Source organism: Myzus persicae, unplaced genomic scaffold (genome assembly GCF_001856785.1).
Source record: "Myzus persicae strain clone G006 unplaced genomic scaffold, MPER_G0061.0, whole genome shotgun sequence".
NCBI lineage: Eukaryota > Metazoa > Arthropoda > Insecta > Hemiptera > Aphididae > Myzus > Myzus persicae.
The window spans coordinates 18,313-144,210 of record NW_019104117.1 but is presented as its reverse complement, the minus strand read 5'-3'; the positions used below and the strand labels follow the sequence as shown (position 1 = coordinate 144,210).

Sequence of the window (125,898 nt, the reverse complement as noted above, 5' to 3'; positions counted from 1 at the left end):
CGATGGACAATCCCCACCGATCGTAATATGATACTTATTATTATTAATGGTTAAACACTACGTTTCTTATATTATATAAATGCTGAATATGCAACAAATTTCAAATATTTTTTTTACTGTAATATAAACTTCAAATTTAAACGTTTGCTACTCGATACTTATTAATTTATTTTACAATTTGTATTCTTAATTTTTCTGACACCCATTATCACACCTTCATCTCTAAAAATAATTATTATTTTTAAATCACACTTTCTTCACTTATTTCAGTAGATTTTAAAGTTTATTGGGGCATTTTTAAGTTTTTTTAGGTTATCAACGTCCCTTTTTCTATTGTTGTTACAACTAGGGCTGTAAATGAGTTACATTTGCGTTTTTTTTTTTTACTACACTGTATAAAAATATGGACTCAGCCAAAAATCATTTGACTTGTTTACAGTTAAAATACGAAGTCTTTTTTGCATATTTTTGAAATTTTCAGTGCATATTTTCCCTGTTTTTGGTGTATAAATGCATGCATATTTAAAACTTTTTTAGTACATTAAATTCACAGCCCTTGTTATTACTTATTATTTATTACTTTTATTTTCAATCATACTTTATTATTTTAATCACAGTAACTGTTAACTGTTTACAATCTACAACTTCTTAAACTTGATGACACTTAAGAGGATGTCAGATTTTTAGTTCGCAGTTTATTTCTCTCTGTGTTCCACGCACAACCAAGCAAATGTATTTTTAGCAGAACTAACCATTACTAAAGTAATAATATAATGTTGGTTCTGTTAATCGTACATTTAGTTTTTTAAGCGTGGGTCATAGAGAGAAAACAAATAGTGCTCTAACATCCTACCGATCTTTTTATTCTATCCTATAAGTCAAGGTTTTCAACCTATCAACTTGGTAGTTTCAGCCAAATAGTCGAGTGGCCTTTGCAATTCAAGATCCTTTCCTACGTATTCGGTATTGTTAACCTAACTATTCTACTTTCACACCATCTATTCTCCGTTCACACATTATTCCTTCTCCCTTCTCACACATTCATACAGGTCCAGCCACACTATCTCTCACTCTCTCTCTTTGTATCACTTCTCTCACTACCTCTTATCATAATGACTGTACCACCTCACCTTATTCTCTCTTGTTTTCACCAACTGCAGCACTTACAATCCTTATTTTTACCCTGCCATATATTTCCTATTCCCCTAGTCTTAAATCTTAATTGTAGCTATACAGGACATCTTACTTGATAATTGGTGAAAATATTTAAATATTATTTAAAAAATATAATACCTAACCAATTTCTTAATTTTTATTAAGATTCTATTGATAGCCGGAATAGTGTTATACCAGTAGTTACATTACAAATAATTAAAAAGTTCCGAGGTATACATTCATTGATCAATTAACAATATAAAAAAAAACCTACTGAAAAATAATAAAATATATAACCCCCTTGTCGGCCTCACAAATCTATTATAAAACGCAGTCTTCGAAACAGTGCAACGTTAACACATTTCACATTGCTTAATATATAATATTTTTTCCCAGTTGGAAAATGTTGTTTTTTTTTTTTTATTCTTGGAACTTGGGAAAAAAAATTACTAGTTCTAAATGTCCATGGCTTTAAATATTTATTGAAATCAAAAAGTAAATTTTAGTATAAAATATAATATACAAAGAAACTTACTTTAAACATCGACTTTTCCAGTGAAATCTATCTGTGATATATCTAGAGCGAATAGACGTGCAGTACACGCCGCCGAAGAAAAAGCTAACTTAATTTGCCATCATCTTGCTCTGAACTGAAACTTGAAAGTAATAAAGTATCGTAATATTTTTTGAGATCCACCTAAATGGAATAATATATGCGAGTAATTACATATTATATAGGTAGTAATATAGGTACTATTCGTTGGCTCATTTTATTTTTTTTGTTCATTGAAATTATTAGAATCATTAATCATCTCCGACGTTTAAAATGTATATAAAATATTAAAATTAATAATGTATTGTTTTAAATACTTCACTCAAACCTAAGATGCTACTCTACGTATAGTATAGGCGAAATGGGTACGTATCAAACTTTGAGTGGTGCAACGAATACGGCGTTTAAATTGTTCGGGCTAGCGTATTTTATACATTGCCTTTTTGGGAGTAAAAGTATGAGGTTCTGCGTCACCCAATTAACAAATTTTCAGTGGAAATAAATATTTAATTTAAGTCCAAACAGTAAACTTAAGCAAAATAATACGAAAACAAACTTACATCGACTCTTTCGGTGAAACCTAGGTGTGCTTTAATTATCTAGAGTGCAGTACACAGCCACTGAACTAACCGCTAGCTATCTTCATCCGCTTAATCTTGCTCCTAACTGAAACTTGAAACTATCGAAATATTTTCTGAAAATAACCTGTACCTATAACGAAATATTATGTGAGTGCAAGTTATATTATATACAACTTAACAACTTGTCCAACTATTGATGTAAATTTTTTTTTTTGTTCATTGAATTATTACAATTAATTAATTAATTCGTCTTCAATGAACGGTGACAATTGGCAATTTCCATAGATGTCGGATATTATAATATTATAAATCTCTCGGTATGTATTCGAATGTTTCTTTTTATAGTTTCCATGTATTTAGTAAATAATAATGAACGATATTGTGTATTCGAAAAATAATTTGTTGTATTGAATTAGGTACCTACAGGCAGGGCTTGAAATTAAAATGAAAAATTTTGATTAGTATTTCAATTTCACATATCAATGTTTGTTTTTTCTGGTTTGAATTTAAAATTATATATTGAATAATGATATTATGATTTTATGATTTTATATTGTTGCACAATATTGATTTAGTTGTCTTATGATTTTTGATTAGATTTTGAACACCATTTTTCTTTTTTTGATTTCAAATTCTGATTTACAACTAGTATTGTAGATAAAATCACAGTTCGCAAAGATCGCTACAACTGGATACGGCGCTTACATAATTACATGATCCGTGATCACAAGACAATATCCGTTATGTGAGCCACCCGCCTACAAGGCACTTACAGCGCTAACAGCGATAAACAAGGCTCGATGCTTTAACATACTAATTACGATTACTATGTAAAAGATGACGATTTTACACAGGATATGCATAGTCTGGAAAAATTAAATAGACGGCTACCAATCGCGGCAGCACAACGTATCTGGTAATAGGACAATTGGTGCACCGTTCCCTCATTTTCAGGCTTGCAGCTATCTGGGTGTGGGTATTTGTGGAGGTGTACGACCCGTTTTGAATTGTGCTCAACCACTTTCTCCCGGCGAACGGAGTATAATTGCAGCGATGAGCTAAAATATAAATATGAATAATATTGAACATTGCACCAATGTACTTATTTTCCCTATATACAGTTGGTATGCCGGGCAACATATTATGTTTGTACGAAATATGTAAGACAATTAATAATATATATATTATATATATATATATTACCTACTAATGATATTCAAATGTGCTTTGTATTACAATAAAGTTGGCTTAAAATTTTCCTCGAAAACCATGTAGCCATAAAATAAAGTGATGCCTAAGTGATAACGTGCAGCATGTTTAACATTTGAGGGATGGAAATCCAAAACGTACTATTGCCAAAATACTGATTTTTCAAGAGAATTAATTTGATGTTTCTCAACATTTTTCGTAAAAGCAATAGCAAACCATTTATAAATAGACAAATCATTTTGAAGATAATATATATATTTTTTTAATTATTTAAATTGAATTTTAGTACGTTTTGAACTAACTATTTTACTTTCTTATGCCTACAACATGGGTACCTAACTGTACATTTTGGTATAACGTAATAAAAGTATGGTTTTAGAATAATTTACTAAAATTCGTTTTGGTATGATTGATGATTGGTGCATATTCTTTCAACTTAGGCAATAGGTAGTATATTTTGATGCAACCCTGGAAACAGTAAGTTTTGATTACCTATCTAAATATAAATTTTATATCCTGAAAAGGTTTGTCTAGGATTATTATCCTCCAGTCATTTTTAATAGCTGATTGAGTGTTTGAACAGAAAATTGTACGTTTTGATTCATTCTGACGTCGCCAATCGATTTTTCGATATTTTTTCCATAGAAGAATCGATATGTAACTCGATTTTTTCAATTTTGGCAATAGATAGTACGTTTTGGATTTCCAGTTTGAAGTTTCCACCCGTTAATACCTATTGTTTACGTATCGTGTTTCATACTTCTTTAACTCGTGAACTTTTTTCACAAAACAAAATTCTACATACCTACTACAATTCTATTTAAGATTAATTATGTTTACCTTCTGGCTTCTACGCGAGTTCAGTAGTTTGCACGTACCCAGTGTTGTTTTTTATTTTAATAAATTAATGTTGTCTAAAGTCTAGACATTTCATATTTTCTTTACAACATTATAGTCCCTCATTCGAAGCATATTACTTCTACTGAATCTACTGTCACAGTCACACAACTTAATTAAATAAAAAATGGTGGTAATACCAATTTAATACTTATTACAAAATGTTTAAAAAAACATATATAGGTACATTTCTTATTAAGAGAAATTATTTAATTTAGGTGGATTCACCAAGTCGCGTCATGTATTAAAATATACATAGGTAGTTAAAAAAATGTTGGTCAAGCCTCAAGCGTTAGCTACAAGTTGAATATATTCAACTCTACACGACACGACGAGCTGTGAATCCCCCTTTATTATTTTACCCATTCTGTGGTTCAACCGTGGTTCAACCGTGGTTATATGTTAGTTTTTATTTAACCTGTGGTTTCACGGTTAGCTTGTTCTTATCAATGGTTGAGAAATTGCCCCTCTCTTGGCAATGTTATCAAAATAATACTCAAACAAGAATCATTCAATCATTGTTTATTTATTTACAGCTTTAAACTGTTCGTTGTTACTTATTACTTAACTTTATACTTAATAGTACCAAACACTTAACACTGTCTACGCACATTTATACAAAATGGGAAAGGGTTTCAATAACTACATGTGTAAAAAGTTTTTTCATCCAGCATCAAGAGACAATTTAAAACGAGTAAGTTTTTCTTCAGAACACAACATATAACGTACCCCACAAAATTGCAACAAAATTTAATAATTTATTCGTTTCTGATCTAATTATTTGTATAAAGTATGTCTTAACTTTATTATGTATTATCATTACACTTTAAATGTCTATTATTACTGAATTACTCACTTTTATTAGAAATTTAAAAATGCTCATTACTCGCTCAACGAATTAAATATTGTAAAGAACTAACAAAGATACACAGATAATGTAGGCCTTTATGAATAGTTAGTTCACTCTAATTATTAAAGTAAATTACTTAAAATTGGAACTATTGAGATCAAATTTGCTATGTTGACAGTTTTTAAGAAGGAGACAGAACTTGAGGCTGTGACGTGCTCCTAAATGTTACAATTTGTATCTTTAATTACTCTAACGATTTACAGGTATGGATGGCAGAACAAAAATCTGATAAAGATAAAAAACGTCAAGAAGAACTACGTTTACAGTATGAAAAAGAACAAGATCTTTATAACAACAAGTAAAATACTTAATTACAAATATTTTATACCTACTTTGTTTGATGCTTAATTAATTTATTATGTTTATATTTCTAGAGCATTGTTGTCGAAAGAAAGCAAGGATAAGTTGAGTGTAAATTTTATGTATGAACCACCACCAGGTGCTAAAAAAGAAAGGGAACGTGAAGATAATGAGCCGGAATATAAATTTGAGTGGCAACGAAAATTTAATGCCCCCAGAGAAGAGTAAGTATTATGAAATGTGAAAATTGTTATTAGTATTGTGCATATTGTAGATGTTAGGGCTATCTGTGACGTTATGAGTTGTTTTTATTTTGTATGTAACCCTTTATGTATCATATTATATAAATACAGTTGAAAATGTACCTATTGAATATAAGTATTTTATTAGTTAATCCATTTTACTATGGACATATTATCTATATTATTTCTAATGTACATTATTAGCTTCTTAATATAATTTACATACGAGTAGGTAGATCTGGCATTACCTGAGTTTCATTTTAAAATGTTTAACCTATTCCATGTCTTAGGTAAACAGTTCGCACCTAAATCAGTAGTTTTCAGCTTGTGGGTCAAGATCCAAGTTTGCATGGTATATGTGTGAGAATTGATTTGCTGTATAGTTTTAAGTATTAAAAACATATTTCATTCAATTGCATGAAGCAAATAAAATGAACATAATAATAATAAGGTATTATATTAATTAAAAATTGACTTGGTAATTACTAACAAATAGCAATAAACTGTTGCTAAATGAAATAAACCCTCGCAACTGACTAATGGTAGCCTTAATAAGTAAGTTTTAATAAATATTTAGTTAATATGTTAACCTCTTACATTTAATTAAAACGCATTTTAGTTCCAATGTCTTAATAAGTCCTTATCTTGAGGTTAATTAAGTTTTTTTAATCTAAGTGAGTCGGCAAAAATATAATCTTAAGTAGTTTTTGGCTTTATTGTCAATATATTTTTGTGAACACTGACCTTAATCACAATATAAAATTTTTATGTAGCTCAATTTGATAATGTTACAGATTTTGGAAACTTTGAATGTTAAATTTAGTTATTTTACTGTAGGAAAGCATCACAAAGTTTTAATATTACATAACGTACACATTATACTATTTGAACAACTCTATACTGCTAAAATAAACAAATAATCATTATTATTTCGACCCATGTTAACTGTTTTTAAAATGCAAGAATCAATTTTTCATCATTACTGATACAACTTAAGTTCAACATCTCCAAAAAACTAGTCAAACTTTTTAACAATCTACAACTCTTGGAAAACACTTCCCTAATTCTTAAGCAAGAACAACTTTGATACTTTGAATCAATTTAACTTACAATCTAAAATATTACCATAAATATGATTTTTTGTGTGATAAAATAAAAACTACACAGTCATAATTTTTATTTTATGAATTCATACTAATTTTAAGTGGTTTTCCTACATAGTTACTGCAGAGGGGATGAAGAAATTCGTGATCAGCCCTTTGGTATTCAAGTGAGGAATGTGAGATGCATCAAATGCCATAAATGGGGTCATATTAATACAGGCAAGTACATTTTGAAGTATAGGTATTAGTATTCATTTTATTCTATAGTGATTTTTGAATCATAGCTGACTCAATGTGTTAAAACCAAAAATTCAAGTACAATAAAATAAATATTTTATAGACAAAGAATGTTCGCTGTTTAACCAAGCCAGTATATCAGAAGCTGTAACCAGTAATGCAGCAACAAATGGTTCTAGTGCCAATAAAAAAACACAAGAATTAATAAAACAAATGCGAGAAGATGGTTTAGAATTGAAGAAAAGTGCTGCTTCTACCCAACAACAAATATCATTTAATGTAAGCTCAAAATTGTTATGATTTAACATTTTGTTTATCTGTCGTGTTATAATTTAATTTTAAAAAAATAAAAATAACTTATGAGTGGAGTTCAAATTTAAAGGCAATATAATCAATAAAAAGTATTTAAAATGTCAAAAAGGCAAACAAATTCTATTTATACAAAAAAGCAATTACTAAAAAAAAATTACTAACATATTGAATAGTCAATAAATTGTATATTTAATTAGTTTGTATTAAAAACAATTCACTGCCATATACTAAGATAAACTATCTTCAATAAAAAATACATCCACCATCTTCAATATTAAATGACATTTTTATATAAAAATTATTTCTCTATTATTATTTAAAAAAGGGCTTTTGTCTTCAAATCCAAATCCTACTAATGCATTTTTTAAATGTTGATTTAAATTTTTATTTATGTGATTTTTGCTCTAATTTTTTGTTCAGATAAATTTCTGTTGTTTTATCAATATCTTTGTTATTCTCTTATATTTATATTATGAATATGAACTAATATAACATGGTTTTTTTTTTAATACAATTTAAATCCTGAATGTAAGAAAATAATAAATACACTTTATTTTAAAATTTTAACTAAAATATTTATAATTCTATCATTTCAAATAATGGAATGCTAATTTTCTACTTTTGATAAGTTATAATTTTCACACATTTGCTAAACATTATTAATGACTTACTATTATTTTCAGAACAACGAGGATAGCGATACGGAGCTATTTATGTATGTTAGAACATTGAGTAGAAAGAAGAAAATGAAATTACTCAAGTAAATTAATTCAACTTTATTCAAAATATAAAATACTCACATATATTTTTAACAAAATTTGTTTTTATTTTTATTTTAGACGTTTGGATAGAATGGACAAAATTATGATGAAAGAACAAAGGTTGATTTCAAAAAAAGAAAAACTTTCTAAGAAACAAAAAAAAAATAAAAAAGAAAGTAGTGATAGTTCAGATTAGTTAAGTTAACATTTTATGATTTTTTATTTTTACCTATTTACTGTGCATAAATTATAAACATAGTATGCATTATAATACTACATTAAAGTACATAATTATTCTAAAATTGTATAGTTCCTTTGTGTTCAAAATATTCTGAATATGCAACTAGTTTTTCAATTCCATCCTAACCTAACCAAGAGTGTCTTACCTCAATGTCATCTAGTATTCTAGTTGCATTCATTTTTCATATTCTCCAAAATTTTGTAAGACGACAGGATATTGTTATATTGTCAATAAATTCAGGATTCTTCAAAATACTGGTATTAATACTCACCATTTGCTGTTCAGTACACCAAAAACATATTCTACAATGGGTCTATGTCTGGGTAGCGGGCAGAAAATAATTGAAAATTCTGAGTCTCATTAAGTTCTCGTTGGTAGTATGGCCTCAACAGATTTAAATGAAGGGTAAGTGCCTCATCAATTACAAAAACGTAAGGTTATGGCAAACGTTGATAGTTAAGTAAACATGTAGGATCAGGAATATTAAGGTTTGAATACAACTTTTTCTTTTGAGATATTATATCTTATATTTGTTTAAAAGATATGTTGTTATTTTTAGGACAACTAGTACTATAAGTAAAAGAAGAAAAATGTATGCAACGACTTTTTCTCTAATTATAGTTTTATTGATTATGCTACAGAATGTAAGCTAGCTGTATGCCTTTATAAATCTGCATAAGTTATTAATCAGTAAAAATGTTAATATTACTCCAAAGTTATATTCCCAATTATATGTTATACAATACTTAAAAATCTCGAGTCAAACAATATTAATGCCCAGACTTAATCTCCAAATCAACATTAGATTATTTCTTATAATTCTCTTGCAACGCATTACTATCTGCCTTCTGTATTCACACAAATATTGTATCTTTTTTCATAAAAGTTGCCTAATAATTCAGTTAGGATTTTCAACTAAAATAGTTATAAACAGTCATTAATTTTTTGTAATACATGTCCTAATGGCAGTAATTCTCCTTATACAAATAACTAGAAATGTAACTGTAATTGTAGAAATGTACTTTTAAGTATACCATCTACACAATATCGAGATGTTTGTTTTATTTTTGTTTAAAATTTTAACAATACCATATGTTTAATTTTGAATTTAAAAAAACTTAATACCTTTAAAAAAAATATATTTGACGTCAAACAACTATTTTGAGTATGTTCAAAAAGTCTTCGCCTTTGTACTTCCCTTTCAAATTAATATTAATACTTGATATTTTAATATTAATTTTAAAAAGGAAGTACAAAGGTTAAGACGTTTTGATTCCACATGACATGCCATTCGACTTTAAACGGTTGCAAATTCCAGTGTAGCTAGATTGCATTGCAATGTCAATAAATAAATCTCAAGGGCAGTCGTTAATTGTTTATGGCATAAATCTTGAAAATCCATGTTTTTCATATGGCCAGTTATATGTCGCCTGTTCCCGTCTTGGAATTCCAATTAAATTATTTATATAGGCGCAAAAGAAAAAAACTAAGAATGTTGTATATTATCATAAAGCATTAGAATAATAAACACTTTTTTTGTAATAATTTTCTTATTAATTATACCAATTTGAATTCAATATTCATAATTAAGACAGAACTACGTCTGTCAGGTCAGCTAGAAAAAATAGTTAGCTAAAAACATAAAGCTACCCAAAATCAATGATATTAAAAATGTTTTCCCAGTCCCACCGAGGCATATTATTATAAAATTAAAAACAACATCCACCATCTGCTATACACAAAACCTCAACTAGACGACCATGAAATAGTTCATTTTGTTTGGATAGCAATACACCATATTATGCATTATTATGAACAAACCTTTATGTTGAAGACACTCAGACTACTAATTATGTGAATATTACAATCATTTTTCATTTATTCAATCTTTTTTACTATAACCACTTATGTCACAACTGCTATATTATACGACTCAACCCTTAATGCAATTTTGAATTTTCTTTGGAATAATAAAAATAATTCAGAAACATTTATTATAATATAATTTATTTGTTGTGGATATGAAAAATACAAAAATATCAAGGTTAAGAATGCATTAGTAAAAAACTTTTACTTAACTTATACTCAGTTGTACTTAAAATTTTCAAAATAAAAAACTCATAGAAAATATGTATAAAACTATAAAAAAATGTTCAGTCTTAACATTAACTAACCTTAATAGTAAATTATAATTAAAAAATGATGTTCAGCTTTAAACATCATTAGAAGCAGTTGTAGTAGTCAATACAATTTTAGGATCTGAATTATCTCCATAGACGCCCGGATTAAAGAAAAACCGTTTGTTGAAACCTCTAAAAGACCATTCCACTGTTTGAAATCCATGATGGACGCTGTTAAGTTTTTCAACTTCATAGTCCACCTAATTAAAAAAAGTTAGTTTTATCTTGATTCAAAAATAATAAAAAATTATTGTTTACCATTAACATCATTTCATTCAAATCAGTGTTGTAAGCATTTTTACGAACTACTTCACATAATTTTTGAACAAACCATGAACCATCTATCGGATCACGTTTAGCAGTATGTCCTATAAATAAAAAAAAATTTTGTGATGATAAAAGATTTAATTAAATAAGAGAAATCCTATACTATTAAAATCAATTATTTAAATTGTTTGTATGATTTTGATTTAAAACTTACCAGGAATAGTGGCATATGCTATGAACACATCTTTATAACGTCGTTCAAAAATTGTGGTGAATGGTGACGAAATCGAGGAACTGTCATTGTGTAAACGATTAATTTCACCATCATGGTGTTTCCAACCAAAATCACTATTCTTTCCACTTAAAAAAACACAAGTATTTATTGCATGTATCAAAAATATTAAAAAAATTATTTCTATCTTACCGACACGCTTGGATAAAAAATAACTTCGGTATATGTTCAATATAATTGACTACAAATTGTTCAATTATCCAGTCTGTGTTTATTGGTACGCCATCCGCAGCCAATATATCTGATGATCTAGTTGACTCTTTTCCGGCTTCACCGTGACTCATTATAAAAACAACAATTGAGTTAGCCTTTTCACTTACACATACATTAATGAATTCATTAATAACATTCTTAAATTGCTATAAACAAAAAACAATTTAAAAGTCAATATTTTTTTAAGAATTTCTTTGAACACTTTAAATTAATTTAATAAATACATATTTGGTTACTTACTCTTTCAGTTAAATCTACTTTTGGGTGAACAATATATCCAAGGCCTTTAAATAATTTCTTTAAGTTTTCCATATCAACATTTGATCCCTTTCTTTCGTCTCTATATTTTATATTATTAATATTTATAATCAATGCATGTCCTTTAGGATTTGATTCCATTGGATAAGCCCCAGAAAAAAACTGTAAAAATGTATGTTCAATGTAACATTTTAATATTTAATATAAAATTAAAATAAACGAATCTAGGAAAAAAAGCCCCATACTACCTAACTACATTATTCTTTTTTTATTTTTATTTTCATGATTAAATATAATCATTAAATTTATCCATGTAACACTTCTTTACCATATCTATAACCATAAATATAATATTTTTAATACTAGTTTAATAATTTGTACAAACTTTTATAGTTTTATGTCAAAATAATATTTAATAAGCCAATACACCTAACATTAATCAATTGATGTTAACAATTGTTTTAATTTATTATTAATCTCTGGTCAGGTGACACTACTGAGGGTCTTCCTATTCGAATATTTCATAATGTCATATAAACTTTGTCATCATACTTACTGATTATTGTAAAATAGATTGTAAATATATGTTAAAAAAAAAAAAAAAAAATGTATTATTAAATTATTTGATTATACCATTATGCATCTAAATCACACCTACCTTGTCATAATATGCAGGCCACAATCACGTTTGAAATTTAACATGTATATTTTCTATTTCAATACAATTATAACGGCTATGCCATCATTATCAGAAATAAGATAAATTAAATTTCCTACCTAGATATAAAAGACTAATAAAACTTAATTTTTTTTATAAAATACATATTTTGACTACGAATAATATGTGGCCTGCTGCATAAAAAGGTTGGAGAACCCTGATCTAAATTATTATACTAGGTAATACATTTATTTGATTAAAAGGTAGTTATTTAAAATTAATTATACCTAGTATATGACATTAAACAATAATAAATTATATCACTATTAAAAATCATGTAGTGAAGAGAAAATCATACTTAACATGAAGGTATAGGTGCCCACTTTTTATTAAAAATAATCACAATAACTATATGAAAGAAAAAACTACATTTTTAATATAAAATATTGTCAATACTCAGATAGAGCCAATAATAAAATATAATACCTTCATCATTTTTAAGATAAAGTCATATGTCAATTACTTTTATTACTATATACTGTAATATCTTATATTTAAAATGTATGTTTATACCTAAATAGTTTAAAATATTGGATTTATTATTTTATTAAATACTATTATGATATATAAGTATATAAAAATTATATATTATAGATATGGTCATAGATCCCTACATCAAAAAGTATAGATAAATCGTGATATATTATTTAAAAATTTAAAATGATAAAATGTACACTATAATAGAAAAGTGTTAGGTATTTAGTTGGTATGGGCTTTTTTTCTAATACCAAATTAACATACAGCAGTGTTCAATTTTGCTTCATATCTTTTCATAAGTTTGCGTTCAGGATGAACCGTGACGTATGAATCATCATGATCTAAGATGACTTTGTTAAATTCTTTGTCCAATGAACTTAATTCATCTTCCTCTTCCTCACTGAAAAATGAGAATAAATCGTAAATAATATTTCATATTCTTTAAGTATAAAACAAAAAAATCTATAATTAATAAACACAAAAGTTGTGGTTGATTTTATTATTGTGAGTATAAAACTATTTTACTAAGCGGCTCATTTTTTAAAAACTTTTTTCTGCAACAAAGTATTTGTATAATGAAAATAAGGCAGGAACAAAGTTTTAGGAAGACTAAATTTTAATTTAATAGCTATTTGAAGTCTGTTATCTTTATGGACCTACTTAGGTAGTTTTATATAACAAAGTAATGGATGTTTTCAATTTGAACTGCACTGAAGTCTCCATAAAATTCTAATTTCTCCATCATTTTCACTCATTAGCATACAAAAATTAAAATTTAATTAAAAGTTCTACAGTAAAGTAGCTTTCCTGCCTACTTTGTACTATATAATTTCTTGGAAAACTTCAAACAAAAATATAATTTACAAGGAATATAATTTCCTAAAAAAAAAAATAAAACTTTATGAACTCATTTACAAAAATAAAATAAATACTAATTTATTATAATTTAATAAAAATGTTATATCATTTTTGAAATATGAGTGTTTTACATTACACACTGTCGGTTTTCTAGTACATGCACTTTGCATACCATACAATAATAAAACTAAAAGAAAATTAAGATCATTGTAAAACTCTAAAATCAAAAGACTTCAATCAAATATAAAATAGAAATGTACTAACAACTTTTTAATCAATAAGCAAATTCATTTTTAATATAAGTAAGTAGCAGGTAAGTACCATGTTTTGGATGTTAAAACGTCGTGAGCTTTTATGTTGCCTGTTTCTTTCAATACTTTACATATATTTGTAAATGCTTCAGGCCCCCGTTTTTGAATTACTTCGTACAATTTTTTTGTTTTGGATGAATCTCCCTCATTACCCTACAACAATACAAGTCCAAGTTAAAATATTTGTAAATCATAAATAATTTAATATGTGAGAGAAGAATATCAACAATTAAATGAAAAAGTCTTACCAAAATATAATCTTTCATCCATTCATTGATTACAACCCTATCAAAGAGGATATCTACAATAGCTTTTACATCGAAAGTAACAGATACTAATTCTGACATACGCTTGTTAATCAATTTTCGATGATGTTGTTCCATTATGACTGAGCAAATGTAGTTGAGCAAATTCAATAATAGTATATACTCAAAATTAAGTAATGTACTAAAGTCTTATTGTTGTTGATAGGTAATTTATGCTACCTATAGTGTAATAGTAAATAAGCAGTAATTAATAAACTAGTAATATCATAAACATAGACATTATAGTGTCTCATAAAAATAATAGTTACTTGTTACTGCCGTCTACCTGTTGCCTGTTGACTTGCACAACCATAAACATTAGATTAAGTACTAGCCACTAGGTACGATTATGATTGTTCTATGGTATGATGTACGAACACGACTGTATTAGTATAGTTCAGGAATCATGACGCATGAGTAATGACTCAATGACTCATGAACATTGTCCTGTCCCGACCTGTCCTGGTCAACAGTTGTACTCGACAGACGAGGGAGAGACGACACTATTATTGATAAGCGCATTGTATGATAACAATCAAGATTGAAACCTGGTAGCGTCGAATTCGTTGCCAATAAAAACCAAACTTTATGGTATCCGCAAACCGCAAAAGCGCTGAAGTCTGTAGACCATTGACATCTAAATATAATTTATTTTTATGTCTATGCCCTAGACCGTCACGGCGACGATACTTGTGTCAATTTCTGTGGAATTTTCTTTTCACTTTCCAGGAATCTAAGTAATTTAGTATTTTACTCACAGTTGTAGATATACAACCACGTCCATGTTAAAAGATTTATCCAATCCATTTAAGTTCAAATTTGGACGAAATTAGATACCTATTTAAGCAATAAAGAATAACAATTTTGGTTATTTTGTTGTAATTTATGTACCTATATAATTCGTTGGTTATTGAAACTTTTAAAGTATGTAAGTATAATGTTTATAATTATATTTATAGGTACACACCATGAAGTGTTCAAATTCAATGTTTTCCGAAAAATGTAATCCAACTTTTATGTTAGGTACCTACTATCTATACTAAATTATACCATGCTGTAACCTGTAACTCACTGTATACCGGCACTAATTATAAATATAAATTAGGTACTATATGATCGGGCTGTGTTTAGTTGTAAATGGCCTCCATCGCCCATTATTGTAACGAGTGAAACAATAAAAACTCCCATTGAACCGTCTCCAGAGTGGCCTACGCCCTACATATGCTATACGGTTAGCTGATAATGGCAAAGAATATTGTAAGTACATTACTATAAACACAGACAGTGATATAGTATTCGTTACATAATATGTTTAGTAATTAAAATCTAATTTCAGTAAATTTCAATAAAGCATAGCATCAAAAAATTAAAATAAATTCTGAAGCTGAAACAAGAAAAAAGAATAGTCATAAAAGATCAAGGATCGTATCACATCTTTCTTCTGATTCGGAAAGTAAGTTGTGACATTTTAAAACTTCCCAATTTCAAATATAAAAATTAATTATTACCTATTATTGGAAATGAATTTGTGTAATGAAATGAAACATTTCAACTAAGGCAGTGAAACATCTGCTTGATTACCTACATAGTTTTATAATTAACATTAATATTTTAATTTATTGAATCAATTGTTTTTGCAGGTTATCAAATATGTAGTACAGCAGATAACTCTGGATTAAAAACGGTAGATATATTTTATGTTTATTTTTTTAAAAAAAGTACACTGAATATTTTTCATATTTTAAGTTTTCTTAACTCATAAAAATTAATTTAAATTCAGTTTTTCCTCTTTTGTGTCTTATAATTATTTATGTTGGCTTTTAGACTCCAGGTAATATAAATAAAAATGATACATCAGGGGTCCACATTGAAAGTTTTAGCATGATAAATTATAGTAATCTTACTATTTCTAATAAATTAATAATTCTGTTTTACCGCTCAAACATTTAATCGATTCATGAAATAAATATATTTGTTTAAACTTAGATATTATGTATAATTTACTTACTTTGTATTGTTTATTTTTAGATTTCTGCGTCCGACAAATTTTCAGTTGGCCAAAATTTGATTATCCCTTTTATGTTTTCATCAAATAAAAACCCAGAAAATGTACAGCTTGAAAAGGATGGCCAGAGAATGGTAATTGTTATTTTAAACAACTAATTAATTTATAACAATTCACAACTATTCCAATAAGTACATTCTTATTTTCAATAATTTTAAACACATTTTTAAATGTTTTCCACTTAAAAATAATTAATGATGAATCATTGTTAACAATTATATAGGTGCTCAAAATAGAATAATTTAAATTAAGCATTATGCCTATGTACATTATGAATGTAATTAATTTGGTTTTTAGGCTTCTATGGATGAGAATGCAAATAATGAAATTGTGAATTCAATTAAAGCCACTACAAATTGTTTCAATGCTACTCATGTTGATAATTTGGTATGTATACAACCTAAATACTTTAAAGAAATTTTATTGATTGATTGTCTTTACTTCATAAATAAATTATACCGTACATAAAAAAAACAAATTAACTAGATATATAAACTTAAAATTAAATTAATTGTCTGAACATTCAATTTTAAATATAATACTGTGGTGTCGGGTGCTGCATGAAGATTATTTTAGCCTTTAGGTATTGAGTTCTATGATCTATGGTAGGTACATTTATACTGTTCCAAATTAATTTAATATTTAATCAAAACATCATTGAGGTTCAATGAAATAGCTATTTTTTTTTATTTTTTTTATTAATAATGCAATCAAATTATTATGTAGGTACTAATACTATAATATCATAACATACCATCTACTTCTACATATACTTGTGTGTACGACATGTGTAATTCTGTATCAGATAATAATGAAGAGCAAAATGTTACATTTCTGTCAAGTAATATTTTTTATTAAGTTACAAATTTATCTAGTTACAGATTTATTATGAATACTTATTCATATGGTTTTTATTTTAATTATTATTAAAAGCATTAAATGGTGCAAACACACAAAAAACAGTAATGGTAATATTACTAAGCATTGAGAATCAAAATAATTTGATTGTGAAGGAATAATCTATCATGAAACTAATACAAAATCGCTTACTAAATAAAATCAATGGTTTAGAATTAAATATTTAAAGAAATAATAATAACAGCAATGGATCATCAATGCATTTGGATTCTGATTTCTTATCAAAATTTCCTCTAAATGATTTTACTATGTATCTAGATGTATAAAATATAACTTTAAATGATTCTTCTTTTAAAATTAAATTGGTAAGAATATTTCATTAAATTCTACAATACTTTAAGTCTATAAAACAAATAATTAATAGGCGTTTAAATTGGGTATAGGAATATTTTATAAGAAATGTTGATAGTTCTAATTATAAAAATCATGTACAGCTAATGATAGGAAAGTTTTACAATGACAAATATGCTACAAAATGTACTAGAACCGGTAGCGGAAAAGACGAAACAACAACGGTTGGACAATCTGAATTTCTTAATGTTTTAAAGTATACATTTTTTAAACACTTTCAATGTATTTGTTTGCAAAATAATTGTTTGACTAATCTATTTTCAAACTAAATAATTAGGTCACTATTTATTTATTTTATTTTAACAAGGGTTGTGAAGGAGTCTAGCAGTGGTAGTTTTGTAGAATTTACTGATTAAAATTTTGAAAATATTGTAGATGAGTGGTTAAGATACACAAGCATAAGATTAGCTAGGTCAAAAAAGATGACTAATTGTTTTTTATTTTCCAAACTAAGATTTTTGGATGTTCAGTATTACATTTTATTTTTTATTTTAACGCCAACAGTTTATACATTTTTCTTCAAACATTATTATACTTTATTATTAAAATATTTCTGAACCAGTTATAATAACAAATATACATTTATTTATTTGGATATGATATTTTACTTTATTTAATAATTTTAGAAAATAAGCAGAAAGAAGAAAGATTTGGGACTAGTAACAGCTGGACACTTCAGAAATATTATAAATTTGGAAAAAAAAGAAACATAATACCTCTTTCAACCAATTACAGCTAAATTAAAATAACTGTGATTCATCTCCATTAATTAATGTAACTACAATTGCTTCTATTTCTTCAACCTAATAATCATTTAGTTGAATATCCTTTGAGGCTTGGAAAGATACATTTACAGCTCAAAATAATACTGCATTTAATGTTTCAAACATTATATCTGATAACCATATTGGACAAAATATACAGTCCCATATTATTGACTTAAAAGATATAATTTAATCTTGGATATTACATCAAAAGGTATCCCATAATTGTGCCAACTCTATATTAAAAATTATGAAATCTGAAGGCTTACAATTTCCTAGTGATGTAGGTACGCACCTTGATAAAAATACCTGTTTCATAAAATTGTTAATATGGATAACGGTTTATACATTCATTTTGGACTAGAACAAATGTTAACTCCAATTTTAAAAAAGTATTTCGATAAAATAGACTTAAATAATATTTTAAAATTAGGAATCAACATAGATGGCCTGCCAATTTCGAAATGTTCTAGAAAATAAATATTTATATAATATCTAAGAAATCTTGTAATAGCGAAGTATTGCCAGGTCAGCTAGTATACATATAATAGGTATATTATTATCGAGTACTGAAAATAAAAACTCTATGTTTATTTAACACAGAGTGGATTGGTATATTAAAGCACGACATAAAATATATTATTATTTTTTATTTAAATAAATAGGCAGGTATGCACAAAGATTATGGATAGGTTTCTGTGAGAATAATGTTGATCGAACGGCAAACTACCGACATTTCTAGTAGAATTAGTTATACACCACGAGAAGTTACGTTGAAACCATTTGCGGTCAGACGGCGGTTTGGGGAAAAAAAGCGGAAAACGCGTCTCTTATGGCGTGGAACGCAAACGCGTAACAAGCCTCCGAACAGCCTGAACGATCTCGAACGACTGTCGCGGGCCGAGTCGATACTCCGCCATTGCCACTGTCACCACTGTCATCGCAACTGCCACCGCCTCCACCGACTTTGCTGTCCACTGTCACTGCAAACACGTAACACGACGGCGTCGCGCTCACGGTGGTCACGACGTGGCGTCCAGTCACGTCCATCGCTTCGCCGGACACCAGTCTCACGGCCCCGTCATCATCTCCACTACCCGTCCACGATTCATGGACGGCCACGGCGCCCTCGAGCACGGCCAACGTGGTGGTGGTCGCTTCCCGGTCGTCTGTGACGTTCCTTACAGTCATACCTATGTAGACGGACAACACATACAAGACAATTATATATTTTGGAACCTGAAATCGCAACCATATTAGTGAGATACTCTGCAGACACGACTAGGATCGAAATTCTTTTAGTGAGTGAAGTCGTTGGAAAGAGGAGGAGTTGAGCACAACTTGAATGATACATCGAAAAATCAGTGTCCACGCTCCCCTACAACAACGGTTTTAGAAGAATACAATATACGTAAGCTCATAATAATAATGACAGTGACGTATACGAAGAGGTATGTAACGTCTCTTTCTTTGACTCAACAATACCATATTCTCCTAACACTTGGGTGTCGGAGTCCGGGTAAGGATGCTATATGTCTTTATTTTATAAAGAGCTAGCTTAGCGGCGGTTGACATGTTTTGGCTACAGGTGGTTGATTAAATAGAGAAAACAGTTGTGGGACACTTGTGCGTCACCGATTAAAACCTCGGTTGCCTCCAGGGTAGCTTCTTATGTTTAACAGAGTATAAATAAGCACGACTTACGGTCAAGTGTGTTCGGTTGATAGAGATGGAGATGTTACAGTTGGTGGAGGCGCTGGGCAAGTGTGGAAGAAGAGTGAGAGCTGGTCAAGTGTGTCATTGGGTTGAAGTAAGTTATATTGTTTTCTAGTTACGATTGATTACATGAAAAATTAACGGTTTTAAAATGTTCAATTAATCAAACTTCAGAGTTTTTATGGCTCAGTTTAAAATGCATACATTTATGCCTGGCATTTTTTTGGTACCTTATCAACACATACTTTCTAGAGAAAGTAATTTGAAAAAAATTATGAACACGAAATATAAGGACCAAATGTCATATTATGTTCGTTGTTCTTACCGGGAAAATCAGCAAAAAATAGTAAGTCGTCATCGGTGCTGCGTTTTGCGTTCACTATCCAAGGCCGCCACCAGTCCAAGTGCCGGATCAATGGCAATAGCCAGGGAACGGGTGACCAGGGTGACCAAGGGGCGTGCAATATATCCACGTCTGGGTCAACCAGTCGCTGGTGGAACCGGCCGTTGAGTGACCCCCAGATGTCCATTTTGATGGACATGTTGTCATGCCTGTCAGGCATGTTAGCCGCCACGCACCCCGCGAACTGCTTCAACATATCACCGTGCAACATCCACTTGTTGTTGTCAGTCCAGCCCTATCACGATGACTCTTTTTACTAATTATATATTATTTTGTTTTTCAGTTAAAATTATTATTTGTTTTAGAACTTTGAAAGTGCAGTATATTCCTTTAGCTTTTGGCTGTTGATTTGTAATGTATTTATTTGCTAAACTTTATCGAACAATACGCGGAAAAAGATTTCAAAGGTATACCTAATGTCGCGTTTGCTTAAATTCAATATATTTATAGTAAATTCATTATTTTATATTTATATACGAGTCTCACTCGTTAGAGGTAAAATAATTTAATATTATATGAAAGCTAATGTTAAGTAGAATTGTTTGGCTTACCTATAATATGTACATGGAATTATTTGTATATTGTTTATAAGGCCTAGAGTCATTGCAATAAATTAAACGTTTGCGGTCTGATGTTCCTCTATAGTATGCCTACTATAAATTTTATAAAAACAAGTATATTATTTCTTTGTAAATATTTAATTTATAAATTAAATTTTTTCATTAAAAATAAAAAAATAACTTTATCTACATAAATAATATAATATGTAGTTTGTAATGTATTAATATGTATTTATATTTATGTAGCTGGGGGCCACTAAAGTGAGAGTTGGAGATTTGTCCCAATTTTAGTACTTGTAATTTGTGCCACCATTAGTGTCTATGTAGTGTCAAGTCCGTATGTAATCTGTGCCAAAATAAAAACAAATAACATGTAGGTAATTTGCTTCACATCTAGGTATTAATTTTAGGAAGCTACGGAACACTTTCAATTTAAAATGCTGGGTTCTATTCGATAAATTTTCCAAGCTCACATCAGTTATAGCATAAATAACATATTAACAACATTAGCAACCTGACAATAAATGATAATATTCCTGATTTTTTGTGTATTTTATTATTAACTAAAAATATGTTGCTCATTTTACACAAATTACCTAAGTGATTTTCTTAAAACGTACTTATTAAAATGTATTTGATTGATAAATGATTAAAAATATATACATAGAATGTTCCATTTATATGTGTCGACACTTCTTGTTTCTAAAAGTTTTAACTTTTTTGAAATTATTTTTTATATATTATACTGACATTTTAAAACAACATTAAAAAAAAAAAAATTTTTTGAATTTTTTTGAATGACTCCATAGCTTATAATGTTTTTTATTTATTTTCATGTTGAATTATTCGGAGTATTTCAATCGTAAATATCAATATATAATTTCGATCAAATTTTGGACAAATAGTTCATTAATTTACGAGTATATGCATTCAAAATTTCAACGAGCGGATAAGTGGACAATATTTTGCGAGGTACTTACCTTTTTAGCACTCTACTCCGCCCATCTAAACTTTAAATGCTTATGACTAATAAACTACTATTTCCAAAATTGTATCTATATTGACTGAAATACTCTGAACAATATTCAGCTTCGGAATATGAAATAAAAATCTATGGCGTCATTTGGAATAGTAAAAAAATTAAAAAATTAAAATCCTATAAATAATAGTAAACAATATATTTTTTCCCAAAATTACTGTTTTCAAATCATATAATAAAAAAAATATATTAAATAATGAGTGATGACTGAAGACACTTCAATGGATCTTTCTGTGTGTAAATAGTTAAAAAAAAATTTTTATTTAACTGGCGCAAATTACAATGTTTATTAGTACAAGATTGCACAGACAATAAACAAACTATACCCTTTTATCTAGTTTGGCTTCAATTGCCAAAATTAATTTTTAGATGTGAAATAAATTGTTATAATATGTATACTCCATAATGCACAGAAGCATTATTACGTATTTGTACATACTGGTGGACCACTTAACATTCTACCCATTAGAGTGAAATTGCTGGATGTTCATAATATTGTAATGTATAAATAATCTACCTAGGTGTCGATTCATTTAGCTCTACAGATTTGTATACAATAATTGAAAAATGTATTGGCCAATAGGTATATTATTACATTAGGATCCAAGTAGAATTGTTCACGGCGCACGTGGTCCAAGACCTTTATTTGTACCTTGGCCACGTCCACGTTGTACACCATCATGTCCCAAGAATATCCGTACAATCCGTTTCGCCATCCGTTGTAACCCTGTAATAAATGTAATGTTATAGGCCAGGAATGGTGAACCTATGGCGAACTCACTGGTCAGATTTTATCGACAATCGAAAAAATCCATTGAATTTTATGAAAAACCATTCTGTATTATTTCTTAAAATAAAGTTATTTATTATAAGTAGGGCCCGGAAGTTCATGTATTTGCATGTTTTTACTGAATGGACTAAAAAATTGCTGGATCAGCTACAAATTTGAATTATACTTGTACAAATCCCAATACAACATTTTATTTTGCATATAATTGCATATTTTGGGTTTTTTTTTATGTATTTGAATATTTTACAATTTTTTTGTTATTAACTGCATATTTGAGTCAAATATTATGTAATTGACAAAATAAATTACTTCTAAAAGACCTATTATAACCCCACGACCGTGGCGGCCCGATAACGGCTAATGGACCATATGTTTATTTTTAGAAAAGTTTTAATATTTTTCATCACGATTACGATACTTTCGTTAAATTTGAACAAGTTATTAAAAAGAATCCGGGCTTTATGACACTATCCAAAATTTCAAAAATTATGCTGGGAGAAGAAATGACAATGGATAATTTACCTGAAGATTTTTCTTGTGATAGTTTGCTATATTTTAAATTACGCACCAATTTCTTCGGTTAATGTGGAGCTTTTTGGTGTACAAAAATATGTTGGCAGATAACAGGTGGTTGTTCAGATTTGAGAATTTATCAAAATCGTTGATTGTGAATTGTAATGTTTAAAAATGTATATTAATTAAAAAAATAATGTTTTTAATTACTAGGTAGTCAAAGAAATTGAAATAAAAATCGTGAATAGTACTCATAAATTCATAACTAATAATTTTTTTTCCTCATATTAATAAGTTAAAAAAAAAATAAGGGCATATTGAAGCGCATATATCAGGATTTTTAAACGCATAAGTGCATACATATTTCGTTAGTTTTTAGCGCATAAACTTCCGGGCCCTAATTATAAGGGTTTGGATCTATCACTAAGTTCGGTTTGCATTCAGACATCATATTTTGCACTTAAAAAAAACTCATTCCAATAAGGTTACTGAATATTTTTATCATCATTTATAGGTACCTATGTTATATGCCTAGTAGTGCATAACTACGTGGAAGTTATTATTTTCCACAATGCTTTATTTCGAATCAAAACAGAGGAAAAATGCTTTATCGGACAAAGCTGCAAATACTGAATGTGTTTCATTCAAACATTTCAGACTTACAAAACACTTAACTGGTATTAATTTACTTAAGTTTGGCACGTGACCAGGAAAAGGCTTGCCACCATATTGTTATAGTCATGTACTATAAGATTATATTTCGTTATACAATTGTTTATATTCTGCAATTATACACTCGTTATTCAAGTTAATGCATAAATGCACAATATGCATTTCAGATTCTCACATCGGCCACATCGCTATTAACTAATTATTAAAATAGCAAAATATAATAAACCAGTCTTCGACTTGATTGATTAATTTCAATTTTGATAGACTTATTTTACAACTTACATTTTTTTTTTAAATTAACTTAAATATTATCAAGAATAACATTTAGAATTATAAAAATCAACGGACACAGTGAGTGTATAGCAAGCAATTAAAGTCAAAATGAAAACGGATAGTTCGTAGTCAGAGTCTAAAGGTTATAGGATGCATGGTTTATCCTTCGGGCTTCGGTTACACATGGCATGCTTATAGCTGATATGCCATAACAGGTATGCTTATACCTGTGTCACTATATGTGAGTACGGCAAAAATAATTGCAAAGCTGTGTACAGACAGACTCCTGCGACGATGGCGTTTTGTTTGGTCCTTGTCGGTGGTTTGTAGACTGAGGAATTTTGTCCGGATTTATCGTTCCAGACAGATTCAACAGCGGTCCTCAAAGTTTTAGACATCGTCGCCGGATCGCAAAATACCGGTATCATCGCGGCGCAAACGTATGGAAACATACCTGTTCATGTAAAATATTATTCGAACGCTATATTATTTGATTTTGATAAAAATAAACGGCGGAGTACAGCTTTGTAATATAAATAAAAATAATCAATACAATTTTAATTTGTGATAAGTAAAGTAAGTTATGTTTAATGGAGTCAAATTATTATTATTTTTCATGAATAAGAAAAAGATCTCTTAGGTAATTAGTATTGCATTTTAATTGCCAATAAGAGTATTTAATACAGTATAATATGAAAAACACATCTGAAGACTGAAACTATATAGACGTATAATTAATAATTATACAAATTGTTAGTATGAAGTGTTTCATTGTCGTCTTCGCATACTGATATTCACGTCATAAAATATCGTGTGTGTAAGATACAAAACACAAGTGACTGCCTATTTCTGTATACTCACCTATGGTAAACATGGTTGCGTTCATGCCATGAAAAGCGAGCAGTACAACAATGGTAAACAGTCGAGTGGATCGGAAACACAATCCGAATCCTGACAACAAGTCGATGAGAAATCCTCCGACGTGCACTATCCAATGATCTATGAATTCAGCTGAGAAAAAGTACCTGCAGCAGTTTGGGGAGGCAAAATCAAAATGTATTAGGTAATAACTCACCATTGATCACGGTTTAATGTTCGCCACTTATGTCGAGTCGAACGACGGAGTAGAAAAATGTATTATAATATTTAGTGGCGTAACTCCAAAATTTAGGTTTAGGAAGGAAATTTTCAAAGCTCCTCCCCTTTATCTAGTTAAGTATCAGAGAATTCACAGGAGCGATGGTCAATTTGTTGAAAATGTTTCATACACTTTTTTTTAATAATTTCAGATGTTTTTTTTATCACACATCATTTCATGAAGACTAACTAGTGGACAATATAATATACCTAATATAGTTGTACGTATAGTATTTTGCAGTTCACAATTTAAAAATAGCTGTCTACCTTTGTTATTTATAAAATACACTTAAATGCTTTCAAATTTTTATTTAATATTTTAAATTTCCAGTAAGTTTATTCCATAAACATGAAAGTTGAGTGAGTAATATATTATTATTATTGACAACTCATTTCTGATACATGTGCACGAAATTAATATTAAATTCAAGCGTGTAATAGTTACAATAAATTTAGTTGACAGTATATTATTAAAGATGAAACATACCTCCGGTTCTCTAGCGTTCGTGCCCAGCTATTAGATACCACACCCACTGATCATTCTTGAATTACGCCACTAATGATATTTTGTATTATTTATTGAAGAAATTAACATATTATATGCACCTGAATGGGGTGAAAGCGTGATGGTGACCCAACGACATCATCGAGTAACCCCACAGCCAATCGGGTTCGAATTTCTTTAGGCCAGCCACAAAGTACATGATGAAAAACTGTATCCTGAGTAGTAGATAGTTCCAACGGGGCACCGACGATGGCGCATCTAACTGCGTTTTTCGCCGAAGCCATCTGTCCACGGACCTTGGGGTAATACTCGTGTGGTGTAAACATAATATATTATGTATGTATTATTACAGTGTTGGGGAAGTTATATTTTTTGGAAATTAAATTACCTTTAAAAATTGTGTATTTGTGTTGACATTATTCTTAAGTTACTTTAGTTTATTTGGTCATTACATTACTTTTGTGTTGAAAAAGTAACTCTATTACAATTAAAATTAATTAATTATTTTTATTTCAAAAAAATATCACCGGATGTTATGTTTGCTTGATGTTATCGGTACATCAACTAAGTAGGTAATGAGTAATGACTAAAGATAATCAACAATATGGAGTTGTATAAAATGTTTATTTAAGAACCAAAGGTGGCATTATTGTAATTTATTATTTAATACAATATAATATTGTTTTATAATGACAGGAAAATCGTATGTAGGAATTTGTATGAAATATAAATATAATGTAATATGATATATTTACACATATATTATCAATTGGTCCTTACTTCTTAAAATGTATAAAATAAAATAAAGTAACTGAGTAACTTAGTAATTAGTTTTACTTGAAATATGTAGTCTTAATTACCATGTACAAATAACCTACTAACCTACTAACAATAAACCATCGAATTACTTAAAAATTAATTCAGTTCCAGTAACTTGTAGCTTGAGTTGATCGTCTCCCTAACACTTTAATTATATGACAGTTATAGCGAAGGAGAAAAAATATATTACTATAGGTACTCTGCTTACCAGTTGCGATGAGCATCTGTCATGGAGAAAATCACGATCAGCAGTCCGAACAGATATGAATGGTTGTTCCACGAGCTTTTATCGGCTAAAAATATGTACCAGTAAGGGATCGCATACACGGCACAACTGATTCGGTAGTGGAAGCCGGTGAACACGCCGAGCACTCCTACACGAGTAACGGAATGAAGTTTTCAAGACGTACTTATTTTCAAGTCAAGTATTTAAGTATGTGGAAAAGTGTTAGAGTGTAAATATTACACACACACATACACACTGATGTATTATGTATATATGTATATTGTATACATTTGTAGATATTTAATAAACATTCTTGTGATTGTGACTCACCGGAAAACATTGCCACGTACGCCAGGCACATCCATCGGCCGGGCAGTGGTTTGACAAAGTCGAAAAGTGGAAAATAGCACTTCATAGGTTCCATCCATCGTTTTTCGGCCTGGCAAAAACCTCGTTCGTCCATTGTGTCGATCATCATCAGCAGACCTACCCATTACAGTGTTGTAAGACTCCCATAAAATTGTCTACATTCACAGGTATTAAATCTCAATGATCGTTATCGTAGACCATACAGTATAACACTATACTAATGTAAAACCTTGTCTCGTCATCTCGAAAATATATTTTGTGCAGGACATAAGTAAACACCGTACGGTACTTTATAATATATGGCTTTGTTGACTTATTACTTATAATATTGTATTTCATTTATCACGGATTGTGCGTAACTACTATACAAATTGCAAGGTGATTCACCAAGCGTAAGTGCATTATTTTTCATATAACTAGTATTTTTGAAAATTCCAAAAATCCGATTTTGAATAGCTGTATTATTTGAAAAAAAGGTAATGAGCATGTTTGGTGAATTATCTTTATACAATTAAAATAATAAAAAAAACATTCTTGCCATTTTTCTTTGTGCCTTATAGGTTGACTGAACATTCTATGTAATTAAGATGTAATGAGCCAGTGATCGCTGTGTCTAATACTGATCAGTGATCAAACACGAAGATTTGGGTTTCCGAAATCTGTGAAAAGTGCGGGTTGTAGACAAACAAAATATTAACACCCAATAACACGCACTTATGCATAAAAAAAATATACTGTGATGGAATATTGGACATTCACGAAGCAGGTGATAACTGCTTTACTGTATTATATACCACTACTCGGTGATATATCGTATAATATTATTTGTTTGTGTCCATCATTTACGTACCTATACTTTATAGTTAATAACATACTATTTATTATTGGATATTTACTTTTATTAAAAGGGAATCAGACCCAGACTTAACAGTTATGTCGGATAAACAAAAATTATATAATGTGAAAAAAGTTTTGCAGAATCGTAGTTATACTCATTTGACTGTAAATTGTTACAATCCCATCCGATCCGTAAACATGAGCCAACAAACAGGCAATATATAGGTTACATATTAAAATTAAAAGACTTCGTAAAATGTAAGGAATTACATCTGCACTTTTACATTGTCATCTTATTGAATTATTGCGGAGGTCAATTACTTTAATGATACTTCATTGAAGTTTTTTAACAGATACTAAAAATGTTTATTGTACTCAAATATTTGTAGTATATTAATGAATTATTTTTAATTTTCAATCGTTTGACAAAACTTCAAAGTGAATACTTAATAAATATCATAAAAATAATAGTGATTAAGTATTAAATATACCAATATGGCTATAATGTGATACAATAAAATAAAAATAATATCTATATTTCCATAATATTCACATTTGTACGCAGATCACTTTTTACACGAACGCCTATAATATCGTACATCATATTGGTATATAAAAAGTAAAAACCGCTGTAATCATCGATGCATCGAACTCACCGAAAGCTATGCGCAACGCGGCCAGACACTCTCCGTCTTCGGGCTCGAACATGTACGACACCAGCCGTTGCCAGACGGTCGTGGCCTCGCGCCGAACGTTTTTCCGCGAACATTTCTCGGCGACCTTTTCCGCGTCCGCGTCCATCGCTCGGAAGTGTGTGAATGGACGGGCCGGGCACCGCGTCTGCACAGCGATCGATCGAAATAATTATTAATACGTTTTCCGTCTCAGCAAATAATTTACTTGTCGATCGGAGACGTTTGACGGTTATTCGCCGTGACGTCTGTACCGAACATAATAATTATTCGCATTATATAGTGTGTGTTTTAATTGAAGACCATCTCGTCCGCATCGACTTACGTACGAGCGACTCGATATCGTATTAATCGTATTTATGTAGTTACATGGCGATAGTAATAATAGTATAGTAATAATAATAATAATAATAATGCGATTATGAGATGACGGTGACGATAATATTATAATATTATGTCACACGTCACACGTCACACGTCACACGTCACACGTCACTTTCGGTTTAACCCGATGTGAAACGGAAATTAGTATGTTTCCAATAAACACGAAATTGTTCAACAATTTTGTAATTAATAGGTAAATTTAATGTGTTTAACACTAAACAATTATAGCTATCAGCTAGTAACTTTATTAACCGATAGTGGCGATAAAGTTACATGGACTTTATTTTTTCTCGATTTTACTTAGTGTTCAGTAAGTTGTCTGCCAACCTGTCGTTTGTACTTGTTCGTGATTTAATTACGTATACGTCTTGAGTTGTTTATTCTTCGAGACCAGTGTTTTTTTTTATAATGTCAAAAAAACGATCTTTGAAGTTCTTAAATGTTGGTGACAAATTAAAAATTATAAAAGGAGTCGAAAAAATGGCGAAAAGAAAAAATATATTGCGGCAGATTTAAATATTCAAGCTAACACTTTGTCATAAATTTTGAAAAATAAAGATAAAATTATTAATAATAATAAAGATGTTTACCACGGAGAAAGAAATTAAAAATTTTATATTCATGAAGTTTGAATATACGTTCAACAGACAGGAGTTTCTAACAACATTTTTTCTGCACTTAATATTTTAGGTACTTTTATTGAAAATACTTCTAATACTAAACAAATATGATAGATGTTCTACTTTCATAGAAAATAATATATATATTATTCAAATGACGAATGCTAATAATATGCATACACAATATAAATACATTCTTTATTATAAATATGAGTAAATGTTTAAAAAATCACTATTCATACGTTACATAATATACATCAGACATTATACATGCAATTATATATGGAACGCTTAAAACTATATGGACACATATGGAATTTTCTTAAACTTTAAGCGACAAGCACTGTTATTATGCCATACGTTTACATCTCTCTTAGTATATTCAGATACGTCTACCATTGCAATTTCGTTGTTTAAAATTAAAAGCCACCGAATGACGCAGTATTATATATGTAATATTATTTGACGTTTTAGAAATACCTTTTCTATGAACACGAATCTGGCTTGACAATGACTTTTAACGATGTTGAGTGGGAAAATGTAATTTTCCGTCACTTCTACTAGCAACGAAAATGATTTAACTTTCAGGGTAGGTGTGATCCAGGGTGGGTTTTACCACCTTACCCATTTAACCTTATTAAGGGATGGGAGAGAAATTCAGATTCAAAAATTGGGTGGAGTGTATTTTGTATTGAAAGTTACCAACGTTTTTTCACAGAATACATTTTTTCAGATTTAAAAGTATTTAAAAATATATAATAAAAATATTTCAAGAAATAACTCATAAATAAATATTATTTTATAGGCACCTACTAATTGTTTGTAATAACAATAATAACGGCACATTATGTACTTGATCACATAGTAAATGAATAAGCACATAAATGAAAAATGAAAATGTTTAATTCGCTTTTACTGTTTTATAGTCATAAATAAATCATATAATAGACTTCATAATCGTGTATAGTACGTAATGAACATATTATATTGTGACATTGGTTTTGATTATTTAATTATTGCTATTTTAAGTTTATATTAACACTTATCAGACGGAATGATTTTTTTCATATTCCAATGGATAGCTGCATCGATTATGTTGGTGCTTTGTAGAAAATCTACAGCGACTATATTGAAGTTTCCTCCCCACTCTGGCGTTGCAAACCACTTGAACAGTAATTTATTAACCATCGAACTCATGTGTCGTAAACCATCACCTCTATTGAAAATAACGTCCAACGGAGTAGGAGTTAACTCAGCCATCAGAGCCGTTACACCAGTTTTGTTTTGTGTTCTGCTCAAATGAAACCAATATTAATAACATTTCGTTTAAGTGCAAAATTCTCAATGGTGGCAGTGTTAAAAAAACTATATGTTTTGATAATTATTTTTATTTTGCGGCACGCACTCTATTGAAATTATTTTACTATACGTTGTTCAAATTCAAATAATCCTAGAGCGTAGTATAGATAATACAATATATTCTATATATGTACATACCTATTTTATATAGTTCTGTCTTTGTGTGATTTATTATAATTTATAATATTGTTAGAATATTTAAATCCGACTATTTACTATGGATTGTTTAGTAGTAATTAAAATTGTTTTGTAAATTTGAAAGTATCTTGTAATTTAAATATCGATTTGTTATCAGTAAAGTATTGCAATGTTTATAAACTTAAAAATTCTTAAAAAATGCATATAAATATGCCCAAAATACATTAAACCAGACCTCTAAAAAATTATCAAATATTAAATTATAGAATGCTCTATAACAGTATTCATTCCATTTGAAATACAGAATACATTATTATTATTCATTATTATAGTATAGGTTTCATATTCGCGTGTTTGCGCAAAATCGAGTATGTATACAGCATGATTATGCTACGATTGTGAATGAGCACGTGCTCACTAAAATCTAACATTTTAGAAAATTTCCCTACAGTGTATAAAATGTACAAAAGTGTACTCATAACACTTTTACAGTACGTTTTGCGGATGCCCATAAAAAAATTAATCTAATTACATTGTATACCCCTGAGGATAAATGGCCACTAGGTTCGTGACGGTCGAGAACCAGTTGTTATGTCGAGAACTTTTTTTATTTGGAAACTACAGGCATTTAAAATAAATATATTTATAGTTACCATGAGTGCCTAAAATACAAAAATAAAATATATTCATCAGACTTGCATATAATACCATGAGAATTTATAATTTGATCTGCAATGGGCACGACAAAAAGAAGAAAAACGCTCAAAAGTTATATACGACCTAACCTTAGTTGTCCGTGGTATTTGTAGCACATAATGTCATTGTCATATAATCTGATAATTTATAATATTTTATTGTAAAAAATATGTTTCGCTATTGAATTAACCTTACTCATTTATATGTAAACGTACGTAGTCTTCAAATGTCGTTAATTTCTGAGCATTTGGCCAGTATCGGGGAACCGGTGTCCATAGGTTTTCATAATAATTATCGTAGTTTGCTGTCATCGGTAAATAGTTGTAAGTCACAATTACTCTGCGTCCTTGGGTCTGTAAATCTTTCAACGATTTATTCCATCCGATTTCAGCCATATGTTCACCCAGGTAGAACGTCACGAATTCATATAATTCAAGGTGCACCGATGGATTTTTCGAAAAACCCGTTTGGAATTTGTGAAATTCGACGATAACGATTTCGTTTGTTGCTTCTACAAATGTTTGTATGTCTCTGAGGATGTGGGACAAAGGTCTGACCGGATAAACTTCGTGATGTAGCCACCATAAATGTTCAGACTGATTATCAAAACCGACTCTCAGATCCAAGTATCGGGCTCCGTGACACAGTTGACTCAAAACGTCAAGGTCCTAATGAATTTTAAAATCATTGACAGCAGTAGTTAATAATACTTGAGAGAGACAAACCAATGTTCTTACTTACTTGGGTATAGACATACTTTTCAAAATAAATTGGTAGTTTTTGAGCAGTATCGTATGCCCCAGAGTCATGTGTACCTGGCAAAAATAATGAATCCAACCCTAAAGATTTGATCTTGTCTGGCAATTCGTCCATCCAATTAGGTTGTGACTTAAGACAGTTTGTCGCTAATGCTACAAATGAAAAACATAAAACCAGTAATTGAAGTGAATGTCACAAACAGCCCGAAAAGCTTATAATATTGTACATAGTCATAATGTTAGTGCAGTGAATACCTTTTTTTGAAATCATTTTGGCAGTCATTTTTCTTATAACCCAACTTGGAACATATTTAAACAGTCAAAAAAGGGAGAAATTTTGAGTGTGAGGTAAATAATAATTTTTAAAATTGACGTAATATCAGCTTATAATATTCATCATATACCGACCGTGAATAAAATCAATCCTATTAATTTAATATATATGTATTTTGTTTATAGGTTCTGATTTGTGGTTAAAGTAAAATATAAACAGGTAGTGTATAATAATATAAAAATATAAAATATACTAGAATTTAGATTCATACGTTCATTAGTGATCAATTCGTCATTAAACTCTGTAATCCTTATTCGTAAATAATATTATAGGCGGTCTGTATAGTGCAATGCTGATGTAAAATCAGTATAGTTAATATTAATTATTTTGATACTATTCGATATTAAATAATATATATCAAACCTACTAGCTATGTATAACCCGACTTCATCCGGGAAAAAAATGAACAAATATAAAATATGGCACTATATAAATGTCTCCCTAAATACAATTTCTGGTTACGGCACTAGGATAACAATTTTTTAAACCAAATTGTTAGATCAGCAGTCCCCGCTAAACGGCTCTTTAACAAATTTTGTACAGCCTGCACAAAAACTGAATTGTGCATTCTATAAAATCCATCATTCTACACTTTTAAAGAGTAAACATAATATTTATATAAAATTCAATTTTTTTAACTTTAATATATTTTAATTGTTATCATTCAAAATGTAACTATATTAATTAGGAATTTTTACACCAGATTCAAAACAAAATACACTCAACTCCCTTTTTTTAGGTTAATATTATGCGCAAATTCAAATTGATTCACTGCATACAGCTCGTGGGTAATTTTCAAAACTAATATTTGGCCTTTTCCAAAAACTTAGTTGGGTCCGCTGAATTAGATTTAAAAGAACGCCTTTTGCGCATGCTCACGTGTGTCGCCACTGACGTATGCCACCCAATACAGGAAACACTGGCTTTTGAACTGACCATCGTGGCAAAAGAGCTGTATGGTTTTCGTGCTCACCGTTAGGTCGGTTTCCAGATAACCAAAAGTGGCGTTCACTGGATAATTACGGAGCGCCATGTTGGCGGTGACATGAGGATGGCCTTGCTCTGGGTACGCGCTGAACACTCCAACCCAGTCGTTTGGATTTGTGGACAGCACTTGCCATGATACTGCCACTCGTTTGCCACCGTTTTCTTCTAAGTCTGGAGTAACCGTTAAACTCACGTAGTTATTTTCGAATTCGAAATTTGGTGATTCTGAAAAATCCATCAACTACCGTAGGTTATAACCTACATTCGGAAGTGATAACACACTAAAAAAGTTACTGTTTAGCCATTTACTATTATGCACTTAAAAAATAATATAGATATGTGCTATATACCACTAAACCACTAAAGCGTCTGAAAATGAGCAAAATAAAATGTTAAAAAAAATATTTTAATCGATCTTATATATTTTATTCTTTATCGTAATATTTATGTACAGTGGTATAATGGTATACTGTAATATTATACGGTAGATATATGGTAGATATGGAGTGATCACTGTACTAATATTAGGTACTGGGGACTGTTCCTTTTCTGTCAACATATAAATATAAAACCATTTATGTATTTTTGTATAAAAGTTGCTCAACATAATAGTTAGGACTGCACGAATTTAAAAAATACCAAATCTTCACGATTTAAATCTTTATGATAATACAACTATGTATTTGAATACATTTCTCCAATAGAAAAAATAATAATACACTTTAATATACGAGCGTTTTTGATACATACTCTTGTTAAAACTCATAGACTTTACTATATTTTTAATACATTTATTTCGTGTGGCTTAATGTAAGAGAATATGAAATACAGGACAAACGACTGCACGGCAGCCATGTACCTAAATTGCCTACCCAAAACGCCGTGTGACCATAGATTTATTATTGAAACTTTAAACGTTTATAATGAACACAGGATGAATAAACAGAGAAAGGTCGCGTCACAAGAGTGAAATGGCGTTTTTGGGGGACGAGATTAGGTACATGTTTGCTAAATATAATATCATATAACTAATTGTCTTTTTTTAACGAAAATGTATTGTTATGTTGTAAAATGGTCTTCAATATATTATGTCAAATGATAAAGATAAAATATTTTGCGAACAGTAACCGGTTTTTGTACACTCTTTACACTTGTAAGTATATTTTATCAAAGTTGATTTAGTAGTGGCTACTTAAAGTTTACACGTAGAGCCGTTAAAAAAACTTAAGTAGTATACACGTTTTTAAATTTGTTTTGTACTACTTGTGTATCTCAACGTTGATCTATTGACGCTATTTAATCTAGTGTTCCCACTAACCAATTTATAGTTTTAGTTAAGCCACTGAAAGCTTTAATTAATTGTGCGTGAATAGATTTTCAAGCAAGTGAATCGAGAGTTTTGTTGCGGAAGTCCACACATAAATCGAAGTTTATAACACAATATGTGAATGCAGGCGCATAGTCTGGATTTTCCATTGTGAAGCGGGGGGTGGGGGTGTTTTAAATTAAAATCCCAATATGACTCAGGGCTTTGGTTCACGCATGCCACTTTGAAGTCATGAATCTACATGATGATAATATTATGATAATATTATCAAATATGAAATAGAACCATATGCAGCATATTTTTTATATCATATCTGAAGCACTTGGTAAGTATATCAAGTAACTATACCTTTCTTTTTCGGTTTTGCATTTATGTGTGTGGCTGACCAAAATAGCCTCTCAGTTACGGCACTGACACTGTACGGGTAGATGTATACCATAAAATACGTACTTCATATTTTAAACATAAAGGATGTTATGACGAATAACGAAGTCACATATTATGCTAATATTCTAAAAGTTTGCTCGCCGCGCCGGCCTTTGAGATCGCAAGACAGATATTGTATTATTATGTAACATACATTTCTGTTGCCACTTATTAGCGCAATACGTTATTATAACCTGTACTAAAATAATGACGACGATGGCGGTAATATTATTATATATTTTGTAACTCACGCACGTCATCGCCGCATGGACACCGCTGTGAGGCTGAGCACGAACACACGCGATAGTCGCGCTCGGGGCAGCTTTCGAAAATATATAGTAAATGAACCACTAACTGCGTAGGCACGTTGTTAAGTGTTACCGCGATGATCGTGGCAAGGTGAGCAGCCCTACAACGAGCAGTGCTTTGACCGTGTCGTATCGATGATTTACCGTTGTAATAATGATATTCCGATCGAAATTAAATTATATTACAGTAGCTGATATCGGTCATAACGACCATAAAGGGGTCGTTTAAAATGAGTCGTTAAAGACGAATAGCGATAAACATTTCAAAAACGGTTTAATTAAATTACATACAATTTTCTAAATTATAAACGTGTAGGTATATAGCATATATTGCTATATATACAATATGGGTTTATATTTTTAAAAGGCACAAACAAACTGTGGAAAAAAATATAATACGTTGTTATTGTTTCTGTTATTAATTATTACCTACCGATGTTATATTTGAATTCTTACAAACTGTTCTGTAATTGCACGTCATTATTACACTATCGCATATAGTAATAACCATTTAAATTGGTAGCCTAATAATGTAAGTAAAATTCTAAGGGACGTTAGTCTCCAAACTGTTATTACCAATTCGTCATTATAAACGATGAAGTTATAGAATAAAGGCGATATCTACTGTGTATTATAATCGTATCGGACGAATTTGAAAAAAAGCACTATCCAGTATGCGCATGAAAATTCACTGCAATTGGAAATATATAATAATAATATGCCATTGTTAATATACTCGTATCAATTAATAGTTTACTTTTAAAATATTATTCTTAATTCGCCTTAGAGGCAGCTTTCGAAATATAGTGCACGAACCACTTACCACTACCACATAGGCGCGTCAGTGTTACCGATGACCGCGGCTAGATGAGGTGCACTAGAGCGCGCGTGCACAATGCTTTGACCGCGTGTTGTACCAATATTATAACGAAAATCAAAAACACTTTGGCCGGATTTGTTGTTTTCCATAGCGTTTTAAGTATGAAAACGTTCTATAATCGTGGGTATATAGTAATATAATAATATGATGTAGTTTCTATATCAATTAATAGGCTTTCTTAAGTCATTATTTTTGACTCGCCTTAGGTAACGGGTCTATAATTTTACATTCAAATCGAAGGTCATAATAATAACTATATTATACAGTCTTGTGGAATAATATCACGGACAAGCGTCTTAATAATTTATTACTAGTTTATTTTGAAATTATATTTGTTTTAATCTATTTTATGGATTCTTAAAGCATAATCACAGAATCATATCAATAACGACTGCTTTAAATAAATATTATAAAATAATAACAATTCGATGTTATTTAAATATACTTATGATGTCATAGTCGAGTGTCTATAACTTGAATCACAAGAAGAATAAAAAAAAAATTTTCAAGTTAGCTGATGGTTTAAAAACTTTATGGTACAAGCAAAAAATTCAACTTATCGAGATTTTACTGTATTTAAAAATAATATTAGCTTCTATCGGTATTTATCTGTTATCTAGACGTTAAGATTAAAGCTCATAATTCACAATATTGAAATATTATATACTCAGACTAAAATTTAAGATTAAAAAAAAAATGACTTAATTCATTTTTAAATAGATTTAACTTTTTCAACTGGCATTATTTTGAAAATGTAGTACTTCGTTACCTCAATTAAAATTGTCGCTTACTATTATGCACGTTATAACTTATATTTTAGCTTTTTAAGAACGCACAACAATGTTCTTAAGTATAATTACCTAAATATTGTTATATAATTTACTAATCACTATTAATAATTATTACTGCAGGTTTGTGTAAGTATTTACTTTTACATACTTTGTACATTGGGCGTCTGGCTGATTGTTACCAAATAAATAAATATTTTAGTGCATTAGAGCTTAATATAAATAATTATAAATAATAACAATAATAAAGTATGCTGGTAAATTCAGGTACGTGGATTAAGTACTTTTTACTATACAGTCTTGAATATTCATAGTACCTACTTCTACTTTAACCACCTGCTACCTCATTCGGTTGTAAAAGTGCATATGAGACCATATTCGACCGAAGGCGTGTTCGGATGAACCAAAAAGTTTAATATTTACTTTACTTTATACATATAGGTATAGAAGAGTATAAAAATATAAACTGTACAATGTACATAAATTTGATAGTTTAAAAATTAAAATACACATCTATGTATTATAATTGCTGTTGTTAATTATTTGATCGGTGGTCGTCGAGTTTAATTGTGATTACATTACGGAAACTTCCTTAATATTAGGGTATAATATACAGAACATGGCAACTTAGTAATAATGTTAATATACATTATTATATTTTTAATACTTTTCTATATGTACTGCTCATGGCAAATATTAACTTTTTTCAATTTGGCCCAAAAGGGAACTGTACAGTTTTAGTGGAAAACGGTAACGTCCAACGCATATACGTTTTCCGAGCATGTCATCCACCCTTAGGTATGAGAAAGCAATTTATGATTGTAAATTGTAATACATTTTGCACATAATTTCAGTAAACAGTTGTATATGGCCATCAGTTTTTACTATTTTAAATAAAATAACTTATAATATATAATATTTTACGTACGTCATAATTATAACTACAGATTAAACAGGTAGAAGGTACACTAAACAGGAGGTCATGTAGTTTGATTAAAGATTTCAAACAAAAATAAACAAATGAATGCCATTAGTATCACCATGCAATGTATTATACATATTATATGATATGAATACTTAAAATAATTGGTTTTTCAAACCTGAGTCTAGAAGTTCAATATTTATGGCAAATTATCTAAAGTAGTTATTACTTATTATGATTATTGTTTTGTTTTCGTGATGAGTAGGCCTCGTGTACTCATTTTTAAGAATGTTTGGATTTAACTTAGCCGTTTTTAAAATTGTGCATGCCTAGTCTGTAAAATATAATGTACTCTCAGATGTCAATAAATAATATTGATCGATTTTGGTTGATTAATATTTTGAAGTTTTTTTTTAAAATATTTATACCTTTGGCACTTATATATTGTAATCGAAATTTCTAGTAGGTATTTATATTATCAGTTTTAAGTACCTAATGAATTCAATTTTCTTTTTCAAGCTCATTGTTATAACTCTCGCTCATTGTAATGAAATGTTTTGAACACAACATCTCTACTCACCGTAACGTAAGTAGGTAGGTACTGTTGTACGACATGTTGTTTACCTCAAAACGTATACACACGCCTCATCGGTCAATTTATTAATAGGCCGAAAACCATAATCACTCGGACGAATTCGAACCGATGTTTTTTTCGACCACCGGGTCGACGGCAATCGATTGTCGGATATAATGCCAGCCGCGGGGATGAGGTCGAGATGCCAGAGAGCGTCGTGGAGGAGGGTCGAGAACACAAAATGTTAAATAGACGACGTACACACACATATATGTATGTATTTATTATTTTTTATCTTCTCATTCTTCTCCGTCTGCTCCTCGTCCACGTTTAATCCACCGCCGCCGACCGACATGATCCGGCGAATTATAACCTCTTATTTATTAGTGTATATATATATATATATATATGTATATGTATAATAGTTTTATTTAATATAATAAGCTCATTTTATTCCACGCCATGTCTCGCCGTCGCTGCAGACGACTAGAAAAAATATTTCGTTCGCCTGTGCGTGGTGAACCCGCGACGGATAATAATAATAATAATAATGATAATAATAAAAATATTCACACAAGCCGCCTCATTGTCGTCCGACCGTATTCTTCTGGGCGTGCCGAGAACATCGTATAACTAATATTATATTATAATATTTATATATATACTTAGACGACACATTTGAAATCAGTGTTGTTGTCAACGAAAGCGCTGCATGTAAATCCATGTAGGTACGCGTATAACACATATTTTATAGTAATATAATATAATGGCGAAATAAACACTTATTCTGTGATCGTTCACGTAGATATAAAATGGACTATGAGGTTTTTAAGTCTTATACTTTCCATCGATTATATATTCATTACAATTGTTTAGTTCAGCAATCGTGCTGATCCCTTTTCTTCTTAAATTCTATGCAGTTATTCAAAATCTGCTTTTGGAATTATTAATATACCTATAGAGACCATATTTTCAAATGATTTAGATTTTTGTACTACTTATTTTGTGAAGATACAAACTTCTGGTTTAAATAAGACACTCTATTTTTTACTGTGAATTAATTAGTGAATCATTTTTCTGAACATTTTGACGTATAAAAATCAAAACTCGAACTAGTATTTTTTGAGTTTTTTTTTAACGTTGAGTACCTACTAAGAATAACGAGTGTGGAAGATCTAGAGACTATGTAAAGGTAGAACAATAATTAATACCATATCCGATATTATATATACTTAATATTTTTGTAAGTTAATTTTAAGGACTATAATATTATCCTTAATATAAACACTTTGGTAACTTAGAAACTAGTCATTTGAATTTTGAATTAGATACCTCAAAATATTCAAAACAATATTCCACAGTAAAAAAGGAGGGTTCTTGTTTGAAAAACAGAAGTTTGTATCACCACATCTAGGACACTCTTTATATGGTAAAAAAATTGCAAGAGTTTGAAAATATGGTCTTGAGTATCTATATATTTTAAAATTCCAAAATCGGAATTTGAAAAAAATCATTATTAAAATAAAAAATGGGGCTGAGAATGCTTGGTAAATTACCCTGTACATTTTATTATGTATAACTCACATCACTTATAGGATTATTATATAATTTAGTCTAATCAAGTTTTAACCGTTAAGTGTATAAGTACCTAATAAGAAATCCATATTTTCACTTACCTCGTCCGTCGATCGCCGTTTCCTGCAGTACCAGCCAAACTAAAATCCACCAAAATCCACGGTCGTTCATCGTGTCCTGTCACTATACGTATATTATAATACTCGTACGATATAATATTACCTATGTGGTATACTATAATGGATAGGGATTTGTAAAATATTAAGACATATTGGCTCTTATGATATTATGTGGCTGAAGCGTACAAAAAATTGTAACTGACTTTGGTGCACATGAATAATGTATACTTGACGTATAACGCACACATTGTTGTAATATATGCAATTAATGTGAGGAGGAATAATAACATGACACGGGTATGGAAGGGAAAAGAAAACGGTGTTTTTGACATACGGTGTTCCAATACAATATTTTAGTTATCTTTCAAAGCAATTTTACCATAATATTTTTTTTTGTGTTTTATACATAAATTATTGGATAAAAATTAACAACTACAATTATTTTATCTTATTATTGCTACAAGGAACCAAAATTATGTATATATTATTTATAATATATATATAATTTTTTTAACCCATTGAAACGCATAATATTTTTGGTAATATCGTTATAAGCATATCTAATTTTATCGAATAAATAGTAGTTATAACATTAAGTAAATGGACGGTCATTATTTTTGGTTAAACAAAAAATAAATAATAAATAAATAAATAAAACATAAAAAAAATATACACACGATTAAGTGTTACTTATATAAAATAAAAGTAATACATATGGAACATAACAAACATCACAACCTTTAGCCTTAATGAAAATCAATCACATAAATATAATAATAATATATACAAATATAATATATACGTCGCACCCAGTTTGTAAAATCTCTTTTTTTTAATGAAGTGGGCTTATTTTTCGTACCCATATACATACCGTTAATTATACATTTTTTACACGACACGGATGATCAATAATACTGTGAAGACGTATCTTTTATTTTTGTACAGTAGTAGCTTGTGGATACATTTTCACGAGATTGATAGTTTTTTTTTCAAAACCGTGAAACATATTTTCAAGACAAAGCCTATCTATAACTATTCTACAGTATATACTATATACCCACTATACAAGTTAGAACTGTATATAATTAATTAATAACACACGATTATTCGTAGGTAGTAAATTAAGTTATTCATAGATATTGTATTTATTCAAACCGTTGTAATACATAATAATAATATGATGATAATATTGCGTGACTATATGATATCGCACAATATTCTTAAATCACAAGTTTAGTGTAGAAAATTAATATCCGTTTCTCGAAGTGTACAAAAATAGTCATCCATGACACGTAAAAAATGTTTTATTCACGATATGGATACTTTTCACTAAATGGGTGCGACATGTATACATAATATGTAAACAAAACAAATAAAATTACTTAGAATTTAAAAGTTAACAAGTCTAAATAGCCCTTATATTATTATAAAGTTAAAAATGTATTTACTCTATCGTATAATTTCATAAATTAGCTATATCACTATGAGAACTAATATGCAGCTATATTATATATATTGTATATTAGAGTTATATTATAGCGATGAAAAACATGGGTAGCAATAAAGTTGGGTTGCACATTAATGTATTATTATATACTATATTTATGTATAGTAATAATATACACACGGGTATCTAACGTAAAGCTTCGTTTCGTATAAAACATTTTATTATGTATGAATGTATAAAAAAAATTGTCGAGAAAAAAAAGTTTAGAGAATTATATATTGTATTCATCTATCCGTGTTTGTTGTAGAATGTGCTCGGGTTAGTGCCGCTGTCCAATGTTCAGTTACATCTGTCAGTCAAATGAAGAACAAAAACAAAAAAAAATAAAATAAATAAACGTCGGAATCTGAGTGCAAAAAAAACTTGTACATTACGTACACATAAAAGACAATAAATCTTTTGTTTTTTTCCTTCTTTTTTTTAGTAAGACGAAATTTTGCAGTTTGAAATAGAATTTCATTTATAATGAAGTTTCGGTGTTTGGGTTTCTCGGAATCCCAGACGACAACAATATTTTTTTTTCAGAAATTTTTTTCGTACCCACAATATTATGCGTTTTTCGTATTTTAATCATCAAAAATATCAATATACAATATGCAATATCTAATAATAATATATGTATACTGAACTCTCCTATAAGTTATAAGTTATAACTAATCAAAATATTATTGAAATCTCAACCGGAGAATGTTTTCTTATCCTCTATCGTATTTTTCTCATTTACAAGGACAATTTATAGTATTGTATGGGCACTGCAGTCGTAATGAAGCTAGATTATTCGAAACACGGTGTCTGATGAAGGTTTTCATGTTGAAATCATGTTTTCAAAGGACTTAAAAAAATATTGTATCACAGCGCACATTGCGAAATAGGTTATACGTATATAATCGATAAAAACATAGGGCATATTTATGGGCCCAGTTATAACTATAATTAACTTTTTAACCAAAAATATGCATTTATCAATATTAACGGGGCTATATTTTTAAATTCAGTTATCATATAATACGTATATTCACAAAACTTTAAATCGCAAAAAGTTTTTTTTTTAATATTTTCATTGCCCTATTATGTGCCCATTTTGTTTAACAAAATAAATTTTGTTTATCTTTTATCGTTCTTTTTAGTAGTTGTTTTAAATAAACCGCGAAAGATCGCAAAAATAAAATGCCGAAGAAATATTTTAATATTTTACAAGGAAGTATAGGTACTCACGGACAGTTACGGTGTAACAAGACCTTTGCTGAGAATATTAATAGTTGCTATAATATAATAAAGAAAACCACCCAGCATAAATCATAAGTACCGACCTATAATTTAAAAAATATATATTGCCTGTATTGAAATTATCTATTTATTTTTTTTAAATACTTTTGCAATATTATTGGTTTCTGTTACAGAGTCTTAGGAAAATGAATCCGTTTGTTGCAGGGAATCGTCTGGTCGTTTTTGTCTTATGTAAATTAAAGAATTTTTGTTTGCTCATGGATTATAATTAACTGATCCTAAACATATTTTTAATACTGCAGGTAAATGTTTGTTGGATAATTTCGGTTGTAAAATGTCATGGCCAAGACCACGTAACCGCGATTTACTTACCGATATAACAGCATAATTATTGTGTCGACGCGTCACTAGCCGAAATTATTTGTGTCATTTCCAATGGTGTTTTGTTTCTTATTTTGTTTTGAATCTGCAAACAAAAATCCACACCCCCACCGTGTACTGTATACGATCAAACTGCAAAAAACATTAAACAATAATGATCGGTATAATGTCTATTTATAACAAATAAACAATACATCGATAGTATAATGTACCAAGTACATAATGCGCTGTTAATCATATATTATTATGAGGTTCCTCTTTAGCTTAAGTGGTCATTTGTGGACAATTTCGACTTTCAAATAACAATTATAAAACACTGTTAAATACTTGAATGCAATCGTAAGTATTTGATTTATAACGAATAAGTATAACCACCCGGAGGCAGGAAAATATATTTAATAAAATACTCAACATTTGAATTATTTTGTTCTCAAAAGTAATAGATGATAAAAAATTAATTTAGTCTATTAGGTACAAAGAAAAATACTTTTACTTTAAAGTAAATTATACTGATTCTGAGCCAAACTAGGATACTAATGAAAGCTTACAATATAATATTATATTTTAATGTAACTATAATCATATTAGGTTAGAGGTGTCCTCCATTAATGTAGAAGTATTTCAAACGTTTCATAATATCATACTATACTCCCATCTATATTAATGTTTGAAAATTTCAATCTTGACTATTGACATTTTTAAATCACCATTTAACATTTGATAGAATGACAGAATGTAAAAATAAATTCTTGACGATGGTATTATGTACGGCGACACTTAATTAAAATGTCAAATACCCATAATTAACTTATTGTCTTGAAAAAGTACAATCCCGTAATTTAGAAATTAACCATATAATTGTTTTACATGAAAATTTACATTGCTTTTCTCTATAAATGTGTAAAGCAAATTTTTATAATATTTATTTAACACATAACAATCGAAAATATTCACTCGTAATTACGAGAATTCAAATTTTGAAAAACTTAAGTGGCCAGGGCTTTACTCAGAATCATTTTCCAAATAAGTTGATTTATCATTGCTTTCAAATTCAAAATAATAATTATAGTGCGTTTTATAATATATTTTACTACACTCCCGTTAGGTGGGATGAGGCTATTATATTAGCGTATAATACACACTACACAGTCACAGTATGTCCATATTCTACATCGTTTAAAATTATAATGACAACAAATTGTTACGTATCAATAACTGAAGAGTGAAGGTGTATTATAACGCGGTTATCGATATTGTCAACAAATTTCAAAGCTAAGTTTTTGTTAGTTCGTGTTATTATAAAATCCCGTGTTAATAGAAGCGACTAATAATGTGAATCCTAATTTGCGTTAGTAAAAATATATAATTATGTTATTTAAAGCAAAGTAAGAATAATTGTTAATAATCGGTATTTGTTTTTAACTTCTGTTTTTTTTTGTTTTTTTTTTTTTTTTTTTAATAAAATCTTTACCTTTCGTTTGGGAGCGATTCAAATGACTCGTCCAGTTCATGTGTACAATGTACGTAACAATTGTTGGGATAAATAGTTTTTTACACATCATTCACCCGCCACTTCCGAAAGAGGGGTAAAAAGCGAAAATAAAACATAATGCAGCGGTTGATCGTTGGCTAAAAAAATTATATAAATTTGTTCCGTTCCTTGGTAACTGTATCGCAGTATAACTTGGCAAAGAATATAGGAAGCTTATACCACACAAATGTACCAAAAAAAAGAATTCGTAAAAAATAATAATAATATTAATCATAATAATAATAATAATAAATAATAATAATCAAGCGAAATAAAAAGACTGTTCACCGTTTTTTTTATCAGAATACTGTACAAGTCATTTTATTTACACAATAATGTATTATCAAAAATAAATAATTAATAAAGTATAAATAAATAAATTAAAAAATAATAATTATAATCCGCAAAATGATTCGTGAATTTGTTTCAATTTTACACGTAAGTAAAATTTATATAGGAGTTGTGACTAGATGTAAGTGATCCAAAATAATAATTATAATAATAATAATAATAATAATAATAATAAAAATAAATAATTTTTGATAAAAAAAAAAAAAAAATGATATATAATATACAAATGGTATATTATGTACATAAAAAAAATTACTTTGATTATAACACTTTTGGCCCAGAAAAAAAATTTACTAAATTTAAAAAAAAATCTTTGGTAAAAATTTTGAATAAATTTCGATAATTTAAAAAATAATAATATATATATATATTTATATATATAATATGTATATATTAAATTAAATTTGCATATATAATATAAACCTAACAATAATAGGATCCGGACAAGCCTAGTTTACAGAAATAAGTCAAAGACGGGGCATACATACTGCTTTTGTTAACAATGTCTTTGTTCTCACACCGTTGACCCTTGAAGCCTTCGGCGCACCTGAAATTTGAAAAGCGATGATTTTATTTCAGTTTAAGACTTGCTTTTTTAAAGTCCAACGAAATCGTTAAAATTACTTATAGCATTACAATATTATCGTAAATCTATTTCAATGATACTACCTTACAATATTATTATGCTATACAACATATTTTATGTAGATATATTTTACAACGTAAATACAATATTATGTTTAATTTATTCTACTCACTGGCAAACAAGCTCTCCGATGGTTTCGTAGAACGTACAAGTGCCCCCGTTCAGACAATATACGAGATCTGCTGGACAGGGACCGCCGACCAACGGCCACAGGGCTGTCGCTGCAAAAACGAACGAAGTACATGGTAAATAACGCAATCATAAAATAAAAAACGGGAAAAACAATTGCATTGCATTGCTATGTGCAGCGAGGCAATTTTAAAATGTAAACATCTGCTGCTGCGTCGTACATAATAATATGCTTTTGAAAATAACGTTTTGGCAAAACGCACTTTTACCGTGACACACTTTTCAATGTTATAAAAATTGTCAACGAGTTAAAACGGATTTTTATTGCATCAAAACCGTCCCGATTATAGAATTAGATTTATGAAATTAAATTTGATGTTAACGTTTCCTAACCTAACCTAACCTTATATAACATTATTATTCAATGGAAAAAAACAATAGAATTTTGATTTAATTATTTGATTAACATTTTTCCGAGTAGTAGGAGCGAGTTCCAAAAGATCTGAGGAGTATATGCGATATAATTGTATACTTGATTAGTGCTATTATAGTACTCATATTTACAACTATCGATCAAAAATTAAATTTGGCTATTCAAAAAGTAATTTTCGACTTTTACTTTTCGTAAGATAAACCATTGAAGATGTACCCATTGAAAAAATTAAGAAATTCAAGTAATTGTAGTTCTAATAAACGATAGCTCAGCGAAGGACTGATTATAGACTCGGTATCTGATATTTAAAATAGTGGTTACATTTACATGAAAGTTTTGAAACACACGTTTTATCCGCAAAAGAGTTAACAGAAAAATATATTTGCACCACGAGTAAATAAACGCGTCGTTATAAGACAGTATACGCATCAGTCACTTTCATTTTTGCTTTTTTTTTTTACTCTTGGTATTTTATTTTATGTCGTTAGAAAATCATATAGAATTACTACGCCAAATGAGGGGATGTACCCCGCACATCAATTTGAGTTTATATTTTTACTATGTTCACTAATGACAATCATTAAGATTTATTGGGATGTAGAAAATATGGTCGTTTCAAAGATAAATGCAGTTTTTTATAGTTCACAAAAACAATTAATATTATATTATATACCGAGGTACACTAAATAAGTGAATCGACAATGTCACTTGTTTCATACTAGGCGAATAATGTATTTATACTCGCTATAGGTACTATAATATTGGAAGTATTAGAAGTGCATCCAGACTAAAGAACTGTTCCAATTCGCAAGTACTAGGAAACTCGCAATAACAAATAATGTATTATTAAGTGTTATTATTATAACGTGTGTAATAATCGGCACATGGGGTCAATAGCCATTGGGTCATAAGGATTATTTTTGCTTGTCGGGCAAAAAAAAAAAAATACAAATATTTTAAAATAATAAAAAAATCACTCAATAAAAAAAATATAAATAAGTACTATATACCTCCTTTATGGCTACTAAAATAACTATAATTTATGGTCTTCAATATGTGTAGTATGGACTATGAAGTATAAAGTGTTATTTATTCATTACCTACTTATCGCCTATAATCGTTGTCATTTATTCATTTTTGTAAATACTTGCTTTAATTTTTTTAACAACAACAACAACAACAACGATAACGACGACGACAATTCATGATGATTGCATATAGTTTAAAATAAATGGTACTTAATAAAATAATAATTGGTAGTTAATAGTAGTCCAAAATTCGTAACATAACATCTTATTACAGTACTTTTTGTACTTTCATTTTACATTTTTCCCTTTTTTATTTTTAACTTAATTTCGTATTAATAGTACTTATTTGGTCTACCAAGATACAAATTACATAAATTGTCTAAGTTGTGCTATATTGATTTAATTATAATTATATTTATATTATTATACTTTTCATACAATTATATTTGTTGAAAAATGTTTAAATTATTATTAATTATCATGCACAAATTGTAAGTTATTATTAATTTATTGATTTCTTTATCTCTAAAACGTTAATACATTTGAACGAAACAAAATATTATACACCCTCAATCCTTATATTAATTAACATAGATAATTAAGAATAACTCATTGATGCAAACTAAAGTTAAGTATTATAAACATATACATTATACAGTATTATAGTAACTACATTCATATTATTTAATATTATGAGCTCTTGTTGACATGGACGAATTATAAATATTATTTCTGAGTAAAATTAGTTTTAAATCATGGAAATTATTTAAGACTGAAAGATACCCTTTAAAACTAGCACATATGTTGTACATAAATTGTTTATTCACAAGGCTGAGTGCCTGAATTAAAACGAAATGTAGACAATATTTATTGGTTTGACGAAGGAATAATATTCTGTTTTTTGACAGCGGTCGATGAAACAATTACATCTTAAATACCAATAATAGCTTTCTCATTTATAAATGAACTATTGTTGTAAATTATAACACCGTCTGTGGAATTGCATTCACTAAAATATACCTATAGATTGTTCATAATTCATGTTAAAGCTGATGCAATGACAGTGTAACATATAAGTTTACATGGAATCTAAAATATGATTAGTTTGGTATTTAGATAAATGGGATAAATGGGATAATACATCGATATTATTATACTACATAAAGAATGATGATTTCTAAAAAACACTTAAAAAATATATATATTTGTAGGCTACAAGATTATTTTTGGAATTTATAAATAAATGTATGCTTTTTTTAATCATTACGTATGTGTATTTAATACGTGTAGCTATGAATAGAAGGAAAACAATTTAGAATCGTAACACGTGTTTCATCAAACTCAACCACTACACCTGTATAATAATAGGCACTACATATTGTGGCACACCGAAGAGGGTGGTTCCGGGCCCAGACCCCACACCATGCAGATTAGTACCTACTTTGTTGGGTAACACGATTTAAATTAAATTTTTTTTTTATTTTACAAACCTATAAGGTAATAAATAATTACTATAATGTTTTATCATCAATTATATATTAAGATATTAAAATGCATTAAATGGTAAAAAAAAAAATGAATGGAAATAATAATTATCTCTTGATTGGACCCACTACACAAAACATCCAGATCGCGTTACCGATGATCAATCACTATATTAGCACCACCACTATTACTGAAGTTGTAACAGCTATTGGTTAAAGTGGATGGAGAAAATGTAGGGAAAATTGCTGTTTTTAGTATCAGTGGTTTTACAATCAAGAACTTCTCCACTATCTTGTCTAAAATTGACTATTCGGCTCGCCCGAAAATCATATCGTGAAGATTTTTCTCACTAACAGACGCTCTAGCACGCTAGCTCGCTCTGCTCGATTTTGATGTGACTTTGAAACTAACAACGGGATCAACGACGATTTTTGAAAGTCTATTTATCGTACACATACGGGATTCGAGAAAGAGATTAAGTTGTTCGGGCACATAGTAATAGTAATAGTGATAATAACAAGTAACAACGATATTACACCGAGTTCGATCAACACTTCTCCCCTTCACCCAGTAACCTATGGCTAGCGGTCGTCGTCGTGTGCGTGCACAGAAAACCCATTGGTTTTGGGCGTTATTCGTGTTCGCCGGTCTGTAATTATAACGTCCGCGCTTTGCCCGCGTCGTTGTTTCGCGGCGATTTTAGTCGTTTCGAAAGTATCGCATTATCGCGACGTCTCCGGACGATATCGGGAACTGAAACAGCCAATAAGGTCTGTTATTAGAGCCAACTGCCGAACGAAATGTCGTCGTAATTGGACGTCTGTACGAGGTATAATGTATGTTATAATATTATGTTATTATAATAATATTTGCCGACGAAACAATCATAATATTATACTAACCCGAAAAAATGTCTAGTAATAATTTATATGGGAGTAGGTATTAAATGTTTTATTTCCATTAGAAAACCGGTTGTGAGGCTATAAGCACGTCATATAATATAATATGATTGATTATGGTCAGGTGATTTTATCTACAAACAAGAGGATGACTACTGAGGTCTTATTTATTTCCTATAATTTATTTACGACTCGTGCGTATATTTACGTATTTGGTATGATAATATTATTATGTAAACATTAATCAGATGATTTATTTCGACGCACAACACTCCGCCGGTGTATGTATCAAGTATAATATTTCCAAAGATATAAGCATTAATGAGTTAAAAAGTTTGTATTTGTTAAAAAATTGTATTACTTATAAAAGTTATAACTAGATAGTTAATTTTAAATTGTAATAAGTCAAATTAATTGTTGCAGTGCTTATGCAAATCTAGAACAATTGTAGATGAAAATATATTTTTTTTTATCACGCTGTAGACTATGATTTTAAACAGAAAAAGTCAACAAATAAATAAGTAGTCTGTAGACACAAACATATGACTTGCCTCTTAACAGCTGCTGTGTTATAAGAAACAGTTGGATACATTTATAAACAAAATTGTTGGTTATTTAAAAATTCTGAAAGTCGCATAATCACTGTAGTCTGTAGTATAACTTTATTTTGTGGTATAACTCGAGTGGTGATGAATAAAAACAATGTAAATAAAAACAAAATTATTTTAACTTGTTGAGTCAATATTTTATTCTTCATAATGACTTAGCACTTTTAGAGTAAAATATATTATTTGGTATCTTTTAATTAATGTTCTGAACGTTAAGTAAACTTAATTAACTCAATTTAATAATAGTGTACAGTTAATAATGTTAATTACAAATCATTTGAAATGAAGTGCAGTTTAAATAAAAAAAGAAATGCTCATAACATTGCCTACTCCACACATTTCACTAATAATTAGTATACTCATAGCTAAAGCTTGCGGCAGTACGATACTTTTTGTATTTTTAATAAATAAGGGAAGTTGCCCGTTAAATCGAGTATAACATACTCATATGATATCGGAAAACAATGCCGCTAAGCTTACGTCGCATGTACGATCGCACTCGATGATATTATTATTATTACGATCACGATGGAATAAATTCACGAAAATGTAATAATTATAATAATAATAATAATAATAATAATAACATCATAAATGCACACCGCACACACGGAGTATACTACAAGTCTACAACACTGTAGACCGGACCCGTGCGGTGGGGTGTGCGCCCGCGCGTTCTAAACGGTTCTAAAAACCGGGCGCCCGCCTCAGCCGCCGCCGCCGACTCTGCCCAGCACGCAAACAGCCCGAGGATAACCCAATTACCGTCGCACGCCGACCGCCGCCGCCTTTCTGATGGATTGTTTACATTATTGAATCTCGCCTGTATGTCTGCCGTCGCGCCGGGCCAACCGCCGCCGCCACCGCCGCCGCACTCACGCACACCCACACACGCACAGACGCGCGCGCGCGCTACACACAGACACGCACACGCACTCACGCAGTCCGTCTGCGGTCCGCTGCGCAACGCACCCCCCCGTGCCCGACCTTTTTTACGATATTCTTTTTTTTTTTTTTGATACGTTGACGCGTTCGTTTACATTTTTTTTCTTTCGTTTTTCGGTCCCGTCATCCGGACACGTTTTCTTTTAATTTCATTATGATTTTATGATATTTGTGTATATACACGGGTACGACTCTATTATACGGGCTGATTTCACTGAGCGCGTTCATCCCCTTTTTGCTCCTTAAAAATAGGCCGTTAAAAATCTAAATTTTCGATAAAGAAGATGAAGATTATCTTCAAGTTATTGATATGTTTTGTACGATAGCTACTTAAGCAGGACCTGTGCAAATAGAAACTTCTGTTCTTCAATAGAGACCACCATTTTTACACTGTATAATATATTATTACACATTATAAAACTGAATATAGGAGATAATTTTTTCTTTTTAATTGTATCCAAATAAAAATGTGTGATAATTTTATCACCTTTAAGTAAAACATTTCAAAAATAGAATTCGACTAAACTCATTATTAAAGAAAAAATACTAATGGTGCATAAATTGCCACTGAGCTGAATTTCCCTGTAGGTACATTATTATATTATTGTACCTTTTCAAGTACTTTAATACTTAAACGTCTTAAACTTTATTATTATGGCGAACGATGGTTTCGATTTTTGGTTGGATTTTTATTGGTTTCGACGGCTTGCCGGTTACCAACTCATTCCAGGGAAATATGTGACCATTTCCTGGCTCGGGTTCACACAGATTAAAGTTTTTGTTTTATATTTCTAACAAAAACTAATATTGGTAATTTAAGAGTATACGGTATATAATTAACATCGAATATAATAAAATCGCATCGGGTATTCCAATGCATAAAATTATACGAAATAATTTAGTATATTTTCATAAATTATAAATGTTTATTATAATGCTATGTTTGGTGATTGGGTAAGCCGAATCAAAATCGTTTACGATTAACATAATATAGTTTGGCCGACGACGCTGTACGTTGTGCGTACCTGCAGTGTGGCTATGTCGGCTATTATATTATATAGTACCGGTTGGACGGATTGTTCGATTGTAATTTTAACGAAATTCGGCGTATCTACACATAATATTATAATACCCACAGTCTGATATTATAATAACACCGGATCTATGAGAAACCGGCGTGAGTAACGAGTAACAACGACGTCGCGACGTCGACGACATTAATACAATTATTACGATGGAACAAATTGTTCAGGCTCGGTTCCGAGGCCGGTAAAGTAAAAAATATATGTTTAAACGACGTCGCCGCCGTGTGATCACACGAAGAATTCCCACACATAAATTTAATCATAAAGTTAATTAGTGGTTTGCAACCCTTTTCGAATGAGACGTTACAAATACTGCGTCCAATATTAACGGGTGAAGACGGCCGTCGGTCGCTATATTTATATATATATATATATTATGTACACATATATAGACCGGGTCGGATTCCGCTCGAGGGGATATAATAAGGACCCAATCGCATACTATTTATAACGACGGGTCTTAACGGGTCTCGATGGTCGGAGTTTAAACACGAAAACATTACTGCCGTGGATGCTGAAAAATCTGGAGATATCGTCGCGGCTTTAGGTATTACAATATAAATTATAAGCATATTATATTATCATCGTCCATATCGAATCAATTTCCGCTAGTTGATATTAATATTGCAGGGCGTTGGGACTGGGGTTGAATAGTATATTATATATTTATAAGCTATATTCGATACCGATATAAAGAAAATATAATAGCGACAACACAACAACACAAACACCCCAGAGTTATAATTTTGCTAAAGATTCTTAATTCCCACTGTTGTCTTTATCTACTCTGGCTACTCTACAGGAAATATATTTGTTTATTTCTTATCGATATTTGGTAAATTTATCGAGAAAATGATAAAAATGATAATAATAGTTCTTTAACCCCTAAGTTATGAAATACTTTTATATAATTAGTATCGAAATGTGAAATATAATACGATGTTTAAATGTTTTTACTTTTTAATAAAATATAAGAATTATTTCATGAAATTTAAAATTCAAACTGTAATATTATATTACAATATATTATGTCTCGTATAAAAGTCTTTAGTACGAAAATATTTAGTATTTTCAAAGTAATATCCAAATTTGGTATATATTTCTGCGCATGCTCAATATAATTTTACCAACTGACAGCTGTATACATTTGCAAGTGACCATTATGTTTATAGGTGACGTAAGTTTTCTTATTTCCTGTAATTAAATGAACCCATAGTGATATACTGATATATCTCCCAAAATGAGCAATATTTATCGGAAAACGTATTGGTACATAGTAGACAGGTAGTCAAAAAGTGTTTATCAATTCGATTATATCATTGTTTAATCAAAAACGCTATTAAAATTGACCGAAAAGACGAGTGGCTTTTAAACAAAACATCTCTATAATAATTTAATATACTGCTGGTCTATACAAACAACGTCGTAGGTATAATATGTTTATAATGCTATATAGGAGGTACACGTTATTACTTATTAGTATATCGGGAGTGGACCTGAGCACGTACGAGTTCACATTGATTGAAACACATCGAGCAGATGGTGTGTGTGTGCGTGTGTGTGCTCGCGCGCGCGAGAGAGAACGGCCACCGCGATCGGCGACCACACGTGATACGAGTCTGACCAGTGTGTGTGTGTGCGCCTCCCGTCGCCGCCTATCGACCTGCGCGGGGGGCCCCGCGGCACCGTCGGACACACACACTCACACACACACACACACACACACACACACAGTCACAATACTGAAGTAGTGTGGTGTTTATTTAACGTTTACACTATCATTTGAGACTTGTGGAAATTGGGTCGTTAGCGGTAGGAATTTGTTGTTGTTGATGTTTTTTTTTTTTTTTTTGACAATAACATTTTAATTTATCTTAAAACTATAATTGGGTAAAATAATTTTCTAGCAAAACGAGTAGCCCCGTTTTCATCCACTTAATGTACGTAGTGCACGCACGTATACCGTAATAGTACCGACTGAAAAATTTCTACGCAATTGTCTTGATAAGGATACGCGTATATTATTATTATGATTGTGTTATATTGCAAAAAAATGTATTTTAAATAGGACTGAAGAAAATCAATCATAATCACATATTTATACAATCGGTAAGTATTATTAACTATCCGCAATATTGTTGCTACAATAAGCCAATATATGGTTGTATATTTTGGGAATATATCAATATTGCAAAAGCCATGCAACGGGAATCAGAATATAAATTTACCTAGTATTCTGTTGTATGATATTAAAATAGCAGCACAGGGCGATTGATTGTACGAATAGTCCTATTTACTTGTCACTTTCAACGGAAAAAGCTCATCACAAGACATATGTTAATACTTCATTACTTCTAGGAAAGTTTAAAATACGCCGTAATAGGCTATTTTGTAATTCAATATTATTATTTTAACTCTTGATTTCGAACGATATAGAAATTCATTGTAAGTGATGAATTATAAATGTAAGTACTACATTTTGAATGGAATCGACTAACAACCGTGTCCGTATATATTAATAAAATAAAAATTGTTTTTTTCAAAAACGATCGATCATATTAAAATATTTATACATTTATATTTATTGTGTAAAATATGCACGTATTTACTCGTGATTGGCCTACTACATACATACTCCTCGAAGATTATGTTATTACTACTCTTATTTTTTACCCCTTAGCTGTTCATCGTCAATATGAAGAATGGACAAATGAATCATTTGTTTATGAAAGGTGACGAGTAACAATTTTTCAGAAAATGACTTTTTTTTCTTTTGAAAGAAGTCAAATTCTTATGATGGGTAGTTCATAATGTATGTGGAACTATTCAAACATCCAGTTAATGTGTATTGTATAGTAAATGTAATAAATAGTGCTAGTTGTTTTTTTTTTAATTTGCCGAAAGTTTTACTTTTTGGATTTAAATTTGGTCCTCTTTTATGAATAACTATTCAAATTAAATTAGGAAATTATAATTTCTTATTTATTTTATTAAATTTAAACTTCACCCTACCGGTTCCCCTTTTCTGTTGGTATGCATTTAATAAAAACTATCACGTTTTCATTATCGTTTATCAGACGTTTTTGTTTGTTTATTATAGTTGGGCTGTATAAATTATGTATATATATAGATACTTAATTAAGTGATTGTATTCACATCATTGAGATATTAATAACATATTTAGATTTTAGAGTGGCCATCGTAAATCGAATAAATATAAATTGATCAATCCATCGACTTTATTCATTTCAACGAGACGAATAAAACCATTATAGACGAAAAGAAAGAACACTTTGTTCTCGTCTTGATCTACGTAACAACGTTTAATTGTACAAAATACATGCATCATAGCAGGAAACTATGATAGCTACAATGTATTATTATAATTTATAAGCGTCCTGATCAATGTATATAATAGTATAATACTCACTGTTGTCCGGTTTGGAATTAACTATGACTTGGGCCGATGTAATAGCCACATGGCCGGTTTGGACTCCGGTACCTCTGCACTCATACTTGCCTGCGTCGTCTGGCCTCACCTTTGGTATCACAAGCATGGATCTTTTCCTGGAACATCACGATTTGGTTAAAACATTACACAATTGAAGAAAGAACGCAAGGATTTTCGCTCGGCGATATACTTACTTTTTGTATTGAATCCTTCGCCTGCCCACCAAAATCGGTACGCCGTCTTTGAACCATTGTAGAGCGGGCATAGGGTTGCCTTTTGCTCTGCACATCAACTTCAAAGCGCTTTTGACTTTTAACGTCGTGTTATGAAGTCCCCACACTCCGATTGGCTGAACTATAAACAGAACGCAATAAAATTAATTTGCTAATTTATTTTCTCTTTGTTTTTTGTTTATAAACTAGAGAGTCCAAACAACGACCATTACTATGATGAAATTATCGTTATTTTTAGTTTTCAAACATCTTTAAATTAAATTCCAATAACATTTGCATAATATAAGTTTTATCCTGACGGAAATGTATTTTTGTTCGCTACCATAATATATTATTATTATTATTATTATTATTATTATACAGCGTGTGGTGTGCATAATATCTGTGTGGGCTTAATATATAATAATGTATGTATATTATACTAATAAAACAACTTTACATAAAAATAAAATGCAAAATATTATGATATGCAATAATAAAAAAATGTTACGTGAAATATTAATGCAGTGATGACTTTTAAACCGCGTACGGTGTAGAATAACTAATATACAATATTTATATACATAAATACATTCATACATAAATAAATACATATAATATATATGGATGAAATACGTCGCCGCGACTTCAGAGATCACGCCAGGCCGCCTCTGCCATGCGCAAATACAAGAATCTTCAGAAATTCCTACGCGGATGACGTGCGACTCTTGTTCGATCACTTGTATATATTATGTACAATACATATATATGACGTAGGTATATCATATATATAATATAATATACTCGCGCAAAATACCTTCGATACCTTTTAAGGTACAGGTATTTGATATAAATATATATAATGTATAACATATTTGTACGATTGTACCTATAAAGTCCACAACTACCACGCAGACTATCTTGCGATCGGTGTAAAGGGTCGATGACGATTTGTTTTGCGATTTAATTTGATTGAAATATGACAATTTATAACATACACTTACTGCATGTATACAATTATACTCGTCACCGGTTATTTGAATATAATAATTCCAAGTACTACCTATAATAATTATTTAAAATGTAATATTGTAAAAAAAGATTTTGAATCATTGTATATGAAAATGATTAGAAAACTTTTAACCCTAATAGTTATTAATTTTGTGATGATTTAGATCTTTTATGAAAAACTGTACTTAGGATTTGATTTTCGATACTTTCAGAGTTTTTAGGGTGCCCTATATATCCAATCGTATCCGGTAGCATTCCTTCCAGTATTTCAAACGTGGCGGATATAATACTTGTATTGGTATAGGCCGCAGTGGTGTAACTTAGAAAGAATCTATTTACACCATAATTGAAACTAAAATCTAATCGTTTGTTTTTACACAAGTCTTAAAACTCATTTTATGTTATTAAAAAGTATTATGTAGTTAAATAGGTATAACAGTTAATTAAAAAAGATTCCGTAACTTGTTTGGAAAAAAAATGTGGTGATAATTCTGTATATATAATTCATTAAATAATATTATTGGGTTATATATGTAATAAAGATAATGCAAAAAGTCAACACAGTATTATTATACAAAAGCAGAAACACGGAACAAATGAATACAAGGAAAAAATATTTTATTAAATAAATCTATGTTAAATGCATATTTTCTTTAAGGAGATTTAAATATTTAAACTATTACCGTATCTGGATACCTGGGAATTTAACTTAAACTTTTTTGGAGGCAAGTTCCTCCCACTCTTGTCGCTAACTATCACTGGGTATAGGAATTTAATTGTATATTGATGGGCTCACCCATATTATTCTGGCCATGCTATGTTTTAAAATTCAATTTTTTAGGAAACCAAACCAAATCGATGACCGCTGCAATCCTGGCCTCGACTCTAGAGACTTAAGGGTTTGAACACTGCAGTGGCCCTTTGGTTTGAGTTACCCGTCTTTTGTACAACGGTATAAGTAGGTACCAAAACATTACATAGGTAATACATTATTTTTGTTCCACGCAGCGACCGATTCCACACGTAGGTTCATACCGACTCTTGGTGGGTGTGCAAGTGCGGCGTGGTGAGTGGGTGGTTGACCGGGGGTCTGTTTCGCGCAAGAGTGTCCTGCACGTTGCGCTGGATACTATATCGCATACGTGACGCGGTTTATCAAAGAGGCAGACGACGGACACGGAAACCGTTCTCTCCGTCCGTCTGTCCTACATATCGGGATGCGTGCGACCGCAAAAACCGCCGTATGCCCATCTTTGACGACCCCACATGTGCGCGCCGCGGATCCTTGACCCCGGACAGTCTGTGGCACGGCGTATAGTTTTTTCTTTTTTTTTTCCACTCGCGCAGCTGTATACCATTATTATTATTATCATCATCGTCGTCGGTCTCCGCGAGTTTTTTCTTGCCCCTCCTCCCCCCACACAGTGTAATATACAACCGCGACTGAGCGGCCAAACGCATATTATATTATATTATGTATATACCTAGGTACTATATGCTGCAGGTACCTATACCGCACCGCGGTTGCGCGGCGGAGAGGGTCTCGAGGCGGAGATATCGCGCTGCAGTGGAGCAGCTTTTGCCCCGGAGGATAGGTCGCTAGGTGTTTTTCGTTCCCACGTCACTACGTCGCCGATGAAAATAATATAATAACAACAACAATAATTAAAAAAAAATCGCAAATGCCCTCGCGCCAGCGGCTACCGCGGTATATACATCATATACCTATAGGCATATGGTGGGCGTGCCACCACGTCTCTGTGGACATATCTATATACGTAAGCTCATATATATATATATACTTACAGCGCATACGCATACATGTTTTGTAATGCACCATCGCCTAGGGCGGGGTGGCTCGACCGGCGGCGGCGGCGGCGGCGGCGGCGCAGAGAGAGGCCAAGATGATGGGAATATTTTGTCGTTTGCCTATGTATGGGGGCTACGCGTACAGCTACTGCGGCAGTCCGGTTGTGCTCTCAAACGCCGACTATGGCAAGTGGCTCTCTTCACTTCGGCCTATAGAGTGGGTTTTTGTATTGTGTATATGTATTATGACATGTATGCGCACAGCATTGTGGGTAACCTCGGTGGCCTCCGACGACGACAGCGACGACGACTACGACGACGACGACGACGACGACGACTAGTCGGCGCGCTGTGACTAGACCTGTCGACGATCGGTAACGTCGTCAACCGGCCGACATTAATCGCGCAGGTGTGCGGCGGCGACGGACGCGAGAGACGGTAGCCGCGTATATATCAGAGGTGGCCCCGGGGCAGTTGTGTATACTGCACACGTATTATACTTAGCTATATAATAATGGTATATATATATATATATGTTTCACGTGTACATGTGCGCATCGTCTTATATATATATATATATGAGTTATAACACTGTCAACTCGTATAACATCACATCACCTTACGTGTCATATACGAATACGTGTGTAACGTACCAGCAACGTGGCTTGCGTATGAGCGACAATGCCGAGGAGGTGAGCTTTTCGATGTCCATCCCTGCGAGGCCGGTTCTCTGGACGACAGTCGCAGTTCGACTCTATCGGAATAACGATACAATGTGATAACGATCTTTGTATTGTACGAAAAAGTTTTGGAAAATAGTTTCGTCAAATAATTATCGTGGCGACCAATATTATTTATTTACAGTGTTATATTGAAGATGGATAAAAAAAGTCTGCGTTATGAAAGAAATGACTACAGATATTGGCGATAATGTGATAGAAATATGTCAATATTATATAATGATTCGTCTTTTAAAAATGAAAAGGGGAAATCTGTTTAAATTCACTTTGACAAAGTTTTGAGGAAGTTAGATTGTTTGGTTCGTGTAGACACATGGTAAAAGATACATTACATTTTCACAATGCAATAATATGTTGTAGAGAGTCATGATTGAGTGCAGCAAATTTGAGATGAATTAATTAAAATTGTATTTTATGAGGCATTCCAGTTATGTACCTATCTACTCATTTTTATTTAAAATATTAATAATTTATAATGTTTTTATTAGGTATTTATCATTTAGATTTTTTATATTGCAGTTATTAACTCTCAGCTTGCAAAAGAAAAGATGGAATGGGGGTTGGTGAGCGAAGCGACAGAGCTTCCTAGTTATGATGTAACATAATAGTATGCAGTAGATATGTACGTATAAAGATATCATAACAATTATTTTAGGTAGGTATTTAATAATTTATTTATGTACCTGACGATATGGGCCTCGAGCGCAGGCAGACAACCGCCGCCGCAAAGTTAATATAATATTATTATGCACGCGTATTTAACTATCGAACACGCCGGTAAAAATATGATATAGTGTTAACAAGTAACAACAACATCATAATAAACGAATGAAAACACGACCGGTGTACAGCCTATTATATAGGTAGCTATAATAATAATATAATAATCGAATAACAAAATGTATTATTTATGGTCGGATCGAATAGTAGTTCTAAATTATACACCTATATTAGCATTCACTCACCGTTTTTCCGAGAACGGACATATTATTACACGCGGATATAACCTGATGATCTCATTAAATTATTACTTGGGTACACATATTATATGGGAAGCTCGTGAATTTTAAGTGCCAATTGTCGGCTAAATAGTGCTCTGATGTTTTTTTCATTTTTTATTTGTTTTGTCACTTTTTCTCGGGGCTTCAAAAAAAATCTTCTGTAAAAATGTTAATTTTAACACACAGATTTTAATTTTTTAAATAATTTAATTTATACTTATACATTCAATGTATCGTGATTTGCAACAGTTTACCGGACTGCCGAAGATAATATTGCTTGCTATAAAATATTCGTTATAATTAACACAAAATGAAGACATTTAAAAAAAAAATTGGCTCTAGCAATGTAAAACATTAAAATAAATAAGGAATTCCTACCCATACCCGTACTTCAGAAAAGTTAAACATAGTTCAAATTACTAAATACGAATAGCTGTAAACTGGTTGGAAAGTTATAAGCATAAACGTTGTTTCATACGGTGTGTTAATCGTTTTATCTTAACAAAATCAATACTGGTTTTAAATAAATAAATTTCTAAGCTGTGTAATAATTATAATACGTATTGTAATAAAAATATTTAACTCGATTTATAATAAGTAATGGGAGCAATAAATATTTTATTGGATGTGTACATATTGTGTAGCATTGTCTCGCTATATGAAATCAAAATATATTATCGTTGTCATCTGACTGTTCGTATGTACTTATATCGTATTTCCCTGGATAAATTAGTCTTTCATGTCGATGTAATAGTGCTATTATAAAACTAATTTTAAAAGACATTATAATTTATTATTTTAAGTTTAGGTGGGTGTCGGAGCCAAAGCCGTTTTCGTTTTGCAAAAACTGGCTTCACGGGAAAAGTCTTGATGAAAAAGTCCGATTTCATATTTTTTTTTTTTTAAGATGAAGACTTCATTCATGTTGTATCGATTCAACGATTTTTAGAAGTTTTAATAAATGCTGTTAACTTTTGAGTATTTCAAAATATATTTTACTATTGTTGTTTAAAGTTAACTCAAACATCGAAATCCAATGTGTCGTGAAAAAAGTTTTCCACTAAAAAAAAAAAAAATTATAAAATAATACATTCCTACTATTCTGCCATTCTACGAGACGTGTTCGTTTTTTTCTGTAAAGTAGTTTTTGATCGTTGAAATAGTTTGATTAGTTTGACTTGATTTTTTTTCCGTATGTTCTCTTGTATACGCAATGTTAGAAATACCCAGAATTGTTGCCTCTTAATAAATAGCCGGTTTCGACACGATAAGTATGAAAAATGTATGTTCACGACATAAAAAAATGCAGAGTTATCAGATCATCATCGGTGTACAATATGATTACGGTGAGTAATTGTTGACCATACGTAATTATGTTCACATTATAACTGCAGAGTACCCACAATTGATTTTACTTTCTGATGGTTCTTTCTAATAACCATAATCATTATGTGAAAAGTGAAACAAATGGGTTTTATTTTAAAATGTTACATAAAGTTCAAATAATAACATTCAGGGTTTTTTTTTATTTAGCAACACTTACAAAATCAAGTACCTAATGAATTCAGCGTTGACACATAGGTGCCTTAAGTTTTGTTGAGATTTTAGTCTAGTTTACAGTTTGTTACAACGTCATTTTGGTTTTAATTCGCCGTTCAATTAAATGGGCTAAAAAAAATATCAAACGTACTCTTATTTCAGAAGTCAAGACACATTTTTAAAATCAATTATTACTTGTCTTATCAGTATTTATAGTTGTGCACGTGTTGTTTATCCAACAATTGCACACGGTTTATTCTTTATTGTAATAAACCAATAAATATATAACTATAGTTTAGTAATAGTAATAATAATAACGGTATTATAATTATATACACGGAAATGCGATTGTTATAATCAAACCTGCAGGCTAAGGTGAAATGATGTTTTCTCTTAGCGAAAATAATATTATATTATATTATAACGACGATGACATTCCATGACGGCTGTACCCACTCTACTGCGACTTCTATACATTCGTGACTTCAAAGTTACGGATTACTCGTTTAGCCGTTTAGCGTGTCATCTCTTCGCGCCACACGGCGCCGCTCGTGTATTCGATCAGTTCGAAAACGTATACCCATAAGGCCATAACCCATGTAGATTGGAGGTGGGTAGGTAATACGACGCGATCGGCCTTAAACGAGAACAGATCGTGTTTGAAACCCACGGGACGATGATTGCAAGACGATTTTTGACAGATCGAACTCGTATTGTGTGTATTATACCTTACTATAATACTCTGGCGTAAACCTAACCAGTTATTTTCGTTTTCGACGTGCGTTTAATATTATTATGGCATAGGTACGTCATATGATATATAAGAACATCATACAATACATAATACTTAAATCCCTAAACTTGCGAAATCACAGACGGTATTGTTATCGGCTTTGTTTACTCCGCATCGGAGCGGCGAAAACGGATATTTACAAGGATAATGCCCAATCAGTGTTTAATCAGGGGCGTTTGCATACAATTTTCATCATTAATGCACTTATTATTGTGTGATGTATAATTCGCGGCTCGCATACAAATTTATAACGAATACGCCCAGGCGGCATATATACAATGTAATAAAATAAATTGCACGCTGTATTCAAGCCGGTACCAGCTATATAGTATAATATAACAAAAACCTATGTATAGGTACGCGTGGTTTAAGGTCATATTATTTGAAATGACAACCAATACCGTAAATAGTAGCGTAAACAATAACTCACGCTTGGTGACATGTTACGAAAAGAAACATCAGATGATTACGAGTGGAGAACGAACATTGTATATATATTTAAACATTGATAATTAATTCACGATGGTCGATGACAAAGCACAGGGTCTTAGCGTGTTCGCCGTACTATAATTCTTATTAAAGTACTTGTGACTGAGTGATTATATTTTTGTGCATTTGTGGACTGCGAAGTAATAATTGTGTTTAGACGACGTATTTCTGATCCTGATGTGAATTTTGTGACGTCGTTCGTATGACGAAATGTATGGTGGAATTTTGACAAAAATAGTGAAGATCGAGTATAAAGAATATCTTGCCTAACCAATACTTAGATTATATATATTGTGCGTGCATAATCACACGTCTTACCGATCCTCTAGGAGAACCCCGTTTGGACGGAGTTCAAAAAAGACGTCGGGCGCATGATGTATAGGTATAGCTGTATAGGTAAAACATGGGAATAACAATATTGAGTATACGTATACATAGTTACCCGACAATACAATAACATGCGACTTACATGTTTTTCTTCATTTGGCGAGTGAACACTTCGTGGGCACTAGAGAGACTGTCGAACATGTACCCCACGAAAATAGAAGCTCACTGGTTGGGTGGGTGGGAGACAGAGAGTGCGTCATCAGCACCTGTTCCAATTCACGCCACGTCTATTACGAGCAGACCGTTTTGGAGACAAAACGTTATCGCAGCGAAAATACCGCGACAGCCGCTCCGCGTTTACCCCGTCGGACAGTTCTGGGGGTGCGTGAGGTGTGGAGTGGAGTTGACGAGTAGTGATGCCGCGCACCCTCTGCACGGCGTATCCGTTTAAAATTAGATCTTGTGACGTCGTATTCGTATAATGTTATGTTATTTCAAGCCGGTCGTCTAGCAATGTCTCGGTAATTATTATAATAATATATACGTCACGCTCGGCGGGCACGTGGAAAAGCAAACAAAAATACGTCATCTATTCACGAATCGGAGTAATGCAGTATCTATTATTACATATACGAAAATGGTGAGTATGTGTACAAACAACAGAGGTTATCGTAGTATTTGTTATCGTTGATATTAGTACAGCACGTTATAATAATATGATCAAGACGTGTTGATGATAAGTGTTTAACGACTGCAATATCGTCGGAATACCCTCGTCCCCACTGAGAGATACAATTACAGGCGAGCAAGCCGCCGATGCTGCGGAATCGCGCGGGAAACCCCGTCGGACCGTTTTTGGACCCGTTTCAATAGAGCGCCGATGCTGCGCCGGACGGCTGCAATAATAATTATTATTATTATATACATTATCCGTGCGTTGATAAAATAAATAGAAAACCGTACATACACGCGGACGCCGTCGTCCTTGCTATATATATTTATCAATTTTTTTTATTTTTTTTTGGCACCGCACCCAGACGGTATACCTACCCGACTGCTATGTGCATAATATAATATAACTCGGTGGTGACTCATTCGCGCGGTGCACGGCACACTATATATTATTATTATTATATTCCCTCCCACAGTCGTCCCGCTCGCTCACGACTCGGCGTGCGCCAAACAATCCGTGTTTTATTGCCGTCGGCCGTTTCCTAATTCGCGGCGATGGACGCGCGAATGTTTTCCGATTGCCACGCGCTCGACTTCCTGCAACGTGTTGTTCGCGCGAATCACCCACCCCACCCCACACCCATACCCACACCACGTGCCCCAGAACCGAAGTGTCCGCAGCAGTATTATCGGGGTTAACGTCGTAAAGTCGTCTCGATTCTGCACACACGCGCGGCGCGGCGTGGACGCGCGCAAGTGGAACGTCATCGTAAATGTCAAAATATATCATAACGATAACATGAAAGGTCATCAATATTATATCGAATTAATATTCGAGCATAAATATACACTGCACTGGGGCATGTATAATGAATATTAATAAAACATCGGTCTCGCCAAGCTGTTCATATTCGTTTTTTTTTTTAAATATTTATTTTCCAAGGAATACACGTTTCCGCTAAGCGGTCGCGCACAAATGGATTTTTTACGATCTAGAAACGCGCAGTCGTCGGCGACCGGCCGAGTTTCTAGCAAATAAACCGAACCGCGCGCACTCGTATAATAGTTCATTTAAACGCGACCGAATTTCTGTGTGACTGTTTGGATGTCTCCGCTGTAGCTGCATACGTTAGTCCGTCTGCGATGTCGGCTCGCAGTCGATATTATATTATTATTAACGCGTACAGTGTGTCAGTGTATTATATAGTATATACATACCTACGTATAACTTACTATTTGTGATTAACACTCTTAGCCCTACCCTAATCGAGAAAACTATCAACAATACTGTTGTGATGAATACTGTATTTTGGTAATAGATTAAAAAAAAAAACAAAAGAAAAAATAGGCAAAAATTTGGAGAAATAAGATAAAAATTAAAAACCTATTTTTAAATACCTAATCACTTCAATAGAAATATAAAAATATGCAATATTATTTAATTTACATTTTTTTTAAAGAAATATGTAGCATGTTGGCAGAATTCTGAGAAAATTTTTTTTTTTTATAAGTACACCTTTCACACCTACTATCCTTTAATTTTAATTTTATTTGTGTTTTCATTTGAGTGAACAGAATGTAGTGTAGGTACCTACTGAGTACTGACAGTCATCAATGTGTTGGTGTGTTACAAATTGTTTTCCCTAATCTGGTTTTAATTTTTAAATATGAACATTTAAATATGTAATGAGAACTATGAGCGTTGGAGAAAAATGTTCGGATAAATTTAAAAATTTTATGTCGCTTTAGAATTTATATAAATACATAATCATCATCTTCGTCATATTACATTGTGTCATTATTTGTGCACGGTCTGCGAAGTTGTTTACCTGTACGAGGTATAAGTACTTGCACGTGCAGAATATTCAAATTTCACAGAACGAAATCACCAGCGTTTCAAATGTAGGCATTATAGTATGTAACTATTTAATACAGTAATGTAAAATAAATATTATTGTTAACCAAATGAAAATAAACGGTATACGCGGTTCTGTTAAATTACTGTTTCGACTTATTGTAACGGGTCCCGACAAAATATAGTTCCGACTCAATGCGTCCTACGAAAATATAAGAAAGACTTTGCTATAGAGAATATTATTATAATATCGTCACGCTGTACTGGTGTTTTCTATGTAAAACCGACTAAACCGTGCTATCCTACGTTATTTCAATGCATTTTAGTATACTATTTTTAAGTGAACCCTTAGGCGAAGCAAAATAAATGTACTTACAGATTTTAGATGCATCTATGATTTTCTATGTTACATATTATTAAAATATATCTATATAATAAAACATCGGTAATAAGTGTCATTAATGAATGACTTCTTTCCTCAAAGATTGTCCACTTATTTATACGTATTTGTTTAATATAAAATATATCTTAGCAATATTACACATTATAATTATTGTGTCCTTAGGTATAATCTATACCCAGTAGATATACAATCTGTATATTTCTTTAAAAAAAAAATGTACATAATATTATATAATCTGAGTAAAATATAAATGTGATGAGATTCTCAACCAGATGGAGATTGTATATTTTATGTTGCATGTAATCGATTTACATTACAAATCGTATGAAACTAGTATAATTTAATGTAAGTACGAATTATTTGGCAAACTGTTTTCATAATATTTTAATAATTTAACTAGAAATTTCTACCTCCACCAAGCAGAGCATAATATTATGATGTTTTTGGTGTAGCCATACAGGCGGTATACTTCAATATATAAACATATAATAACCGGTTTCTAAGTGTTCTATATATTTTACTATGTAACGAGTAACGACGATAGATTTGTCATATTACCAATAATATTTTTTTCGGTAACCTTTGATATTTTAGAACTAGTATGTAATTTATAACATAGGTACTATATCTTACACCAGAGCACCGTAGGTATTGTAATTTGTAACTGTATAATAAATTTATCCAGCTATTATTATTAATGATATAACGAGTCCACTAGGTATTATATTTGAATATAAGTAATATTATGTTATACTAATTGAATAACCTTCGATGCATTATTGAGATCTAAAAAGATATTTTCGCAAAAAAAATTAATTTAATCAGATTTTTACTTTCCAAAGAATTTTAGAATTGAATTATTTGTATTTTTGATGAATTTGTAAACATATATATATTAAAATAGTGTTGACGAAATGCAAAAACAATAAAATTAGTAATTACTGTAGTGTTAAATTCGTTTAAAACATTTTCCGTATAAAAATAATCATAATAATACTAATTTAATAGTATGATGCTTTACATACAATTAGGTTAATAGATTTAAATTTGACCATAAATACACCTATATAATAATATGTGTATATGATCACGGGATTCTAATTTATTATTTGCTATAAGCCTATATCAAGAGAATATGAATACAATCTGAACATTTTTTTTTTATTAAAGTATAAATGATGATGGTAAAAAATTGTTTAGAATTACTGGTAGGTTAAAATAGACTGGGATAGGTATTGCTAGTTTTCTTAACTATACAATTTACTCAAATACCATAAAAATATCACTAGCTATCCACAGCAATTAATTAAAGGACGATAACTTACATTCTTCGAGTGTCCATATAATCATTACATACCTGGTTTATTAATATAACCTATATACATAGAAATGTAATCGGTTGTATGTGGTAAAGTAATAATAAGTGTATTAATTGTACTTGTTTATTATGCGATGACTTATGACGGTGATAATAATATGCGCTTGTCTGAGAATAGATATTTTTTCTCGATAATATTTTTTTAACTGGTAATCGAAAAACCGTCGGTGGTATCAAAAAGAATGATGATAATGGAAATCGGAACGTTTTTAGCGATACGTCGTCAAGACCGTCAATATTGCCCCATGCATAAACACACACACACACACACACACACGCATATAGTATACATACTATAATGTATACAGAAAAGTATATTAATGTATACGACGAGAGCGAGACGACGACGATAATAATTAGAAGAAGCGTATAATATAATGAGATAAAAAAAATAATGTATACGACGAGCGTAGCTACTTAACGTGTACGGATGTTTGGGATTCCAGAGACATCGCACTGTGAGCACGTGCCAGACCGAGAACGGAGCACAAGTAGAGAAGTAGAAGACCGACTGTAACTATACGACACAACGTCTGTCCAGTTGCAAATCTCTGTCGGCGTCTAGCTTTGTGGCGTTCTGACCACCTTATTATATTTTAGGTACCTAGGTACACACATTACACGGAAGTGAGGTTTTCCGAAAATATTAATTCACAGCAGCAGCCTTAGGTTTTCTAAACAATTGTGTACGAGTATGTAATAATTAAATCTTCTTATAAATAATTATAGGAAAATAAAATTTAAAAACAGGGAATTAATCCTGAAAAATATAACAATCGGTAAAATAAAATGCTTGACCAATATTCATCCACCTTAGTGATGTAAGTATGTCCTTTATCTACATTATGCTCGTGGAAAATGCAAGTCTCAGTCAAACGTATCCATGCATAGGTAGATTTTACTTTGTTGACGCAGGGTGCCAGCGAACTTTGCCGCGTATATTGCAGCAGGCCAAAAGAGATTCTAGGCTTCTAGATTCACATAATATCAGTTATCAGTATTAAATAGATACCGATAGTTCCGTAGCACTTTCAATACAATATCTCGGATATCTTTGTACCTATATTTATCGTAAATTCATTCTCGTTTTGGGTCGTGTCTTCGATTTTCTCAAGATGTAACTGCTGAGATCTAGAGAGCCGACGATTTTATAATCGCATGATAGGCATGCTTGTACAGGCTCTCTGGTTGCGGAAACCTATAATGTCACTCAACGAGAAAATAAAATGCAACATAATAAATTTCATAATCGAGATGGACGGCGCACTATTCACGCGGGGTAATACTCGTCTAACAAAATATTGTACCCACATGGGTACGCATCGGCCCGCACACAATCTGCACTACGTACGATCGCGACCCCGTAATTTATTCCGCACCAAAAAATTATACCGATTGTGTTCATTTGTTGTAGTATTTATTTTTTTCTTTCTCTCCGTTTCGCTGTACCGGCCTCGTTTTATAATTTTATATACGAGATTCCTCAGTGTCGTGTAGTCGTCGTCGTCGTCGTCGTAGTTTTTTCCCTTTTGCTCATACATATTATTATACCTACGTATACACATATATATATATGTAGTATTTATGCGCCCGACATATGATTATCATCCTTCGTCGTCGTCTGTCAATCGTCTGCTGGTGCTGGTGCTGCCGGCCTCGCATGCTGCGGTGCAGCGGTCTTGTATATACGTATACATTATATATATATATATATGTATATATACATACATGCACTATACACATTATATCATATATATTATTATAACGTGTATACGAACCGGCATCGACGGACGAGTATAAACGCCACCGCCGCCTTTTCCACGCTTTTATACGCCTCTATTAACATTTTTCGTCGGTATATACGACCCGTACGCGCGCTCAGACACGAAAAATACCTTTGACGGCGGCACGTTATTGTATTATACGTTAAATTATATATATATATATATTATATATTATATAATAATATATTGTATATAATATTATCGTCGTCGTCGTCGTCGTCCCACTGGCGATGGCGGCGGCGGCGGCGGCGGCGGCGAGAGGAGATTATTATTATGCGATTTAGATTTATGCGGTCGCGTCTGCGCGCAAACTGCTAGCACGCACACACAACCCTGACCGCGCCGTCGCCGAGATCATTTTAATGACGGCGTGCCCGGGCTAGACGACAGATGCCAATCAAATGTGTATACGTTCTTAAATCATTTGCCCGAGACCGAGGGAATGCCGGACATTTTTGGTCTGAACGGCGCGGCCTTGGAATTGTATATATATATACATACACCGTCGTCGATATGTCGCGTATGTACACACCGCAAATCGACTACGGACGATATTAAGTGTCCCCTTGCATGTGTGAATATATATATAGGTATATATGATATTATGTATACATATCGCCTATAATGAACGAGCAAAAAAAAAAAAATGTACCGATGCCCACTGGTTATGATACCCTGGCACTCCGAATATTAGAATTTATTGGTACACTCTGTTCGGTACCACCCACCTGCACTGCTCCGAAACCATCCGAAGAACAATTTTTCCAGTTTTCCCTCACGAAGCCGTTAGCCGCGAGCACGCCGAAAACATTTTGCGAGATGCTTCTTCTCACATTGACGCACAATATCCCCCCCAACTCTAGCCCAGCACTGCAATATCAATAAAATATAAGACGAACAAATACTTAAAAATGTTATTTCCCGTGCAATTGTTTCTAGATGAATTTTGGTTGATTGAGTCTTTTCAACCTTCACTCTCCACACTCTATGATCGCACCAATGTTTCATTTTTACACAAGCTCCACCCAACGGCGGTAAAATGACGCGTGCAGTCCGAATGTCTGACATAAGACTCCGTCTATGACCGAGTTCGCGTTATTATGCATCACGTCGAAAACCGCCAACGAGCTGTAATTTATAGCGTACCTCGTATAGCTTGTATGGGTACCCATAACGTATATTTTACATGGCACAGACTACTTTTGCGTCCCGAGCGTATCGTTAAACATTACATTATTTTATATAGGTACGCGATATCTGCAATAAGTGGCGAACGTTCACTGGGGGAGGGTTTCCGAGACACCACTGGCACCGACTGCCCACGGCCGGGGCCATGACGTGTACACTTGTGAGTGAGTATTTATACATGTATACATTTATTATATTATGCGAGTGCGCGCGTTATTATACATCGATATCAAAATATAGTACTGTGTATACAATCGTTTAATTGCGTCTGCCGCCGGTGCCCGACCGCTTATATATATGTGTGTATACGTACACGTAGGTCGTATATACGTGTAGGCAATCGTAAATAACCGTTTGTACAAATGGGTCTCATATTAAAATACGTACATATACGCAACGCAGACTTATAGCGTGCATAGTGTTGTGTGTGTGTGTGTGTGTGTGTGTGTGTGTGTGTGTGTGTGTGTTTATGTTGGCGGCGACGGCGGCGTTGGACGGGCTATTACATTATTATATTATTATACGCGGCTGCGGCAGAAGCAGCAGCGAGAGTTCACCGCTGACGACGAGGATCGCACGGACTGTACAACATAATATCATCGTGTATATGTGTCTGTAATAAAGAAGACGTTGTGCAGTTTTTCTCACGTTGTATATTATATTGTGAAAACTTAGGCCCAATAGTGTGATGTGTGAATATGTACTTATAGAAAGCATAATAAGTATTTTATTGTGTGGCACTCACATCGACAAGATGAAAGTACTAGTTTTTATAGTGTTATTCAGAAAACTACAAATCGGGGAGGTGGATATAAAATGTTTAATTGAAATATGATTTTTTTTAATATACATTATACATATTATTATTGTTACGGCTTTTTAACGACGAAGAATATAATAATAAACTACCCGATAACGATTTGTTGGTGATTTGTCAAAAAAGCGTATGAGAAATAATAATCGTTAGCCGATGATCGTCTGGCAAGACTTTTATTTTGGTTCGTGCATCGTTGGTTAATCTATTTTCCAGTAAGTAAAGTAAATGAATAATACTTATACAGCTATAGAAATTTGGAGGCTTTTATTGATATTTTAATTTTAAAGCAAGTTATGATAATCTTAAAATCAATTACATCAAATGCACATAACTTGCTTCGTAATTAAAATATCAACAATAGTCTTATAAATGCCCTAAATAATAATTTCATAATACATTTTATAAGAGGTCAAATCACTCTAATTTTAAAAATCATAGGGTAAAATTGTATTCTTTTGAACTTAAAATTAGCTATGTTATATAATATTGTAACATACAGAGACAACACTTGGTGGTGTGGTAAAATTACGAATAATAATATAATAGGTGTATTATTTAACAGTGTTGTTGCGATCATTTTGAATTCAGTTCGGGGATCCTTCCTTCGGAAAATGTACACCCTGATTGGTGTTAGAGCCATGTGTGACTATATTTTACGGTTAATGCATACTTACTATTTTAATATTCATACAAGATATATGTATAGATATTATACAATTAAATATTTACAGTTCAAACGTACAATTTAGCGTGTGTGTGTGTGTGTGTGTTAATCGGTTAGCGATTATAAATATATAGCGCAATTTTCATGTATGTGTGTTTTACGATCGGTCCACTTAAGTAAATATATATTATATTATAAATAATATGTTTATACGCGCGGCGGCGGCGGTAATTAGCGAGAGAGTTCCAATAAAACAAATCGACAAAGTAGCTACCGGTCCGAATAGTTAGGGCTGGCCGCACTATGTATTTAATACTCTCTATGTATATAAATATATTACACACTGTAGTATACTACTATAATATATAATATATGAGGTATATAATATACCTATATATAAGACTACGACGACGACGACGACGACGACGGATGAGATGGAAACAGGTCTGCCACCGGGGGACCACACACGCGCCGCGGCCCGCGGGATAGGCGCTCCGACTTCGAGACTTGGACGACTTGGATGACGGCGGTAACGACTACGACCGAATTGACGATCGTGTGTGTGTGTGTGTGTGTGTGTGTGTGTGTGTGTGTGTGTGTGTGTGTGTGTGTGTGTGTGTACGTCCACCACCACCGCACCGTTATAATAAACTGCGTATGTGTATGTGTGTGTGTGTATATATTTATACGCAAGGATAGATCGTCGGCGGTGTTCGTGTGCGTTTTTTCGAAATACGGTTTCCCGCCAAAACCGGTTCGGGAACACCCAAAAAGCCACACGTACGTTCGGCGGCGGGTGGACATTTTTTTCCCCGCCAAAAACTTTTTTCCTGCGTATTTTTTTTTACCTCGAAAATCATTCAATCGCCATTCGGTGGCCCTAATAACACGCGAATTAGACTCTACGGGGGTTTTTTTTTTAGATTCTGATGGTTTCTTTTATTCTTTATTCCCGAACGAGAATCACCTGTCTAATGAATTAGTAGACCGTCTGCGATCTCGGAAATGAACGGAAAAAAAATATCCGAATCGCATTACCGTATATTTATTAGACACGTGCTGCCGTTCGTCTGAGCATACCGCATATTATTGGTATCATACACATATTATATAGGTATATAGGTACGCTTAAAGGAAATTGCCGAATATTTATATATATTATACTCGTATTCGTATACGTAATAATTCTGATCGAAATAATACCGGGAATGTCCGTTATTCATTTTTTAACGACCGAAATGATCGAGATAATCCGACGTGATGGGTGCATGCAATGCGTTGTTTTCTTTTTCATTTATTTTGTTTTGATGTTCATTTTCTAACCACGACTTATTTTTATGTACTTTGAACGCACGAGATTCGAGTACACGCATTTATTTTAATATTAAAGCCAAAAAACATGTCCACAAAAAGCGTAACTACTTAACATGCCACGATAACAATAATATTGTTATTTAACTCTAAATTAGGGTTACTAATATTCGTGGGGCAATTTACGCATCACGTCTTCATCACTATGTATATAAAGTTTAAGTGAGAATAATATACATAATATTATTAGAAAATAGTGTTTAAAATCATATACGCACTTGCGTTTTTGTTTGGACAGGATAATAATTGTTTAATCTAACAAAATGGATTATTTCAATAGTTTAAAAGGTATTATTAGGTAAAATATCAAACAGAAAATAACCTAAAATATAACCTCTTTACCAACTGCGAATCACCGGAGGGGCCGCACGTCGTATTTTCAATTCGCCTGGACTTACAAAACTGTTCACGTAACGGTTCGTGTGATGTTACATGACATTCCTGGGTATAATGTTTACTAAACCAATATATTTTTTTTATCCACTTGCATGATATAGACTCCAAGGGGAAAAATACTGACGTGTTGAATTGCGTGCTTGAATTTCATTCGCTTTTAACAGGCTTACAAATAATTGTCTATCCATTTGCACGCGATATACGTTCGAATCTCGAATATATTGTCAAGTCTACAAAAAAGTACAGGACACAACCGCTCTCGGTTTGGGAGAGTGTGAAATAAATGTACCATTAAGCTATATCGTTTAACTCTCAATCAGTATAGTTGTTCTGGTGAGTCGATTTATTTCTATAATGTAATTGGTAAGTAATTAATTATTCGTAATCGATATTTTAATTGCGTCTGTAAATTAGGTATAATGATAGTGTAAGCGTCAACAACTATCATCCATTTAATAGTGACAGCTCTCACCCCTGCACCACACTCCGATGTCGTCATAATGTATACGTATGGACAACACAATATAAATTATATTATTATATAAACGCACACAGATCCGTTGAGATATCGTTGTACGTCTTGCGTTGACCTCAACCTTGGTATATGCACACGATATAGTACGGCAGTGGCTGGTCCGAAACGGTTTTGGCCCATTAATATAATGTGTGGTCGCACATTACACCTATAATACACCTACCATATCTACCAACGCGCAAACGGCCCAGTTTCTATGTATTATATTTTTTTGTCGTCGGAGCGAAGGTGTAACCGTGCCACATCGGCGAGGGTGTATTATTTTTGGCCACCACTTTTTGACACACGGCCAGCACGACCTACGGCGGCAGTCCGTCTTGACCAACCGTCCCCGTCCGTGCAAATCGACGGCACTCTAATCGATAGTGTTGAAAAAAAAATCGCAACTGTTTATATTTTTCGATTCGACACACACGGCCGTTTGCCCAGTGACGTTTAGACGTGAAGTTCGGTCGTGTATTATTATTATAATATTATTACATCGCGTAATGTTACACATAATATTATGTATAGGAGACTACAGGTAAAATAGGTACTTTATTATAATATAATATTATACACTCGGCGATGTATCCAGGATGTTGGAAGGGGATTGGTGACTCCTCTTGCAGAGTGGTATTAAATTTCAGAAATTAAATTTCCAAGTATTTCCAATATTTAATAATTTAATATGAAACCTAAAAAGTTTCTTTTTGGAAATTTCCGACAGTCTTCTGATATGCCAATATGCACATATATCCGTATATATACCAACGTGTGTGTGTTGTATACATCAAATTAAAAAAGAGCTATCTATGTAAAAATAATAATTTTTTTGAATATATAATTTTGCTATTTTGGTAGGTATTTATTAAAATTTCTGAATACGCAAAGCGTACATTTTAGCGCCACCACCTTAAAAAATACATGTGTGCATATTATAGTATAGGTACTAGGTTGGTAAAATATTCTACGCATGGATGTGCCGCACATCCCGTTAAAGATTATCGGTCGTATCACTTACAAAATATAATAAAAATGATTTTACGATGTCAAAAGATCGTATTTTATACGCGTGTGAAGACCGTTGAAGCACGCGTTGAGCATCGCCGTATGCACACGGTATTCCAACATTGTTATTATTATATATTTTTTTTAATTACCTTCTATTTGCGCGCGAGACCGTCAAATTCTTTTTGATGTGAAACCCTTTGACGTAAAAAAAAACATTCTGCTGCGGTTAACGACTATAGCGAGAGGTACAGTACAATAATAATAATAATTATTATTATACATCATGCGTGCTCGAATTTGTTCCACTGTTAATGTATAACTTTATTAATATTATATATTTATAATATGATTATACGACGGCTTATAAATTAGTCATATTGTTTTAAAAATATATTGGACTGAAATCAGATAATACGTAATATATATTATGCATTACATATTATCATAGTATAATGCTGCGCACATGCGGCATATTGTTATAACTTATAATGCACATTTTATATTTAATAAATTAAAAAAATTATTTAGTTACAGTATAATGTTATATGCGATGTACATGTGTAGCTATGAGGCATTATTATAATAATACGATGTATTTTGATTTTATGGGGCTTCTATGTAAAACAAAGTCATACTTTTGATCTACGTTATCAGTTGAATTCACATTATTATTATAAATATAAAACCAAACTATACGATATCATACAATTTCCAACGCCTAAGATTACTATCAGATAATATTTATCATAATTTACCGGTATAAAATATATTTATCTATATAGATATACGTTTGCATTTATACACTCTCTCGTAATTTTGTTAAAAATGATTATACCTGTTAGAATTTATACATTTAAACTACTTAAGTGACTATAATTAAATTCAAATAAATATAATATTAATATATTATACGACAGGGTTTAGTACGATCATTTTCAGATATTACGCAAAATAAACTTTAAACACGTACCTATACGAGCACAAACAGAAGGTCAATATTATCGTAGAATCCAATCACTCTGGTGGGGAAAACTGTAGTGTGACTAAAATACACGTCCTGTATTGGTTGCTATACAATTACAAATAATGTTGTAAAATATCTAGCCAGTAAGTTAAGATATGCTCGGCTGTGCGATAGAGGGCTATTCTTTTAATTCACTATTGGCCTAAATTTGAGGTAGTTCAAGATTGATTTTTCGTTAGGTAATTAAAATCTTCTTAAATAGGTATATAATATATTTTAATGTTTGTACAGCTATAGGCACACGCCGTGGGCTTAAATTGCAAAAAATTGTGTGCTTGTTCGTAATTTTTATTTAGAAAAATATTCCACGATTGTTATAATAATCGACATATTATAATACATGCATTATATTTTGTAATATTGAATTGTGTTTACTATAGCGTTTTCTTTAAAAAAATAAAACTAAGTAATGTTTGTGCGTAATATCGCATCAGCGATCGATCGGTATACAACGAAAGTTATTGCGCTTAGTGATGATATATAAATCGAATAGAAAGCGCGTGTTTAAAAAAAAAATTTTATTTGTTCACTTCAATGTCGTCACGGTCCTTAATAGGGATAGGTACACTGTCTATATGCATGCAGCTGGTTAGCTAAAACAGAAAACGCGATGCATTGTCGGCTGGTTTGGTTTTTTACATTATTCATATTTTCGAGACGACCGTGTGTACGTGGAAAAGCTACTTATCATTGTCACACGTTACATATTATTTTAACTTGACTACTAAAATAGAGCGGCGTTTTTTGAACGGTCTCTATACAATTATTACTAAACAAATCACGCGGCAGTTGCGACGTCTGAGAATTTTTGGATGAACGAATTCTTCATAATACATATATGTGAGAAAGAAAGCGAGTAAAAAGCGAATTTCATAATATATACCTAGACGCATGTTATAGATATTAATTATGTGGCCTCCATCGTGGTTAATGCATGGAGTCCGCAGATACGAGTCTGAATCATAGTCACAGGCCATAGCAGTATAATCCTAGCGAATAAATTTAGCACATGGACGCAATAAATTGTGGAGGAAAATTTTTTTTTTTTAAAAAAAACGTTTTCCTTGGCACTTATATAATTAATAATACACAACAATGATGTCTAGTATATTACTTATGTAGCGCAAGCGAGCGATAGAGATAATACAAAACTTGTAATAAAACCAAAAAGTTTTTTACTGCAAGTTTATAAAGCACGTAGAGAACTTTTTGAGCAAAGTGTGGATACATTGCTATTACTCGAAAATTATTAGTCAATACATGAGATATTATATAAAATGTTATGTGTATGGCAATAATTTCATCAGGAGCGCATGGGCGGTGAATATTTATATATATAACTGAAAACCATAAATAATCAGCAAAGGGCAGTGAACTGTCGCGGAGAATCGTCCAAAAATAAGAAAGGGGAAAACGTCGGACTGCTCAACAACCATACGTAGTGTAATAATGTTATGTGCACTCGCACGGTTATAGAAAAACGGCAAATTATCGAAAATGTTTTATATATATTAAATATGATATGTATAATGCACATAATATAATATGTAAATATTTAATATATAACCGCGTTGATGAACGGTCATCGTGTCTGCGTTACGAATCTATACATCGATGATATCGGCATTATAATATTTTATATATACCTACGCGCGGTTAAAGTTATAATCGTCTTGTAGATTTTTCGACTGCAATGCGTACAATAGTATAATAGTATAATAGTATAATCATCATATTAGTAATATACTATAATATGAAAAAAGTACAATGCACCCATTGACACGAGTTTAATTGTCGTATTTTAGTGATATGGTGTATTGCACCGTACTCGGTTCAGGTGTCATATTATACGTATATATATATATATATATATAATATAAGGAGGACTGTGAATTTATGCATTTGCATGCTTTGCATTTTTTTTGAATATTTTCGGTAAGACATATTATAACTGAATGTTTTCATGATTTCTTTGTATTAATGATTTTTTTTCCTAATAATTTTATTTATATTTTTGTTAATAAGACTTCTATAAAACTATAAATTCTACATTTAGTCGATTAAAGTGTTGTTCACAAAAGAAATCAAGACTAGTCCAAAATTCTTATTGATATTAACATTATTAACACAAAAATTTCAATAACTAGGTATATTATAAAAAAAAATGTTTGGTGCATTTTGCATTTTTAGATATTTTTGAAAAATAAGTGCATGTTGTAAGATTTTTTTTTTTGGAGCATATTTTTATGTATGTATCATCAGATTTTGTGCATATTTAATAGTTTTTTTTTTTGCATGAAATTCACAACCCTGTTTATAAGTATGTTATGTACGTCATAAGAGGACCAGCACTGCAGGACACACGCACACACACACAGACACACCACATACGCGTGTAAACACGTATATTATATCTGATATACGCGAGCGCAGAGAGAAATAATGCGAAATATGTTTCCGAGGCGCTAATACATCTCGGGTTTCATAAATCAAAAAAAAAATAATAATAATAAATTGTTTTAAAAAAAATCCAACAGTATATAATATATATTGTATATAACTGTGTGATAAAAACAAACATCGGACACGGCAGAGGAATGCATGTGTGTGTGTGAGTGTGTGCACGCGCGCGAGAAACAGAGATAGTCTTTGAACAGGTATATACATCGCTATAATACATATTATATACCTACTACAACAGTTACTACTATACTACTACTACTACTACTTCTACTACTACTACTATACTACTACTACTACTACTACTACTACTACTACTACTACTACTACTACTACTACTACTACTACTACTACTACTACTACTATTATACTACTAATATACACTACCGTCTACCACTCTACCCGTTATAATATCAGCGGGCTGATCGTCGTGGAACGCACTCGCGGTTTTTAGATCATTTGAAAAGTGAAAGCCAACAGAGATGGCAATCGTAAAACGCTCGGAATTCCACTGCCGGTTTTTATAATATTATAGTCTTGGTAGATATAAACCGCGCATGTGTATGTGTATATTTCGCTCTTTCCGGAACGACGACGTCGTCGTCTTCGTCTTCGCCGCATCCGAATCGGACCGTCGTCGGCGAAGAGTCTTTTTGTTTTTTTTTTCTTTCAGTGTTTTGCGCCCTTTCTTTTAATCGACGTCTCAAAACGACGGCGTGGCTCAGTGAAATCATATGTATAGGTACCTAATGAATGTACTATAGGTATCTGCAGGCTTAGCTAAGCCGTCAAAATATGTTAACTGATGAAATCACGTCGAAGTCAAGTTTGACTCAACATAAGAATTTAGCAATAGGAAAATCCGAATCGTAGGTGTATATAAAACGTTCAAATAATTTATAAAAACATACCTTATTGATATGGCAAAAGTTGAGCCGATCATGTTAGGTATTATTACCTAGTGTACATATATATATACACATAATATTATTATAGACGTCGATTACTTGTGAATCTCGAAAACTGCAGCCAGACGCCACGGTCGTAGATCCATGATAACTTGCAATTTCCGAATACTCGTATATTCATCGGTTGATTGAAAATGTCGTCAAATTGAATTTCGTCAGTGACAAATGGCCAGCACATATTATTATACCGTCGAGGCCCATCCCTTTCAAGACTCGGATAGGCCGCTCCTCTCGAATGTCACCTTTGCCACTCCATTGCACGGATGTCGATACACACAATGATATTAAAGCAGTGCATGCGCTGTATATTGTATACACAGACATCGGACTGTACGCGGACGTACAAAATATACACTAAGAGAATACCATAGTAAACGATAATATATCATCGTGATTCGCCGACACTTATACGACGATGATATTCAAGTGGCGCATCTGTCCCGGGACCCACTCAAACGAACTTGACACGTAGTTAGGTGCATATACGTTTATAGAGTGTATAATAATTTAATTTAATAGGTTTCGTCTGGGCGCGGGGTCGTGCGCGAGTCGTTTTTAAGACGGTTTATTAAGAGCTATCCAACTAGTTTTTCGATGATCAGAGCTATCTGCATGTGCGTATGTTTTATACTGCACATAATGGAATAATAACGATAATTTATCAATTTATATCAAATACGATTATGATAATATTATGCGTATACGTCTTAATATTACTATTACATTTTGTACATCGTTGCAGACTTGGCCGTCCTGAACGCAAACATTGTCGTGGTTTATAATTTATAGTATTTACTTATATTATAATAATATAAACATAATACCTATGTAAATATCATAATATACAGTTTTTCGTAACATCAACGGGTACATCATAATGATAATATTATAAGCACTGCTAGTGGTGGTAGTTTAACCAAGCCTTTAAAAATATGTAAATACTTCATTATTGTGTGTTGTGTGGTGTGATAAACGCACATGTTTAGAATACAACAATAATAGATAACCGGACGAAAAGAAAAGTTGTGTACGAGTAAGAATAATCAACAAATAATAATAAATATAATAATAAATAGTAATAGTAATAATAATAATAATAATAATAATGATAGTATAACAACATCTGGCACGCATCGTAGTTTTTTCATTAAAATATTTATTAATATTATTATATTATTATTACTCGTATGATAATAATATTGTATGCGAGGCCGTTGTGCCAAAAGTTTTACACGATTGCATGATGTGCTCTCAAGTTGATTGTATAAATATAATATATACTACACACTACACATATATCGTAATAAATATTCACACTTGCGTAACGGCGTTCGATTCGAAATGCGTTTAAAGATCCAACTATATACAACTGTTATTATTATCCCACTGGCCGCCCTTGCAGTGTTTAATATACACACATATATGACATATGTGTCTAAACTTTAAACATCACGTACACAGCACCGTTTGTAGTGTAATACATTTATTATTTTATTGGTTATTTCTTATTAGTTATTATACTTAAACGACAGCCGTGTACGAAATATGACTGCAAAGACTTTGGACAGCGTTTATTTCAGTAACACTCTTGTTTCGTATGGATTTTCGTAAGCAAGTGCACTTGGATAATGAACAAATGGTGACAGTAATACCATAACTATGATAATGCTTATTTTATGCGACGATTGTATACTATTGAAATATTATGAACGCATAATATAGGTTGGTACACGATTTTCACGTATACAGACTATATTTAAATCGAGGAAATCGAAAACCATATCCATCAAGTATATTGGTAATTAAGGAAACATAACACACTGCAGATTGGGCAAAAAGATTCGTCGCTTTTCAGCTTGAACTTAAATATAACTAGTGCGCTGCAGACATCTAGTATATTGTATATACCATCGTTAAAGTGCAATTTTATAGTACCTATAATATTATTATAAAATGTTTAGATGTACAAAAATGAAATGTGCAATAATAATTCACGGTCTTATAAAAAAATTACTCGTTTTCGGCCAAAAGTAATAATGTTGTAAGATTTGAGTTCATCTGCAGTGTATATAATCTGAGTTTTTAAGATGTAAAATTAAAGTTTTATTTTTACTTAAAGACAACCTTTATTATTAGCGTTATCACTTATCACTGTATGTTGAACATTTAGAAACTACTTTAAAAAGTGTAGAACATAGTAATAATACAATTTGTTTTTCATTCGTTGTTCTTACACTATAATTTTGTCTTTATAATATCTACGCTCGATAAACGGAAGATTATATTTTTACAATAAATGTAATTTAATTCCGTCATGTACTCGGCGTCAACGTTCTCTGGCCACCCTAGTGAACCGGTATCAGCGATTCGAAAATTATATATATATATATATTATTATAATAGTTTATCGTCTATATAGACTTCTAAAGCGATTGTGCGAATTCAGCGTGTATATAGGTAGAAGGTACCCATTAGCCGTACACTGTCAATTTTTTTTTCTCGGTGTGACCGTTTTTATTTTCTCGTATTATTTGTCTATATCATAATATAAAGGTAATATACAAGTTTTCCGATCGTCCCCATCTTGGTTTTCCGTCGGCGGCAATGCATTCGCCACACAGAGGAGGCTGCTGCTGCCACCACCACCACTATATAACAGGAAGTGTGTCCAAACGACCGAAAACAGAGTATATATAATAATTTACCTCGCCACCACTGCCACTGTCGCCACCGCCACCGCCTCAAACGCGCGGTCGTCGCCGGGAGTCACGCACTCGCGGTTTTTCTCTTGTGTTTCGCTCGCTGCGCCAATCCACGCAAATGGACCACCAAAAAGAATCGAGAGAATATAATACTCGTGGTAAAAAATAAATATTAAAAAAAAACTAATAAAAAAATAAAACCTTCAGACAGCGGAACTGACGAATACGTGAGCGACCGATTAGACATGCTATTGAAGCGATTTAACTCAGTACAAAAAAAAAATAATAATAAAATGGAAAAACGTATATAGTATAATAAATATAAAAAAAGGGTTATTAAGACAAAGCAAAGAGTCCCATCCGGCAACGTACCTGGCCTGACCCAATTACCGATTTGTCACGGCCCTTGTCTTCGATTTCCGGTCTTGTACGTTGGCGGTGGCCTGGGTTCCTTGACGTCCGGCGGCCGAGGTGCATCGGATGTTTTCCGGTCAGAGCCGACTACGTCATATATGTGTGTGTCACGTGTATACAAAATATAAATATTATTACCCAAAACGATGGAAGGGCTTTCTTTTTATACGAGATTCATCCAGAAAAATTGGGTCAGATACACATAAAATATGCATTTTTACAATGTTAGACACACAAACGGGATAGAATTTAGCAATAATAATACTATAATAATATGTATGCAGGTATTGATTCTCGGCAAATCGAACCTCTTCCGTAGAGTACTTCGCTTCGACAACGATAGTCTCTTGTATACGACTTGATTAATAATTATGATAGGATTCGTTAAGAATTTTATCTTATTACATGTCAATATATTTAAAATTAAATATATCCTATATATTTTATGTCAGTGGACATAAATCGTAAAAAGTAAAGTAGGTATCGTCAAAATAATAATGTTATCAGTTGCAGCCAGTATAATATCGTATATTATAGTGTATTAACGATGGAGTTGCAAGGTTCATGTGGTACAAATTTGTATTCACAATAAAATATTAAAACGTAGTCCGTAATATTTGTCGGGGTTAGCATATTGCTTGTATATTCTCGCGTATTTATTAAGTGCACGGACATTTTCATTATGACTATAAATTTATTTTTGAAGACTCGTGTCAGCGAATACTATCAGTTTTAATCGTAAATCTAGAGAAGTATATAATATCATTTTTAGAAAAGACAATAATAATGATACGTGCACGGCGCACCGCATACATGTGCTTTATTATTATATAATATTTAGTATACAAAAAGCGATAATACATTTATATATATATATATACAACTAACACGTAAAACAATTGGCATTTAAGGTATGTGATAGTGCGTTTACAATTATATATAGATTATAAGTGTCTGGTATATGCATATATACTGTAAAAGTGTAAACATTTTTAAAATCTAATAGATTGTTCATATCACAGAGGCCAATTTGTGTTCTAATTGTGTCGGATTTCAAAAAAACATAATATGTGATATCGTGATATTTCATGAAACGATATCGACAAAGTGCGATTATATGTTCACTAAAATCACCAACTGGTCGGTATATATAAACATACACCTACATAATACAAATATTACATATCACGCACATATATAGATTATAGGTAATAATAATATATTACTATGTTTTGATAGTAAAAATATTTTGACGATACATTCACATTAATCGTATTATAGACATATTCAGTGGCGTCAACATATTATCATGTGTAACATACGAATTGTAAATGTTTCTGATATTCTCAGTGAACAAACAATATTATAGTTGAAAAATTAACAATTAATTCGTAAAATGTATAACAATGGCTAATCAAAATGATATTAGGTTGGTATGTCAAACGAACATAACGTGGTGTTGGGTACCTACGATGACGACTATAATATAATATTGTACTCACACAGGTAAGTCGTTATATTGGTACGTATAGTAGATATCTATATATAATATATTTTATGTGTATTTATATTATATAGATATATTATTGTGTACAGCATCTGTGTATACTGTGTGGGTATTATTTCCGTTTGGCTACAGACAATAGACTCGTTTGGTGGCCGTTTTAGACACGGTGAGCATTATTACACTCGATGGTAGCGGCGGCGTACTGTTGTAGGTACGTATATAATATTCGGTGTTGTATGACTGAAAATTTAATTTCCTCCGAGTCGGCTTTAATCAGACAGCCAGGCGGGACGGACGAGACTTCCGCAGTGTAATCTAGACGAGTGTATTAGCACACACATACACCGTAGGTACCTAATCGATGAAAACGTCTAATAGGAATAAGTCGGACAAAAAATTACAGGTTACAGCGACGTAATTGCACGATTTCGTCTACCCACTTGCGGGGTAGTGGCGGCGGCGGCGGCGGCGGCGGCGGCGGCTGCTGCTGCTGCTGCTGCTGTATTGTTGCTACTATATAGCTGCCGGTTAGCCCGTTATAACCTGTCCCTTCGCGCGCGGTGTCGGGTTTCTAAAACACAATCGACTAATATTCCCTTTTTTTTTTTTTTTTTTTACTTCTCGTGGCATACCCTCCGGAAAAAAAAAATAAACACTATTATTGCCTGTACTGCAGCAGTCGCCGCCGCCGCCGCCACGCCGCAGCCACACGGCTAACCGACCTTTAAACGTGTGTGGTCATACAACAACAGCACTGGCAGGAGCAGTTCGTGCCGAATTTAATTTCTCCTCGTACGATTTTTTTCCCTTCCCGATACAACTATAATGAATATATGTATAAACACACATACCCATAAAGGTATACGTACTTATAGATCGCACGCGTATACGCACGCACGCATGTGTATATATTTGTGTGTGTGTGTGTGTGTGTGTGTGTTTGTTGTCTTTGTGTCTACTCACGGGCCCGACAAGGCCAAAAGGATTGAATATCTAGGTACCATATGGTCCCCCGCGCGAGGCCGGCAGGGTTAGGTTGGGTTCCGGTTCAACAGAGAGCAGAAGATTTGACCACGGCGGAACGTACGTGTTTAATGTCGAAGTCATATTTGTCATCACTACTACACGACGGTACGTGAGTATAATAATATTATTATTATTATATTATATTGTAGGCAGCAGACACATACGTACGGCTGGTGCGCGAGTGCAGGTTACCTTCGTTTGAAAGTGATAATATGGTGTTGTATAAAACCACACGGAAATCGGCACGTTCACACTTCGTGTAATATATTTTATAGCAACCCCTATACGATTTAATATATATATATATACTATATGTCCATATATTACAACGTACAAGTATTCACTAAAACATCTAAAACCTACACAGTGCACATCACAACAAGTGAACATTTATAAGAAAAAACATTTTTTTTTTTTTTTATGTTTTCTCTGCTTATATTTTCATTACCGAGTAATACGATTTCATTAATCGATGATTTTCACATGCACCGTGTTGTACGGGGGCTTGTTCTCATCAGCTCTCCCCTACCACACCGAGTAACAACCGCTTATCATCAGAATATTATACCGTTTGAATATTCGAAACTCGGTAAGTCTGTTCGTCGTTGCCGCCGCCGCCGAGGTAACATAATCATTTGGACTTTGCCGGTTAAGTCTTTGCTGCGGCCGAGTCGATCTTGCATAACGTGAATGTGTTACGACGACGACGACGAGTAACGTCGCGGCCGGCAGTAATAATGTTACCTATACATATATAGTTGTTAAGCCGTGTATACAGTATACATGTATAGTTATATATTTATATAGCGCGTTACCGTGGGAAAAATGTGTGCAACGGTTTACTGTTTCAGTTCTATTTCGATTCGACCTAAACCGCCGTCGTGTCTTCGCTGCCACCGCGATACCTGCGCAGCGTATACAGCCCGAACGACGTTCCCCCGGTGGGGATACAGAAACAAAACGTCGTATTTCGTTTCCAGGCCGCACTGGTTTTTTATTATTTTTTTCTTCCTTTTATCTGTCCGTTGTCGTTGTTTTCAGAACGATAATTAATTACCCGTACCTCCGTTGTCGTTTCGACGAATAAATCGATTCACACGGGGAAATCGACAATATTATATTATATTACTATTATTTATACGCGTCATAATGGTATAATACTTTGTTTTTATATTTTTATCGTTTCCGTTTCAAACCCGCGGGTAACTACCATTATATTGTGTATTCTCATTCTAATAATCGCCATACAATGATAACACTTTCCCGGGGCCGCCAAGCTATAATTTTTTATACGATTCACAGTATATTCAAAGAAAAATAATCACCTTAATCTTTTGACTTGACTTTTCTTTTCTTATTTTTTTTACCATCACTCGCCTTCAATCTCCGGAAGCGATTTTTTTACTTTGACATGTTTCTGGAGTACAATTATGCGTTGAGTAAAATTAAATTATAATTGAACACTAGTAAAGCATGAAGCTAAGTGATCTAATCTTATGTTGTCTTCACTTGTCTCTGAAGCTTATCGCCAGTGATAGATCAATTTATATGAATATCATCGGGAATAAGCTTTTTATATTATAATATATTCTATGCTCGTAAAAATTTACAAAAACACCATTAGGCGTAAAAACATTTGTAAACAATGTAAAATATTTACTATTTTTACAGGCTTAGTTTGCAGTCATCGTGCTAAATACTGCGATGTATGTATAACTTCACAAAGTATGCAATAAGTTTATACAATAGATATTTTTATCAATATAAATTTGATATACTTTAAGCAATTGATGTAGATGCAATGCGTACAAGCACGACATTGACTGAATTGTAACAATATAGTTATAATTTTTTTGTATGTACATAAGACCTACAACCTACGGATTATATATTGTATTTTAATTTACAGTATGAAGGTATTTTATGAGACTGGGGGAAAAATACCAAGTTTCCACTCTTTTTTTAACTTTTATGTTTTTATTGTGTCTTAAAAAAACTACGTGAGATATACAACTCCGGATGTGTGTGCAGGACATTTTATCGTAATATATATATATATATATATAGATATAGGTATATAGACATGTGACACCAAAAACAATCGTCATCATCGTCTACTCTACGTTATATTTTTTGTTTAATTACGTTTATAGCTCCGAACATAATATTATGTGATGTATAGAGTATTATTTTAAGCGAAATACCACACTGTAATCAAATATTTAGAGCATGATGGTTAATGCGATGTCAACCGATAATCATTTTTGTAAAACGTAAACACATTTACTGAAGGTACTTACAAAAAAATTCTCGTTATTTATTTGCAATGGTCCTCCGTAAATCGTTTACTACGTACAATCATTATACCTATATCATAATCTAATGACAATGACAATGATATATATTATTTTATACTAGAAAAGTAGAAAGAATATGACCTACAATAATATGAGTACTAACTGCTAAAACAGAAAACCAAAAAGCCTAAGTATGCCTGCTCGTAAGAAAGTCTCAATTCAAAGTCTGTCGTTATTCCGTATGTATATAGGGCACGGGAGCTCAATTAAAATTTAAAAGTCGGACACGTAGAAGTATTATATAAAAATAATTCATTATTTTATCGCAGTAGTTAATGTATAACACACGAACACATGGTCCATGCGTTAGCTTAATAATTGAGTAAGCCGGGTTACTTTTTTTTCTTTTCTATCGCATTATAATATCTAGATCAAAATATTTACAAAGAAATATATTTATCTTAATAATTATTATTACCGAGTTTGCTAGGTTTTTTCCTTTATCACTCCTTACAGAATATAGGTACTTTAAACAGTTAAGACTTAAACGTTATATCTATGCCGTTTAAATTATGTCGTCCATACCGACTAGAGCGTACTATTATAGGTAGGTAGGTAATAGGTATATGTGTTTTTGAATTCGACCTTGGGCAAATAATCTACGATATTCAATATTATATTATTTTAAACTCGTCGACAACAGATAAAGTATTATATATATAATTAATTCGGTGCGCATAGTACAATAATGATAATATCATAATGTCATACAAAGATATCAGATACTGCAGCTGGGAAAACACATGGTATATAGGTACGACAGTAGTGTTTTATCTCTCTATATATATACATAGAACATACCTACTATTTTAATAATATTATACTATTGTATAGTGTGGTTGATAAATGGTGACGTAAGAAGAGTTATAAATTATAATATAGTGTATAACGCGAGTACACTGCTGTCACAACACTACGAAGGCAACGTTACGTTTTCGGACTGACTTCTTACTGTTTTGTTACATTGCAAAGATTTGTGTACATTATCATTTTCGTTTATACTCTATTTATGTGCCTACTTTAAATTATAAAAATATCAAAAATAATGAGTGTGTAGGCGAAACGACATTTTACGTTGATCTAGGACATAAATTGCCCAAGACCCGTTGATAACCGTTTGAACTCAAAATTCCACAAGTTAGATCGAAGGTTTATACCAAATTTTTTAACACCATATTTCATTACCTAGTCAATTGTTACAGTGTTCTTGTGTTTTGAATGATTATTTTTAGATGATTTAAACTTTAAAATAAATACCAAATGTATGTTATATATTCTATCTAGCATATTGTTTTTTAATCAATATCGATCGTTTTAAATTTTGATGTAACAGATCGTTAAACTCTCGGAAATAATATAAAATAATGACTAAACCACAGTTGAAAAATATTCAACCAGTTTATTTTTCATCTTTTTCAAAAATGCGTAATTCTCTGAGTATGTAGTAATTATATAAGTAGCTATAATAAACGGTTGATTTAATTAATCTCTATGGACATTAAATCGTATGGATAGAAAACGAGAAATTATCCGATAAACTAAAAATGTCTTGTATATTGTTAAAAAAAATCATTACGTATATTATTATATTAGAAAATAAAAGTATAGGACGATCCTGCGGAAGTATATCTCATACATATACAGTATAGGTACCTACAAACGATTTTGTAGCCGAACGCGTTTAACTCATTTGCGTGTTACACTAATCATCGAACCTCGCCCGATAACATCAAAACTATCCACGTGGCACACATTACAAAGTATAATATAATATATTATTGTGCTATTATGCATACACTTATATAAACATAATATATGCACACGAATATAATAATATATGATATACATATTATTGGGATTGGCATCGACAACGAATATTCGGTTTAGTTCGTCAACCGTCCCGTTTGTTCTTTAAGTATTATTATTAAAACTGAATAATATATATAACAACAATATTCCATGTAAATGTGTACAAAGTATATATTATAATATACGTAATAATATGAAGCAGCGGTAATTAGTAATCACATTATTATTACCGACGGCGTTATCATACCGTGAAGAGATGCGAATAGGCGGAAGCAATGGGATTTCGCTTAGAACGTACGACGCCCGTCTTAACCATTGATGTAGGTATATTACAGAGTATAATCTACGATTTTAATTATTGTTATAATTCACCGTTTTATTTGTTTCAAACAAATTGAGGGATTTAGACGTTATTTGCATTGGATTAATTTTGCCATCATCTATTAAATCTTACATCATAGAATAAATAAACATCACAAACTGTACTTGAAAAGACGAAGATCGATGGACAACACCTTAAAAAAAGTGTCAAAATATTTTGAGAATTGTATCATGTGCAGAAATTAGAAAATGTTAACATTCGGTGATAATTTTAACTATCTACGGTTAATTTGTTTTCAAATAATTACAAAAAAATATGAAAATCAATTTTGTCAAATACTACTTTTGTTTGAAAATTCGAGTTATATTTAATTTTTTGTATTTAGCAAAGTTATAATATTATAATAGTATATTTGGTACTATGTACATATATATGATTTTAATTCAAGTTTAGATTATTTAAATGAAGAAGAAAAAACAGAAAACAATAATTTTCAGTGTTTTCAAAAGTGTTCTAAATATTTTTATCATATTTAAATTTTATCTATATAACTGCAGGTATTTTCGATTGAGCGAAAAAAATTAGAGCTTCTATATAGACTATACTTGATACTTAGGTATACCTATTCGAGAGTCCGTGATGACTTTCATTACAATACTAAATTTCTATTTTCTAATACTGTAAAGCTCACTCCATACTAATGGATTTGATGCAATTTTAAATAAGGCTATTCATGATAATCATAATTTTTAATTCAGTTAAAACGTCAATGGGAAAAGACTCAAAAAAGTTTAAAATAAATATTTAAATGATTTCTTTTTAATCTTAGCTTAGTAATATGAGGGTAAGAAACTCATAATGAACTTATTAACTTAATTTTTTGACATTTTAAGTAGAATTCTTTACGTATGGTATATTATTAGTCGTTACTACATTCAAACGAAAGAAGTTTACTTAAGTTGCAGGTAGTAATACCCAATATTGTTTACTATAAACATATAATCAACCGTCAAAAATCACATTGTACGCAAATGTATAGTTTAGTTTAAAAATGCAGCAAAAAATATACTTGCAAAAAGAAATAATAGATTTTTGGATCCCTGAAAACATAAAATAATTTGTTGTTCTGCCGTTGTAATGTATTTTTTCACTCTTTTTCAATACGATATCGTGGTGATGTCGAAAAACAATTTGTTGGTTGTTTCTGCGATAATATTTATTAATTATTAGACAGATTGAGACACTGTGTTTCCAGTTTTCTGTGTTAGCTGTATGAGAATGGCTTCCTGTATTATTAATTTTTTACTATGTCATAGAATTTAATAGGATTTCCGTCACCGTCGTATATCGCTAGAGAATCACTCGAGAACCCGCCGAAGCCGTTACCCTTGTTCCGCTCCGCCGAAGAATAAAATCAGAGAAAACATAGAACGATTTAAATTATATTAAAATGATATAATATATAATACATATAAACAACAGTTTTATAGTCGTTGTTGCTTGATACAAATTATATTTATTGACTCATTGTCTAAATTATGTACTTACAGTAAAAGCTGATATCGACTATAAATTATTCATACCTTGATGATGAGGTTATCGTTAGGTATAGCATGCGTATGTAGGTATCTTAACGGCTTACTAATTTACATCCTAAATGGACCATAAGTACTGGGGTGGGCAGAGCTCCTACAAGAGGAAGGCCGTTGGACCGGAAGTTTAGGGGCCCGTTGAAATTATTTTGAATTTTTGAAATTTTGAAAATTGTTTAGCAATACAATAGAGTTCTTAACGATCTTCAAGGGATCTAGAGAATTAAATTGTTGTATCCAGAAGACAAAAAAGAAATCGAAAATTGTTTCAAAAATTGATTTTTATAAAAATATATTATAATAAGTACATATATATTTTGTTTTACAAATTTATAATTATACGAACCAGTTAATATATTTATGAATAAAAAAAAAGTACGTATTATGTACATAATATTAATTCGAAAAAAAAATTAGCCAAATACTTTGTCTGGTTTGTATTAAATAATATTTTATCAGGCCCTCAAAAACATTTAGTAAATTATTTTGATAAATATACATGTGCGACACACGAGTGGGCAACTAATGATTTCGAAGCGTACGTATTATATTTTAATATTATGCATAAAAGTACCGTACCGAAATGGTGTGTTTAAAACGTACTAATTTCGTAGTAGTGCTTAAAATGTAGGACGGTAGGACGGTATAAAATATCCCGACGGCTCTTTTCGTGAATAGTACTTATAATTTTTAAGTATGAACTATTTCGGTAACGTCACGTTTAAAAGTTGTAGGTAGTATAAAGGTGGTATAGGTACGTACACCTAGTTGGTTTCGACGCTGAAATTCGATTAAATGCAATGTATCGATATCATAATGACCCCAGTGTTCGGTCAAAGCGGCTGTGTACATTATCTTATATTATATAATTGCAATGGTACATAAAATATGAATATACATGTAATAATATTATATAAGTATAAAACATGAGAAAATGTGACTATCGTTCTTGTACCTACCTATGTGTATATACTATTTATAGACGGGACTCACTCTTTTTCTAACGACTTAACTCCACCGCCGTTGCCGCCGTCATCGTCGTGTGACCGAATGAGACAAACTACGGCTTAGAACGAATACTCATGAACGTGCTTACGGATAGATGGCCGTGCTGCAGTTATTATTTATGTGTTGTATATGAAATATTATGTTCTTAACTGCACCGCGAAGATGTATACGGATTAACGGGCGTCTGTCTATATACGTTTGTGGGGAGAGGGTGGTGTTAATTTTTTTTCTCTAACGCCGTCGATTTGTCGGTGACGGTGGGAATTGTCGTGATATACATATATATATATACACACATAATAACAATAATAATGGAATAGTATATTTATGTATATACCTACACCTACCGCGCGCTCAGTGGTACACTGGTACCTACTCTATGTTGTGTATTGTATATATGGGGGGCTGGAGACTCAAACTACGGCGTTCGTCGTCATAATAATGTGTATAAAGAGGCGGAAACGTTCGAGTGCGTTTAATAATGTTAAAGAAATAATAATAATAAAAAAAAAAAACAAGGGAAGAAGGCGGCAAAGAGAAAGAACGCATAACAACACGAACGTAATAATACCGAATGCCGCTTCTCAACAGTAGTATATAGTAGTAATAGTAGTAGTAGTAGTAGTAGTAGTAGTAGTAGTAGTAGCAGTAGTAGTAGTAGTAGTAGTAGTAGTAGTAGTAGTAGTAGTAGTAGTAGTAGTAGTAATAGTAATAGTCATATAGTATTATTAGTAGTAGTGATATCAGTAGTAGTAGTAAAAACTTATAGTAAATGTGTAAATGTGTGTGTGTGTATGACTATAGTACTCCTGGGTTACCCTGGGCCATGTAATTATCTCTAACGTTTCCCATTGTTCTGCGCGGCCGCGTTTCTTCCTTTCCTCCCCAACACACAAGCGCGCGCACAGTGTGTCGGTTTCACTGCAAAGGAGCTTCTTATAACCTTATCAAGGTCATTCATCGCGACTATACGAAATTATATAATATTGTTAAACAAACAGAAACAATAACAACACGAGTGTTTATCGAACGTGGATTTGGTTTCGGTTTTATGATTTTGTTAGCTGGTTATACGTCCAAATTTCCAGGCAATCGACTCAAAGACTCGTGTTAAACCACGCACACACACACACACACACACACACACACACACACACACACACCTATTATCAAATTAAAAACTAATATTGTGGTAATTTTGTATTACATTATAATATAATTCAATAAACAAATCTTTACATCAACATTATAATAAAATTAGTAAGACAGGTGCACAACAAAATAACTATTCCGAGTTAAACAGTTTATAAAACTATGTTTATTAAACATTATTTTTAATTTCTAGATTTTCACTTTTTGCACTCGTACTCTTTCGTGATCAAACACTACTATGTTGAAGTATCTTAATCTTAAATAGTTAAAGGTGTTCAACAGTTTTATGGATAAAAATCTTCGACCGTCTAAAATCGTAGACAATTTATTTGGTTTTTTTAATTTGAAATTTAAATGTACACAATTTAAATGTATTTGAGTATTTTATAATAACTGTTAAGATACCGTCGTCTTCCATAATTGACGATAACATAATATTTATGTACTGTAAAAATACATACCCGGAAAATATTCTTATAAAATAATGCACATCAAATCCGCTTTGTATAACTAATACATAAAAGTATTGTACTTTTCATACTATTTTTTTTTTATTTATTGAATGAATAACAGTTATTATTTATAATTCCCACGATATTGCGACATTAATAATGCTTACATAAGAAAATGCATAAAAACAAAACGATTTTGATTTCAAGCTTATAATATAGATTATAGAACACAGGAAAAACAATCTTAGCATAGAATTTTGTATAAGTACACAATATTATATTAATTGTGGTTGTTACTTGCAGTGGTTACGAACGAATGAACCACGTTCAAATTTATGTTACTGTGTCCATAACATCACATTCTAACACTTAGTTATTACTTATTCATATATTTAATATTAAAAATATGTAGATAGTAGAGGATTTAGTCAAAAACAATAATGTTATGATTGTGATTTTTGGATAAGGAAAAGTATTCACAAAACAAGCAATATCGTGTCAGTTCAATTTTCGAACGAGTCCTACACAGCTTTTATATTATTAATGTGTTCCTATACTCTGTACAACAAGTGGTGCATCATCACTTATAGTAGCCTGGAAAAACCTTTTAAATTATTTAATAAAAGGTTGCAAGCATTTCTTAACTTATGTAATTTCGTATGTTATAGGAAATTAATTAATTAACTTTAATTCGACGCTGTAAATTATATTTACCAAATCCATTCGATGTATTAAGTATACTGATTGATTAGTTTAAAAGAAAATATTCATAATCTCATTTACTATTTAGTATTAGCATTATAGAACTTGACTTTTTAACATAAATTGAAATCACAAAAATAATAATGTTTATGAGTTTTTATCGTTATATTTTTACTTTTTTGAATGATGGCACACAATCACAATTTTAAACTTCATACTATGAAAATTAATATTTCCATAGAATTTCGATGCATAAAAGTTCAATTTCGAATGAGTTATTATTGTTCTAAGTTAGATTATTAATCATTTAGTAGTGAGATGAGCCAACATTTCATGGTGTACCGATGTGAAACCACTCATCTTATGTAAACTGTAAATACCTATATAATAACTAGGTAATTAACTTTTCATTAAAAATACTATTTTTATACATTGAAAGTTTTAGAAAAATATTCTGCATTTTCTTCCTATACTTAAAATAATATATGATGTCTTTTAAATAGTAAAAACTTAAAAAATAATATAAAATATATTTTTTTACTCGAAATTATGTAAAAAAAATTTCCGAATACAAATGTCTACTTTTAGAGATACCTGCCTAATAAGGGTTTAATGAGGTTAGGAATAAGGTTCTCCCAATTCAATATGTATACTAGTATACTAAACTGTAGAATATGTAAATATGAAGCTATATAATTTATATTTTGTACGTAAATGTATAAATATATTTAAGAAAATATATTATTTTCGCCTCAACAGTCGGTGGTCACGACCTTCGTATTATTATTACTGTCGTGCATTAAGTCGCGTTTATTATTTTCACGATAACTCTGTGCAATGACAATTATAACACTGCTGCAGCATGTACATATATATAAACATACCTACTACATCTACCTACTGCATGTATGTATGATATTATTATAATATTGTGTTACTCCTCCGCACAGACGAGCGTGTGTCTACTGTCTAGACGGTTTTCACAGTGCACTCGTACATTGCCCAAATCACGCTTGTATGCGTGTATACAATAATAATACACCGGCCATATTATAATATGCCGTTGCGCTATGTCACGCGGACGCTCGTGCTTGTGCCAAATATCAAGGGAGACGAGGTTTTTTGAGTACGGTGTAAGAAATTACAACATAATAAATACCTAGGTAAGACAGGTCCAAAATTATAGGAAACCCATTCAAACTAAAAAGAATCTAAAGAAGTCTACTCGGTCCCTACAGTGAAAACGGTTTGTAATCATGTGTAATGATAGGCTGTGTAGAAAACGGAACTACTTTTGTGTGATTCCGCTTACGGATTTCGTAACATACTTGATGTATTTTGGTACGACACGGATATCGATGTATCCAACGCCTAATTTTACGTCTCGTATTCTTGTGTATACAAATCGGAGAGGGCCACTAGATAAAACATCACGTGGAAGAATTTCGTGTGGTCTTAGATAAGAAATTTATTTCTTAAATTATAATTCATGTTTGGTTAATTATATGGGATTTTTATTTTAATTTTTTTAATTTTTGGGTTTTGCCGTTATTCTCTTTGATTAAACTTGTAGGTACATTCAATTTAATGGCTCCGAAAACTTTTTCAATTCCTAAAGTGGCCCTTTAAACTAATTGGTGACCCCTAGTGTAGACGATAGTTTACGCGAGGTGAGACGACAACGTTTTCTGATTCTTTTCTTCGTCCGACGTACATACGGGAGGGAACTCCGTATACCCGTCTGTTTTGTCTCTGAATTACGGACACACGAGTGTTTACATTACGACCGCCGTATATACAAAACATATTATATTATTATTATTATTAGACTTTACGTCTTACAAGTGCTTTACCGAGCGCATACATCACATAATATGCGAGTATTATAATATTATTAGATAGATATACAGGCTGAGATTCCACACAACCCGTGCCGCCGTCGGATCCCGGACTAATCGATTGGTATTATACGAAACATATAAGTATATAACATGATGTGTACTTTTGTCTCGTTGACAATATTTATCGTGAGAAATATGATTATCGCACAATCATTACGTGCACACGTGCGCGCGAGGACGAAAATCAATTTATGTTGTATAACATTATATGATAGATATATTATATTTTATGTATACTACAGTACACATGTATATAGTTATTCTTTTAATAATAATACAACGCATATTATAAGTATATATTTACGGCCTTGTGTTAAAAGTTGTAAAAAATAGTAAGTACTATCGTTGTCAAAAAGTACACTTATAATATAAGATCCGACGATCCCTTTTATAGTAGCTTATACTCGTACCGCGATGTCCCTTAATCCGATGTACCTACTATAAATCATACAAATAATATCTAAATCACCAATCGCAGTTAACGATAACAGTATCATTTACTATTTCCGAGTTTCCGACACTTCTCCGCGCAAAGCATTAAAAAACAATACACCTCCGAAAACTGGAAAGAAGTTATAAGATTCTCGTCTGCAATCAAAACTTGAACGTCGTATTTTTACAAACACGCCAGTAGATAGTAGGCATATTATACTTCTCTTGCACATAGGTATAAAATAAACGTTATTGATTAAAACTCGTCGATCAAAAAATATCATAATATTTCGTGAAAATTTAGTAACCCACTCACTCTATAGTCTATAACTGTCTCCCACTCGAGTAGTGAGCATCATGTATAATTGTTTTAAGATATCTTTATTTTAACATGTTTTATATAGTATTGTACTTGTAAGCATTATAATATTATATTTAACCATTACGAGAACCAAATCCATATGGAAAACCATTGACTAAGTCCACGCGAGGGATGGCAGGTCAAAATTATGAGTCTATGTGCTATTTCCTATTGTTATATAATGTATATAGGTAGGTACCAGAAGAAAACGAAATGTGATAATTCAATCGATCCTTGGGACGGGCACATTCGAAGACCGGGAGGACAGCGGCGGACGGATAAAATGTTATAATAGTAATAATAATGACAACACATTACATAGGTACCGGCGCTCGATTATCGACACAAAAATAGTGGCGCGCCCATCTAGATCATTATATCATATTTATCAATCGGTAAATAGTGCTATATTTTCTCCGCCTTTCGGCACTCGATTTTACCTGAGCGCACCCGAAATTAATGGACGACCGCACACGTCGTCAGAAATCCGATTGCCTCGAACACGTCACGTATCTCGGTCAGAGGCAAGACTCGCAGTGTATGCGATAAAAAACAACCCTAATAAATTATAATATGTATTTATATATGTACAGTATACTACATATCTAATATAAGTACATACTACGACAATTACGATGAACGTGTGTGAGATAAAAAATAACTACCCTTAAAATTATAATATGTACAATATACAACATATTATATACTATAGGTAGGAACAATCGTCTACGATAGTTACGATGAACGTGTGTGTGATTTTGGTCGTGCGAATGACGATTTTATTTGAGATGAGTTCGGGTGACAATTGCTGCAGGTGACTGCCACAAAATATGATATTCACAAAAATATTTTATGGACACAATACAAAGGATTCTTCAAATATTTTATTTATAGTCGCGGACTTTTTGCCACCCTCAAGAACTGTGTCCGGTCTTTTTGTCTGATTTTTTTCAAATTATTTTTTTTGTCCCTGGGCTTCTTCGGCTGATTGCCGTGAATAATTGATGTGATAATATACGAGGGTCTTACCTTGACGTGCTGCCCTTTGTAATCCTTGGAAAACGGCCGATGTCGAAAGACATGAAAAAATTATGAGACAAGCAAATAAAGATCCATTTTAATTTCGTCAACCTAAATGCATTCAATGACTTAAAAACGGGTTAATCGGAATCGGTTTGCGGAAGTGGCAAAAAAGATAACAAGCTGCACCAACAAAAGTGAGTTTAACACTGTCTGACGCCGACGAAAAATATCTCGCTGTTACCCGCTCGTGAACGTAACGTAACTCCCTGTGGACTGCGGTCTCAAAATGTATACCATAGTCATTCCGTTAAAGTTTGTACCAGGGTCTTGGTGAACGTCATACATTATGATTTATGTTAAGCTTAGTTTTGACTTTTAACTGCACACTATATAATATATACACAAATTATGGACGATAGAGTCCCAGCTGATATTACATAGATAATCAACTCTAGATTGATAACTCACGATAATAGGCCAATTGAATACGTGCCATTTTATTGGGAACAACGGATTTTATCACTAAACATTTAGCGCTATTACTTATTAATTATTATCAACATAAGCCTTTTATATGTACTACGGTGACCGTCGACCGTTTTCTTCGCGTCTGATCTCAACGATTCCCAAATCGTTTTCCCGTCGCCGTTCACGAGTGCGCATAACATTCCGGTGAAACGCGAATATTGTATAATAAATAATAATTATTGCGATAATCGTCAATTCAGTTCCGACGAAACGCGTCACCTGTTTTCCAAGGACTATGAACCTATACGGCAGGCGTCAGGGTATTACGTATATCAGTCACCTATAATAATAATATTATGTTCGAGTATATGTTGTGTGTGTATTATTCGCATGCTTCTCGTACAAGGCCGTCTCCACGGCCGTAATTTAGAATTTTTTGTAACACCACATAATATAATATTATGCAGTATTTATTTAGGTGTTACAATAATATATACCTATGATATTAGGTTGGTCAAATCCAAATAAAACTTAAGTAAAATAAAGAAAAGTTTTCGACACAAAGAAAGTCTTTGAATGCCGTAAAATGTATATTTTTAAAAATGGTCTTTAGACGTCAATCATAATTAATAATAATATATAGGTACTTACTTAAAAAGTTAAAAATTAAAAAAAACATTAGAATTAGAATAATTATTTAATTTAAACATAAACATGGTTTACTCTGGATAGGCGTAAGTATTGTAAACAGATATCAGAGATGTATTTAAAGGGTGCAAGGGCGAAGCGAGAAATCGGCCAGAAAAGAATCTATGTTTATTGGCATATATTTTATGTTTATACATTTTTCTATTGAATATTGTACTATCGCACCGTACCTGGCGTTCTATTGAACCAATTTTATAAATCCTATTATAACCATATTATTGTTGCTGCTGTTTATGTTGTACAGCCATGGTATTTTAATTAATAAACAAAATTGGTAAATAAAAACATATTGTATTTTTCTGGGAATATTATTTATTTTTATTTATTTCGTTATTATTATATGTATATCGAACCTTAAAAGCAGTGTCCTTTGCTCCCGAGGGCTGAAATCGCGTCCTCAGATAGTATTTTATAGGTATGTCTTTATTTTTCAGTGTTAAATTTGTTTTTCCTATTTATGTATCAAGTATACAATCATTTTATATAGTCGACAATTTACATTTATGAGGATAAGCGGGGGAGGATTTAGCTAGAAAAATTATCACTCGGGCAAATAATTCTTAGTGTGTTTTGGTTTAGATGTAGAAGGCAGCGGCAATATTTATGTATATAATAAGAATATATTATATTTTAGTGGTCAACACCAATAATGCGTGTACAAATCGCCGACAGACTAGTTGACTTTCACGTCGGTTGAGCACGCCAAAATGGTATTATGTTTACAATAAATTACATCATCCTGCAGTGACGGCGGCTGTGCCTCTGCAGTCTGAAATTAAAGTGCGAGTCAATGCCGGCTTAAAAACCACAGACTTATTTAATATAGGTACCTAAGTGAAATGTTAACTTTTCACGTATAATATGATATTAATTTTCATAAACGTGCTTAGTCCATTATAATGCGTAAGTCACCGAAAATTGGAAAAATCAAAGGTGAATTAATAAATGGTTTAAAAACAAACTGTATCTCATAAAGAGATCGCGTTTCGCCGGTATCACACGAGTGAAAATATACGATGTTTTTGGTCATTGGCCGCCCCGCGTAACATAATATCGTGTCGCAGCCGCCGCCGCCGCGGAAACGTCCAAAAATAGTCGTTAACGATTCCTAGCTCCTCCGGCGCACCGCGGCGCATCGAGATGACGCGAAAACCCGAGCCGCAGAGTCGTGACCGTTGAAATCGGTATTATATTATCATTATAATATACACCCACGATAATACGTTGTATTATATTTTCTATCGATATAAATCATGCGATGTTTAGAGTTCAAACCCATCTCACGTGAGTTTTTAAATTTCTAATCCTAATGATTCTGCCAGACGATTACCGCGACGACGACGTGAACTGATAGAACGGTGAAAAATCGTAGTATTTGATCGAGGAAAATGCGATAGTGCTGGAAACACCCCATACAGTGTAAATAAAAAACGAAAAACCATACAACTACCGCAGAATTATATTTTTTAATATTAAAATATATTGCACAGATCTCTGGCCGTGTGTACTGCGCGTATATCACGCGTGCGTAAAGTGGGCACTCGTGAGCGATTTCGTAGTCGGAAAACCTACTGACTCATATTATCGCAGAGACAGACGGAGGAGATAGAGAGAGACACATAGAGAGTGAGTGAGAAAAAGAGAGAGAGTAAGAAATACTTGGAGATATATAGAGAGAGAGAGAGATGGTGTGATAGGTAGAGTGAAAAAGCGATAGAGATAAAACAAGAGAGCGATAGAGATAAAGCGAGCGAGACAAGGCGGCCGGAGTCGACGTCGCCGCCGCCGCCGTACAGCCGTCCGAAAATAGACGATTTGGCCGCGTTCCACGCGGGAACGTATATACGAACGGCGTTCCGCGCGGCGGTAAAAACGGCGGATTATAATATTATATTCGTTTACTTGTAGAATATTAGTATATTATGCCTAATCGGTGTATTGGTCAATTAACGTGCAGGTTAAGATGGACACTTTGCAGTGAGATGTTGACCAATAGTTATGTAGACGTATATGTTTCACAATTTTTTAAGAGACTTTTGTTGTTTTAGTAGGTGAGTAGATGAGATTTTGTAAAACACTTTTTGATACGACAAAACTTACGGGTCTATAAGCCGGAAATCGGAAATGTATGATTGTAAGTTCCGAGACACCTAAAAAATCATCACTATACTCATTTCTAACTCACGGTGCAACATATAGAAAATATGTGTACAAAGCAGAACCAGTCTTATGATGTTGGCTTTATTTTATTAAGAGTGAATATTACCCCATCATTAAACTTCAAATTATGTAAACATTATGCGTGCACTGTTTGTACTTGAGCATTATTAAACCGTATTATTTTATTTAACTGAAAGATTGTATAAATGCAAATGCACAAGCATAAATGATGTTAAGTTTGATAATAGTTCAATTCATTGATGCCTATGGCTTGAATTCAAATTGTCCTCAGGGCATAGTGCGCTGACATCCTCTTGACTCATGTAGGTACAATTCATTTTGGATGAAGATAAGGTACACCATTTTTGTATATAGACACAAATATTTCTTATAATATAATATAGGTACCACTAAAAACCGTGAGGCCAAGAGCGGTTACACTACTCCTGCACGCCAATCTTGCCGGCGCTGAGCCATTTTAATGCTGATCACTAACCTTTTGGTCATAAATATGTCAAATACTGAAGCCTCTGCGAGTGCGGCATATTCGGTGAAAATGTAATAACGTCAGTGGAACACAATAAAGTCTATATATACATGAGCGTATTTATAGGCGGAGGCCTATAAGGTTTAGAACGGCAACATTTTGGGGGTGGCAAATTTTGGCAAAATAGTTCACTCAAATATCAAGGCGAAGCTTCCAAATTTGATTATGTACAAGTTATTCAGTAAAAAATAAAATGAATAGTAAATTGTTCTTTTTTTTGTAGCAGACGACTACATGTTATTACATTAATTTCATAAGTTCATACTATACATTTTACTAGGGATTGAACTGTTCACCGTGTGATTTGAGAATAGTGTCTACTATAATATAAGGTGGAAAAACTCGAAATTACGCCTCTGCAGCGAGTTGCATAGATACCACGAAATAAAGACTATGATGATAAAGGCAATGGAATGGTACTCACCGCAGTCCCTGCACAACACTTTTTGCACGGCGTCCACGTTCTTGGGCGTCCTTAGCACGGGTTCGCCGAGCACGGACAGGTTATGCGGCCCGACGCCGGCCACAAACACCAGGTACTTGGCACCGCGTTTGATGTTGGCCTCGACGGTCTGACCACCGGCGGCCGGCGCGAACCGCTGCACACACTGTGCTTCCGCTCGGCGCTGGAGCGGCGGCCTCCGCTGCGGTGGGTCGCGGTCGCCGCGCTTCTCGCGAAAGTTGAGTCGCACCGGACTGCCGACCCGCAGTCTCTCGTACGTGACCGCTTGCATGGCGTCCTTGTGCACGCGCTGTACCACAAACGTGACGCCGTACGTACCGTCTCCGGGCCGTACCGGGCCCTTGGACCGGACCTTGCCCTCGAACACCACGTCGGACGCGTATGCCCGAGCTGACACGTCGTTGGTCTCGTCGCCCAGGTGGGCGCACGGCGCCATCCGGCCCGCCGCCACTGACGCAGCTGCTGCAGCCGCACTACCGCCGCCAGCCGTCGATACGGCCGCGGCCGAGTGCAGCGCTTCGACCCCGCGGCCGCCTACGATCACGGCCAGCACGAACGCCGTCGTCCACACGGCCAGAACGGACGGCGACGGAGACGAGGACGACGCCGCCCGACGACGGCGACGGCGACGGCCACACGCGCAAACTGCACCTGCTGCGCCGTCTCCACCATTCGACATGTCGCGCGTATCACCACCACCGGCCCACTTCTTGGTACGGATTGTGTCGGTCGTCATACGGGTCAGTCATCGTGGCAGTGTAGTTGTAGGGGGGTAGGTAGTATTTGGGGTATTTTTGGGGTGGCGCGAAGTGGTCGTGGGCACTGTATGTATCGTAAGCTACGGTTTAGAAATAACAAGAACGAAAAAAAAACGTAACGAATAATTCAACACTAAAACCACGCAAAAGTCACACTGCACATAATATTATGAATGATGGGTAGATTTATTATTATTGAAGTCGTCGTAGATGTTCTTGTTGTTATACTTTTGCGAACGAAACGTTCTGTTAGGTAGTGTCCATCGTGGTCGCACAAGTCCCAGATAGACGATGTATTATTTTATATGGATTATTATTTTTTCACCCGCGTTTTGCAAAACGACAAAAATTATTTAACAGTCGTCGTGACCGATCAGTAATTTTTCATTAAAAACACAAACGGAATAAAAAATTTAAAAAAATTATCTAAAAAACGCGATTATTTAATAATAAATTTTTATTTGCGAGAAAAAAATGAATGTCTTCCAACAAACGAAATTCAAACGGAACGGAATATTTTTCTAAACACCAATCGGTTTCACACTCGACTCGCACGCGTTAACGGTAATGTGACGACTGGCGGCGGGGCACATCGCATGATATACGCGCGCACGTGGGGTAAGTCGTCCGAGCACCGGTGCACTCTTACGCCCCGATTACGAATAGCACACTGCGAGAGGTCGCGCGCCGCCGTCGTCGTAGTCGCTGCCGCCGCCGCCGTCGCTCATTGGTCAGTGCCATCTGACGGACGACCGCCTGGACGTTTACGTTATTAATTATTTTATTTATTACGCGCGCGCGCGCGCGCGCATTCACTCTCACACACACACACACACACAGATACGTAATAATATTATATGTCATATGCAAAAATTATATATATATATATATATACATTGTATTTATGCCTAAGATAATATAAGTGTAGGTATATAATATTATACGGGGTGATCGATTTAACGTAAAACTCCACTCGTATAATTTCAAAAAACACTAATATTTTTGAAAATATTTCTACAACATAATTTCAAATCGGATAAAAACTTAAAAATATAAACAACTTTATATTTATACCCCTTTGAATCAAAACTTACATTTTTTTATTTCACATTCCGAAGCAATAGGTATATTATCATTATTTCGATCTATAAAAATCAAATTGTGGACCAGCAGATTATCAGTTATACATAATATTTGAAGTTTAGACAAGCATAGAAGTCGACAAGCATAGAAGTCGACAAGCATTTTGAGGGGTACTCTTGTCAGATAACACCACTTCACTTGTATACAATTTAAATTCATTGGCCTTTAGGTATAACTCATTAACTACATTCTCGTCCAAAATTTGAAAGTTGTATACATCGAAGTATTCACTTGAAAAAAATTCGTGTTTTGGAATAAGGAATTAAAAATGCGCATTGTCATTGAGAGGAGTAAAAATGATAACTATAGAAAATATTAAAAAATGTACTATTTAGAAAAATGTTATTATTAAGCTACTTAAAATCATGTGAAAAAATATTTTCAAAAACATTAATAATATTGTTGAAACAATGAGCGTGTTAAGTTAAATCGTGGATCACCCGATATATGTATTTTTAAGTATATAATATAATTATACATGCGAGTATGCGCGCGCATCGCCTACATATATGTTGACAGTACTATAATGGTATTGTTATATCGATATATTATTATTATAGTATAATGTTTATGACGCGCTGCGATCGATTAACGACGAACATCATCGTTATGACGTATATATATATATATATAAGTGTACTTACGCAGTGGTCTTTAGTAGTTACAATAGTTACGGTTATAGCGTTATAACAGTATTGACTGCGGTACAAGTGACGTTGTGATTGTACAGTAGGTATATAGCTGCAGCACACAGCAGCAGGTTGCACCGAAGACGGGCGCATCGCAAATATTATTATACTACACCTGTGTTCCATAATAACATTTATATTATCAATAATTATAGTTGTTTAATAGCCAACGGGAATCGTATCTAATTTGTTATAAGTTTACAACTTATAACTGTATATATCGCTGTCGTAACAATCGAAGTTATCTTTTCAAACGACGGACACTCTAAGTGAGGGTTTTCATCCCTTACTAGAACAAAAAAATAAAAGGGTTTACCTCGGTCAACTCGATTTTTTTAACTCGAAATAAATACCTTGAACTTTTTGCTGGTCCCTTGAATTACCTATTATTTTATATTATCCTTTGATAACTCGATATTTTTTACCAGTTCCTTCAACTTCAAGTGAACCATGTCGGACTGTACCAACTTTCTGAGCGACATCGATTGAACTAATAATTTAATAATAATACGTATTGGATAGTTGTGGTTACTAACACTGCTATAATCCAAATTGTTTTATGTTCTGTGAATTATTTCGCAAACAATTATATATTTGTACATAAAAATAACAGTATTGTAATAATTATGTTTTTTTAGAATATTTACGTCTGTAGACGAGAAATTTTTCTTCTCCCAAAAAGTGTTGATGGACACAAAAAGCAAATTAGGTAATATTGTAAGACCTGCAATACATTCGGTCTAAAATGTTCAGTCATTATTCAGAGAGAAAAAATACGATTACAATGGGTGTACCCACATACTTGCCGCTTATATTATTATACATGAATTATACAAACTAAAAATATGAGTATATATTTCCCATATTTCTTGTTCTTACAACTTTTAGTAGGAACATACGTATGGTATAACATGTCTGTTAACACGTAGGTATTACCACATAACTTAACCAGATTCATTGACATTAAGCTTTTATATGCCTATACTTATACCAGTTATACCTAGTAAAAAACAATTCTTTTAATCCTCAAATTATAATTTATTGTTATATATAATGATTTATTATGTAATAGGCACTTAATTGTCAATTGTTCCGTTCGAATAGGAAACCGCCAAGTCAAAGAGAGTACCTATTGGGTTTTGCTCATAATTCATCCCAGTGCAAACACGCTTTTGTCAAGTGGAGCACAAGCTGCACTAGTTGGCTGCATATAGTGTGTTTATAGAAGCACTATTTATTGGATCAAATAATTCGAAAGCATATTAATTGTTAGTAAAACGTTTGTTAATGATTCGCGTGGTTTATTATATTGTCTATTGATGGGTACTTATAACAAGGTACTTGATGATGATATTTTGTTTTTTTAGACAGTGAAAAAAAGTAATATGATGATATCAATAATATAAAATATCGTATGCCGTATGTATACAAGTGCGGTGTTCCATGAAAATTACAGTCACAGTTTTGCGATTCCGCAATGAAAGTTTCTATATTAATAATCAGAGTAAAAATACGTCTTGTTGGAAAAAATTATTACGAAAAAAAAAATTATAATTATCATGCAGTGATAACAATCATTTTTTCATTGAAATGATAATTGCGTATTAATATTGCAATATATAATATTGTAGTGATCACAAGTCTCCCGATAATAATAATGATACTACTACTAATAATAATAACAACATTTAATATGAATGTAATTTACTGTGTATTAAAATGGTCTATTTCTCAACAATTGTTATACACCGAGACATTGCACAGGAAACATTATTCAAGAGCATTACTATTTTGTCGGATCGTTTAGTCTTGGGAAATAATTATTTATTGTATAGTTATGATTCGAATCCGGATGTTTATGACCTAGAATAATAGTATGCAATAAGAATTAAGAAAAAATATATATAAAATAACTGCGCAAGGATGTGTGTAAAAATGAAACGCCGTGTTTATATTATACCTAATATACTTTTAAATAAATCAATATAGAGACGAGCTGCACGATCGGTTGAAAAACAAAAACCGCATTAATAGTAATAAAATATAATAATATAATATTTTCTAGTAATAATTACATTTTTTTACGTGTATATATATATATATGGTTACACACGATAACTATAGTTATACGATATATAGACAAATAACATAAAAACGTCGATACATTGCTGACACCTGTTACCTGCATATATATTATTATATATGTGTTGTATTATAGAAATGCGCACGATAATAATTTTTTTTGACGTTAAGATAAGCCGAAAAACCAAACGAAGCATCGCAGTCCGAAAAGTATTTGGTAATAATCATAATATTAGGTAGGTATAATATTTTTAGAATGTACATAATATAATAACGCTTCGCTCGCGGTTCCAATAGAATATTATATAGATAACATTCGTCTGCTGCGGTAGACGCTGCAGTACACACATTCATAATCATAAACGATAATATGTCGATATTATAATATTAATTATAGTCCGAGTACGCGAATTATGATAATTATTAATTGATATAGATAGACTATGGCGAAAAGATAACGGTTGATGTAACGATCGTACCGATTATTGTTATGCCGCGACAATATCGCTTGCACACAAATACAATCTTCAATGACAATATTATAATATGAATTATAAAATATATAATATGTATAGGTACGACAACTATAAGTATTTAGAAAATGACGTACAGCCTCGGCGTGATGTAACGATTTTCAGTCCAAGTTCACTCAGACGATTTTTCGGAAAATATTATCTGAACACTAAACAATATTGTAGTGCTCACTTATTTTCCGCAAAATATTGTGCAATACACAGCGGACAACGATATTATGGTACTATGCAGTTATGGAATGTCTACCTATAGAATGCACTTTATGCGTATTACAAGGTGTAACAGAATGAATTGACAATCAACATGTTTAAAAAAATTCAAAATAGCTAATTTGTAAGTCTAAACATGTTTAGAAAAGAGTTGATGTTAAAAACGTTTATTTAAGTCGATTAGTTTTTTAAATATCAGTATCTTTTTTTAAGTAAATTAAATAACTTATTATAACTTTTTTCAAAATATTTATTTTTGGAATTTTCCAAAAAAAGTAAATCTTAAATTATTCACTATCTATATAATTTGTATACATTTTTTTATACGTTTAACTAATATTCATTTTTCATTTTTCATTTGTCATGTATTTTGGTTACACACTATATATTATATACCTATATGCTATAATATAATAGGATATACCTTACTGAATGTAGGAAATAATTGTGTAATGAGACTACGATACTCATTGATTTCCGGTGATACTTCAAATACCATTTGAATTTATCACCCGTTTGGCAACGGTTGTACGTGAATATAGTAAAACACTAATAACCATCTAATAGCGTTCGTGACGAGTAGCACAAAATTAAATCTATGACTTACGCTTCTCGAAACACGCATTTTATCATCATTCATCACAAAACTGGCTTAATTATCTGCAATTTTTTTATTTCAACTTTTTGAAATTATGTTTAGGCACTTTTATCATGTATGATCACCAAATGTCTTCTATTTAGTAATGCGATTAATCTGCAGAGCCCAACCCGCGGGCTATGAGCCACACATAACCGCCCTCAATGGTATTCATCGTGGCCCACCGTCTTTCGAATTTCTAAAACGAAACAAATTATTTTTTGGAAAAAAATGTAAAATTATTTCAAAAGACGATTGTGTTATTTATTTATGAATTCTTTAAGCATAATATATTTCAAAAAACGCAATAATTGTTAATCATACTAAAAAATATAAATGAAAAGTTTGGTTTGAATTTCATTGTTCAAATCCTTAAAATTGAATAAACGTGTCAATCTGTTAATCGAGATCTATGAATGGATTTTGTCCGTTATTCATTAAATAAATGTTATTCATTCCCAAAAATATTTGTTACACATATAATATAAGTACGGTGTTGAGCTGCAATTTCAATTTTCATCATAATGTCTATTAATGCAGACAATTATCTATGGACGTTTTGAAAACAATTTTAAAATTTAATTTTGAGAATTTTTTTTGAGAATTCGTCAGTAAAAAATGATTTTGATTCCAACTCAGCAGATTCAAGTTGAAGAGAAGTATCGAGATAATTTTCATCAATATTTAAGGGATTTTTTAATAGGCACAACGGTTATTCATACAATTATTTTCTCGTTCAAAGATAACTGTGTATCAAAGTGGCCAACAAATAAAAAAGGCTGGGCATCACTGCGATAAATAATAATATTGAGAGATTCCGTAATAAATTCTGTAGTTTTCAGATTCGATTTCACTAAATATAACAAAACTATTTGTTACTATACACACGACCAATCAAATAGTTACATGCATTTCATTCATAATAACAGCCTTGACGAATGACGAATAATAAATTAAAATATTGAGTAAATACCTACAACTGAAATGGTGTCAACAAAAAAAAAAACTTTTTTAAAGTGGTCAGGAATTATACAGCATGGAACCGATATGGATAATGATTTAGGTAATATCATTATTATTAAACATCTGATAGCAACGATAAATCATCGCGTTAAAAAATTATTCTTACCTTAATTCATCATTATCAATCTAAAAAAGGTTACAAAAATATTTCACATAATAACAAAAAAGTTCTTTTCATTATTCTGACAGAAATGCAACATACAAACGAACGTTAAAACTATTGTCTACGAAAATTCAAAACACTAAGAAAATTAAAAGATTTTAAAAAAGGCAATATTTTAGTATTTACTATTTTTAGAAAATAAATTTGATTGCTATATATTGTTCTATTTACTAAATATAATCGTATTCCTATTATTTTATTAATCTACCAGTTTTTGTAAATAATTATTTTATAGATTCTGCAATAAAAAATGTTGCCTACATATTATTTTGAATAATTATTATAATGTATTATACGATACCTATTCTAAATAATTTATTTAAGTGTTCTTTTTTGAACCTATATCAAATTATTGTTAAGAATTATGAAGAATAGTAATGATAAGTACCTAAATAGATTATGAAAATATAATTTGCACGTACAACACCAGGGGAATCTCGAGAAAGTAAATTTGCAAAATTAAAAATATTAAATGAAACGAGAGGGTATAAGAAAATAAAATGTATAGTATAATAGATCTTCGGAGTTAATTTAATAAAATAATATTAACATTTTCACTTTCAGCGCTGTATTTTCTCCAGATTACGCACAAAATATATAATCTAATAATACGATTACACGAGTTCTTTGGACAAGAGCGGCGTAATTTAGGCTGAAAACCCTGCACCTTATAAATCAAAAATATATTATCTTACACCTTCTTTAGTAAGTATACTATTAACTTTCGTTTTTAATCGAAAACAATCTGACCGCGAAATGTGTACAAAACTGCAAGTATATAGGTATTAGTCAATTTTGCAATACTCGTAATAAATTATTATCAAGTTTCAGAAAATAATAAACAAAATATCTTATAGCCTATAGGTAACTCAGGTTATACGGTGATAAATTATTGTAGCGAGGAGAAAAACTTTGTATCTCGTGACATTTTAATGCGTGCTAGATAAACGGGTTCGCCAAGACTGTATATACGATGACTCGCTGCGTATATAATTCAATAATATGATTTTTTTATTTATTTATTTATTTATATAGCTTCTAGTACTAGACTACAATCAATAATATGATATAAGTAATAAAAGTACATAATAAAATAATATACAATAAATAAAATAAATAAATAAAATGTATAATAATAGCACGTCTTGTAATTATAATAATTGTCTATTATTGCACACATTACAACATACGCACTAGTGCACCACCACTGCACACACTCTAAGATAACGAGTATGATGATAACATCATCATAATCGTCGGGTACAAAAACTAACAAAATATTTCAAAATTTGGTTTCAACTATATAGTTTCACCTGCACGCTTCCATAAATACTAACCAGAAGCTTCAATCCGATGTATACGAAGAACTCACAACTGAACGTGTGGCCGAAATCGTTACAGAAGGTGAGTCTAGTGGCCTTCGCTTTTTATATTTTTATTAAACGTGGAATATTCCTAAGTTTGCTCAAACGAAGTGGTTTTAAACATTTTAAATAAATTGAATTAATACCGAACGCGATTTTTTTTCCATTCGTATAAAACGAGACGAATTCAACGAGCGTGTGGGCGTATCACTGGCGGTATATATAATAATATATTATGCACGCACACGCACACCACTCACACACACACACACAAACACACACACACACACACACACACACACACACACACACATACACATACACTCACACATATTTATATAAATATCATTATAACAATAAAGGTCTGTTTGTATAATTTTGTGTTTGAATTGAACGCATTGAAAAAAAATTTAGTTTCTCCCACGTCGTTGTCGTCGTCGCCTTTAATTACGGTAATATTATCGGAGCGTATATAATTGCCGTGTATAATAATAATATTTTATGTCGACGAGTAGAATATAATATACACGTACGCTTATAATATAGGAACTTCTGTATACATGATCATGATCCGCCGCCGCTTTTAAGGTAAAAATTCTTGAAATATTGCGTTATCATTTTTCTCACATCGTTTGGAACCCTGCAATATAATGAACAGCAGTCCTATATCTACCTATGCACTGTACGTATTAGTATTTAGTGTATTACCTGCACTACACCTAAGCCTTTAATCTATACGACAATAAGTAATTCAACACACATCTGGGAAGCGGTGGGAGAGATGTTGTGCCCCTCCCCCCAAAATCGTTTTAAAACCACATATCATCAGAAACACGACCACATACAAAATGTTATGATGACAGTTTATACGACGACGGTGATACCCAAATGAACAAATCATCATTTTTTTTTGATTTCCCAAAAGTTTAAAGTTTGATTGAGATTTTGTATCTTATAGTGTAATGGAATTAAAGCACAAAATTAAATTATATTATCTACGAGGGCAATATTGTAATGTCGAAAAACGATGAATCAGGATTCTAAGTCATCTCCATTTAATATTAAAGCATGAAACATGTATCACAGAAAAGTCCGGATTAGACTACTTAAAACCCATGGGATTCAAATTTCAAGTTTAATTTTAGAGTATTTATTATGATAATATTATACTGTAAAAGTTCAAATAATAATAACACTAATTTTAATAAAATACGCTTTATATCAATTATGTTAGTGTAAAATGTACATTTGCGCGAATAGGGTGTTTATTTTTGCTCTTTTCGTTTGTGTTTGGGTCATGTCTTACACTTTTGGGCTACAATACCGACAGTATAATGTTTTATTAACAGTATTTATGTTCATATTTAATTTATTATAAAATATATATTATACGAGTAGGTATTAAACCTATAGGCTACATACAGTGTGTTAATTAATAGTTAAGTGCGTAGTTAGATTAGGTGACCCTAGTTTTAGATGTAAAGCGAATATATTAGTGCATTTTTTTTTTTAATGTAATAAGTACATGATATTTTTAGTGTTTCCTTTCTTATATTTACCACTAAATATTATCTTAGCCCAATGAACTTGGATTGAAGTACGGTTTGTTGACTCCCATGATAATGTATAGGTATAGGGGGGCACTAAACAATTTTCGGAAAATTGTATATTTTTAACTCTTATAATGAGTGCATACATCGTTTGAGTAATTTTAATCTATCGATTATAGAACTACGCTTAAGATTGACCAAGTGCAGACAGCTATTTAAAGTTTAAAAATAATTCAATTTTTCGATTATTGTAAATTAACATTTAACACTCGCGTATATCGAGTGACTTTTTTTATATTAAATTAAAAATTTTCCCATAGTGTATTGATACTGCTGTATAGATATCACAGTAAACTGTAATTCATTATATAAGTTAATCGTGGTGAGATTGTATAGTATAATATTTTATGATCATTATTATTATTTATTATTATATTATATGTCATGTAATAAAAAAAACTTCACTAAGACTACTAGATGTACATAACCACAAACTAATAATGTAATCATAAACTAGGAAATTATACTGACTATACAATTCATTAACTTAATATTAATCAGTATAACCAAAAGCGAAACCATTTTCTACGTTATTGAAAGTTACTGGAATCCACTAGTTGTCGGCTCGCCATGTACGTGTATATAATTCTGCGCTCGGCAGTTCACCTATAATAATAATAATAATAATAATATGTAGGCATCTATGAATGACGTCAAACAAATAAACCGTGTCACAATAACCATTCCAAATTGATATAATTCTGCTTCAAGCCCCGGAAACGACTGCAGTGGCCTGTCTGGACCGTCTCCAGTCTCGGCCGCAGTATGTCACCCGCGACGGACGCACACCGTAATAATATATGGGTTACAGTGGCGCCGGTCTATATATAAACACGCATTACTCATATATCGCACGGTTGGAATACAAACACACATTCTGGAAAGTGCCACCGTAAAAATATGAAAAACAGGTACCCTTAATTTACTGTTTATAAAAAAAATTGAATGAACTGCATTATGTAAATTGCTTAATACATTTTTATACTTTTGAAATTTGATTTTTCGTGATTTTGTGTTTAAGACCGGATGAAGTCGCTCTTCTGTGTATAGTAAAAATTGTGTCGAGTGTATACCTCAACTAGCTGGTCACTGTTATGGTTGTGTTCAATTTGAACCCAATGATAAATATTATCATTGCAAGTACACATAATTCTACCATCTCGAGCGGAGACAGTCTGCAGTGAGCTTATGTATCTAAGGTTTTTTTAAATTATTTATCACATATATTGCTATATTTGCAATTTATTTTATTTTGGTGAATTATTTTTTTCGAAAACAAATATTATACAGTACCTAATTATTATAATATTATTTCATACCGAAGAACGTTGTAAATAGGTGGTGTAAGCCACGCAACAAACTTTTGAATATTTAAAATCAAAAACCTAAAAAAAGTTCAAATCCTATGCTATGCTATGCAACCTATGCCATACTTGTATTTAAATCCACGCCCTAGTGGGAAAATGACGAAGTCGTAACACAACGAGCCGTGTAAAAAAAAATGTGTAATAGGTACACTATTATTATACACGTGCATCCGATACCCGAATGAACGTTGTAGTCATAGTTATTATTATTATTGTTTTTGTTATTATAACACTGTCGCCAATTTCGATGTAGGCGTCGAACTACACTCGTTTCGTAAACGACTATATAGGAAAGTCCTCCCAAATCCAAACCGTCCGTATACACATGAAACTTGGCAAATATCGTTGGCTAATATCCCGGAGAAATCGGCGACCGGCTAAACATATTATTACAAATTATTACACCAGAATCGAGTGCCCGAAAGTAATTAGTCGGTCCTGGAAATCGTTTTAATCTCGTCGCGCTCTCCGAGAATAGGATTAACAACACTCGGTGCACATAATATTAACCGCCGTAAATATATATTTTTGAACGTGTCAGTGCGTCATATACGAATATGTTCGTCATCGTTGTGTGTGTGTGTGTGTGTGTGTGTGTGTGTGTGTGTGTGCTCGCGTATAAGTACTGCGAGGAACATCAATAAATAGAGATATGTAATTAAGTGTCTTTGGTGGTCTGTTAAAAAGCCCGTCTACGGGTATATGGTATTTTTTTAAAGCGTATCACTCATCAGATCGTATATTGACGTACCCTCTAAGAGTTGTAGTTTGTAAACAGGCCTGACACTTTCCCACAGTATAGTATTATATTCTCGGGCCATAAACTTAAGATCTTATATTTATATACATTATACATACGCGAGTAAGGTTTAAATATATACCGATAGAAATATTAGTGAAACAGTTTTCTAGACAAATGACCGATTTATATTTTATCATATCCTTATATATTAGGTACACCTACAAACCATTATTCTATACTTGATTATTTTTAAAATCTTACTGATTATATAATAATATGATTATAATGTTATACATTTAATCATTATATTTTGTTTACAATTCAAACGTTTCCAAAGCAATACTTTATAGCAAAAAATGCAGTCGACAAGTATAATAAGTGTATATATCTCCTTAGTATGTAATGTTATTATGTGTAAGGCCATTATTGTTTTTTTCTTTAATTATTATAAAATTTCATGAGGGTGGCCATGATTGTGTCCGATAGTCACTAGTTGACTGCTTACTTTTAATGTCGTCCTTTGAGCCGTTTGTTAGTAACATTTATACGAACATTATGAACTGTTTAGACTTTTAACGAGAAATAAAAGGTACGGTTAAGGTTTACGTTTCCTTGTGTTTTTTACATATGTTAGATTAGACTACAGGTGGCTTGAGGTTCGTATGTGAAGACAATCCTATACATATTAATATATTAATTCTTCACGTCTTGATACACAATAATAAATAATATTAACAATCCACATGTTACAAAAATGATTATTATAATGATATGTAATTGAACTTTGTAGGTTAGGTATGATTTGTAATCTTGACATGGTGATAATTGACCAGATAATATAGAGTTGTATAAATAGTTACGTTTTAGGTACTTACGCGTATCTAAAACAACAACAGAAAAAGTATACAAAAGTTGTTACACGTCATATTTAATAATATTGCTGTAATTATTTAAGTTAACTATTAATTTATAAAAATATTTAAATATCGCCAGACAAGGACTTGAAACATTGTAAGTACTTATATCTTTATAAATTTTTTAATAAAAATATGTTATCAAAGGTTATTTTTTTATAGTTCTAGAGTTATATTACCCAATTTATTACGGATAAACCACATACATAGACCGAGCAAATGCGTAACATTGCCCATAACATATGTATACCTAAATAATAAATATTTATAAGCTTCAAAACAACAAGTAGGTACAATTCATTTAAAAATCGGAGTAATTGCGAGAATAATTAAATAACATATTAAACATAGGATGAAATAACCAGGAGCTAAGAAACTATCGATTCCGATAGATAGATATCAAATAATAATGACCTAGAACATAATATTTCTAACAAATGAATGAAATATTTCCATTCTAAGAAACCGAAGGAAGTTTATTGTTTTAATAATAGTTAACGAGGTCGGACATATATTATTATGGCGTATTCTAGTTAATTTCGACGATCGCTTTTCCTAATCCAACAAAAGAAGCCTATTAGAATAAATAATAAGCGTATAGAGTTTAGACCAAAACAGTGTTCGCTGGGCAAGGAAAATCGCAATTAAAGACGGTGCATTATAATATTATAGTACTTCGATTCAAATAAAGCAATTTTTAGATGATGTAAACACTGCATACCCGTTTGGGGTTTGTCGGAACAAACGACCATAAATGTAATAAACCCATTTTAAATATCCACTTCATTACGTATATACCTACATGACTCCAGTAGTATACTCTAGTACGCATGTCGACCAATGACCATGTATAAGTTAGAATCGTAACTATCTTACGGGGAAGAGTTTCATTTTACTTTGATTCTCCAAAAACCTCCATTGTCCTGCTTATTTGCAGTGTGGTGATACAAAGTACAAAATTCTGTTTTTCAAATTAGAGACCCTCTTTTTTACTATGAATTATTTAGTGGATGTTTTTTTTAAACTTTTGATGTATCTAATTCAAAATATAAATTAGTCATTTTTGAATTATTCCACTTAATGCACGAAGAATAACAAGACCATGATACCATGATAATGGGTTTAGAATATATTATTATGTTGATGGGAGGCTATGTAAATTTGAAAATAATAGTCATTTGTATTAATGATTAAAGTTTGAACAATTAATAAACATTGTTGTATAACCTGGTCTTTTCTTCCCTCGTTCATCAGATGTAGACGGCGTATTTAATTTTGCCATGTATATTAATTTTCCATAATTCCAATTACACAAAACTAACAAAACGCACTTAATCGAACTTAAAACTAATTTTATATCGTTTTACTTGTTTCCGACAGTACAAATAGTGTGAAACTGATAATAATTGTAGCAGCGTATTAACACACAGGCAACAACACGCGTGGCCGTTGTGAGTATAATATTTAACTTTCGTGTTTTTATGTTTGAAAAATAAATAATGAGTAAATCATTTCTCATATCTCGTCAATAGATGCAAGCACCTACTGCCAATGTCTTTCACGGCCACTATGCAACGTAAACGTGAAGGTGCACCTAACTTCTAATTGCTGAAAAATAGAATTTATAAATACCTACACACTCGAAATGTTTTCGTTTATTAGTTATATTTTGTTTCGTGAATGATTATGATATAATAAAATATTTTGTAATGGATAATTAAGCTAAAATTAGTTTGTTATTATAAAGGGGCCGTAAGGTAATTGACATTAAACCTATGTTGGATGTGAAGACATTAAAATGTCTGATGCACGATGCAGTGATTAATTCATCAATATTTATAATTTATAAAAATGGTAAAAGTATGACAAATACTGGATGCGATATAACATATAATATTTTAGTTTTTTCTAAAGCAATTTTTTAAGAACTATTATCTTTAATTTTAATAGAAACATTTTAACAGCTAAAACACTACTCGTTTGAATTTTGAAATAGATACATCAAAATGTATTTAAAAAATTATCCTCTAAGTAATTTACAGTAATAAAGGGGTTTACCTTTGTAAAAAACAGAAGTTTGAAGTTCCACAGGGCACTCTTCCATCATCAAGACTTTAAAAATAATATGGTCTTAAGTGTACCTACCTAAAATATAGTCCTTAAGCCTTCTTAAATAGTTCAAAAATCACAATTTGAATTAATTCATTACTAAATGAAAAACTGAGGTGACCACTGAGCATGCTTGGTAAATCACCCTGTATAGTATACATAGCCTGATATCACATGGATCGATGAACAGTCTTTAAACCTATTGACGGTTGATCGTACCAATAATAAAAAAAAAAACCCAATTGCAAAAGATAGAAACTGACAAAGGAGAGTTTTATTCACAATTTTAGCAACATTTCGAACGCATACAGTTATGATGACCCATTAATCATTAAAATATTTAATACGCTCTCATTGAATCCCAAATCGAAAATATCAGATCAATAATAATTAATTAAAATTAGCTCAAGCATACATTGTTATACACTATATTATGTTACTTTACATCTGTAGCACTAGTGAAATATGATTATTATTATATTTATCAGTAATAATAATAATTTATGGCAATATTATAATAATTTATAACTTACGCATAATTATTGTTTTTCCCTCAAACAATATAATACTTGATACAATTATGTATTATAATGAAATAATAATTTAACACCCAATATTACTAATAAAATATATTTAAGGTTATAAGTTAGGTTACAATAAAAACCCGAAGTAATATAATATTTAAATGTATTTCTTATGCTATTATAGAATATTTTTTTTTGATTGAGTACCTACACAAGATCGTTTTTAAAATTATATGTACAAAACCTGTAGGTACTTAACAATTATATAATTTATAAGCCACTTAGTTTTAATGATTTTCTAGTGATAAATAAAAATCTTCAACACGAATACTTGTACTAATAGTAAGAAATCTCATATTTTATCATGAAGTGTTATTATTTGAGAACTGATATCTTTTGAGTTTTTTTAATTTTCCAGGAATGTGTGTCATAAGAATAAAAGTGAACTTTTTAATGACCTACGAGTGATTGCATTTTTAACGAGAATAATCAAGACCATAGAAATAGTTAAGTCTACCAAACAGTGATGAATGTGTATTTATTTGTAATTGATGCTCGTTTTCATTAGCTAATTCTAATCTGAATGTTATATTGGAATATAATTTATGAATTTATGTGATTGGCTGTATCAATATATATATATATAGGTCAAAATCATTTATGTGTTCAACTAATAATTTTTTTTTCCTCAAACCAGAATAAGTTTATTTAATATAAATACGAACAATGATTTAGTTTACTAGGTGTCACTTTATTTTTTGTTTTAATATAAAAACTATTTGATTTTGGAACAAATTGTAAATTGTTTTTTTTTGTAAAGTAAAGATAAAAATATAGATTTAATTAGTCTACAGTTTAAATTTATTAATATAATACTTAGGATCGTTCATTAGCACCATTATGTTTGTTTACAACCATTGACTCCGCCGAAGATGTATAAATGAATTGGCAAAAATCCAAGAAAAAATTATACATTTCAAAATTATTATCAAAACATATATTTGGTTTATTTAAATCTTATTATTTTGTTAATCAAATGTATAAATTGTTTGTTGAAAACTAAATTACCCACTAGATCACTTTTTAGCACTTTACTGCACAGAGTACAAATTTTAAATTATTTCGTGTTATAATAAGGCGACGATGTAAATAGTGCAAATGTATTATGTTGACATTATTCGTTATTTAACATTTTTTAAATGTTTCTGAATTGAATATTTGTTTTCATGATCAACATCAGAGTCAGAATTCAAGTAGTAATTTAATCGAGTGTAGGTACCTAATATGATTGTTGATGAATTATAATAGACCTTTTGAAATGAAAAGAAATTAAATAGCTCATGATAATATATTATAGTAGGTACGCAAAATAAATAAAATATGATTTTAGAGTCCAAGAGCTTTATTATGTTATAAAATTATGTTGACGATTTATTGACATAGTTTGTTTGCACACTGTTTTAAACAACTATACTATATTTGTAGATTTAATTCGTTTGATATTAATTGTTGAGTGTTACATGGGTAACACTTTAATAATTGAAGTTCTACGAATATGATGGTCACAGAATCATAGGATTCAAACTGATTGCATCAATACATATATAATTATAAATTTAACAACTTTATATTTAAACTTCAAGTGATCAAACCCTGTAATATCGATTTGATTTACCATTATATTCTACCAAAATCGTAAATACTACGGATTGTGATGAATAAATTGAAATAACTATACGTGCAGATAGGTATTTTTTTTTTTTTGAAAAACCGAATATTATGTAGGGTACCTGTCAGAAACTATAACGTTTGAGGATAATATAAGATTCTGACCTTTGTGAAAAATTCTATTCATGCTCGGATTTCATGGCTGTGTGTCGGCGTATTCATCCGTAAAAAATGCGTTTATATATTTAGGGCTGAAATAAATTGAAATATTCCTATTGACTGACAACTTCCGATTCCGATGCACACGCAAATGAATTAACTACAATAGATACTTATCTTAAGACAGGTGACCGACAGGTAAAGACCATTCACTGATTGTTCAAGTCCCAACTAATTCATGGTAGAAATCGGAAGAAATAGCATTGTGATGAAAAATATGTTCTACGCCCAAGAGTATAAGTACCTATGATGTTTTATTTTCTCGTTTTTTTTTCAGTTTATGTATTAGAAAACCGTAAGAATCAAGTTTTTGTATATAGTGTATACAACTTAATAATGTGCTTTTGATAACAGTTTATATACAAGGTTAAGGCCAGACAATTAAAGAGGGAGATGTTGCATTTGTCTCCTAGGTTCTAGTCACCCAACATTTTTAGGTATTAACCTATTAGTGTACTAATGTACTTATATGTACTTAAATTTGTTTATTGTGTATAAATAGTAATTTATATTTTAAATGTGGCGAGAGTATCTGAATGTTTGAATCTGGGGTTGTACAGAATATCCTAATTTATTAAAAGATTTAATAAATAGTAAATACAGTTATTTGGTATTTTTTTCAATAAAACGTATTGTCTAGCAGTCTATATCGAATGATATAGGTGAATAGTAGATAATTATTAACTGTGGTAGGTAATATTGTACGGACGTCGTTCATAGCCACAAGCTTACCATTCATAACCGCACATTTTACAGCGTTCAATACCGCACACATTTTGTTTATTGTTATAAATTTAAATTTGTAAAGTTGATAATTCAAAACCGTACACATTTGATTGACAGTTAATAATTAAAAATGTATTTATATTAAATAAATTGTAGTAATTAATTTAATGTGTAAGATTTTATAATTTTAATATTACATAAAAATCATTTTATTTATAGTAAATTCAATATAATATTATAAGAAAAATTAATTGCTTAGTGAAAAAAAAAATGTTCAGATTGGAATAAATCTGAGCATAACCCGAAAGCTTTGTCTTAAAAGTTATATATTATTATATTAATTGTTATTCTTTTGTAATTTTGATTTAATATGATTAACTTGGGTTTCTAAACGACGATGTGATTTTAGATAAATGTGTGCATTATTGATAAATATGAGTGTATGTGCCGTGTGGTATTGAACGGTATACATTTGGGAAAACTGTGCAGAATTGATTTATGAAAGTGTGCGGTTTTGAGAGACGATTTTTTTTTGAAATTGCGCGCTAACGACGACCGCCGTTATTTACAACTATATTATTTGTTAATTACAATTTCGGCCTCTATTTTCAATCAACCTTTATAGGTTATTGGGATAAAAATATTTAACTACCTAATAATTTACTGATAGAAAACCAGTAGATCAACCTCCGGTATAGGTACCTATACGTCTGTAGTAATGAGTAGTCGTATAATATATAAAGTGACGCCACGAAATGCGTTTTGCCGTCAAACTTGAGATGAACTTCCGATGATGGCTATAAAACCAAATCAAGATGACGTGTCATATCTAAAATAATTCATTCGTCAAAATGTGAGGTCTCGTGTCAAATTGTCAAAAAACAATTGACTGTAATTATTGTAACGAGAAATGCGTTCTAAGCAAACACGGCATATGTACGTTTAAAAAGTGACGTAAGACAAAATAAATAGCGAAGATAAAATATATATATTTGAAACACATAATATATAAGATGTATTATTATTAGCTCTTACGAATGTATCTGTAATATGTTAGAATTTAAATTCTTAAAGTGATCTAAAACATATTCGCATTTAATCGGCTGATAAACGCGTATACATTTCATTAGTGCGTATTACGGCGAAAGTTTATGACTCGTGCGATTGTTATTGACGTTAAATAGCATATTTATACACATATTTAAACAAAAATCAGTAATTTTCTAACAACGGTAACTCGATGACATAGAGATGATCACTTGCCAAAGTTTCGACTACTTTCCGAATAATATACTGCTTCACGAACACAATCCCCAGATAATATTTTGAACGGTCCAAGTGTTTTCTGTTAACCAAAAGTACTTATAGAATTCGTTCGGTATCCGTGTATAAATAATATTATTTTATTTGTGCGTTTTTCCTCTCTCGTGGATGAAATTATAATTTACTTTCGAGATTTCGTTGCAATCCCAGTTTACGCATGCGCCAGCGAACGGATTAATAGCGACGGTTTATTACAAATATTATTATTATTATGTACAACACGATATTATAATTTCTCAGCGCACGCTTACGCTATGGTGTTTATCTCCATTATATCTTCATTTGTACAATATATGTCATATAGCTACGTAAATATAGTGTTTACTATATTAATTCTTTCATAATACATTATTTTAATCGGTTAAATATATCGTATTACAAAAATTATTAGTAAAGATCAAATCACTGCGATTATTAATGCAAAATGACTGTTATAATCAAATAGAATTGTATCTAATACCATAAACACACTTATTTACTATATTATAGCTGGATTCGTTGAAGTTAATTTTCAATATTAATATCATTCATAAATTATATCAAATATGTAGGGATAACGTCATAATCACATAATATATTAATCATAATTAAATTATTATGTGTCAAAAAATACATCTCATCTTAAATTATCTCAACAAAAATATTATAATATTATTGCATTTCTTCTATTCATTAGCGAGAGAAGCATTAGTAATACCAAATGAAATATTTTAATGACCCTCCTCTACTCTTTCTAAACATTCTCCGACAGGAACAGATAGCCAGATAGGTAATGGAAACAAAAGATAATATAACCGCGGTTGGTTAACATTGGTTATTTGGTTATATTACCAAGTCCTTTTTTCTTACAATCTTTCGCATTTGAACATGTGCCTAATAACAATGGCCACATGCGTGATATAGAAGATGCACATCAAGTGATATTTATAGTATCTTACGCGATATGTACGAGTATTATGTTTTCACGGTACTTATACATGGCGGTGCTTCTTGTAACAGTAAACACTCATTATTTCGACAAAATAAATATGAACGTAGTTAATGATATTGTTTACTATATTTATCGTTATTGATTTTTAAGTTTTTGAACGAAATCATGCATTTTAATTCCAAATTCCAAGAAAGAATATTTTCTGAGAATTTGAATGTATAATAATCGAATTACGAACGAGTATAGTTGATTAGTTATTAGAATTTTAAATTTAGATGAACGTAGTGGATTGGCACTGCAGAGGTTCCCCGATAAATGTTGGCACCTCGTTCATCTAAACATTAAATACTTGTACCTAATTAATAACTTTTTGTTTTTTTTCTGCGATCTAAACTTTTAACTATTCAAAAATAAAAAAACCTAAGAATTTGCTTCTGCTTCACATTAATGCCTTCGAGTGCATTTTGTCATCGAGAGATTCGTGCACGTATAAATATTGAGTTTAATGATAATTCATCGTATAATACAAATGGTTATTGGTTCAGAAAAAAACAGGACATCGGCCTATTTTTCTAATAATATATTAATAAATTAAATGGATTGAAATCATAAAAAAATCACATACAAGTTACTAGTGAGCACCAAGTAGAATGGTCACACTAGGTATTATCACATGCAATAGATTTTGCAGTAACGTC

General features: G+C 31.7%; 5 protein-coding genes across 9 annotated transcripts; 1 reads left to right on the top strand and 4 right to left on the bottom strand.

Annotated features, from left to right (window-relative positions):
* Window positions 1-4,889: 4,889 nt before the first annotated feature.
* LOC111038907 (corepressor interacting with RBPJ 1) lies at window positions 4,890-9,548 on the top strand. Its single transcript, XM_022322180.1, has 7 exons — window positions 4,890-5,089; window positions 5,509-5,603; window positions 5,680-5,829; window positions 7,069-7,169; window positions 7,291-7,466; window positions 8,183-8,259; window positions 8,339-9,548. Exons 1-7 carry the CDS (start codon window positions 5,018-5,020, stop codon window positions 8,454-8,456), a joined length of 789 nt encoding a protein of 262 aa, XP_022177872.1. The 5' UTR covers window positions 4,890-5,017; the 3' UTR covers window positions 8,457-9,548.
* A 943-nt stretch (window positions 9,549-10,491) lies between these two features.
* On the bottom strand, window positions 10,492-14,844 carry LOC111038906 (caspase-3-like). 2 transcript variants are annotated; one of them, XM_022322178.1, is made up of 9 exons: window positions 14,650-14,844; window positions 14,324-14,560; window positions 14,086-14,228; window positions 13,171-13,306; window positions 11,694-11,873; window positions 11,373-11,599; window positions 11,163-11,308; window positions 10,940-11,049; window positions 10,492-10,881 (listed from the first exon to the last, which is right to left on the bottom strand). In XM_022322178.1, exons 2-9 carry the CDS (start codon window positions 14,456-14,458, stop codon window positions 10,714-10,716), a joined length of 1,245 nt encoding a protein of 414 aa, XP_022177870.1. In that variant the 5' UTR covers window positions 14,459-14,560; window positions 14,650-14,844; the 3' UTR covers window positions 10,492-10,713. The 2 variants fall into 2 exon arrangements, with proteins under 2 accessions (XP_022177870.1, XP_022177871.1); XM_022322179.1 differs by having other exon boundaries at window positions 14,667-14,844.
* Window positions 14,845-19,108: 4,264 nt separating this feature from the next.
* LOC111038905 (vitamin K-dependent gamma-carboxylase) lies at window positions 19,109-29,138 on the bottom strand. The gene is made up of 9 exons (XM_022322177.1): window positions 28,994-29,138; window positions 27,462-27,617; window positions 27,114-27,279; window positions 26,188-26,382; window positions 25,306-25,469; window positions 24,672-24,898; window positions 22,792-22,923; window positions 20,520-20,832; window positions 19,109-19,671 (listed from the first exon to the last, which is right to left on the bottom strand). Exons 1-9 carry the CDS (start codon window positions 29,136-29,138, stop codon window positions 19,268-19,270), a joined length of 1,902 nt encoding a protein of 633 aa, XP_022177869.1. The 3' UTR covers window positions 19,109-19,267.
* Window positions 29,139-30,918: 1,780 nt separating this feature from the next.
* Window positions 30,919-41,543, bottom strand: LOC111038910 (PI-PLC X domain-containing protein 1-like). The gene is made up of 5 exons (XM_022322185.1): window positions 41,207-41,543; window positions 34,198-34,530; window positions 32,968-33,137; window positions 32,422-32,894; window positions 30,919-31,324 (listed from the first exon to the last, which is right to left on the bottom strand). The coding sequence occupies exons 1-5, from the start codon at window positions 41,274-41,276 to the stop codon at window positions 31,069-31,071; spliced, it is 1,302 nt and encodes a 433-aa protein (XP_022177877.1). The 5' UTR covers window positions 41,277-41,543; the 3' UTR covers window positions 30,919-31,068.
* Window positions 41,544-41,815: 272 nt separating this feature from the next.
* On the bottom strand, window positions 41,816-105,942 carry LOC111038908 (protein vein-like). 4 transcript variants are annotated; one of them, XM_022322181.1, is made up of 8 exons: window positions 104,427-105,201; window positions 57,125-57,284; window positions 56,910-57,046; window positions 46,980-47,088; window positions 46,710-46,768; window positions 45,811-45,968; window positions 44,331-44,471; window positions 41,816-43,020 (listed from the first exon to the last, which is right to left on the bottom strand). In XM_022322181.1, the coding sequence occupies exons 1-6, from the start codon at window positions 105,199-105,201 to the stop codon at window positions 45,898-45,900; spliced, it is 1,311 nt and encodes a 436-aa protein (XP_022177873.1). In that variant the 3' UTR covers window positions 41,816-43,020; window positions 44,331-44,471; window positions 45,811-45,897. The 4 variants fall into 4 exon arrangements, with proteins under 4 accessions (XP_022177873.1, XP_022177874.1, XP_022177876.1 ...); XM_022322182.1 differs by having other exon boundaries at window positions 44,331-44,424; XM_022322184.1 differs by lacking the exon at window positions 45,811-45,968 and having other exon boundaries at window positions 104,427-105,942.
* Between the last annotated feature and the right edge of the window lie 19,956 nt (window positions 105,943-125,898).

Bases quoted from the DNA above. Each gene is read 5' to 3' on its own strand.
- LOC111038907 (XM_022322180.1), top strand. From the start codon at position 5,018: ATGGGAAAGGGTTTCAATAACTACATGTGTAAAAAGTTTTTTCATCCA. The intron at 7,170-7,290 runs GCAAGTACATTT...AATATTTTATAG, and splicing joins ATGGGGTCATATTAATACAG to ACAAAGAATGTTCGCTGTTT. The intron at 7,467-8,182 runs GTAAGCTCAAAA...TATTATTTTCAG, and splicing joins AACAACAAATATCATTTAAT to AACAACGAGGATAGCGATAC.
- LOC111038906 (XM_022322178.1), bottom strand. From the start codon at position 14,458: ATGGAACAACATCATCGAAAATTGATTAACAAGCGTATGTCAGAATTA. The intron at 14,229-14,323 runs GTAAGACTTTTT...GTATTGTTGTAG, and splicing joins GGATGAAAGATTATATTTTG to GGTAATGAGGGAGATTCATC. The intron at 11,600-11,693 runs GTAAGTAACCAA...TTTTGTTTATAG, and splicing joins AAGTAGATTTAACTGAAAGA to CAATTTAAGAATGTTATTAA.
- LOC111038905 (XM_022322177.1), bottom strand. From the start codon at position 29,138: ATGGACGCGGACGCGGAAAAGGTCGCCGAGAAATGTTCGCGGAAAAAC. The intron at 20,833-22,791 runs GTAATAATATAC...TCATCGTGATAG, and splicing joins AATTCTACTTGGATCCTAAT to GGCTGGACTGACAACAACAA. The intron at 19,672-20,519 runs GTAAGAACAACG...CCGTCTACATAG, and splicing joins ATTTTTTGCTGATTTTCCCG to GTATGACTGTAAGGAACGTC.
- LOC111038910 (XM_022322185.1), bottom strand. From the start codon at position 41,276: ATGAACGACCGTGGATTTTGGTGGATTTTAGTTTGGCTGGTACTGCAG. The intron at 33,138-34,197 runs GTGAGCATGCGC...TTTCATTTGTAG, and splicing joins ATACGTCAGTGGCGACACAC to CATTAGCGACAAACTGTCTT. The intron at 31,325-32,421 runs GTAAGGTTAATT...TCATTTGAGCAG, and splicing joins GTACGTTTACATATAAATGA to AACACAAAACAAAACTGGTG.
- LOC111038908 (XM_022322181.1), bottom strand. From the start codon at position 105,201: ATGACGACCGACACAATCCGTACCAAGAAGTGGGCCGGTGGTGGTGAT. The intron at 57,047-57,124 runs GTAAGTATATCG...GTGATGTTCCAG, and splicing joins CGAAGGATTCAATACAAAAA to GAAAAGATCCATGCTTGTGA. The intron at 45,969-46,709 runs GTATGTATGCCC...TAATTTTTTTAG, and splicing joins AGACATTGTTAACAAAAGCA to CCAACGATCAACCGCTGCAT.